The 144,179-nt window shown below is 37.6% G+C and overlaps 1 protein-coding gene across 1 annotated transcript; it reads right to left on the bottom strand.

Moving 5' to 3' along the window:
* Nucleotides 1–34,108: 34,108 nt before the first annotated feature.
* On the bottom strand, nucleotides 34,109–99,899 carry IFT57 (intraflagellar transport 57). The gene is made up of 11 exons (XM_054577240.1): nucleotides 99,615–99,899; nucleotides 97,029–97,191; nucleotides 96,117–96,235; nucleotides 87,378–87,468; nucleotides 82,761–82,829; nucleotides 61,828–61,950; nucleotides 39,719–39,790; nucleotides 38,798–38,929; nucleotides 37,179–37,241; nucleotides 35,423–35,489; nucleotides 34,109–34,451 (listed from the first exon to the last, which is right to left on the bottom strand). The coding sequence occupies exons 1-11, from the start codon at nucleotides 99,824–99,826 to the stop codon at nucleotides 34,273–34,275; spliced, it is 1,290 nt and encodes a 429-aa protein (XP_054433215.1). The 5' UTR covers nucleotides 99,827–99,899; the 3' UTR covers nucleotides 34,109–34,272.
* Nucleotides 99,900–144,179: the final 44,280 nt, after the last annotated feature.

The following is a 144,179-nucleotide window of genomic DNA, read 5'->3' as shown; positions in this document are numbered from 1 at the left end:
AAAGTACCTGCATAATGCAGTGTGGCGGCAACTCTGCTTTTTCCCAGAGCCTCCTTGCCATGCTGCTCTGTGTTGGGGGTACAGTTCACAGTGAGCCAAGTTAGGGTTTCCGCTGCAGGCAGGGTTGGGGTTGTGTGACATGTGGCAACTGCCTTGTGCTGAGATGCGAAGCCTCTGCCTATCCAAAGGAAACACTTGTCCAGGAAGTTTCACTGAAGAAGGAAAATAAGGGTTGGGAATTCTGGGCTGCTTACCAGCAGCCTCCACCGTTATTCTAAGGCTATCGGTTCACACTACCAGGGAGCAAACCCAGGAAGCCACAACGGTGGACACTGGCCTGCAGAGGTACCGACCAATGAAATCATTCTGAGGCCGAAGCCAGAGGGGCTGGGACCCCCGGTAGCAGGGCATGGGGCCATGAGAGTGGCTGGGCCCAGTGGTCCTGTGCCTCCTCTCATTTCAAACATATGCCCTAGGATCTGCACGTGTGGTGGGGGATGATGTGGGGATGTGGGGGAGGCAGGGCCAGCGGGTGTGACTGGAAAGGGAAGCCTGGGGAAAGGGAGGGAAAAGAGAGCAAAAAAAACCATGACAGGATAATAAGCATCTGAAATATTTCACTACTACAAAATGTGCTGAGGCTTTGTCTATAGCCATATTTCCCAAACTGCAGGCTGTGAAAATTGGTTGTGAAATCAGTTTAGTCATGCAGAAGTTCTCACCCTGGAGTCCATGAACATGGCTTCCCTCCCCCCTGAGGCCCAAGGATAGGACCATATTTCAATATAGCCCTCTGAATTTTGTTTTATGCATTAAAAAACATCACTCCAAGAAGGGATCCATAAGCTTCTCCACATTGAATAGAAATTGTGCATGCACACGCACGCGTGCACACACACACATACACACACACACACACAGGATAAAAATCCCTGGGTCATGACCAGCATTTAAGAAAAGTTATGATAGACTAGATTAAAAAGAAATATAAAGAGATGGAGCTCTACATGTAATAAGGGTAATTATTATTTTGTAAAACTGTTTCAAATATGTATATGTATGTATATTTATATATACACATATTTATTTCTAACAGTAGAGCATGGTCAAAAAATTTGATAGCCACTGATCTCTCTATAGGCTTCTAGACTTTAGGGTGAAAACTAAAAAAAAAAATCCATTACAAAATCATGGGAGTAGACTATGGTGAAATATTTATCTTTTAGACCAGACTGGAGGGTTCAGCTTTATGCAGACATTTGGCATCAGGGGCTCCGAAGAGCCACATTCCAGCCAGCCTTTCACTGGTGGATGGTGACCAGCTGGCCCCAACCACAGCCATAATGGATAGCTACATCCCTCTCCGCCTCGTTCATGCCCAAGAGACATGTGCTGACCCCTATGATCTCAAGGCCCCAGGAAGCAGTGAGCAGTGATCTTGTTTCCTGAGAGGTGTGGCTTCCTATTATCTCTGACAAGAAGTTTGTTGTTTCCTGCCAGAACAGCCAAGCCATCTGAAGACACAGAGAGAGCACCTGTCACTGAGGGTGAAAGCAAAAGGGGACATGGAAAAGTGAGGAAAAGAGGAACAGAGAGCAGAGAGGTCAAGATGCAACAAATGTTTAAGGAAAGGGGGTAAGTTCAGGCAGGAGGGAAAGGCAAAGAGAAAAATAGCAAGTGTAAGAGGCCAGTGGCTGGGCCAGCAGAGCTGTGGGTGAACGAAGAAGCTATCACTCTAGTTTGTTAGCCCCCTGCAGGATTCACAGCAACACAATGGGGAAACTAAAAGAAAGAGGAGCAGTTCAGCAGGAAAGATCAATACAGAACAACCCTGGACAGGACCGAACTGCTATTAGAGTGGAAGCGAGCCAGATGGCCTCCCCTGTGAGTGAACTGCTGCTAACGTAGTATTTTTCAAAATGAAACTCATATTTACTTGGTTTGTTTAGAAAATGTAAGCTTCGCTAGAGCAGGGACTGTGCTCATCTCATTTCTTAGATCAGCACCAGGGTCCTGGTGAGAGAGTGATAAAGATTTGTAAGAGAATGTTCATTGATCAGCCGGTGCTTGATATTTAATATTACTTGGAATAATAATAATAGTGATACTTAGGTTGTACGCAGTGCTTGATAGTTTAGAAATCAATTTCATACCTATTGTCTCAATTAATCCTCACACTGTCCCATCAAGTATCATCGTTAACATCCTCTTCAAATGTGAGGGCACTAGTTTAATGGTGCTTGATGATACATGGCTGGGATTTTAATCCATACTCTCTGATGCCAAAGCCAATATAGCACTTTCCCTTTTTTGAAATGTTGGACATTTAATGTAAGTGCTTTGTAAATTTAGGTAGCCATATCCGTGGTAGGTATGGGTAGCAGTTTGGGTCCGACAGGAAGCAGGCACTCTGATAGCGTTCGGAGCGTATGAGGAGAAGAGTCACCACCTGTGAAACATAAAGGGAGAGGGAGTGGGATGGTGCAGGGATGCTGATCTGGCATTTGTGAAAGAACAGGTGGAAGGAAGCAGGATCAAGCTGGGAGTGCCTCAGACCATGATGCAGGTCTGATGACATCTTAACCAATTCATCAGTGGGAGTCCCAGAGCAAAGACTGCCTGTGGTGAAGCCCCATACCGGATAGAAATGGCCAGGCTGTGACCCCCCACCATGCTCAGTCAAGGACCGGGTCTGCTTAGCAAGCGTGTGGCTTTGGCTTGAGAGTCAAGGTATGTTCTGCAGGCACAGCAGCTGGATGCTGTCAGCAAACTGCTCTTCTCGCCGCTGAATGGCGAGCTCTTTCTTGAAGGGCAAGACAAGTAGTGCGCCCTGTGGCCAGCACAGCGTATATTAAATTTTTCTTAAGACCTGCCATTTTTTCTACAATTCCAATCTAAGTGCCCTAGATGGGTATTGTTTTATTTAGCATATCCTGACTTTCTAGTTACTAAACTCTAGCCAACATAAGGAGTAAATGTCCCAATCTGAACATACAAAATTCCTACCTACAGGTTAAGAGAAGAGAGGGGATTACAGTAGGTTGAATATTTAAAACCTGATATACTGGAATAGGTCAACTGTTACAGAAACACTGGAGCTGCCACTCCTATTTTTCACATTCATGGCAGATGTGGCCCAATTGATCACAACACTCTTCCTCCTGAGCTGTGTTGTCTGCCTCAAAATTATTCTCAGCATAGTGATCCAGACAGCCACTACCAATCTATCAATGTTAGCGCCTGAGAGGAAACCAATTTATCATCCAAATACTAGGTAATAGGGGCAAATAGGGTCTTTGAGCAGGTGTGTGTGCACAAATGTGTGTATATGCGCTAACAAGAGCATGAAGTTGAGAGAGATAAAACAAAAATGAACATTTGAATTTGTTTATCAGTTAAGGAACTGTTGGGTGAGAGACCCAAAAGCCTAAATTGAGGATGGATTGCAAAGAACTAATATGCAGCCTTATTCAAATTTATAAGCTTTAGTAGGAAAAACATACACGCCAGCAAAGCAGCTGCTCCCCGTGGTGGCCAGTGGAAAAGAATCCACACTCCTTCCAGGACAGGGACCCTTTCTAGAGAAGGTTAGTAGTAAAACCACATGGCAGGTAGTCACCTAGACCACCAGAAAGAATAATGTATTCCTAAGCTAACAGATAACCTCGGGCAGCTATCACACTCTGCGGATTCATCAACTTCCTTTCTTGGGGCATGACGTTTAACTGTGGGCGGCATTCAGGCTCTCTGGTAGTCAGCCAAGGCTGAGGTTATGGAGAGTTAAAACAGTTACAGAAGGTTAAACAGGGAGTCCACCATTTCCCAGATGCCTTTGCTGCTGCAGCCACATTGCATCTCTGACTTTCTCTACAGGAGCTATGTTGTCAAAATTTTTAAAAATTTATGACTGTTTGAACCTGAAGCACCATGCCTGCCTCTGCCCCCGCCCTTGAAACAATGCTATAAATGAGGATTACACATAAACATAAACACTTAAATCCTTACTTTCCCATACGTATTAGTGAAAATTCTTTACTTATTTATTTATTTTTTAATTTTATTGACTCTGTTGGGGTGACGGTTAATATAGTTACATAGGTTTCAGTTGCCCAATTTTATAATATATCACCTGTACATTGTATTGTGTGTGCATCAATCCTATTAAAAATGCTTTTAGATCCTAACAAAAAAAATCAACACTTACTGACCTTGTCAAATAGGAGTTTATATTTTCTCCCATAATAAGAAGCCTGTAGACAGGCAACTGTCAGCAGAGGTTCAGGATTTTAACAACTCATCCATTCCCTGGCTCTGTTGCTACTTTCCTCATAGTTGCAGAATGGCTGTTGTGGTTGCAAGCACTGCCTTCAATGCCAGAAGAATTTGGAAGTTGGGGTGACTCTAGTCATAAAAGGAAAACAAGCTCTTTAGTAACTTCCTCCAGAAGAATTCTGTTTACTTCTCATGCTTTGACAGGATCACGTGATTGTCTCTAGTTTCAAGAAAAATGGGGAAAGTAGGTCTTTTGCTCTTTAGCCTCTATGGTGGGAGGCAGCAAGGGAGAAAGAATTGGGAGCCTCTCTTGAAGAGCTAACCAGTAGCAAATGGCACTTACATATAAAGGATAGTAGTGATGTGTTCTAGAGGTGAAAGTGACTCTCAGATGTTTTTGAGCACAGGTGGAAAATACTCTGTTTCCTCTTCTCCTCATTCCCACTTTGCAATAAAAAATATTACTTGATAAAAAGAATGAAATGTCTCTGTACAAGTACATTTGCTGGGTGAAGGGGGATTCCACATGTATGTGTTTAGCAAAATAAACATTTATTTTAAACTTCAAAAGACCTGTCTTAAAACCTAAGCATTGGATAATCTTGAGCCAAAATACTGTTGATACATTACTGTTCATTAGAGGATTAACCCAATAACTCACTACAAATAAAAATGAGAATTTTAAAATTAAATTAATGATGAATTATAATTAAAGGTAAGAATGACAGAAGTTGAAATCTCCAGCCCACTCATGATAACAATGATCAAAATGTACAGCATATTTACTAAAAATTACAGACAGTCCAAACTATCTTCATGTCTTTAAGCAGGTTACATGCAAAAGTTGACAATCCTTTGGTGTTATTCAATCTTCTTAGTAGAATATGGATAAATCTTTGGTAAACTCTAATAATGTGTTAATTTTAGATGATACCATGTTTTAGTAATCCTTTGTGACATATTTTGTAGGTTACTAGAAAACAGCTTCTATTATGTGTAAAAAAGAAATCTAAGGCATTACATATCATTTGCTTCCAAGAACTGAAGAAAGAAAATTTTGGGAATCAGTTTTGGGTCAATTTTTGGATGATATGTTAGATCACATTTTAAAAAATTATGATGTAGTAGAAGAGAGCCCTGCTTTGAAGTCAATAGCTGAATTTAAATTTAGTCTACCTCTGACTACTTGGGGCATACCACTTAACCTCTCCAAAGCTTACCTTCCTCATCAGTAGACTGAAAATAGTAACACAGAAACTCAACTTGCAATCAATTTGTGAGTTAATCTATTTGTTGGAAAGTTTAAAATGACTAAGCTTGCAGTCACAAATGCTTTTCCAAGAATAGGAGCACAAATCCGTTTTCCAACGCTTTACTAAGGTTAGTGTTCTTGCTCATACATGTCCTATGCCAGGTATACCTAGCTGAGAGAATAATGTTTGGCACGCAGGAGGCATTGAATATATATTTTCTGAAGGAGTGAATGACATCTTTTCCCCAAATCATCCTTGTTCGTGCCTACTGGAAGTCTGTAGAGGCAGATGACTGCCCGCTTTGGGGATGTCCTGGGCTGTCCCTTAGAAGACAGTCTCCATTCCCACCACCTCACCTTTTGTGTGGATGTAAGCCAGATTGGAAGAGGCTTGATCTTTTGCTAGAGACTAGATATTCAGAAGCAGGACCCTCTGCTAACTCTTAAACTTTTCCAAAGCCTAGAATTAACGTGAGCCTCCTACCCACCCACTATCTAGCTGCACATTTACAAATGGTGCTACTGTGTGTCTCTTTCATTCTCTTGTTGATATTGTCCATTGATGCAGGCACAACACCTTTGTATGTTACATGATTTGTTCTTTGTTTTCCAGAATTATTTCTACTCCTGAATAATTCATTCTATAGTCACATGAACATTCCTCCTTTTATCATCACTTTAAAAATTTAAAAATCTCTTCTGTTTCCATGGTAATTGTATATCTTGACAAGAACTTTTAAAACTCTCAGTGCTTTTAGACTTACTGGGCCTGATGTGGTTAATAATACTGGAAAAATGTGTTAAAATAAACACAAAACAAAATGCACTGATGGAAAGTGGTACAGTTTGAGAGAAAAAAGGCAGTAGCATACATTCCAACATCATCTACTGGAATCAAGTAGAGTGTTTTCACAGGGGAGCTTCATTTTCATTTGTGGACAATCATAGGTTGAAAGTTGGTAGGCAGGGGAGTGACTGTAACTAACCCATCTTCTTCACGGGTGTGATGTTGGGGTAAAGTGGAAGTGAAGCTGTAAAGTATAATTCAGATCTTTGTCATCATTTCCGTGAAATATACCCCATTTCCACACTTCCATCTTCAAATGCCAGGGACAGATCTTTGTCCCACAACAAAGGTGGGAAGTCTACGCTTAATTTCTCCTCATTCTAAACATATGAGCAAGTGTGAAAACACACAAATACACACATGCCCCCACACAGTCGGGATGAGGAGAAGCAGGAAACTTGGCTCACAGAGTTCACGACTCTCACAGCAGGGAGGGGGTTCATGGCAAAATTCCTGGTTACTTATTACTTGTGAACTATCTTCATTTTCACAAGAAAACACTTTCTATTAATTGCTTAATGGGAGGAAGCAAATCATTGACACATGTTTTGAATTGGATTGAAAAAGAACACAGGTTGACATTAGAGTTAGAGATATTTATTTCATCCCGAATGCCTGTATAAATTATGTTGCGCTGATGTTTAGTTGAGCTTTTCTACATAATAAACAGGAAACTCATTTACTGGCACTTCTGAAATGCTATAGGAATGAGGAAGTATAGGTGCTGGCACATGTTCATGTTATATAATGAAATAATAAATGACCGATTCTTACATTGAGTGTAGAAGCACATGGTCATAAATAATTCACATAAAAGGCGGGTCATAGAGATAACCTGAGTTAAAACAATACAGATTTTACCGGCCAAATTTGTGCTGGTGCGTAACTACCTTAGACATATTGTCAGATTTTATAAAGATAGTTTCCCTTTCATACTTCCTTTTCACTACCTAAAAGCCAAGTTGAGGCATTTTCTTTGATGAGTGGGGCTTGTAGGGACTAGCTCGAGAGTAAAGTAGGCTTTAGGCAAAACTGTAATGTAGGAGTAAATTATTGCTGTAACTGAATTTTGTTTCAATGACTTGAGTCTAAACCCTAATCTTGCCCTTGGGCACCCCGAATCTCTGCAGATACAAAATCACCCACAGAAGTGTCTCTCACTCTTTAAGCAGTGCCCAGGGCTTCATTTTCCTTTTACCGCCATCTAAAAAATTCTAATATTTATCTACTAATGGCCCCTGTTTTTGGACATTTATCTGTGTTTATACCACAGTCCTTATGATCTAAAAGTGTTATTTTTCAAAATAAGTGGTTTGCATTTTAACAGGGGTTAAAAAAAAAATGCCTTAGTTAAAAAGAATGGCACCAGGGGATTATAAAATCCCACTTCCTCCCGCCTCACTCTACCCCTGTAAATTAGAAGTTCCTAGTACAGCTCCTGATTAAAGGGCACTTTTCTTGTTGTGGCATGTGGCATCCATTATTGTGATCACCCCCATTGGAGGTGACCATTGACAGGATGTGACCATCGATTATCTGCTACCTGGACCTGGGCAGTCAGAGGCTCCTCACTCCCTCGTCTGCCCATTTTTCCTGCACCGGGAGCCACATGAAGGACACAGCCTTGACAGAGCCATGTGTTGTTGGGACCATCTGGATGGAATATGTGACCGTATCCCGTAAAAGGCCTCTGTACAAAATCTTAAGATTCTGGTGGGAGATTGTGGAGCTCTACTCATCTTGCAGCTGCCCAGGACAAGACTTGCTTATTAAAACTGTCACCTGCCAATCGGGAGTGATCTGCCTCTTTCTTTGGTTTCACCCAGGAAGCTTCTAGGATTACAAAACAATACCCCTTTACAGTCGGACTGCGAGCTCCTCATGTGTACAGCCTCATGTGTAGGCACACACATGTTAATTCCCCCACCTAGTTCTGTGGCTTGATACTCGGAGTACCTCAATAAATACTTGTGGATTGAAGAATAAATGAACAATGCTGCGAATTTCAGGAGCTATAGAAAAGTGATTGGGTGAGGGAGAAGAAAGCAGTATTTTGGAGGCCAGGTGGCTTTCATTAGTGCCCCCTATTTAGTTATTTTATAAGGCTAGAAGACCCTGCTGACAAACCTTTGAAAATGTCACTTGAAGATAACAGATACAGATTTGAACATCACTTTAAATACTTTAGAAACCTACTCAGAATTGGATATAAAGGGTTAAGGAGCATAGCCTTGACATACTACAACCACAAGAACCTTTAACACACAGAAATTATATAGACAGTGCCATGGTACCCATGTTCACTTAGTGAGGGAATCTGTTGTTCAAGTTGAAACCAATATGGAAATTACTCCTTCCACTCACAAGAGCAGAGAATGAAAAAAAAAAACTACAGTAAAAAAGTAAGATTACTTCCCATTTTTACAGTATGACATAGAATGTTCAGCTAAAATGAGAAAGGTGGCTTCAGGAAAACAAAAATAAAAAGAGAAGTATTTCAATGACATTCCAAGTAAATAGTAGCCAGCATTTTGACTAGTGTTTAAGACCCTCCTTAGCAACACAGTGATAGAGCTCTTTTCAGAATAAAGTGAACTTAGAGCAAGTGAATGAGATACCACTGAGAAGAGTTAGGACGCAGCCTCTCAGCACATGCAGGTGAGGCTCAGCTAAATTCATATAAAAGAAGGAAGGAAAGTTTACCCCAGAGCAGAGACTGCTCTATTAATCTTTCCTGTGGGTGTCTTCTTAAGTTCTTAGTGAGGCGGAATTGTAAGTTATATCAGAACTGCACTATTTATAACATGCAATTTATCAATGCAAATGTGGCTGAATCAACTGTATGTAGTTCTTAGTAATGTGGCATTCAGTCATTTTCAGTTATCTTTCCTTTTTCTTTCTCTTTTTCCTCTCTCTCTCCCATCTTTCTTTCTTTCTCTCTCATCTTCCTTTTTGCTGTTGCTACAGATAAATATATATGGACCACATAGACCAACAAAGAAGTTAGCACGTAAAGTGATGAAATACTGTAAAAATATCTAACTTTTACAAGTCTATTTCAATCTGAGTGTGTTACATGTTTTATTTTCATGCACACACATGCACACACACAATCTCATTTAATTCCCCTAACAGTCTTACTCTATAATATTTGTATGCACATTTTTTGGTTAAGTGAAAAAATTCAGGTAAGTTAAGAAAGCTTGGCCAATAACAAATAGAATGTGGATCGTGAATTTAAGGCTAAGTTGTCTGGCTCCAAAGCTTGTACTTTTTTCCTCATCTGTCTTGGGAGATAATTGGTACAAAGCAGGACAAAATCAATGTTGTATTTATTGTTTAGCTTAGGTAAAGATGTAATGTCCTCGTTCGTGTGGAGTAGATTTCCCTACTCTAGAAGAGTAGTTTCAAAGCTACGAGATACAACTAAAGACTCAGAGGCTATTCATGCATGAGTGTTAAAACCCAGCAGCTTCATGGTTTTTCTTCTTCCTTTGGCCCGGCTTGGTGATGGACACAATGACTATATACCTGGCGTGGGTAGCTCATCTATGGTGAGCGTGTCTGAATTTGCACCCGAGGCGCCAAGGCTTAGGGGGGTTCCTCCAGGATCCTGTACACCTTATACCCTTTCATTGGGTACCCACCCAGGTGAATGGTATGATCATGGCACCAGTTCAGAATCTATTGTTCCTACTTTTCCATACTTGCTTTATAATATAAACTGGTACAGGATGTTGATATATTTTAATTTGCTCATATGCCAAATTGCAGTGTTTATTTGTAATTCTAAGAATTGATAAAGAGAATAAACAGGGTTACAATTCACATATACAAACACCATGAAGTGCCCTGAGTTTCACTAAAAGGGGAGATACACAAGACATTACATTTAGAAATTGCTTAAGAGAAACAATTGGAGAGAAGCCACATTTTGCTTTAAATACACACACATACACATCACAACCCCTTCATTATGTGCAGCACATGATTGAACAGGTGTGTGATTTATTCATTTATTCAGACTCATGGACTAACCACTCCATCATAGCACTATTGTCTGTGAAGCAAAACACATTTACAACAAAATGTATCCGCTTCTTCAGAGAGGGAGAATGAGCTGATCTCCGGAAATCCTTCGCTGCCAGTTGAAGAAGGTTAATAATCACCAAAATGGTTAACATGAGTAATTAAACCTTACCTCAATAAAGTCCTTTCGATTCTTGGATTTCTGGGTCATCTAAAACCAGTTATTGATATGAAAAGGAAAAAAGTGTATTATTTCCACTGGAGAAATAATGAAATGCAATAGTTTTTCTAGGTGCATCTAGAATGGTCAGCACCCCCTTTAGGAAAAGCACCATTGTCCTGCCCTTTCTCGCTCACTCTTGAGAGGAAGATGGTTTTCAGGACCGGTGAGACTGGGGAAAGTGTGCCACTTACATGGCCACAGCGCCTCACTGGGCAAAGTCAGGTTTTGACAGGTCATTGCTTCTTTTCTCTGGGTCTTGTAGCCCCAAATGCTCCTAAAAGCTGCATATGCCCATCTCAAGTCTCCAGGTAGTTAAGTGTGTCACTGGTGGGCCCTGCTAAGTCTCTTGTTCTTGCTTCTTTACTTGATGCTGGGTAATATGTCAGGGTTCAGTGGGTGTCCAGACGCAGCCATGGAACACAGAAGTATCGGTAGGTCCGGCTGTGTTTCCCACACCATTAAACAAAGCGCCCTGTGCTCTCTGGCCCATAACATCAAGTTGATACTGTGCTTGGATCACACAGTGTTATTCAATCCAGCTGTACTGATGGTAAAGCCGATGCTGTGCTTTGATCCGCTCTCTGCTTGCTCTCTTTGCCAAGTTCCTAACTGTGTGGAATTGGAAGGTGATGACTGGATGAGTGATTTTCACCCTGCCCCCAAATGCCAATAGAAACCAAGGGCAGTAAGAGCAAGACCGGGGGTACAGGCAGGGGATGAGAGGTTGTTGGTGGATATGTGTGTGTATGAGTGTGTGGAAAGACAGGCACTTTTCACTTTCTGCCTGCCTCTAATACATTATGATGCCATAATTTAAAAAGCTACATTCAAAAATGGCTCCAGGGACTATGATGCTGTTGGCACTGTAGGCAATATGCAATCAATAAGTAAGCAGGCCGTGTCAGCCCGAAGACCTTTCAGAACAACATTGCTACTCTGGGGAACAAAAAATAAAGGTAGATTTAGTTTATTTAAACATTTCCCAAGATCTTTGTTAAATTTCAGGTAATAATGTTCCTTTCTTTGAACAAGCACTGTATGTTTGCCTTTGACTGAGAATAGTCTGGGCTAAATACCATTTAATATTCAACCTGTGACTATTTTAGTACTGAGGCTGGACCAAAAGAAATTCATGCTCAGTGAAATGATTTTTACTTACTGAGACAAATTCACTTTTTGCTTCTTTCAGCAATTCATCAATCTAATGGGAGAAATAGAAGCTATTGAAATAATGAGAATAGACTTCTAGGAGTATGAGCCAATATCAATACTTTAATAATGCAAATTCCATAGCTACATATTTGGCCTCAATCCAAATGTTCTTTTAATTAAGTTTTCCTGCCTTGGTATGCTCCCTTCTCCCCTTCTCTCTTTCTTTCTCTCTCGCCACCCCCCCCCCCCATAGATGTGGTACCTGTGCTTTTTTCATAGCATGGGCATCAAATTTGACCAGATCCTGTCCCTGAAAACATTGATGATGGCATTGATGACACCATTGTTACATCATCATTATCATATCAGTGAATATTTTAAATTGGCCATCAATTGTGTTCTGGATAAAGTATATACTTCCTGTCTGATATGTTACATCAGTAAACAATAGCACTAATTAAGGATGCCAGAGAAGATATAGAATTAAAAGTAACAGTGTATTAACATAATGTGTAAGTATCAACATTTTATACTGTATGATTAAACTTATATAACATAGGATACTCTTAAACTCTTTCACTAGAAGGACTACCAAATTCTGCTGTTTCCTTGTTTATATGTAGAACAATTTTAAATATTTCTAGGGTAGGTGACTCTGAACAGCCGGCATCATTCAAGAATATTTTGAAATTCCGTCGCTCCTTCCACCCCATTCCCCTGCCTTTATTAGGGTGCTCTGGGCACCCTGCAGGTAACAGGCATTTCCCAGCCCCTAGCTCATTGGCTTTTCACCTGCTTCTAGCCCATTTCCAGCTTGTTCCTGATTCAGTTTTATCGTCCCCAACTCTATCTCCCTTTATTCCTTGGACCAGGTCTTTGAACTTGGGTTCCCTTCAAGGACTCCAGGCTCCCGTTTTAGCTGCTTTAAAAGGGATAGCCCACCTTAGCAAGCTCCAGGTACAGAGGCTGACCTAGTTTTTCTGGTGGTTGGATTTGGACAGAACAGTTTCAGACCATAACTTGGTTGTTTCCTCATCCTTCTTAGTCCAGCCATTAAGTGTCAGATTTACTCAAGGCTTAATGACCTATTTACTAATGTTGTGTGCTCTTCAGAAGAAGGAAAGTCCACATCTATTGACTGGTTTATAATACAGTTGCTAGATTTTGAGAACCATGCTAAGACTTTTTAAATGCATCATGTCATTTCATATTCTCAGCAGCGTTATAAATTCTGGAATATTGTTGTCTCTGTCTTACAGATAGGAAAATTTTATTTAGATCATTTGAGTAATTTCCTCATTTGCACATCAAGAGAGTAACAGAGCTGGACTGAAAATCCAGGTAGCTCTACTCTAAGACCCTTGTCTTAGAACACTATTGTATATTGCCATTGGTACATGTGGGATCTCTAGGCAATCACATCCACACTTATGAGTTCAATTGCAATCAAAGTATTGATGATTTCCAAACTTCAGTTGCCTACCCAAGGTCTTCATCTGAATATCTCAAAAACACTTCAATCTAGATACATCCGAAAGTTAATTAAATTATCCCCCCCAAAACACAGTCCTCTAAAGTGCTCCCCCCATCTTTTCCCCCAGAGTCCTCTATTTAGCAAAACAACCCAAACACCTGGGCATCATCCTTGACTCATCCGTCTCCTCTCCTTCAATCCCGTGTCCATTCCGTTGTTAAGCACTGCCACCGATGCCACTGATATATGTTTCGAAGCAACCCCCTCATCTCCACCTCCACAGCTACCACCTTCACCCACACTCCTGCTGTCATTTATCGGATCTAGTACCATAGACCCCTGGCTGAACTCCTCACGTCTAGCCTTGGCCCTTTTCATCTTCTCTTGACATGGCTGTCTAAGTGGCCTTTGCAAAACGCAAATCTGACTATATCATCCCCTGCTTAAACTCTTTCATGTTCTCACTGTTGTCAGATAAAGAACTGTCTACTTAGCATGACCAGCAAGAGCCTGCAAAGGCTGGCCTCTTCCTGAAGCTCCAGCCTAATATGGATCCTGTCTCCATGTTCTCTGTATTCAGGACACTGGCCTTCTTTCATCTGGGCAACTTCAGCCCATGGCAGGGCTTTTGCACATGCTATGCCCTCTGTCTGAAATGCTCTCTCTTCCCTGAATCTCCACCAGCCCCACCAAGTCTGGATAACTTTTACTCATTCTTCAGTTCTTTGATCACATGTCAGTTCTTCGGAGGCACTTGCCTATTCCTCACCCCAAGACTGTGGCAGTTCTCCTGTAATATAACCTTGTAACATCATGAACCTCACTGTCATAACACTTAGCTCAGTTTGTAATTATGTTTTTGTTTACATAATTTTTTATTGAATAACTCTCTTCCCCAGTGGAATGAACTACACTCCATAAGGGCAGAGACCAAGTCAGTTTTTGCTGAACATTGTATCTCTGCAGGCATTGATAAATATTCATTGACTGATTAAGATGAATGAATCTAAAAATACAACAGAATTAATTTTATATGTAACAGATTAGGTGGTAGAAACTAAGTTTCTGTTGAGTGATAGGCCACATATTAAATTTTAAGATAGTTACATTTTTTGACTCAAGACTTCCCACTTCTATTGTAAGCTTCTCAACACACTGAATATTTCAATGTATAATCCTTTTACTTTTCTCATTACTGGTCTTGAAACCCATTCCTGGGTCTCGAAACTGGCCCCACTGTGGTTGCGGCAGCCAGAGCATGCTGCCTGGGGACATTGGCCTAGCTGTCCCCTTTCTACCACATTCACCATGGTCCTGTGCAGCTCTAACCTTGGACTTCCCAGCCACCTGGCCTTCAAGTCAGAGCCTATTGCTGGGCTTTGGTTGGGGTGACTCTCTAGACTTGCTTTTTTGTTTCACCTTTGGATTTTTTGTCCCCACAGCTTTGGCAAGAGTAGGAAATGGGGGTAGTAGTGGATGGAGATGGTGGGGTAGTAGTGGTGATACTGGTGGCTGGTCTGTTTACGGTCACTACCGGGAGGGGAATTTGTGATTATCTGATCTGGAATCTGCACCGCCTAGAAGAAGGAACAGGTAGGAGCTGCCTAATAAGATGGCAGCAGCATTTATTATTTTCAGTGTGTTTTGGGGAAATGATTAAGTGCCAGACCTACTAACTGAATTTCCAAAATTGGCCCAGAAATCTGCATTTCAATATGCAGGCCAAATTGTTTTGAAGGATGTAGTTCCTGTAATGCACTTTGAAAAAACACTGGCATAGCAGCACCTTTTATTCAGAGCAATGTTAACACTTATCCTGTAAACAAAAAACAAAAAACACATACACACATACCAAAACAAACCTGTATTCTCGGCTCTACTGACTTGCTTGGAACAGGATACACACATGCCACCAAGTAGGCTAACCCTCTGGCCCCTTCCATTAAAGTATATTAATGGATATCATTGTGTTTTTGTGCTAAGAAGCATGGAGGAGCAGTTACCTGTTTTTCTTTGTGAATCCCAGGAACATCTGTTGGCTAACACCTGGAGTTCTCTGTAACAGGTGGATGCTTGAGATTGCAATGGTAAAAAACCATATGACATTGGCCCCAGATCATAATTTGCAGCCTGTCACTCTTGCCAAATGGGCCAGTTGAGATGGAAACCACAATTTGAACAGATGTGTATTAATAATTTAGAGAAGTGTCACAATTTAAAGGAAAGAGTACAAGAATACGGAATATATCTTGTGGGGCTCAAGAGGCCGCTTTCAACTGCCCAGGAACCTCATGTTCTTTCTTTCCCTCTACAAGTTCTCATCCCTTCTTCACTCATCCCAGAAGCATTAGCTACTTCTAAAGACTTTATGAAGGAGATGTTCAAACAAAGGAAAGCAATGGTATAAATGGGGGAGACCTCAGTTGGAAGGCCCTGAGAACCTCTGATTCAAAAACCTCTATTATGTAAATGAGGAAATGGTGGCCCAGGGACATTATGTGAATCAGCCAGGAGATAGGCTACATTATCTTTTATTCTGCCTGGAACCCAAAGTATAGCTAGAGTCCAGGTGTCAGATGGAATTCAATATTCTTCCCACCCTACCATAACATGTTAACTCAGTGTTCTAGGCAAAGAGAATGGTCAATGATAGTCTCCCTACTGTAATGGAAATGGTGTGATGCAGGTACTTGCCTGTCTTGTTCTCCACTGTAACCTTAACATTTGAAACTGTGCTAGGCATATTGCGAGTACTTGGTAGTCTTAAGAAGGACTGGAAGCTTCTACTTTTGTGTTTCTGGGAACTTTGAGCTGCCTGTGAGGAGTCCAGTTACTTTGAGGGAGGGATCATGTGCCATCAGGAACCTGCAAATGAGACCTTATTTGGAAAGAGGGTCTTTGCAGATGTAATCAAGTTAAACTGAGGTCATCCTGGATTAGATGGAACCTAAATCCAATGACTGGTGTCCTTATAAAGAGAACATATAAAAATACAGATGCACACAGGGAGAAGGCCCTGTGATAGCAGAGGTAGAGATTTTAGTAATACAGTTGCAAGCCAAGGAATGTCAAGGATTCGCAGCAACCTCCAGAAGCCAGAAAGAAGTGGAGAAGTATTCTTCTTTAGAGACTTCAGAAGGACTGTGGTCCTGATGATACCTTGATTTGGACTTCTACTCTCTGGAGCTGTGAGAGAATATGCGTACATATCTTTTCTTTTCTTTTTTTAAAGACATAAGTTTATTTTATTATTTTTTGATTTAATCTTTATTGTATTTTTTCCATTACCGTTTAGTCCCTTTATACCCACTCCAACCCCAGCAATCACCAAACTGTTGTCCATGCCCATGAGTCCTTTTTCTTTTTTGCTCATTTCCTCCATCCCCTCATTTCTGGTGCTTTAAATCACCAGTTTGGGGTACTTTGTTATGGCAACTTTAAGAAACCCACTCAAGAGGAGAGGCCTTGAAACTGTGGAGAGAATGAAGACTAGTTAGTTATCCAATGTTCAAGGCTGATCATTCAGATGATTCGAGCCTCAGCTACTGTCTGCCCACAACCACCCAAGAGACCCCTCAGTGAGACCAGCAGACCTGTCAAGAGGCCCCAGGCATGTGAATGCCCACGCCCTGTCCAGTAAAGCCCCAGGTTACTGCAGCCCTGGTTGTCGTCACGTGGAACAGAAGAACCATCCACCCAGCTGAGCCCAGTCAATCCACTGAATTATGAGAGATAGTAAAGTGGTTGCTTTAACTACTATATTTGGGGGTGGTTTTCTGCACAGCAATAGATGTCTAGAATATTAAGGCTCCCCCATAAGCAGACTCTGAAATTAGAAAATGATTTATTAGGATGTATTCCAGGAAAAACAAGAACTGGCATGGGGAATTAGGACAGCAGAGGGAAGACAACCAAACAAAGTCCCAAGGAGGATAAGTGTGACCGAATCCTGTAAGGAGCTCTGGATATAGTATAAGTCGTAACTCAGTGTTGTCTCCATGAGGGTCAAAGACACGGCAGAGCATAAACTTCCTCATCCTTCAGTCATTGGTTAAGGGCGTCCCCAGGGATGCTCAAACGCCCTGTCACTTCTGGCTCTCTGGGAAAGCGGGTGTAGGGGCTGGTAGCAGCAGCCCCCGACAGGAGACATCAGTGCTAAAATTTGGGAGTGAGTATGCACAAAGAAGCTGTTTGGGTAAAATAGTATAGATAGGGTGGCCCTTTCATTCCAATTTGCCAGGGACTATTGGTATTTAAAATGGAAAGTCCCACATCCTGGGAAGCCCCTTAATTCTGGACAAAATGAACAACTGGTCACCCTAGAAAGGGATTCCAGGGGACACTGGCAGAGCATGACAGCATCTGCTACAGTGGATGCAGGACTACCCCCAAGCTGGAGTGAATAGGGTCCGCAGGACTGTCCAGAGGTACCTCGGTAAGAGTCCAGGGATGCAGGAGGTCAACCAGTAGCCAGCGATAGTTTTAATGTAACAGCCTGTGACCTATGGTAGGTATGAATGTTTTCAAAGTGTTTCAAACACTGGGGAGGCCTGAGAATGAGCAAAGGGGAGAAACATCTTTTATTTTGGAAGTTAGAGTCATGGGCAAGAGAAGAGAGTCCGAGGCACATCGGTGGGACTGGGAGCTGGGCTGGAACATGAAACTCAGCAATGGGCGCACGGCAGTCACCCGTGGATGAGGGTGTGAAGGAAATGGGAGGTAGGCGGGAAACTGGGAGTTAGAGGGAGGAGGGGGGCAGAAGGAGGTAAATTTACTGTGGTGAGAAATTATTTAAAAGAAAGTGTTCTGAAATGATCATTTTTGGATGTTTCCTGAGGGAAAGGAGTTCATGGATAAAAGTGAAGGTGAAAGCTAGTCGTGGGTGTGGAGAGTCTGGGAAAGAAAAGGAGTTCTAATTACCTTAATTAAAAGCCAAGAAGCTGGTTTATGTCACAAACAGAATGGAAATAAGAAGTTTATTAGCAGAAATGAGAACTCCAGTGAGAAAAAAAGCGAAGATAATGGGGAGATTTCATTAATGTTTATAGGTTAATGAATGGTTTGAGGACAATAAATATAAATATATTCATTTAATATCAGAATATTAGATGAAAGGGGAGTTTTGCAACCAAGAGCAAAATGCCTATAGGATAAACAAAAATAATGGTATTTTATTTAAATCCCACAAGTAAGTAAGTATATGAAAGAGGTTATGTTACAGAGTATAATACTTTGGCTACGTAGGTAAAGATGTCAAAGACGGATTTGGATAAATTAGTGAGCGAAAATCCATCAGATTAATAAGAAAAAGCATTTAAGATTTTTCTGGTTTTAAGAAATTCATATTTTATTTGATTTAACAATTTAGAATATATGGAAGGTCATCCAGTGAAAACTTGCATTCTTGCATCTGTCCCCCTCTGTCCAGTCCTCGCCTCTCCCAACAGGTAACTGCTGCTACAGCGATGTCTTCTCCCCAGTGTCTCAGGTAATGGTGACAGAACTCTTGATCAGACAGACCACTGATATTCCCAGCATGACATCGTTCATGTTCTTTTTAGTGGTCATTGGATTTACTAATGACAGGTGTCTTTGGCCTGCTTTTTAAAAAATGCAGAGATATTTGCAGAATGAGAAATGGTGAGAAGTGTCAGAAGCTATAAAATTGACACATGGATGCCCAAGCTCATCCGGAAAGATCACACCAGAATCGAATCTCAAATCCAAGCTCTCGTGTGGCCACGGCTTGGATCTCTGAGCTGGCTGTTTTCACTGTGAGATATAAGTTTTAATTGTCATTGTTTAAAAATTCACATCTGTGTTTTTCATATTTTTTTAAGGACATTTGAGTGCCCAGGCCAATACATAACGGCTTCCTTGACCATCTCACTCCATCACAGCCTCTCATTTTCATCATAGCTTTAGAGCTTTGATCTTATTATGATGGTCAGACTATGACACCAGGCACATCAGGCTGAATTGATAGCATTCCACTTGGTCTGTCTCAGTGTTGTTTCTTACAAGTGAGGGCAAAACCGAAGCAGACATGGGTGATGGTGATACAAGGAAACCGTCTCTGAATCCTTCACCCAGGTATGCATGGCTGGCCTTCTCTCCACGGCTATGTTTCCATCTGAAATGTGAAGATAATGATACGGGCCCGCATCCTTTGAGGGTGTGGTGGTGCATATTAATGAGGTAAGCTTCAAAACACAGTTTGAGTTCTTCAGGCTTGAGGTCCTTGATAAAAAAAAAAGTTATAGAATTAGTGAGATAAAGGAGCACATTCCAACCATGACCATTTTTCATTACAGAGTAACTTGACAGCTGCTCTAAGCCTCTTACTTCAATACAATGGCTAGAAACTTCCAGTACAGTGCATATGTCTTTTTAAAATTCTGCTTTATCTTTCTATGTACTAAATGCCTAGGACTGTGGATAGTTTATTCAATCACAGATATGCTTTAAATGTGCGCTGGATTCTGATGGAGGCATCAGTCTCAGAAAGAGCTCTGGCCGGGAGGCTGGCTTTTGCTTGATTCACCCACCCACCTGATGGCTGCCAGCAGCTGGCTTCACCTGCACCTCAGTTTCCTTTTCATTATGCAGGGAAACGATTTCTACGCTGTGCATCTCTGAGGATGAATGGGAAAGGGCAGTGAGGGAGAATGGATGTACACATTGTTCAGTAGAGTAAGGCTCATGAAAGAGTAATATGATCATTAATGTCTATATGGGGTACTGTCTCAAATTAGAAAGAAATTGGAGATACCGGGAAACAAGGTCCACACACTCTAGGCCAGGACTGCCCCTCCTTCAGCGGAACTATAGACCAATAGTGTATCTAAATTTTCTACTGTGATATATAAAAATCACATATGCCTATTTATGTGTAAAATATGCTTATGGGTATATGTAAAATATGCATATATGATATAAATGTAGAAGTATCAATATTTCTACAACAACAAAAATCTTTCTTTCAGTTGGCTCACGTTGAACTGTTCTAGGAGAGGAGTTGGAACACATCCCTTTGACACATCCTGGCCTAGTGACAAACTCAGATTCCTGCCAGCATGCGTTCCAGCCCTGGGAACTGTCCCATGGCCTTTGGATGACCTTAGGAGTCTAGAACAGATTCTGTCCCAAGAGTTCTAGGAATTCAGTGAAAGGGAAGAAAAACCCACCAAAAACCCTGTTGATTTTTCTCCCCTGGAAGTGGACAGCCTGATGAGGCCTGGAGATGCTGGTACCTGTGATGATTAGAGTCTAGCAGGCAGCAAAAATGTACCACTTTCCACTTAAATATCTACTGAGCCCAGCAGGTAGCACAAACAAATGAAATGGTCAAAATACACATTCTTAAAATCCAGTGTCATCATATTTAGCATTAGGGGCAGCACCTGATCACCTCATTCTAGGAATACAACCAGGAGTGGTGGGGGCTGAGGTGAATGAAGAGCATGACTGCGCTCGGCCTGATGGTCATGGGTGGAAGTGCAGGCTTTGTTTCGTGGCATTCTCTGAGTTTTAGTTGAGGTCTAAATTTGCATTTTATGTAAAAGTCCCCTCATTGTTTAATGTGGGTGAGTCTATACACATACTCACACATACATGCACGGGTCATTAGGTAAGACAAATTCTCCCGGGCCGGGGGGCGGTCCTTGAACCCTCAGGTGTCGGGGAGGAGAGGGTGACATAGGCAGGAAGAGATGATTATAACCCACACGGTGGCAACACTATCTTGTTGTCTCCTTCTGGAGCCCAGCCCGACCTTCAAAGTGGAGGTGGAGGGGCTTCTGGACCATGATGTAAACATCTATCAATTTCCTAGGGTTGAGCAGTTCAGGGAGACTACATTAGAACTGTTTGTTTTAGATTCCCCATTTTATTTGTCAAAGATTATGGGTCCCTCAGCCCATAAAGGAGTTAATGTGTAGACAATGGAACTAAGTTTTGAAAGCTGTGTGAGTTTCTAAGATAAACTGTATGAGCAAGTGGGAAATGTGTGTTCAGGAAGTGGAACTAATGGTGACCCATATAATCAGAAACACTCGCTACTTCTTTCTAATAAGGGGAAAGATAACAGGCTGCTGATCATCATCTTTGCACTTGTAAAATGGCAGTGCTGATATGTAATAGCTAAGCCATAGACCACCTATAAGGTGATTCTGGGGAACTGGTTTGCTTCAGAATTGGAAGGATAAGCACTGCCAAACGATTTATCGCCATGCTTCTTTTGAATTGTGAAATTTTCCAAATGTGAAGCAACCAACAAGAAAGCGTCTGCCAGGGCACAGACTGGAGCTATGAATTTGGAGAAGGCAGTCCTGTTCTGCTGATTGTTTCAATTTTCTCACTGATGAAAGGGAATGGCCAAAGAACAGCTTTCAAAACAGAATGGAAACCAAAATCTTGACTCTTTCCTTTTCTTTCACTGGAAAGCTTGGATGTAGAAATAGACCACGCCTAATTGAATCACAACAGTTTCAATTTTGATGGTGAGATCGAAGGACTTAGAGTCTAAGGCCTGTGACCCCAAGGAAGGGGGAAGGTGGGCAGCAGCCAGTGGCAGTGAGAATCTGCACGCGTGGAGCACCCAATAAATGCAGTCATGTACGTTATCCCAGTTAATACTCATCACATCCCCAGCGGGAGGAACCATTACTACCCCCTTGCAATGAAGCGAGTTTTCTTTTTGAAGGTTTGTTCCAATTACAAATCAAAGTAGAATATAAAAGTGTCAGACAGGAAATGAGGGAAGAATGAAAAGAAGGGAAAATTAGAAGCTGCATTACTGTCACTTGTCTTAAACTTATCTGGTTAATCCTTTTTAGTTTCCTTCCTCTAACTGGTCCTTAAAGATAAGCATTTCCAATCCTTTGTCCTTTTTCTGGTCTGTTTCTGAATGACCTTACCCACTGCAGGCTTGAGGTCCAGCCTACTGGCAGATGACTCCCATCGCTAGCCCATGCCTGTCCTACATTCCAGAACCATATCTGCCTGGTTGGCACCCAGCTTGCCACCTGTACACATAAATGAGCTGAGCTGAACCGCTCATGGTCAATGATATGTGTTGGGACAAAGTCACTTCAGTCCCTTTCAGAATTCCAATGAGTCCAGGACTAAATAACATCAGCCTAAACCAAGAAGAGATCAGAACTCTGACCAAAAGGGGCACTTTTGGATCAACAGCACCTCCTGAAAATAATGGGGGCTGCCGAATAGTTTCCAAGGACCATGCAGCTTTCTGGTGTCCTGGATTTCTGCATCCCTTCTAAGGTATGGCCACTGCAGGGGGAATCCCATTCAGTGGCCCTACCTCCATTCCATTTCTTTACTGGCGTTAGGCCCAGGGAATACCAGATGTTACTCTCATTCTGCAGGACCTGGCATCCTTACCTAGTTTAACACGTGGTATCATACAGACAATGCTCTGATCCCTGGCTAGCTGCCCATGGACTGAAACTCCAGGATTGCTACCTCCAGTTCCAAGTCAGGCTAAATCATGACATCCCTGGGCGGACTTGATCTTTGCCACATTGGCCCTGTCCAAGAAAATAGAAGCTCAGTCCGTTTTCTTATATACTATTTTAGTTTCTGGACAGCTTCCTCCACCATCTCCCATTACAAGATATTTTATACCAAATCTTGACCACCAGTATTTGCGGCTATTTGAGTATATCCACACGGACATTTTGAACATGTTTCAAATTCAACAACGTTTAAATCAAGTAGGATCTCTCTCTAGACCCTGGATCTCATGCTTTCTCTACATGCATTAAGGAAGAGGGTGAATGGCAGCCGGCTTAGAATAGCGTAGTTGTCATTCATAGCTGCCAAAACTTCCTTGTTTTTTCTCCACTGACACCTCTGTGGAAAGTCATGAGTGTCATCATCTCTCCCTCCCCTCCTCAGCCCCCTCTGTCCTTTATGTGTGGCAAGAATCTCTAGCTTTGCCACTAATGGGCGACTTTGGTCAAACTGTTGTGATGAGTTAGTACTTGAATTTCTTGCAAAATAGTTGTGGTTATTGAATACCTATATTAGTTTTCTTGCAAAATGGTAGCTGCTCAATAAAGGGTTATTACAATTTTTAAAAATGATTCCATGTGATGGAGGACCCCCCCCCAAAATCGGAAATATCTTCTAGCGGGCAGGCCCCTTGTAGTACAGGCTTCCCCCAGGAGGTGAGTGCTCCAGGAACCCATCTGTGTCCATGCACCAGCTGGCGTTGTGAGGGGCTGCATTCAGCTTCAGTGAATTTTTTTGAAGACTCTTTCAACACGTTTGCCCATTTCATGATGGGGGATTTACCAGCGCACCTGCTCGCATGGCGCTGAGTGTTCAGCAGTTTTTGACCAAGGTGGCATGCCCCTCTGCCCCGCCCTCCCTATTCACCTGATTTCACCCCAAGCAACTTCTTCTTGGTTTCCCCAGATGAAAAGAGTCCTCAAAAAAAAAAAAGTTTTGTCAGTGTAAAATAGGCAAAACAGAAAATGGTAGAGCACTAAAGGGCATCAAAATGGACAACTTCAGAAACTGTTTTGAGCAGCGGAAAAAGCCTTGATAGGTGTATTGCATCAAATGGAGAGTTGCTTTAATGGTGACTGAAGTTTAAACATGTAAGAATAAATACACAATTTTCATAAATAAATTCCATGTTTTTGGTCTCCCCTGGTGTGTATGTATATACACATATATGTATATGTATGTATACATATATATGACACTATAACTTGACTGTTGTGCTCCTCCTACATCATGTATCTTTATTTTTTTTCAGATTAAAGATTTTGTGGCACAGTGGGTTTAAATCCTGAGTCCACTATTATGTGGCCTTGGGCATGTTATTTAGCTCTTCTGGATCTCAGTTTCATATCTGTAAAATGAAAAAAATACCTCCTACACAAACAAAGTGTGATAATATAGAGAAAGCGTTCAGCACAGTGCCTGGCATGCACCGTTAATAATGATCAATACCGTTGTCTTTGTGACTTTGTTCTTGTTAGTCCTTCTTAGAATGCTGCTTCTTCTCTTTTCCATTTTGTGAAGTTCTAGAAGACCTCGTTGAAATATTTTTCCATTCACTGGAGTCACATTTCCTCACCTGTGCTCCTCTGCACCCAGGCCTATTATTATATTTTATTGTATTGCGTACATTTCATTTACTACTTTTTCTGCTTGACTCCTATCCTTGCATTCAAAACTCTTCATTTTGACCCAAGAAAGATGGCTCGTGCAGTATAGGGAATGACTCAGCACAGGGATCCGGTGGCTGACACTGCAGCTCCTTCCCCAGAGCCACCAACCCCAGACCGTCCCCACGCCACTCTAGTCTGGGCTCTGCCTTCCCTCCGCTGGAGCCCAGGGAAATGCTTCCAGACTGTGCACTCCTTCCTATCTAGGGGACAGATTTTCCCCTCGAGTAATATCCACATCTCCAACACCTATCTTTCCAATTCCAGATGGTGTTGGAGCAATTCCAGTGAAACGTTTTCCAAAGCACTTTGCAGACTTATACGCAAACAGTGGGTTTACTGAAGAATTAAGACACTGAAAGAGTTTTACCAGGTGATCATAGTAGGGTTAAGCTTGCACAACTTGCTGAAAAAGAATGCAAACTGACTGATTACATCAATGCCAGTTCTGTCAGTGGTTACAACAGGCCAAAGGCTTACATTGCTGACTAAGGCTCACTGAAAGCCACAGCCGACAATTGCTGGAGAATGATATGGGAGCATGTGGAAGTCATCACCATGATAAGAAACCTCATGGAGAAAGGAAGGAGAAAATGTGACTAGTACTGGCCTGCTAATGATAGTGAAGACTCTGGGAACTTTCTGGTCACTCACAAGAGTCTTCAATGTTTGCCATTATACCGTGAGGAATTTTACTCTAAGAAACATAAAGATAGCCCTGGCCAGGTGGCTCAATTGGTTGGAACACCATCTTATACACCAAAAGTTCGCAGGTTCGATACCCAATCAGGGCACCTACCTTGTTTTGGGTTTGATCCCTGGTTGGGGTGAGTATGGTAGACAACCAATCTATGTTTCTCTCTCACATTAAGGGTTCTCTCTCTCTTGCTCTCTCTTTCACTCTCTCTAAAATCAATAAAAATGTATCCTCAGTGAGGATTAAAAAAGGAAAGAAACATAAAGTTAAAAAAAAAAAAGAGCTCCCAGGAAGGAAGACCCAGTGGTCGTGGTCACTCAGTACCACCACACGCCGTGGCCTGACATGGGGGTGCCACACCGGTCACTGCCAGTGCTGACTTTCAGCAGAAAGGTGCCCATGCTAAGTGCCATGCAATGGAGCCTGTTGTTGTCCACGGCAGGGCTGGGGTTGGAAGAAGAGGCACATACGTTGTGCTAGACAGTACATACATTGTAAATTTAATACAAAGGCACAATCAACATATTTGGCTTCTTAAACCACATTCATTTGCAAAGAAACTATTTGGTGCACACTGAGAAATAGTATTATTATGCACTGGTTGAGGCCATACTTAGTAAAGAAACTGAGGTGCCAGACAGTCATATTCACGCCTGTGTCAACATGTTCTTCCTGGACCGGCAGGGAAAACAAAGCTAGAGAAACAATTCAAGCTCCCAAGTCAATCAAACATACAGCAGAGTGATTATTCCACAGCCCTAAAGCAATGCAACAGGGAAAAGAACAGAACTGCTTCCATCATCCCTACGGAAAGGTCAAGGGGTGGCATTTCGTTCTTGAGTGGAGAAGGCACCGAATACATCAATGCCTCCTGCATATGGATGATTATGTACTTGAAGTGAGACTTTATCAGTGTCCCAAATGGCCAAATCTGGATAGCACCATTAATAAAACCGTTGAACTTCTAAGTATTATCAAAGAAGAAGCTGCCAGCAGGGATGGGCCCATGAACTTTCTGTGCTCTGATAACTCTTATGCACCAACAAGAAAAAGAAAATTCCATGGATATTGACTAATTTGATGAGGCCAGGAGTCTTTGCTGACATCAAGCAGCATCAGCTTCTGTATAAAGCAGTCCCTGCCTTGTGAGCATGAGGCAGGAAGAGAATCCGTTGACCTCTCTGAATGGTAATGGAGCAGCATGGTCTGATGAAAATACAGCCAACAGTTTAGGGTTGTTAGTGTAACACAGAGAAGGGGGAGGAAAGTCCATACCTGAGCATTGTTTTTCTCTTTCTAAAATTAGACTGGAGAATCAGTTCAGCTTTTGGTATCTGCTTTTTCCCTCCATCACCTGACAGTAAGTAACTTTCATGACATAGGATTCTGCTGCCCAATTTCTATCATTAACAATGTGTGCCTTTGTGCAAAATTTCTTATAATTTACTTACTGTATTTCAACTGAAATGATTGAATTTTACAGTATTTTCAAGAATGGAATTATGAGTTTTTTAAAATGATTTTAACAGAAATTTTCAATTTATAGATAATAGAAACTCCCAGCTTCAGAAGACATGTTTGTTTCTAGTGTCAAAATTTTAGCTATATTTGTAACAGTGATCAGGTAAATAAAAAGCTGTTCCCTATGATAGTCAACATTTTATGACTGCAGTATTTACCTAAAGTGGGAAATAATCTGATATTATAAATACTGCTTTAGTGTCTCAATGGACCAAATTTATATTTATAATTATAGATTGTTATATTTTACTGCTGAATTAGTTTTATAGTTCTGTTTAATTTTTTAATGATATAGTTCATTACCTGGTCTTATTCCATAAGTCTCCTGATACTGTTTCATGTTATCTCAGTGATTAATTCTGTTCTAGCATGTAATTTTAACTTTTATGGAAAAGAGAAATATTTTTGTTTTCAAAGATGTTTTTGTGAAAATGACACCTTACCCAATATTGTTTAAATGGTTTACCTGAGGTGTTGCAAAAATCAATGTAAATATTGCCATAAAAAACAAAACCCCTCCATTTTTATGTCTTTCCCCCCATAGCATTCCCCTAATACTTTCTCTTGACCACCGGATCCCTTACTGTCCTTTCCCATGACTTGGTTTGTGTCCTTCCCCTCTGCCTGGAATGGTGTTTCCCATTTTTCTTTGCTACTGCAATCTTACTCATCCATTAGTGAATTCTTGTTTTCTCAAAGTTGGAGTTATTTTTTCACCAAGCTTCAATAACACTGCTTATCCTCTATCACAAAACTTAACCACTGTAACCTTTTATTTATACGCACATGCCTTTCCTATTAGACTGTGAGCTCTTGGAGGGGGATTATATCTTATTCATATTTGTTTCCCTAAGTACCTAGTACTGTGCTCAAAATACAGTAGCTAGCCATCAAATTTTCATTGTATGTGTACTACAAAAATATACACATTTATAGCATCTGCCTAACTCAAGAGATCAGAATATGACTGAAGGCACCACTTCTGGGTCAGCAGCACCTTCTGTAAACCTCATGGGTGGCTGAGTGGTTTCCAAAAACCAAATAGATAGATGGTTTAAAATGTATCACAATCTCTATGTGAAATAAAGTATCCAGGCATGAACATAAGCATAGGCTAACATTCAACGACTAACAAAGTCCAGGAAGCATAAGAGAAATTGGGTCATATGCAGGGGAAATAGGTCAGTGAAATTTTTTAAAAATCTAATAAGCTCTAGCTGTGATTTTTAGTCTCTGCATATTATGTATAATAGAATCCTTATTAAAATTTATGGTTATGGAAAACTGGCCAGTTTCAGTTTCAGCATGGTTGGCTCAGGGACATTTCCTGTCATCAATAGGGAGCTGCTATACAATTAAATGGATCAATGATGCAGTGAACTGAATTAGTTGTTTTTTTATAGTCAAGTAATTGAACTAGTTGTGCATTCTACATTTTTTCAGTCATACAAGCATGGTCTTTGAATCCATCGTTTAGGAAGATGCTTGGGCTGCTTTAGCCTATCGATTTGAGAAGCACTAAAAGGGACTGGGTTTAGTTAGGAAGGCAGTAAAGTAACATCAATAAAATGGTACAGGGGACATGCATTAGACACACTGAGTAGCTTTATGGAGACTTAATGATTTTTGAGAACAATTTGCAAATCTGATGTAATTCAATTAGTACTGTAATAATCTACCTTAAAATATGGTAGAACACTCTGTTACATATTTACTGCATTTGGTTCTGGCTTAGAAACATTATAATACTTATTGTCAGTGGTGTGCTGGTAAACCAGCTCTCTGTTTAACTTGGTTTTGCTTTATAAAACCCTAATTCTTAGTGTTTCCTATTTTCATGGTGTAAATATTCCAATTACAGGCTGGTTTTAAGCTACCAGCAGTTTAACAACTGCTCTCAAAGTTTCTAAATATCTGACGATCAGCAATTAGGCACTGGTACACCATTGCTAGTTATTACATACAGTGGAGGAGAGCCTGCTAAAGATTTAAAATCATGCACTTTTGGGGCTAAAAGTATTCAGAATATTTGAGTCCTTCTCCTAGCTTTGCAAAAGAAAAATCTCAACACTGAGGAAAAGAGAGGTCCTAAAAGTCATGCAGAAAAGTGACTAGCAGATTTGGAAGGAATCAAGGTGCCTGGAGTCCCCATGTGCTCTTCTATGCAAAAGCCTTTATACAGGGAGTAGAGAACAAAGAGATAGTGGACATGGACAGAAACATGACTGAACAACTTTGCTTTGGGAAGTGAATGGGACAGAATGGGTGACAGGTGTCGTGAACATGAAGTTCCCGGGGAACTGCTACAAATGGCATTGAGGACCATGCAGAAAACTGCAGTTTGTAAACTTGATTTATAAGAAAACAACCCACTTAACCTTTTGGGGCACTTTTTAATGATATCTTTGTGTGTGTCATTTTAATATTAGTATGTCTCAAACTCTAGCGTGTATTAACTAATCTAGGGTAATTATTAAAAATGACCCCAGGTGGGTCATTTAAATAGTGGGTAGGCCACACTTTAACTCTAGTTTTCACCCTCTTTAAACAACTTTTTATAACTAAGATGCTATGTTTATGCATTTATAGCCAGGGAAAATTTCTGGAGGGGTAAGTCCCCAAAGTAGTTCTTAGATTAGCTGGACCAATGACCAGAGAAGCTTTTCAAAGTTTTGGACATCACAGTTCCACCCAAAACCTATTTAGTAAGAATTGAGGTTGGAAGAGGGCTGGGAAATTAGGTAGTTTTTAAAAGTTTCCCATTTGATTTTGATGCCCAGCCAGAGTTAGAACTTCAGAAGTTGTTAGTCTAGAGAAGCTTTGCAGGATAAGAAAGTGGTAACTAGTTGTTAATAAGTGACCCACAGAGAAGGCACTTTTGTATGGAGCTTTAGGCCTCTCTGACAGCTTCCGAAGTAGGGGATGGGAAGGAGCAGGTCGGGGGCCGTAGGGTACTCTCTGATTGTCAACTGGAACTGTCCTTGTAGTACTTAGCAATGCAAGAATAAAGGATGAAGAGGCTCAAGGGGGGCCTGAAATAAGGTGTTGATGGTAAGTCCCTGATTCACAGATTTGAATTTTGCAAGTCTGGTATTAAAAATACACAATTATGAAAATCAAGCACTTGAGGTGTGTAATTTATGACACATTAAGATGAGCATGGTTCTTGCTCTCTCTCCTGTATTTTTCTTTTTCTTTCTTTTTTTTTTTTTTAAGAAAAGGCTTGTCAAAAAAAACAAACCCCAAATATATTGAATCAAATATTGTTTTTACCCTTTAAAATGCCGTCCTCCTTTTTAAGCAGAAAAATTTAGGATTTATGACTTGGTTGTTAGTCACATTAAGTTTTCAAGAACGTACAGCTATGGTAATGCTATCTGACCACAAAATAGGGCAGTATATTCCTACTACATTTAATTGCTTTGCTATAATAAAGCTCACTTTAAATACAAGTTTTGTGAGCTGGTATAGAAGAGTTTTAAGAAGAAAAGCATTTGGCTATGCAATCCTAGGTTCTCTACGAAGTTTCCCACATCTTCGAAGTCTACTGACATTCAAAGAGCATGCTTGTGAGCCATCCGGGCAGGAGAGTTATGAATCAACATCGCTCGTCTCTTACCTTCCTACACAGGTTGGCTGGTTCTAATAAAAGGTTGGAATATCATCTCAGATTTGTAGATTTTCATATGCTTATTTTCTTAAATCTGCTTTCTCAAAGTGTGTTCTATTGTGAAAGGGGTCTGTGGCTTTACGGGTGTGGCTGTTAGTTGGGCGTTGTTCTGCAGAGTGAAAGGTCGCTGGTTTGATTCCTGGTGTGGACATGTACCTGGGTTGCGGATTTGGTTTCCGGTTAGGTGTGTACAAAAGGCAACCAATCAATGCATCTCTCTCATATTGATGTTTGCCTCCCTCTCCCTCTCTCTCTTAACCATCTCCCTCTTCCCTCTTTCTCTAAAAACAAGGAAAAATGTCCTTGGGTGAGGATTGAAAAAAAGGTCTGTGATTACATATTTGTAAAAAAAATGGAACTACATTTGCTGCTTGTAGATTTACAATGTAGTTGGAAAGACATGAAGAAAATGAAACTTGTTTAACATTTCTCAGATTTGACAGTTATAGAAACTTCTGCTTTTGTGTAAAAGTCATGTGGAATGCTGAAATAAATTAGAGGGAAATGGAAAAAGCTTCCTTAGAGCTGTCAAAAAATTGTTCCTACTTGGTTTTACAATCAATAAATCAATAATAAAATTGTGAGTTTAAGATGTATTCAATAGGCTACATAATTTTATTTGGAAGGTCCTATTATTTCAAGTTGATTATTTGAGTCAGAGGGAGGCTAACTTCTATATTGAGTATGTAATTTCTAAGGACCATTATTTTTAAGCTTTACATTTTGAAATAATTTTAGATTTATAGAAAAATATTTTAAAATGTATAATGAATTTCTATATATTCTTTCTCCAGATTCCCCAAAATGTTAACAATTCACATTTTCTTTAGCATCCTCCTTCTTTATATGCATGTGTAAATACACACACACACACACACACACACACACACACAAATTTTTCCCTGAACAATTTGAGAATTGCTGACATTCTACTTTATATCAAAATACTTCTTTGTGTATTGCTAAAAGCAATGACATTTTCTTATATAACTACAGTATATTGAATAATTAACATTGATTTACTACTATTAAATTTATTAATCTACAGACCTTATTCAAATTTTATCTGTCATCCCAATAATGTCCATTATAACAAAAAAAAAAAAAACCTACCCTATTTTCCGGGCCCAGGACATCTAATAATGTCTCTTTAGTCCCTTCGTATTTTTTTATGACCTTATTATAATTTTTGAAGAATACAGGTCAGTTTCTACAGTGTTGAATCCACTGGATTCAGCTGATGCTTCCCCATGATGAGACTCAGGTTACACATTTTCAGCAGCGACCACACAAGAGTGTGTCTTTTTCACAAGACATATGATGTTTCTTTGTTCCACTACAAGTGACGCTAACTTTTGATCACTGTGTTAAAGCGCTGTCTGCCACGTTTTTCTACTTCGTTACAATTTACTTTGAGACAATGTAAATATTGTTTTGTACTGAATTTTTACCTACTTTTTTCAGCATCCATTGATGATGCTTGCCCCCAGAAATCACTACAATGGTAGTTGTCAGGTGGTGATTTCTAAACATAGTATTGCTTTTACATTAACCGTCATTCTATTGTAAAGAAGACTTTTCTCTTTTCATTTATTTCTGTCTTTATAGACTCATGGTTTCTTGTTTTGTTCTATGGGCTAGAATTTGTTACTATAATCGTTTACTTTCACGCTCAATTGTTCCAGGCTGGCTGGTGGGATACCCCTCAATCTGTGTGTCCTTTAGCCATTTTCCCATCATTCTTTGAGCACTTCCTTACTTTCTGACAGAACAAGGTATTTCAGGCTCATTTTTGTCCTTTCTCTGCTCCAGGCCAGGAATTAGTAATTTCCTAAGAAGTCTTATGTTTTTTACTAGGAAATTTAGAAACCAAGATCTGAATGGTAGGTATTCTCATTGTTACTGGGCTGTCACTACTTCGAGGCCCTCTCAGAGGACAAAACAAGTAAATATGCATGTATTTTTAGTCATTCCTACAAATGTATATGCATGAAAAACCATGCGTGCACATTGATGTTTCCAATTCCAGTGCAACACCACAGAGGAAAACCCATCATTTATTATTACTTTGTGGAAACTGTGTCAAACTCAGTCAATAAATTTGCCATGCTGTCAAAACTCTGGAATTGCATAAGGCCAGTCATTCACTCATTCACTTATTCACACTCTATGTGCTAGGTACTTGACTACAAATGTGGACATGAAAAAGACTTCCTTCCTATCCTCAAGCAGGTAACTCTAGAAAGGGTAGAAGAAAAAAAATAATTCTAATGCAGTATAGTAAGTTCTACATTAGAGGTATCACAGTGTCCTCTGGGAACAAGGAAGGGTGCCCAGACCAAACTGGATTATTTCAGAGGAAAATGGGCTGCTCACACTGATGGCAGGAAGAGTGCTTAGATTACCACACGTTTGCCTGAAATGAAGAGTGTACTTTTCTTCTGAGAGAAAATACATTTTATGGAGAGCTCTGATTTATCAAGAAGGGTGACATTGATTGAATTCATCCAAAAAAAAACTGCTCAGCCCTGACAATCCCTATGCGAATAAACTCCAGGGGAATCACTATCAGCTTGTGGGACTACTGTTAGGCTTCACTCTACTCGGCCCCGCCACTGACCATAGAGGAAAAGTCGGCGCTTTTTCAAACTGCCTAAAATCACACAGTGGATTCCCCCCTCTTCTTTATAAATTAAATAAACTACCTTATTTGTCTTTGTATTGATTGCCACCCTCTTGAGGAACAGTAGTTTATACACAGATTTTCTTTTATCTAAACTTAAGGAAGTCTGAAGAAAAAAAAAAGTGTGTGTGTGTATGTGTTAGAGTATATGTCTAGAAAGTAAAGGCTAAGAAAAAAATTTGATGTAGAAAACTATTGTTAAAAAATGAGAAAAGGATTTTATTATTTTTGTTATTCTATACATAGTATTCTTTTCAAAATTTACCACCAAACTTTAAAAAATATAAATGTGGACTGTCTTTTGCTTTGTGATCCTCTACCAGATTTCCCTCGTTGTAAACCTGCGCACTTTAATATTTATTTTACCATGTAGGTATCTGGGTCTACGAAGCTGCGTAGTAAGCTGTACAGGTAACCACCGCCAGTGCTGGGATGCTGATTTGCATGTGACTTGCTGTCTCTACTTCAGCTACAAAATGACTTCCTAATATTACTGATAGCAAAGAAAAAAGTAGAACTGAAACATGTATATACCTTTTTGTCACCACAGGAGCGGAGTCAACATGATCGAAATATTTATTTACTTATTAGCTGGCCTTAAATCATAGAAAATATAAAATAATTTTAGTCACGAAATACTCATGAGAAATAATAAACTTCAAATGTTAATAAGGACACTGAAGTTTTTTCTTATGCTGTCTTCTTTTAAAATGTAATTTTAGGTAACCATAAAGCTGATGCGATGGAAGTTTGGGTTCTTGGAAAGAATTTGCCGCCGCCACTGCTAGCTGTCTCTAGGTGCAGACGCCCTGGCGACCTCTGCGGGCTGGGGTGGGGCGGGGGCGGGGCGGGCACAACCAAACCAGAGGCGGCGGGCTTGCATCAAAGGTCTGCGTGGTGAGAGCGGCAGCCGCAGAGCCGCGGGAAAGCAGGAGTCATACACTCTGGCCTACATGAAGAACAAGAAGAAAAGGAACGACCAGGTGCGGGTTAACATTACATTTAATATGTGTAATGATTAGTGAAAGCTTCTTTGAAAATGAGAATTTTTAATTACTTTATTAAATATTATATTCATTTTAAGGCTTTAGCCAATTCATAATCACCATGATACAATATGTGTGTGTATATAAAAATACCCATTGAACATGCTTTTAGAGGTATAATTGTGCTTTGAAATATGCAACATGAAATATGATTTGATATTAAAAAATGAATTAATCAGAAGCACACAGACAAACCCAGTATGTTTTAATAAGAACCCATTGCAGATTCTGGAATGACTGTCGCATGCATGTCCCTAGTCATGTTGGACTTCTCCTTCAGCTTTGATTGGAGTAATGTGTGTTCCACAACACCGATTCTAATGTCCATCTGAACGGTTTCTTGCTTCAGCTTTGTTAAGCTCTGTTTAATCTTCACCAAAGGAGCTACCAAATGAAAATAACACGGAGTAAAAATGTTTATTTGGAGTGCATCATATTACAGAATTGTATAACAATTTCCTCACTTTGTCTTAAGCCAAAAATAGGGTTAAAAACACAGCCAACAAAAACCGTGACATTCACACAGTTTTTCCTGTGGCATTTAACCACCTGAGACTTTTAGGATGGGAAATGATAACAGCATTTGAAGTACTGAGGCTGAACTTCCTGCCTTTTCTAGGGAAAGAGTTGTTCAAGAGGTAGTTTCAGGGTGCCTTCAATTTATTTTTATGGCTTGGTATATTTGTCTGAAGGGAAAGGGGATACACCAGGAGAAAAAGAAAAGGAAAAATTATTTTTGCGATATAGATAATGGGCTCATTCAATCATACTGCAAAATCCCTACACATTCCTTTTGAAAGATGGCTCAGTATATAGCATGAGAGAATCTTTCTAGAGCATTGAAGGGCTTTAGGCAGTCACTACAGGGTCATGTCAAAATAACTAGCTCATGATGGAGGATGATTACTGAAAGATTATTAATTCTTCTCTATTTGACCTCTGACCAGTCAGGTCTACAGGGGAAGAGGAAAAAAAAAGAGGTCATCAGATACTGCCTTTGTGTCATTTGGGCATTACACTTAGTGCTCTTTTTGTACATAAAATGGGATAATGAAGCTCATTTGATGGAAATAGGACAAAATATTTTTTAAAATTGGCAGAACAAAGTACGTAAATATTTCTCACTCCATTTGAATATAAAAATCCTAAATTATAGTTAAAAATGGCTCTTCTGAGCTGATTTATGAGGAAAACTATATACTGGTTATCAGACACCATTCTGGCGCCATGTATCTCTCCTCAACAAATTCACATTAAAAAGTAGCCTCCCGATTTTAATACTGTTTTGTTAAGTAGATTTCTTGAGGAAATATTCTTGTCCTGCTCATTTGCTCCTTATATTAGTGTGTACTTACCACCATCAGTCATACTGCTACCTTTTTCTTCCATTTCTTGCTTTACCTTTTCTAGTTCTTCAGTAACCTTTCATTAAAAAAAATGTTTTCATGAGCACTGAATTTTAATAAACGTTCAAAATTTTTGAATGATGTATTAAGAAAATTAATTTAGAAATATGATACATACATAAAGAAATAGAAATATTAGGAGTATCCTGGACATAACTTGAATAATAAAATACGCAGCCATACAAAGCTTTTTCTCTTCTGAGAGTGCTCCTAAGGTTAAACTTCCCCAAGCTACTTCCTCATCAACTTTATCAGGTGGTAACAAGATAGACTAAAACTAAGCTGTTGTAGGTTTCAGGAACTCAAACCTTGCAGTTACCTCATAGCATCTACCATGCCAGTCTTTAATAATCAGTATAAAGTAGTACAAACATCCTAGAAAGATGTGGGATTTATAAAGGTTTACAAGGTATCTTTCTTCACATTATAGTTTTATCTCTATAGCATACTAATAATGTTTATACCATATAGCTATATATAAAAATATTCTAACGGTTCTATCCAAACCATTAACTCTAAGAGGCATGCTGTGCTGTTGGATTGGTTCTTATCTGCACTCTATATAATACTCAAAATTATAAAATTACATCCTCAAAATTATACAACTATTATTAACAAAATTTCAAGCTAGAAATAATATAGGTAGGGAAATACCATCTTTCAAAAAATTGAACATTTTTGTTATGATCTAGAACTAAGTGATAATTATTGCAACTTAGTTGGCTTTATTTTTTATCGAAGTGGTGAGTAAAAACTTCCTTGGGAATAAAGTGCTCATCCAAGTAAAGCAAATTAATTTTTTCCCATCACCTGAAATGTTACAACTGAGGATAACTACCTGCTCCAAAAGAACTAAATGGTTCCCTGGACTCCCTTCAAGTGTTAATTTTCTCAACCTAAGTGAGCACTTTATTTCTATATGATGTTTTATTTGCCTAGAAGAACCACAGGATTAAATGCTAAATATTTTTAAAGTTATATTTTTCATATTTTAAAATAACTATTTACTCCTCAAATAATTTCTATACAAGAATCTTAACTGTATTATAGAGAAAAATTTGTGACAATTATATGGGATTGTAATCAAAGATAATTTTGGGTTTTAGTCCCACATTGGCTACTGACCTTATTAAAGGAATTTTTTTCTCTCAGCTTTTCAGTAAAAAATGGGAATACATGTTAGGTCTTACTTCTCTTTCAAAATGATGAAAATAAATACAACAACATAAGCAAATATTCCAGAAGTTCTCAGAAGGAAAGGGTTCCAAGGCTCTCCCAATTTGTAGACAGAGAAATAGTATCACATACAAATTATCAATAATCGCTAAAACAAACCTTCTCTCTTGCAGACTAATATTAAAATTTTTACAGATAATTAGGCCAGTGCTTTATGTACTCTTCTATATATCAATTATAACAATTATGTTTAAGGAAATTAAGGAAGGCTATGAATTTGCTAATATTATCACCATGTTTTATGCTTAATTTAATAGAGCTTCGGGCATTTTATGGAAACAAGTAGAATATACACACATAACTGATTCATTGGTAAGAAAATTAGGGATTTTCTCCTAAAGAAAAGGATTCAAAGACACAGGAAACAATGACTGAAACAACCCACGGTGTAGCAGTATTAAACCATCAAAGCTCAGAACATCGGGCCCAGCTGACAGGTGAGAAGTCTGCAAGAGCACACAGCGTGTACCTCAGAGAGCAGTCTCGTCCTTTCAGTCACTCCACCATTTCCTTGCTGGTATCTCTCTCTTGCCTGAGGGAGAAAACATTTTGTTTAAAGACAAAATCACCGCAAAAGCAGATTACTTAAATATGACCTCTTTGTGTTTGCAATTTGTGCATATCATTTTATGACAACCTCCCCCCTCATTTGTGAACACAGTTGTGAAAGTGACATTAACTGTAGCTATTTTATTTCCCTAATAGGCACCATGTATTTAACTAAAACACTATAAAATGATGAACTACTTTAACCTTCATATACTGACTGTAACTTGCATGGGCATGGTTCACAATAAAAACTGTCCTCAGCCATTATTATACAGTTTCGCAGAGTGGCTCTTGGTCGATTTAATTTGTGTGCTATGCAGAGAAAACCAGTTTTAAAAAATCAATCATAATAGAGCATCAGGATCAGCAATTAATAAGTATTAACAAACAGTATGACAGTATGCTGTTAAATAATTGATCTAACAATCAATTATTTAATAGCAAAATTTGAGAGATACATAGTGGCTTTAATTAGGCTTTTAAAGCATTTTAAAAGTGAAAATATCCATGAATAGATGTGTATATGAGGAAATAAATAACAATAAAAAAGTGAAGATTACTTTCTGTTTGGTTTTTGAGAACTTCTGAAAATACAGAGGTTTCTTAAGTTTATTTCCATTTTTTTCTCCTTCTAACTTTGCTGAAACCCCGCCCCCCCCCGAATTATGTCTTTAACTGACATTTGTAAGTGTTCTTACTGGTCTTTTTCAATGTCAGGAAAGAGGGGGTATGAATCTCAAAGAAAAGCCTTTAGATCCCTACTGCTGGGACAGAAACTGCGGCTTTCAAAGGCTGACAGTTTTATTTTTTGGTTGAAATTCTAAAACTTTGAAAGGATTAAAATATTTGCTCATTTAATTAATTAAACTGCTTGTCTTTGAATGTGTCTTGCTGAAATTCCTCATTACATGATAGTAAGCCACTATGGCAGGGATGTCTTCTCCCTCTGACACATGTTAAACGCATACTATTCTTGTTCCTCCTACTCATACAGCAGATAGAAACAAAACAAGGTTTCCTGACACCCTTTTCTGTTCTAAGCCATGTTCTCTAACAATACGTGCTTTCATTTATTTAAATCGAATGAAGAAATGCACATAAAGACTTCTAGGAGATAATTTCTATCACATGTAAAATGGAAACAAGTTTTATTGCCTCATGTAACTTCCTAAAGTGGACAGAGAATCAATACACAGTAAGTTCTCACTTGATGTCATCCATCGACAGGCTCTTGGAAACCACAACTGTAAGCAATTTAACCATAGCTAACTGACAGAAGCAAGAGTTAAGTTGCTATGGCATAATTCTGTACATCAATTAGCCTATGATAAAAAACTGGTTTCATTTATACGTCATTTTCTTTAAAATTGCATTTTCCAAGAAGCTGTCAACAACGTTAACTGTGGACACATTGTATTGCTGTTTGCGAAATATGTTTCACAATTCTCCAATGAAATTCTCCAATGAAAAGTGCTATGTCGAGTTTTGGGATTAGGATCATTACTTGGAATAAATCCCTGGATATCATTCTTAAATTACCTCACTCAGCTGAGCTTGAGCTGCACGATATTCTTGAACCAAGGGCTCAAGCTGATTGTTGATGTACTTTTCTCGGCTGCCAATCTTTTCCAGAGTCCTACTAATTTCATTATGGAGTTTGTCCAAAAATCCCTAGAAATTCCATGAGACTTTAGTACATAAAAAAATTCACAAATATATTTTTTCAAAAATAGTTTAAAACAGGTTAAATTTCCCTCCATTCATCCCACAAATTCTCAACCGCTTGTGAAAAATAAGACAGTTTGAAATTTTTAATAGCAAAAGAAGTCTGCAATGAAAAATAGTTTAGTCACTTCACAGAATGTTAAAATAGCACCTGACAGTGTTAGTTAATTTACTAATTTTTACGCATATCTAGATCAGATGTGAGTGAAATTTGCTTTATGTGAAGTTCACAATTAAAGTAGGTAAGGGAATAACACGACTTTCTTCTAGCACAATTCAAGCATGGCTGGAACATTCTAGTTGAAAGTAGATCATTAAATATATAGGTCTAGCCTGAGACCCACAAATTCTCATCCCAGTTCTGCTTCTTTGTGGAATCCTCCACAAGTCCGTATTTTGGCAGGGCAGCAAGCCTGGGGAAGCTGAGGAATCTAGGTATGGCTGGCCTGGGGCTCTGTTATTCCTTGAAGGAAAGAATGATGAAATGTTCCTCTCAATATACATATACATACATACATACATACATACATATATATTAGATACATATCTAATATACGTAATGTAATATATATTATACTGCTTTTTTAGAAAGTTACCTTTCTTTAGTTGGTTTAAGTGTCAGGGCTGCTGAAATGTAATATGTTACATTCCAATTAGTAAGCTCCTTATGTTCTCCCTTAACATGTTCCACAGATGAGTAAATGTACATTGATTCACTTGAAGTAATTCACATACCTTGGTCTCCTTTAGAGCAGATTCAATTCCATTTTTGTGCTGGTGCATTTGGTCAACATGGATTCTCCAATCCTATAGGCATGAGAGTATATAAGAACAAGTAAAAAACCACATTCCCTTCTTTCCTCTATTTTTCTGAAGTTGTATACTTTAAGTACTTTGGTTGCTCCCCTGTTTAGGTGGGAGTCCTATATATAGCTGGCAATCAGGTTATAAAGAAATACGTGCAGAGCACTTTAGGATAAAAGGTTCTCAATAAATGTAAATTATTTTATGTGTTCACAAAGTGATGTCTGACAATTTGAATATAAATTATTCCTGCGCTGCTGGTGGTTAATATTTATGACTATCTATCAAAATGAAAAAAAAATCTAATTACTAGAAAAGAAATACTTGTTTAAGCAGTAACAGTTATGTTTGCCAGAAGCAACTCTGGAATCAGTCTCGTATATAAAGTATTAGTTTGTCCCTTGGAAATTAAAATGGGGCCCTCTTCTTCAGTAAGACTTTGGAATCTCTTTCTTAAGAAAGGATGTCTATAATAATTTTTAGGGATATATATTTTGAGATATACTGTACTACTATTAGATTGATCTGAATTAGTGTGCATATTTGAAACCTACTCCAACATCTTAATTTCCTATATCTTCAAAGTTTTTTTGGTTTACATTTCCAAAGATAATAATTTTAAGACTTGAGAAGTAACCACTATACGAGAATAAATATTATGGTAAGTTGAAGTAAGTGATGGAAACAAGATATTCTCTCATACATATCCATTTGCATACCCTGATGCTCCACTTTGCTATCCACAGTATTTTGAAGAGAGAAAAATATTTTGTGAATAGTCCCATTCTACTGATTTCTTAACTTTGAAACAGAGGATAGTGACTACAGGGTAAAATATCCTTGGGTACTTCACACATACCAATTATAAAATTATGGGAAATCTGCAAAGAGCCTCACAGAGCATCTAGTCTCACCTTCACTGTTTCTCAGATAAGCTAACAGAGGCCTGGTGACAGAAAGGGGCACACCCAAGGCCACACAGGTAGAGAGTGGTACACTTGGATCAGAAGCCAAATGTACTAAATCCCCTACACAATACATTTTGGCAGTTCAAAGTGAATAAAAGGACAAACTGGCTACTTGACACCAGCGAAGGTGTTAGAACAAGAACAAATCAGCCCTTTCCTTTGTTCTTAAGCATTTCTGTCCACGAATAAAAGATATCCCAGAATATGAGAGCTGGAAAGGACCTTAGAGATCATCTGCTCATCCATTTAACAGTTTTCTAGTGCAATGTTTTCATTTTACAGTTAAGGGGACTGTTCACCACCTGTGACTTTGACTAGACATATTTGGCAACAGGGCCCTCCAACTCTCCAGTCAACACTGGAACAGGGAGGAGAGGCCTGGCTGGTCTCCTGCAGCTGGACCAGATATGGTTTAAGCCTCAGAATGGACACCTGTTTAAGTCCAAACAAGCATCTTCAGGAAAGAAAATAAAGCTAACAAGTATCATGTTATAATTAATTTTATAAAAAGGTATTCACCCTGCCTAATTCCAAAAAGAATTTCAGAAGCTCCAGTATTCTTATCAGCCTCTGTGTCTGTTCATATATATATGTATCAACACTCACATATGTCTCTATATATACATTTTATATAGTTTTATTATAATTGATGTGTTTAAAATAGTTTGTGTTTCTTTTTCTACCCAGCAAATATCTTTTTTCACATTTTGACAAAGTACTTCGAGAGACGCAAACATGCCTGACTCATCTATATATAACTATGATAACTTACACTGATGTGAAACTACATGACTTAGCACTGCAGTGGAAACGTGGAGCATGAGCGGCATTTCATCAGGGAGGGTAGAAGAGGAAGAATATTGTAGGCTGAAGGAGTAACAAGTACAAGGAAAAATAGGAAAATATATAGGGAGCAAGTAGCCCAGGCTGGCTAGAATATAAAACACAAAGTTCTTGGGATTGGATGGGGTCGAGTGGAGTGGGGAGGATGAATTATAAGGAAACAAAGCTGGAGAGGGAGGTTAAATTAGATCAAGGGCTTTAACTACGGAGTGCGGATTTTTATCATGTGGATAATGGAGAGCTATCAAGGATTTTTCTTGTCAGTTTTAAAGACAAGTCTATGTTTTGAGAAAGTAACAGCATGAAGGATTGATTAGAGAGGCATGAGACAAAAGACAAGTAGGAGACCAGTTAAGAGGCTTCCTAATGATCCACAGGATACATGAGCAGGGTCTGGATTAGAGCAGTGTTTGTTAGAATGTAAGGGAAGGGATGGGTTCACGGGCCGTGTAGAGACAGAACAAGCAGGACTTGGAGACTGACTGAGGGGAAGTGTGGGGTGGCTGAAGTGAAGGTGGGAAAGTAGAGAGAAGATGTCTTTAAGGTTTCTAGCCTTAGGAACTAACGGGATGGTAATGTCACACTGTGACAGAACAGAATAGATTTCAGGGAATCAGGCATATTGAGGAATTTTATTTTGGACTTTTTAATTTGATAAGACACTGGGACATTGGCGTTTCTTATTGCCTTTTAAAATGGAAAGCTAGTAATGATTTATAATTATCTGCCAGACAAATCTCAATGCTCATTTTATTAAAATCTTCAAGATGGACACATTTTCTGAGGTAGAGCTATTAAAAAGAAAAAGCACTTAAAAGTGTTCTTACCCTTTAACCCTGCAATTTTATCTCTAGAAATTATTCCCAAGAAAATAATTGGGTATACACACAAAGATTAATGAACAACCTCTTGGTAAAGGTAAAACACTAGAAAAATATCTCTAAATATCGAACAGTAAAGGACACTTTTAACTAATTTTGCAATATTCATTTCACCACTATAAATAATGCAATATAATATCATTCTTATAAAGCTCTAAACCAAGCAAAACACAGCAATATACTATTTGGAGACTATATATATAAACGGACTTTAAAAAAAAGCTGTTGAGAAGACACAAAATCGAGGACAGTGGGTAGCCACAGGTGGGACGGGGCTGCAGCAGAGAAGCACACAGGTAACTTCTAGGGCGTTGTAATTGCCTAGTTCTCAAGCTGGGTATGGTAGTGAGTTTGTGAGTTCTTGCTTTATTATTGGGCTTACTCATTATAGATGAATTACATATAACATACATTAATATTGCATATTAAAATGTAAAATTTGTTTTCGAAAAATATTTAATAATTTGCAAAAAGGCATGCTAAACAGCATATAGTAGAGTGAAAAAACATTCCCAAAGAAGTATATTCATTAGGTGGACAATCTAGTAAAAATTAGTATTTGTGTATATTTGTATGTCTGTCTGTATGTGTATATTAAGACAGACATTTGAATGGTATCTCATTGTGGTTTTGATTTGTATTTCCCTAATAGCTACTGAAGTTGAGCATGTTTTCATGTATCTGTTGACCATTTGTATGTCTTCTTGGGAGAAGTGTCTGTTTAGATCCTCTGCCCATTTTAATTGGATTGCTTGTTTTTTTGTTGTTGTTGAGTTGTCTGAGTTCTGTATATATTTTGGACATTAACTCCTTATCAAAGGTGTTGTTTCGAAATATCTTCTCCCATTCCTTTGGTTGCCTTTTTGTTTTGATGATGGTTTCTTTTGCTGTGCAGAAGCTTTTTAGTGTGATATAGTCCTATTCATTTTTGCTTTTACTTCCTTTGCCTTTGAGGTCAAATACAGTAAATTCTCTCTAAGACTAAGGTCTAAATTTGGTATCTATGTTTTCTTCTATGTGTTTTATTGTTTCAGGTCTTATATTTAGGTCTTTGATCCATTTTGAATTAATTTTTGTATATGGGGACAAACAGTAGTCTAGTTTCATTCTTTTGCATCTGGCTTTCCAATTTTCTTAGTACCATTTGGTGAAGAGCCTTTCTTTTCTCCATTGTATGTTTTTGGCTCTTTTGTCAAAAATTATTTGCCATATATATGTGGGTTTCTTTCTGGGCTCTTAATGCTGTTCCATCGGTCTGCATGTCGGTCCCGTCAACACCATGCTTCTTTTTCACCCATACCCTTCTCTCTAAGAGGATTATGTGACTTGCTGGCTGGTTGTGTGAGGACTATACTGCCCTGCTCCAGTAATGCTGACCTTGGCCATGTGACTCTCTTTGGCGAGTGGAATGATGGTGCCATAGGCCATGACCTAGGTCAGGACTATGCAGAAGCTGTAGGAGGCATCCACCAGCTCTCCTGCCCTTTCTTTCAGCTATGATAATAGGCATGTCCCACATAAGAGTTGTCCTTTCAGTCTGGGTCTGGAAATAAGAAATACGAAACACAGCTGGAGTAGAGTGGCAGCTGAGTCACATATCAACAGACATGTACCTTAAGTGAAAATAATGTTGTTATTATTATAAACCACTGAGATTTGGGGGTTGTTTGTGATACAGAAAAACTGAATGAATATACAAATTTTATAGGAGGAAAACCAAGAATCAAATAGGTTAAATGGTCTTTCCGAAGTTTCATGTCTGGAAAATAGAAAGCACTCCCAAACTAGTGCATTTTCCACATAGTATATGCTTCCATTCTTTGTGATCCAATGAATTACCAAAGAGTACCTAAGACAAACCAGGAATTCTTTTTGTTATATATCAAGTGAGACCCCATTGGTCACTGGAGTTAACTGGTCACCTTTTCCAAAGTGCTCCAAGTGTGTTCATTAAGAATCATTTTTCCTCTCCAATGAAGTTGAGTTATTCACTTCTCTCTATGGAAATGAGAAGACTAATAACACTGAAAACCCTTTCTTCAGACTTTCTATTTTTCAAAATCCTTTCATAGAAAATCTCATGTGTAATTCTCTCTGTCAGTTGTCAGGTAGATAGCAAAGGTAACGTAACCATGACCCCCACCCCACTCCCAATTCTTAAGCACCAAATTATATTACCTCTTTTTTTCAGAAACTGAAGGATTGTGATGATATATCTGCAGATGGTGATTCACAGCGTACGATAAAATCAAAATGTATGAAATTTACTTGCAGCTGTTAAGGTGACTGGCAAAACTATATGGCTCTCTGGGTTTTATTTTAACAGAATAATGCCTGAATGATTTCCTTTGCATATGCAGAGACATTTTATTTCTTTGCCCAAGTCACCAACTCAAGAATCAAAGTTTTTCTCTGAAATCTGCAGGGAAAGAGAGACTAAAATATGAGCTAGGGATGGCAACGTGTGTGTGTGTGTGTGTGTGTGTCTGTGTGTGTGTGTGTATTCCATTTATTTATATATATATATATATTTTTGCACTAATTTACAACTTGTGAAGCGTCACACTGTCAGTGTTTTCCACTCAAGTTTGAGCCTCGTTTATGCGTGCAGAGGTGAAGCGCCGAAGGACATGGGTAGAAAGAGGCCCCTTTGTGTGTACTGGGATGTTTCTTCCTGGGCTCAGGAGAAACGCTGCAGCACAACTGACTACCAGTTTCAGGTCTCCTGGCCCCTTGTGCTCCAGCTCCCAAGGGCAGGCGCCCCACACTTCTGATGGGTCTTGAATTGCTCATATCACAAAATGTTACTTCTGCCATCTATTTTACCTTTTTCCTCTAGTCTTACCGCTCCTTCCTCAATTCTGTTATGAATAATTACTAATGAAATCTTAATTCTGCTTTTACAGTTTCATTTTAGTGAATATACAAATATTTACAAGGGCTTTTATGGGTTCCTTCTATGTAAGGTGCTTATTAACCCCATTTTTCTCATTAGGCCTTTGTTTCAACTCTGAATTTACTTTCTCTAGGTATTTTTAAGGTCACTCTGGGGAGATAATGCGTTTAGTAGATTGGGTAACAAACTGCGATTGTATGATTTTTACACTATCAGTCACAAAATAAATAGGCAACCAAATGTCCTTCCTTTCACTTACAGATTTTCCATTACATAACTGCTGCCTTCGCTTCCTAATTTTGTCACCCAACTTCAATGAGAAGCACAAGAAACTCTGACAACTCCCAATTCAAGTCTGCACATTAAATAAATGTCTCTTAGCCTGGTTGTTTTGCTAAAAGCATAGATGCTACAGAGATTTGCTGTTTCTAATCTTCTGTGAACGAACAATCTGGATAGTGAACCTTGTCAGAATAATCTTTAAAACAAGTACATATAAGCTCCAAAGAAGGATTTACAGGAGGACTTTCCTACATGGAAAATGCATAAGCTTTAGTACGTAGTTTTTTGCGATACCTATTTTAGCTAGCAGAAGCCTTTCTTAGCTCCTAGTTCGGGTTTATAGTGATCCCCTAATAGTCACATCCATTCTGAGACCTTTTTACGTTTAACCATAACAACTTCAGTGCTACTATTTAAGGCTAAGAAGCACTGTCCATACATCATCACATATAATTCTCTTTGAAACTTTACTAAGATGAGGAAATTGAGGCATAGCCCTGGCTCACATGGGCAAATGTGTGGTAGAGTTCAAGTCTGCTATATCATCATAACATAACACTTCCCTGACGAAATGTAGTAAAGTATAACTAAAAATTTGAAAGGGGTAATGATTAAAGGAGCTTTATTTTTATCTGTAATATTTGAATTTTTGCAATAATATATTTTATATCAATTATATAATTAAAAAATGAATTTAAAACTTTTTTAAGATAAACATGTAATTAAAAACTTTCTCACAGAGAAATATCTGGGCCTAAATGGCTTCGTGAGTGCAATTTCCCAAATATTTAAGAAAAAATAATAACCTCGAAAAACACTATCAGAAAACAGAAAAAAAGGGAAAGCAATTGCTAACCTGTTTTATGAGGCCTGCCACTAAAATCTGACAAAAACAAAACAAACAAAAAGAAAAATTCCAGATCAATATCTTTTGTAAAATAAATATAAAAATCCTCAACAAAATACCAGAAAACTGAATCTAGTAATATAGAGAAAGGATACTATGTCATGATTAAGTTGCATTTACTCCAAAGTGCAAGGTTAGTTACTAAAAAATCAATCGATATAATTCACCATAGCAAGAGAGAAAAAGAAGAGGTAAATCATATGATCACCTCAATGGTTAAGAAAAAATGTCACTCAAAAAACTTAACATCCACTCATAATAACTCTTAGCAAACTAGAAACAAAAGGGAAGTTCCTTAATTTATTAAAAGATATTTATTAAACTCATAAAGCTAACATCATTACAATGGCAAATTGAAATAACGAAAGTTTTCCTCCTGTTAATACCACTTATTTCCAATATAGAGCTCTTAAGTGGTCTATTAGATAAGATAAAAGAAATAAAAGGAATAAGATATATAAAGAAAGAAGACTGATATTTCTTATTTGCAGATGATATAACCATACATACAGAAAATGCAAAACGATCTATAAGCCTATTGTTAGAATAAGTGAATTTAGCAAGTGTGTTGGAGACGTGTGTATGTATACTACACATACACACATGCACAGAAAATTGTATTTTTATATATCAGCCACAAATAAACAGGAAATAAAAGAAAAAGATATTCAATAGCACCAATGTAATAAAATAGTGTCCAGATACGGACCCACACATATATGTTTACTTTTTATGACAAAGTTGTATGTACATTGGTGAATGGATAATCTTTTCTGTGAGCAGGGTCAACTACATGTACATATGAAACCAAATAAATCTTAAGTTCTACCTCACACTATACACAAGAATCAGTGTTAGATGGATTGCAGATCTCAATGCAAAAGGTAAAACAATAAAGATTCAAGAAGAAAACATAAGAGGATATCTTCATAACATTGGGGTAAACAAAGATTCTTAAATAAAACATAAATATTAGTTATAATCCTCTCCCCCCAAAAGACTATTTTGAGTATATTAAAGTTAAGCCGCTGCTTATCATAATACACCAAATAAGAGGGAAGAGGGAAGCTAGAGTAGGTTATTTGCAATAGATACATCAGTCAAAGAACTCATGCCCAGGATATATAAAGAACTTCTATAAATCAAAATAAAAAGCAGATAACCCAATATTAAAAGACCAAAGAGGATATCCAAATGCCAAATAAACATATGGAAAGGGGCTCAACCTCATTGGTCATCAGGAAATGCAAATTAAAGTGAAAATGAGACCTTACAACGTATTTACTGTGATGGCTAAAATAAAAAAGACTAAAACAATACTGAATGTTGATAAAGATGTGGAGCAAATGGAACTTTTTTATGCTGCTGGGAGGAGAATAAATTTATATAACCACTTTGAAAAACTATTTGGCAGGGTCTGCTAAAGCTGAACATGCACATTACACTATGACCTAGCAATTCAAAATGTACATGTTTACCAAGAGACATGTCCAAGAATTTTCAAAGCAGTATTATTTATGATAGTCCCAAACTTTATCTCATGTAAGTCCAGATGCAGGCTACTCTGGAAGGACACGACCTTGGGTTAGACAGTTCTCTCTCACTGTAGGAACAGACAGCTGGAGGTTGACTACTGACCATAATAATCTATGGCTGGACAAGCAAGTCCTTGCTTCTAAGAGTATCTGAACAGTTCATGTGTTTCAACCAGTGGTTAAAATGATAACTATAGCTGTAGTGATCGAGAGGTAGGACCAAGTGTGAGCTGCAGTCCAAAAATGATCATTTTCAAAATTTCAGTGTAGAATAGTTGTTCCTGTGACATGATTAATATCCTATCCATGGTCAATGAAAAAATTCTTTGATACTTCCAGTCAAGATGGAGGTATAGGTAGACATGCTTTGCCTCATCGCACAATCACAGAGAGAATTACAACTAGATCTCAAAACAAGTAACACCCGGAATGGTTAGAAAATCTAGCTGCATGGAAGTCTAACAACCAAGGATTTAGAGAAACCAAATTCATCCAGCTGGGTAAGAGGGGTGGAGTCACAGAGACGGTGGAGTGGCATGGAGAGGCGGTAGTGGCAGTGGGACAGACAGTCCCACGTTCACATATGGTGGAATGGTGGATAAAAATCAGGAAGGATAGATACCTTGGAAGAGAGCGATCCCACCCCCAGGCCAGACCAAACCTAATAGTCCAGGGTTCCAGTGCTGGGAAGATAAATCCCCATAACTTTTGGCTGTAAAAACCAGCGGGGATTGGAGCGGAGGAAGAAACTGACAGATTTTCAGGAGATTTCATTTAAAGGGCCCACATTGACTTAGACTGTATGCAAACCCACCCACTCTGGGATTCACCACCAGGGCAACAGCTGGAAGGGCACAATCGCATATAGGAAGTAGGTGAAGTGACTGGAAATGGGGTGAGAAATGGGGAAGCCTCCAGAAGCCAGGCAACAGCATTGTTCCCTCTCTGTTCCCTCCCCCTGCACAGAGCCAGAAAGTGGAGAAGCGGGTTGCCCTGCCATGCTGATTACTGAGGGCTCTACCTCACACAATTTACAGGTGGCTTTTTTACAACAGGCCATACTACTAAGACAGGGAGTCAAAGCAGCTCTACCTAATACACAGAAACAAACACAGGGAGGCTGCTAAATTGAGGAGACAAAGAAATATGGCTCAAATGATGGAAAAGAGCCAAACCCCAGAAAAAAAGAACTAAACAAAACAGAGATAACCAACCTCTCAGAGATATAGAGTTCAAAACATTGATGATCAGGATGCTCAAAGAACTCATTGAGTATGGCAACAACATAAAGGAAGAAATGAAGGTCACACTAAGTGAAATAAAGAAAAATCTACAGGGAACCATCAGAGGGGAGGAAGCCGGGATTCAAATCAATGTTTTAGAACCTAAGGAAGAAATAAGCATTCAACCAGAACATCAAAAAGAAAACAAAAGTAAAAAAAAACAAAAAACAAGGATAGTATAAGGACCCTCTGGGAGGTCTCCAAACATAATGATACCTGAATCATAAGGGTACCAGAAGGAGAAGAGGAAGCACAAGAAATTGAAAACTTATTTGAAAAAATAAAGAAAACTCCCTTAATTTGGCGAAGGAAATAGACATACTAATCCAGGAAGTATAGAGTCCCAATCATGTTGGACCCAAAGAGGAACACACTGAGACACATCATAATTAAAATGCCAAAGGTTAAAGATAAAGAGAGAATCTTAAAAGCAGCAAGAGAAAAGCAAAGAGTTACCTGCAAAGGAATTCCCATAAGACTATCAGCTGATTTCTCAAAAGAAACTTTGCAGGCAACAAGGGGCTGGCAAGAAGTATTCAAAGTGATGAAAATCAAGGACCTACACCTTGATTACTCTATCCAGCAAAGCTATCATTTAGAATGGAAGGGGCAGAAAATGTGCTTGCCAGACAAGGTAAAGCTAAAGGAGTTCATCATCACCAAACCATTATTACATGAAATGTTAAAGGGACTTACTTAAGAAAAAGAAGAAGATCTAAACTATGAACATTAAAAGGCAACAAACTCACAACTATCAATAACTGAATCTAAAAAAACAAATGAAGCAAACACGCAGAAAAGGAACAGAATCATAAATATGGAGATCATTTGGAGGGTTATCACCTGGGAGGGGGAAGGGGGAAGGATAGGGAAAAAGGTGCATGGATTATGAAGCATAATTAGTAGGTACAAAATAGACAGTAGGATGTTAAGAATAGTATAGGAAATGGAGAAGCCAAAGAACTCATATGCATGACCCATAGACATGAACTAAGCAGTGGATTCTGGAGGGATGGGGGTACCAGGCAGAGGAGGGCAAAGGGGAAAAATTGGGACAATAGTAGCATAATCAATAAAATATATTTTTAAAAAATGATAAAATTCTTTGGAAATCTGATAGCAGGAAACCAGGTTAAGTGAAAGAGGCAGAGAAGACAGCTTGACAGAAGAAGTAGTGTATGTCTAGGTTTACTGCAGCAACTGTTTCTGGGATAGGTTGATAACTTACCCTGCTTTCTGCAAGGATATGAATAGTGTAAACATTTCCCTTCTTCATGGAGAACACTCCCTTTCCTAGTAACAGAACACTATCTGTATTCTTTTTGCCACTTTGCAGTTTTGCAGTCTCCTCTTGTTCTATTCATTTTCAGCTTCATCACTGCTAATATTTGTGCATTTGTATATTTATGTGTGAGAGAAAGAGTGAGATTCCTCATTAAATTAAATAACCTTTTCATGAGATTGAATTACTTTCTTAATGAAAAATGACCATTAGGCTGTGGGATAATTACAGATTTGGCTTTCCTGAATTTTTAAATGAGACATTTTTCTTTCATTGCCAGCAGCTTAAAGACTTCTGCAATATACACCTGTGGTGTGAAAGCATGATTTTTCTTTTTAAATGTTCAAAGAACTAAACGTGATTTACAAAGAGAGTTGAGTATATATGTGTGGTGTATGTTGTACATGTGTATTTGTTGCAGGGGGTGTAGGAATCTGTGGGAAGATGTGTTTCCTCCAGAAGTTCCTGCTTTCTAGACGTTCTTCTCATTGTAGAGGAAAATAAGACTGTACATAGAGTTATGAGCAAAGGCTATCATAACAATCATTGGTACTCTCAAACCTGCCTATAATTGAACTGAAACTGGAAATCTATAATCTCTAAGTAAAATACTTTGTTCATTAAATACAGTTCTAATGTGTGCTCAGAGATCATTTTAATTGATTACCACCTGTTATGAAGTGTTTTCATATGTAGACTCAGAGTTATTATTCATATTTACTCCATCCATACCCCTTTTATATGACCACAAATCTGAGTGAGGATTTCCAGACTTTAGGAGGAGTCAGGTGCCCAGAGAAGAGATTTGGCGCGGCAGACAGAGAGTGGACGCGGCCCTTCCTGCTGAGAATGCAGCCCTTTCGCAGGACACTGAGAAACCGTGGTGGGAGCTGGAAGGGATGACCTTGACAGTTCCTTTCCACCTTAAGAATCTACTAATCGAAATTGTGATCTCATACTGATATTCAAAAAACAAACAAAAAATTGAAAATATAAGTCATCTGCATGCTTGAAAGAACCAAAAAACATGTATTTTTACCTTGGCATAAGTTAAATATAATGGAATAAAGACGATGGGAGTAAAATTTGTCCATATATTAAGAAATTTGGTTTTTTGTAAAGATTTTATTTATTTTTAGACAGAGAGGAAGAGAGGGAGAGAGGGACAGAAACATTAATGTGTGGTTGCCTCTTGCACATCCCTTACTGGGGACCTGGCTCCTGACCCACACATGTGCCCTGTCTGGGAATCAAACCGGCGACCCTTTGGTTCGCAGGCCAGCACTCAATCCACTGAGCTACACCAGCCAGGACTAAAGAAATTTGTAATAAAACACAGTGATAGTGACAATTACTGTAATATCATTGACTAGAAAAATGAGTCAAGCCAATTAATAAGTACATTTTATGGGGAAGTCCAGTGACAAATGGCTTCTGCTTCAATTCATATTTTCTATTAAGTAATTTAAAGGAAACATTAAATCATACTTTGCAATAATAAAATATTTAGGCAGTCTAGAAATTTTAATTATAATCAATATGTATTAATTCACTGCTCTCAATCACGAATGTCTATTTGAGGTATATCTGCTGTGAGGCATTAGTAACTTCCCTCTGCAGTATTTATATAGCATGCAGTCTTTATTGGTTATTTCCTCAAAATCTGCTACTATTGTTGATGTTCTTTAGTTAGAGCTGATAGTAATCTTTGAAGTACAAACACTTGTTCTATTTCCACTGTGATAAATGAAACCTTTCCCTGATCCAGTTGAAACATTTATCACACTCAGGGTAAATAAGAAGGAAGGCATCATCAACTATCTTTAAACACAGAATATCGTGAATGTTCAACGAGACTGTGACAGAAGCAGCTAAAAAGCCTCTCCAATTGCTTAATGATGGCTGGGTTTTTCTCCACCCCTTTGCAGTATTTTTAAATGTACAATTTTAAGCACAGTATTTTTTCCCACAGCCCTGATATTTGTCCTTGACCTACCTGCTACAAAGAAAAAAGAAAACCAATTGACCTTGTGAATACAACTTTAGGTCCACAAAATGACACCATGTTTTAAAAATAATTAAAAAAATCCAAAACAGTATTTTGTTTTGCGTAGTCTCCTTTAAAGAAAGCCTGTCTGTACAAGTCCATCAGTGAATATTTTCCCTCATCCTCTGAGACGATGTGGCAGTTGAGTAATCATGCAGGCTGCTCTAAAAATGTATGTGCCTAGTTAATTTAGGCAGTTTATTTTGATAGCATTCACCTCTTTTTGATTATAGCAGGTGTTTCAAGGATAAATTTGCTGAAAATTATATTTTGTTTAAACAACAGCAGCAGGTACATTTATGGCCTTACTATATTAAAAAGCATTTATTGCCTGGCAGCAATAGATACAATTACAGACATTTAAGACAGTAATTGGAGCTATTACTCCTGCATGAAGCCTCATGGAGTCCAACTTATTGCCCTCTGTATTTACATTTATCACTGGTAATTGTAAACGCTGATTTTTAAAAATTTGGTGCCTTATTTTTTAAAAATTGTGTTGTATTTCTCAATGAAAGGTCTGTCTACTAGAAAATCTATAAGAATTATAAATGTAGTCTCTCTGTTATTCATATAGCAGAATCTCATTTTAATGACTAATACATACATAAAATGCATTCCTGTACCCTAGCCCACAAAATATATTATACCTTTTTGCTCATGGATATAAGAATCCTATCAATACAGCCTAAATTTAGCAACCAGAGTCCAAATTTTAAGAAATGCTTTTTATTCCCAAACAACAACAATTTATAAATCACTACAGGTCAGGAATATTAAGAAAACAATTTTATTAATACTCTTCTTACAGTGCATCCAAACACAGCGATGGCAGAAGGTCAAAGCAAGTTGCTCTCCCCACTGCTCTGGAATGAGAAAAATACCCTCTATTGCTTCCAGATACAGAAGTGTCTGCAATAGTAAAAAGAGAAAGCCTACCCTTGTGTATTTCTGCAGGATTTCGCTTCCAATTTGAAGAGACTTAGATCTAATACAGCAATTTTGTCGTCCCTCCAGGTTCATTTAAATGGAATTCCATCTTCTGATTAATGAAGGCCTTGCTCCTCCCTCCTAGGTGTTAGCTCTCAGAGTGACTAGAGAGCCCAAAGGCTCAAGACTATTGCAATGATTCCTTCCTTAGCACAATGACTCTTCCCGAAAGGTTTCTTGCTGTGAATCACCCAAGGTACTACCTGTATGTTTTGTTTATGTTAAAACAAAATCCAATTGCTTAGAGTTGAAATTTAAAGTTTAAGGTTCTTTTTACAACTGTACCCTGAAAAAGTCAGACACTGATGAACAGGTAAGGATATATTAAAAAAAAGAAAAGAAAAAAAAGAAAACGAAAAGTAGTTCAGTGAACTAAAGGCTTGAAATAATTAGAAACACATGCTGTAGTACTTCCAAAGCCTTAAAAAAAAAAATCTCTATTTAAATTCCTTGTAATAAAGCTAAAGATTTATATAATGACTACAGACTTTTTGGTGAAATGGAGGAAGTACCTAGTCAACTATCTTCTAAAACAACAAAGCAGGAAACAATTATAATTTGAAAAAAATCTAAGTCATTAATCAAAATTTTAATTACAATATCCACAAGGCATTAAAGCATGATAGAACATTTGTTCATTGCATTAAATACCTAATATTAAATCATTATACAATGATTTTAGGACTAAATGCTGTATAATTGAAGAAAAAGGTAAGGTTTAGTTGAAAACTGATTTCACACTTTCTGCTCTTATGTCTAGGGAAGAGAAATAAATACTTATTAATGTTTACTTGGTTTCTATTAAGATAAAAACACTTCACTTGGAAAAAATCATTCCCCTGATAAAGACTAATAAGACTGATTATTTTAAGAAGCCACTTTTCCTTGGTTCAATCAATAAAGTTGAGGACTGAGTATGTTGAAATGTCATGCGCTGCTTAACGATCTGAATATGTTGAAATGTCTCATTAGGCTATTTGATCATTGTGTGAACATCACAGAGTGCACTTACACAAACCTAGATGATGTATCCTACTACACACCTAGGCTATGCGCTATAGCCTGTTGCTTCCTAGGCTACAACGCTGTACAGCATGATACTGTTCTGAATACTGGAAGCAGCTGTAATACAATGGTAAGTACTGTGTATCTAAACATAGAAAATATACAGTAAAAATACAGTATAAAAGATAAAAAATTATTCACCTGTACAGGGCACATCATAAATGGAGCTTGCAGACTGCAAGTTGCTCTAGATAAATCAGTGAGTGAGTGGTGAGTGACTGTGAAGGCTTAGGACATTATTGTACACTACTTGTACACTACTGTAGACTTTATGAGCACTGCACACTTAGGAAACACTAAATTTATAAAACAGCATGAGATTAAATCAAGAACAAGATGTATGAGGCTGCTGCTGATGTAATACAACATACTGTTTTACAGCAAACTTTATAAATGTCCGATTAGGCAACACTAAATTTATAAAAAAATATTTTCTTTACAGTAAACTAAACAGCTTACTATAACTTTTTACTTTATAAATATTTTCATTTTTTATCTTTTCAAGTCTTGGAATAACACAGCTTAAAACACAAACATAGTAGAGTTATACAAAAATATTTTAAAACAAAAATCTTTATTCTATAAGCATTTTTCTATTTTTTAATTATTTAGTTTCTTTAGCTTTTTCAACTTTTTTGTTAAAAAATTAAGACACACATTAGCCTAGGTCTACAAAGGGTCAGGATCATCAATGTCACTGTCTTCCACCTCCACATCTTGTCCCACGGGAAGGTCTTCAGGGACAGTAACACACATGGAGCTGTCATCTCCTATGATAACAATGCCTTTTCCTGGACGACCTCCTGAAGGACCAACCTGAGGCTCTTCTAAAGGACGTGTCATTCTTTTCAGAAATATGTCCATGGTGATTTGGTTTTTTTTTCCCCATCATATACTTGCTTGTAAGCAGATAACGCACCACAAATATACCTCTCTATTAATGATATTTGTGATGTCACTATGTCTTGGAAATATTTTAGCTCCATTGTAATCTTATGGGACCACCATCATATATGTACTTTGTGATCGACCAAAACATCGCACATGACTATACACAAATGGACATAAGACAACAGCCAGATCATTATACAAAATAGAATTCTGACCCACAATCCGCAGCAACTAGTTGAGGAAGCCAAGCTCTGTAGCAAGTGGCCCCAAATAGTCAAGACTTAGTAACTGTCAGCTAGAAAGCCCACTTTCGCCCAGCCCACTTCCAACGTAAAACCAATCAGACAAAGCCACATATACTCCCCTAACCAACCACATAGGAGGCCCTGCTTCTAGACAGCCTGCCTCCAAACTTGCAGTCATCTGAACATGTATGAAACCTCCCCTTTTTTCCCACTATAAATTCTCCTACCTTTGAGTATCTGCCAAATGCAAGCAATGGTGGCTGGCTCCCTTGCTATAGCAAGCTCTGAATAAATAGCCTTTGCTTGTTCTCCTTTAGGTGGTCCCTGTTTAGTTCCACAAAGTCAAATAAAGCCTTCCTCTTTTTATGGTAAAAAGAAAACTCAAAGAGATAGAATAATTTTCCTCAAGAAACAGCATTAAGTATTTAATAATTCAAAATTAACTAAAAACATGAAAAGTAAAATAAATAAATATATATATCCACACATTTTCTATTGCCCCAGAAATATGGAACGTGTAGAATTCTTTGGCAGCTCAGTTTTAACAACTATTATTAATCAATTTATTAATATTAACTGTCAGTTGATTCACTTAAAAGTTATAAAATATATTATTATACAGTTAAAAATATTTCAATTATGTAGGAAAATATTTTCAATAACTGTCATAAAATACCCTGGAGAATAGCCCCTAGCACAGTTGAAAAAAAGTAACAGCAGCAGCTATAACTTATGGGTGGGTCTGACTGCACATTCTTGCAGTAATGAGTAATTACACAAGATTTCCAATTCTAATTTTCTTTTAATCTTCATTTCTGCTCCTTCTCTCCATGTTTTGCCTTTTAACTGGACTACTAACAAACACTTGTTTCTCTAAAATGACTCAATGACAGATTCCATTTCTTGCCATCAGTTTGTGTTCTTAGATCTTATGGTTCTTATGTTTGCCCATCTTCTAACCATCAGCTCCTGCATGATGCTGTGCTCTCGTTCCTCCCCACAGACCGTGGACCTCTTGTTTTGACCCCAACCTGCGGAGCCTGGCCAAGACGTGTCTGCTACCTGGTACTCAGCTAGAGATTGATGGTAATCTTTCAGCATTACAGGAAACCATCTAAGTCATGGTTTATAACTTTTAAGGATGTGTGCAAATGCCTATGAGGTTATATTATGTTACAAAAAGAGGTATAATCTCAACTATATAAACAAAAGTACACAGAAATAGTGTTCAAAATATTTTAAGTCATTCTCCTGGTACCACTATATGTCCTTTAGATATGTTAATTCATTTTATACTTTTAGTAACTCTGAGGCAGGTTTTATAATGAACTCCACTTTACAGATGAGGAAACTGAGGCACAGAGTGTTTGTGTAACTTTCCCACAGTGTCCAATAGTTAGTAAGACGTAGAGCCAGGATTTGGACTCAAGCAAACTGGATTCAGAATTTGTGCTTTTAGCCAGTATGGTATATTATTGCTAATCATGTAAGTAAGAGCCTGGGGTAGGTTCCAGTATCTACCTGTCACTTACTAGGCAAAGGCAAGTTACTTCTCTGTGTTTCAGTTTCTTCATCTCTGTAGGACAAGGTACCTGCGTCTCATAGGGCAGTGGAAAGGATTAAATGAGTTAATAGATGTGAAATGCTAAGAAGAGCACTTGGCACACAGTGAACACTTAGTAAATACCAGTTACTATTATCATCATATTATATGTACCCCTTTACTGTGGAAAAAAACTAGAAAGATTTACCAAAATGATACTTATATGAATCTGATTATATCCACATGTAAGAATATAAGCCTGATGTTTATAAATATTCCCTTAAGAGATGAAAGCATACAAAAATTTTATAAATTCTTCCTAAATACTGATATAGACATGGAATATAAGAGGGCTATGATAGAAAATGATAATGTTATCATAGAAATGTTGTTATATAATAATTAACATTTATTAGTATTAACTATGTGTCAGACACTGCACTTGATGCTTTACGATAACTCTGTGAGGTAAGTAATACAATTAGTCCAATTTTACAAATGAGGCAAAGGAGGAATAGAGAGGCGTAGTACCTTGCCCTGCATCATACAGCTAATAAGTGGCATAAATATAAGTTCTGGGTGCCAACGGGAGGTGTGTGAGATAGGCTCCATTTTGGTGGGGGTCTTTATGGCTACCACAGTTCCACTAAGTTTCTGAAACTTTGGTTGAATAAATGAGAAATTGATAGACTAAATGTGTGATTGCTACCTTCTAAAAAAATTGTATTTATTTATTTTTAGAGAGAGAAGAAGGGAGGGAGAAAGAGAGTAAGAGAAACATTGATTGGCTACCTCTTGTGCCCTGATTGTGGACAAAACATGCCCTGATCAGGAATCAAACCAGCAACCTTTCCCTTTGCAGAGCGACACCCTACCAACTTGAGTCACACTGGTCAGGGTTGATTGCTAGGTTCTCATTCACAGCATACTGACTGCCCCCTCTCCCTTTGAAATATTGCTTTCACATCATTTTTATAATAAAAAACAAAATTGTATTTTAAAAAGACTCAGAGATTAGAATAATTTTTGACTAGTTATAGATTTAAATCTAGTCTGCTAATAATCACAGATGTTTGCTTTTAGTTTTATATTCCACCATAGTAGTAAGGTAACACTTGTGGGTACTATTGGGTTTAACAGGGAACAATACAAAAGATCAAACACAGCAGCAAAGAAAAGGGTAAGAGAAATAAACAAAAAAACATGAGGGAAAGAACAAAAGTAAAAGTTACAGAGTCACAGCATAGCAACAATACTTGTAGATGATTTTATAATGTTAGCTGATACTGACATCTACTCTAGTAGATGTCCTCAGACAGCCCTTCTATGGAATTAATTCCTGAGCCTTACTCACTTGATCATAAATGAGATATTACCAGAGCGGAATTACCTAGGATTTGGCTGAATTTATTGACTCACATGACAGAACTTCTTACTGTATCTGTAGCCATGTTATTCCTAGTTTGGGCAGATCTGAGTTGGGTCTCTGAGTGTATAACGACTCTAGAAGTGATCACCAGGGGCATTCTCTTTAAACAATTCTAAAAAAGGGAACTACTAATATAGTTCCATTACTAGAAGTCCATTCTACCAGTAATGGAAGGGAATAGTCCATTCGAGCTAGCATACGACAAAAATCTTTTATCTTCATTGTAGTACATACTACTTGTATTTTGGGCAACATATTTATTTTCCTAACTGTAATTTGTTTAAGCTAATATAAAAATCTGTTTACATTCTTGAGAACTAGCAACAGTAACAAGTGGTGCCAGAAACAGGGACAAGCCAGCCAGCAATAAAAACCTGACTGCAACCTTATGGAGAATATACAAAGTAAAATATTGGTATATGATAGGATGCTCTCAAAGCATATATAATATAATAAGCAAAAAGAACATAAAAGGAGATTTACTTTTTTTGTAATGCTCTGCTAGGGAGCATACATGGAATAAACTGAACTTTTGAGAAAAAATAATGCAAAACAAACACTTGATTCAGTGCCAAATAAATATGGGCTTATTTCTTTATTACCACTAACATAAGGTCATTTAAAAGAAATTTATAATGGCAGCCCTTTATTACTCATTTCCCATATGTCTATGCTCCTTAAAAATTAATCTAACAGTGATCAGTAAAACACATTGATTTGAAAATAATTCCTTTTTTCCCCCTCAAACACAAAGCTGAAATCTCTAAATGTCCAAAACCGCCTCTTTTGAGTGAAAGTTATTATTTTGGCCAAAATAAAGGTGTGATTTTGGTTTTGGTAGAGTCAAGGTTAAGGAAGAACAGGATCTACCCTTGGTGCTGAGGGGGTCAACCTCTGATGAAGGAGGATAATGAGTGTGAGACACGTCACATGTAACCAGATTCTGTTATTTCTGACACATAAAAAACATTTCTTGACTCACTAGTACCTTATTTTCTCAACTGAATGTATGATTTTATTTTTCTTAAAGAAGCTGAATAAAAAGTTGCCCCTAAAGCTGTATTTCCCATTTGCGACACCGAAATACTTAGAAAAAAGAAAAGTTTGTGAAATACTGGACATAAAGATCCAATGATATAGAGACAAATTATGCAAAAGCAATCACATGACTTCAGATCAGTATATTTTACCGTAAAAATCTAATTTGAAGTGATATTCACATATTGTAAAAAATGCTAAAAAAAATACCCAAAACTTTTTCTGACATTTTGAAATGTTGCCTATAAAGCCTGATTGCAATTAATTTGGCACTATATATTCTCATAAGATCAAGGCTAGTAATGTATGGCATTAGACTAAGAGTCCAACTTTCAGCGGGTTAATTCTCCCCCAAAGCAGAACACTGATTCTCTATGAACCCACGATTCTGATTACTATTAATACTGGTTTGTAATAGAATCTGACCTGCACTTAATTTTGTAAAAATGTGCATGTTGGTGGTTACATTTATACTTCTTCTTTATTCAGTTACTTCTTTTATGTGGAAATTAATGACAATGTTTACTAACAAAAAATACTCTTGTTATCCTATTAGGTTCTAAATGAAGTGTTTGATTTCAAGAGTTTACTTAGTTTTAGAGTAAAAAAAATAATCTTGCTTCCTTGTGGGATTAAGATGTATTTGAGAGTTCTCAACCACACGATTATTTTAACATGTCATTCTAACTTGACTCACATTAATAGTCGTTTTTAATTTTAGGAAGAGACTTTGTTCTAACAAAACTAAAGAATCAAAAATGGGATTTTTAGAAAAAAATATTTTCACAACTTTTGACTTTTAGCAGAGATCTCATCAGTGAAGAAATTCTTTTTAAGGAGTATTTATAGAAAAGAGGTATGTACAATGAATTCACCCCCAAAGTAGTTAATAGCTGTCCTCCGTAATGATCAACTATATGGTAAACAGGTTGTAGAATTTGCCCACTTACTTAGATAAAATTTGTTTCACAGTTATTCAGTCTAGTAATGCTTTTGCCCTCCTTATCTTGTTCTAGGGCTGCCCTAGGAGTCTAGTCTACCTTTTACTTGCTCTAGGAGACAGTTCTATATGCCCAAATCCAGACATTCTAAGAATAAATTAGCTTCCAAGGCACTCTGAAAACAGAAATCTTTGTAGGGTGTCTACTTTGGGGGCAGACATGGGACCTCATTTTCAGAGTGACACTGTTCCCTAGAATATTGTTCCATAATGCTGAAGCTTGTCTCCAGCCTCCAAGGATGAAATCCTTTAATTTCTTTAGCTAGAAGTCTCTCTAACCCCTTTTGTAACAATTACTATATTATAGTACTAATGAGAGTAACATTGTCTAGTCACCTATTAGCTCATTCTGAAGTTCTTTCTTATAAATTGTAGGTACAAAGAAAGTAGAAACTTGATTAAATGGGTCAGTTCACCTGGCTTAATCCCCAAATCTTTTTGCATATGACTTCTTGATTATTCTCTTAATATTTAACTTCTAATCATATGTAGTTAATAGATAATGTAAGGCAGCTCCCAGGATGTCATCTATTTTACCATTCAGCAGAGTTCTTAACCATCTTCTAACCCTACTCAGTTGGTATATAGTCATGAAATTTCAATTTTATTCACTGTTCACCTAAACAAAATATGATTGCAAAAAAAATATCAAAATATATTGAGAAAATACCTTTCAATTCCAGGGGTACATGAAGCGTTGCAACTCATTTTAAAGATCTATTCTTTGTTTTGTTTTGTTGACCATATTACATTATTTATTTGTTCAGTGACAGTTTATTAAATCTTCAATAACACAAAACACTGGAAACTGAAGCCTAACACCCTTCTTAAATCACTGGTATAATGGGAGTGCCCTTGACCCTGAATTTGTCCTATAAAAGTCTAGTTGAACAAAATTTATTCTCTCTTCTATACCTTATTGTCAGTCCTAATCGTGACTTTCAGCTGTGGTAGTACACGTTCCACTTCTAGGCCCCATTCTGCAGCATCTGTTGTGGATTCTAAAATATCTTCTTGTTTGGCAGACTCGTTCATATCCTAAGAAAGGAAAGATATCACAAGATTGAGAGTTTATAAAAAGAAGTGGTAAAATTTTGAGGCATTTTAGCAGGACTACACAATTTATATCATGCATGGTAGTGACAAAATTCTTTTCTGTCCTAATCCATGTTGAAGGAAAACAATGTACCAACTTGGTAGAATAGCAAAATAAGTATTTTTTTTAAAGCAAATACATGATTCAACTGTTTTTAAATAAATTTTATTGTATTTTTTCCTATTACCATTTAACTACTTGTAGAACAATGTTTTTGAGATATAGTGAATTCAATGGGAAATACTATCAAATGGAAGCCATTTAGGTGTGATAATTGGTAACCACTCGGTTTCTGTTGTTGAGTAAGAAAGTCAATTCATGCCTGTTTCTGAATATAAAAGGAAATCTTTCTCCCCCCACCCTCTATTTTCTTAGCCCTTCACATTTCAGCATTGAGTATGTATAAATCTGAAAATGTAAAAAATATATACAAATAAAGCCTAATTCATAAACTTCACTAGCAATTTTTCCATTTAAGCTACCTTGATAAGTTACAAGAAGATGTAAGGAAAAATATGAAATTTATTATTGTACAATAATACAGAAAAAAAGAAACCCAAGAGACATAAGCAGCCAAATACAATGTATGAACTTTATATAGATTCTAATTTGAACAAATGATCTATAAAAAGATGTTGTAGAGACCATCAAAGAAATTTGAATGTGGAAGAATATTAGATGATATTAAGGAACTATTGATTTTATAGATATGATAATGTAATGGTAGTTATATTTTTAAAAAGGTCTTATAAATTAGAGATAAATGCTGAAGTATTTCCAGATGAATTAACATGATGTCTGAAACTTAAAATTATAGGGCAAATAAAGGAGGGGGGGCTTTAGGGGAAACACAATTGTCAAAATGTTAGCCACTGAAACCAGGTACTGTTGCATAAGCGTTCATTATCATGTTCTCTCTAATTTGGAATATGTTTAAAACGTTCCATAATACAAAATTTAAAAATAAAAGACCATATACTGTATAAACAACCTCATGGTAAAATTACATTCTCAATGTTAATTTATGTCACTAAAAGACATTTCTTAAACCTCCCCAGTCTAGTCTAACACTAAGTACAAGAATCACCTTATATTGGCATTTGTATTTTAGAGGGAGCCTGAGGTCTTTGGGAGCTTTGAACTCACTCCCAATGGAGTCTCCAGGGCACTGCTGATATAAGAAATCCTTTCTCTCCTACCTCTCCTAACCTCACATGGACAAGTCCTGAATAGACTTAGAGCCTTAAAAGGAACATATATTGCTTCTGTTCAGAAATTCAGGGGTCTTTATAGCTCTAACCACACAATTAGAGGATGGATAACTAATACATGCTTTTATATTTTACAATATGTGGTCTGAATTTTTGTGACATTCTATTTACATAACCAGAAGTGTAAAAAATATAAGCATTGATTTAAGAAAAGTAAAATGTGGAAACGCTAAGTAAAAATGTTCAAGATGCTATTTTAAATCTTCCAGAGCTCCTTTGAATACAGAAACATTGTATTACTTTGAGTACTTATTAGAATGTTATGTGCATCTCTATAATTTGAATCCAGGGTAGCATAAGAGCACCACACCTGGGAAGCGACGGCAGCATTCACGAAGTAGACGTGCGTGAAGTCATATGAATACACGTGATGGCAAGAGAAGAGATACTTGGTCTTCCAGTTGAAACCTAGAGCCATGGCGAAAGTTCTTTATCATGTAACTCCACATTGACGCTCTTAACATGCATATACTTGGAGGAGCCAGGTAACGCAACTTACTGGCACATCCCATTACTTGTTCCGGCTCTAGGAGGCCCAGGTATGACTGGCTCATTTTCCGCAGCCAACAAGGTAGACTTATGAGGTTGAGAGTGGGACAATGTATGCACTGCTAGTGGTATGTGAGCCCTGACATTTGGGGCATGTGGGTGGCATATGGACAGGTTTGTTCCTACCAGGGATATGGGTCCCCCACAGCCCAATCCCACAGAGCCAGGCTGAGCCAGAGGGACATACCCTCTGAGCAGCAGTTTTGTATGAATCGTAACAGAATTTAGATATGCTGGTCACTGATTTAAAAATAAGTTTGATTTAAGGAACCACTGTTCGGGTGAATTGAAGCTGGATGCTACTGATTAATTCTCTGGGCCAATCCTCCCAACCCCATCCCTTCATTCTCCCTCCTCCTTCTGACGGTCCTTACAGGAGGGTGGAGTCACAGTCCCCAAACTAGGCCAGAGAGGGTACCTGCCCACATTCTCACTTTCTTCAGGTCTGAACAGAGAATTGTTCAAGTTGTACATAACATACCCAAAACTTTTACTCAAACAAGGGCACATTTCTCTAACTTTCTCAAATGCAGATGGTTTAGCAGTGGCCCTATTTGAATCAGACTCATAATCAAAGAGTAGGGTACGTGGAGATCAAACACTCCATTAAGATATCTCAGTGCATAAGCTATTTGTTTTTATACGGGGCCCTTTAATAAGTTGCATTTACCCTTCGTAGCTTATTATTTGATCCCCTTAAACAATCTTGTGCTAACTCCTATTCCTAATGTTCTAGAATGTTTTAATGCTCAAAAGTTTTCACTTACTCCTGGGCCATAGTCAATATACTGGAGGAAATGGCCCAGTTACTAAATGTAGAAAAGGCAGAAAGAGAACATTAGGCTTGATAGAGCTGCATTAGCTCATTCAAACTATATAGTCTCTTTCTACTTCCATGTTTACACATCTATTTCATAACCTCAATCCTCACTGAAAATTTCCTAATACCCAATAAGTGGATACATTAACTGAGCAAGCTCTACATACAAAGTATAAGTCATTTTAAAACTATATACCATGTCTTGGCTGTAGTACTTTGTGAAAACCTTTCCTTTCCAATTATTTCTCCATTTAACAAATGGTATTTTATGTGGAGCTATTAGTAAAAGAGAAATAAACTGCTGTTTCCATTTAATCAAAATTCTCTGTCATCATGACAAAGTCCCTCTCTGAGATAACACTAACTAAGATAAAGCATAGCTCTTGGGAAATTGTGTTTTTCCAGTTAATGCTGCTGAAAAAACAATTAGAAACTCAATAATACACAGGCTATCCAGAAGTCTCATTTATAATTAATTAATTCACCAATGAGCCATTTGTTAAGCTTCCATAACATGCAAGGTGAGAATCCAGGCATTGTGCTCAGCGTGGAAAGATAAAAGGATTTAATCCATGTCTGCAAAAAGTTTACAGCCCATTAGGAAGAGTCTGAGGCTAGTTAATGGGGGTAAAAATTGGTTCTAAGAAAAAGAGACTGATGAAAACTGACTCTAACACTGCCAAAGGAAGAATTAAAAATCACAGTCTAAACCACTCCATAACAACCCTGGACTTCCATGGAGGGACTACGAAAGCCACTTCAAGGATCAAACATGTAGTGTTCATAGCCTGCTCAGAATCCTTTCCAGTTCATAATCTCCCATTTTCCCAGGTAATATTAATGGGATGATTAAGCATCAGAAGAAATTCTATGCTCTGTGTGTGTGTGAATATGTAAATGAAAGTATTTCCAAAACTTGTCTAGTGATGAACACCCTACAATACTTCCCTTGATCACTGAGAACACCTTGTCTAGAAAAGGGAACATACGTGGCTGCATGGACAAATCCAAGAGTGAAACTCAAGGATCAGGCATCCATGAGAAGACATTTGCTTGGAAATGGAGACCCCAAATCAGAAGTTCAAAAGACATTACAAGCTCAGGTGGGAGCTGGCCTGTAGAACCTACATCACAATGTCCAGGGCAGAAGCTGAATTCACAGACTTCCAGGTGAAAATGGGATATGAGAAGTGGGCCAGAAGACCCCAACGCTAAACCAGCAGTGAAGCAAGAGCAAGTGGAGATGCTTGTCTTCCACTACCAAGCCAAATCCCTGCCTCTTAAGAGGATGAGGTACCACTGTCAGACTGGATACTGGATACTGGGAAAGGCTGACATTTACTGACCATAATATAACCTTTTTTTTTTTTTTTTGGGATGTCTCTTACTGTACTATTCTGTAATACAATGATGCCCTCAGGGCTGAGGAATCTGAATATGACTGATCTCACACTAAATGACACGAGATATCTATAATTTTTTCTACACTTGTCTTTTTTTTTATTTTTAAAGATTTTGTTTATTTACTTCTAGGGAGGGGAAGGAAGAAAGAGAGGGAGAGAAACATCAATGTGTGGTTGCCCCTCCCATGCCCCCTACTGGGGACCTGACCTGCAACCCAGGTATGTGACCTAGACTGGGAATTGATCTGGCAACTCTATGGTTCACAGGCCAGCACCATTCTTGTCTGTTTTTAAAGTGTTCCAGTAGATGGCCAAAAAGTAAGTAATAAATATAATATGGATGCTGCTACCTTAATTAACAGGTGTTTCTCCTAAGGGTATCTAGTGTTCCTCCTTCTTTACCATCTATCAATAGAAGAAGGGCTAGATAGAGGGCTAAATAATAAGTTGTTTTAATCAAGGAGAGTATTCCCTCAAAATTCAATGACTTTAACAAGTCATAGTTAAGGCAGTTAAATCCTTTCATGTCTCTATAAGACAATTCTACTTTATGATTAAAGGAGTGTAACTCGTGAGTGTGATTCATTATTATCTTTCTAAATTAGGTTTTACACAATTTAACACATTACTATGAAGAAAAATGTTTAAAATCATACAAAAAATATATTCACATTTGTTCTGAATAACTAAATTAAGCCCTGCCTATAATCTATCAAAAGAACTAGAACTCCCCCAAACCAGCACTTATTTCTAAAAAATTGTGTATTTATTCTTACATGTTTAAACTGCAGTCACCTTCAAAGTACTCTTCATTTGATGCAATACACCTATCAAGAAGTTTTTTCCACTGCTAAAAATAGTTTTTGAACTTGCCAATTGTGTTGCCTTTTAGTGCTTCTTCCACTTTTTTTTTCAACCTCTTCCACATCGGCAAAACGTTTCCCTTTGAGGACTTTTTTCATCCAGGTAAACAAATAAACCAACAGTCCTGGGGGTGAGATTGGTTGAACAAGGAGTGTGGGGCATGGGGGGTCATGATGTTTTTTGATCAAAAACTGCTGAACACTCAGTGCTGTGTGGGCAGGTGCGCTTGTAAATTGCCCATCATGAAATGGGTAAATGCATTGAATCTTTAAAAGAAATTTGGTGAAGCCCAGCACACACATTCTCACAATGCCAGCTGGTACATTGATACAGATGGTTCCTAGAACATTCACCTAGCAGGTACTACAAAGGACCCGCCCTCCAGAAGATAATTCTGTTTTTGGGGGGTCCTCCCTTGTATGAAGTTCATAAAAGTTTTTTTAAGTTCAATTTTAAGATTATCAAAACATTTTATCCTGACTTATAATGTGAACTAAGATTTGCATAAATTATGCTCCTATAAATAAAAAAAGTAAAAAGTTCCTCAAATTCACAAAAATTAATTTTCCATTAACTTTTTGCATGAGGATTTCAAACTATTTTTGAATGAAACTTCAACTTCCAGTATTATTTGTTTAATATGTCAAACTCCTGACTTTGCTTTTACTTTGGCTACTTTAATGTACACTCAGCGGTAAGGTAAAAATCATCTTTGAATTTTTACTTTTCTCAAAATAAAACCAAAAGAAAGTACTCTAAGGTACATGGAGAAACTACTATAGACATTATCTTGGGTGATGTAGATTATGTAAAATAAGTTTAACTCTTTATGGCCTAAATTTCTATAAACCTTCTTTTCTTTGAGATGGCAACTTCATGGATATATCAGTGCCCAAATATCTTTGAAGGGCTCATTTCACGTATGTACTGAATGGGATATGGAAGTCCAATTAACTGTCAAGATTGAATATGTAGACCCAAGACTCAAGGCAAAAATGAACTAAAGTGGATTGAAAATCACCACATTATGGTGTAAATGGTAAAAGGATGAATCCCATCTCTGCTCAAATCCCACCTGCATCACTTACTAGCCATTGGTCAAGTTACTTAACCTATTTAAATCTCAGGGTTTTTGTCCGTAAAATGGGGGTAATAATAGTATGCTCCTCACCGGAAGCATTGCTATGAGGATTAAGTTAGAAGATGTATTTAAAAGATTTGCATAGTGCCTAATACAAAGCAAGTCCCCAATATATTACAGCAGTTATTCTCATCATCATTGTATGTCAAGCATGGGTTAGATGCACAATAATAACATCATGAATCAAGAGCATCTTATTCCCATTTTTGCAAATGAGTAAAGTGAGCTAAAGGGCAGTTAGGAAATTTTCTCAATGCCACATCATTAGGAAGTGTCAGGGCCTAGGCAATGTTACTCTAGAGCACAAACTCTGAAACATCTTACTATATGTCTATCAATCCTTTGTGATACAGGTTACAACTATATCCCCCTCGTTTATCACTTGTCTTTTAACTTTATGGTGTTCTCCAACCCAACCCACCCCTACACATATAAGGTTTTTATTTTTATGTTATTCAGATGTATCAGAATTTTTCTTTTATGGTTTTTAGTTTTCTTGCTGTGCTTTATCATGCCTATTTCAACCCATGAATGTAACACTTGTTACTCATGTTTTTGTTTTTGTGTCTCATCGTTCTTGAATTTGTTGAGTCACAGCGGTTGATCTGTGGGTAAGATATGAGGGAGGAGTCCACCTTTTTTCTCCAAATGAACGGCTTGTTATCCTCTCACCATTTAATTGAATAGTTCAGGTTTCCCCGCTGATCTGCATTGTTTCATATATTAATATCACTACATATTTCTATTATTTTATGAACTCTGCACTACTTATTTTTGTGTATAATTTTTTCAGACTTAGACAAAATCCCATATACCCTTCATCAGATTCACCAAATACTAGCATCTTACATAATCTCAGAGCAATTATGCATAAAGGGTATAATGTTCATATCTTGATGCTGAGATTTGGAGAAATGTTCACATCTCCCTTTGTACTTTTTAAAATAAAAAGAGCTAATACTATAAGTTTGATTAACTTCCAAAAACTAGAGGGTACAGGTGGTAAATGCTACAGGTGTTTGAGTAAGAGACATAAGTGTGTTTTAATGGCAATGTGAGGTTTCAGTTCAACCTCACAAAAATTCATGGAATATAAAAAAGGGGGGGGGTTGGTGGAAGGGGAGGAGGAGGGGTGGGGGGGGTTTGTTTTGGGTTTTTGGGGTGGAACCTAAATTTGGGGGGGGGGAGGAGAGTGAAAAAAAAAAAAGGGGGGGGGGGGGTTTTGGACCGCCTTTTTCTGGATCCAAAGGGGTTGGCTCCAAGTTATCCAATTACAAAGGATCTTGAAAGCCAGGCCCAAAATTTATTGTTTTGTAATCTATATAAATGAACCTGCAGACATTGAAAAGCTATCAAAAGTTATTGAAGTCAGAATGACCTGATAAAAGTCATGTTTTGATAAGACAGAGGAGTACAGTAAAAATATTTTCAAAAAGGGCGGGGTGGGATTAAAGGATAAGGACCAAAGACCATTTAGGACATTACTGTTGCACAATCCAGACAGAGATGAAGAGGGCCTGAGTTTGAAAGACAGCTGAAGGGATGGATATGGGATATATTTTAAAGGCCGCATCCACAGGTCTTAGTGACTAATGAGATGTCCTGGATAAAAATGAATCACCCATCAGTCAAATATTCAAAGCACTAATGCTGGTAGGGGTGGGTGGCAATGGGTGTGCATGCGCTCCAACATTATAGGTTTATAAAGAACTGAAAAAAAGTACACATTCTGCGTACTCATCGAATATATTAAATTACATAATAAATGTTTGCTATTAGTGTTGATTCAGGAAATATAACCTATCTATTTATAAAGTGATAACGCTCAAATAATTGCCAGAAAAAAAATCATTGTATCACTTTTCTTCAAATTACCCTTAGTTGTTTCTGTAGGGGGGAACTTATATGACAGTAGATTTAGTCTAGTGGGCCTTCAATAACAATGTATGTTACAGATTATGAAATAAAACCATGACATTACCAGGGTTTACTAATTTACATCAAAATGCAAACTTCTTGATAACTTACATCCTATGCAAGCTTCTTATTCAAAAATATTCATGGCGACCTAGAAACTAGTATTGAGATTGGGGCTTTTTTATCTGTTCTGGTACACAGCACATAATAATGTCAGTAACTAATCCCAATCTCCAGGAATAGTGAAAAATTAAGAAATGCATCAAGAGCATAACCTATGCGAGCATCATGCTAGGTGCTGTGTAAAAGTTGTTACGGTAATCTCAAAACGACCCTGGGAAGAGCTGTGTCCCCATTTTACAGGTAAGAAAGTAGAGTCACAGAGAGGTTAATTTGCTATTGTCACGTGGCTAGAGTTGCACAGGCTGGATTTTATCTGCGGCCGCTATTTCAGCCACAGCATCTACTTTGAAGTTATGGACTCACATTTGGAAGGGACCTTGAAAAGTCCTTGCCCTACTTCTTGATAGGCTCATAATCATACCAGGATGAAAATAAGGATCTTTCTTATTTCAAGTGTAGGTTCAAAAACTACACAAAGATCAAGCAAAGCTCTCTTTAACACCCAGCAAGAACTGCCGTTTGAGCCTCCTCTGAGCAGTGAGGAGTGCAGCTCTTTTCTCTAACCTACATTTCCTATTCATCTCCAGATGTAAAACTGATGGGGTGGTGCAGGTTAATTACCAGAGAAATAAAAGCAATTGCTCAGTCATAGTGTGTTCCCTCACATGTAAACATGTGGTGTTTTCATTGTTTCTCCTGTGAAGGAATAGATTTTTCATAGTCATGATACAGATAGTAGGCCTAACATTCAAACGTTTTAGGAAAAGAGAAAAGAACACATTTTCCTCAAGCAGGAATCAGAACCAGTGGTATCTTGTGGGGCAAATTATATTGTAGAACAGCATTTCCCCCCCTATGAGATTCAGAAAGGACAGTTTGTCAAGAATTGTAAATCACATGTAAAATGAAGAAAATTTAAAGTATTTAAGATATTAACCAGAGCAGACCCATCTTCTTCCCTCTTTTGACTGCATTATTGCAGACTTGCCATGATGACACTTTTTATTCTAAGCCCAGATTTTTACTTCTTTACAGCTTTTGCTTTTTAAGCTAAAAATTCTCTCACTCTTGGTACAATAAGTTTTTGCTAAGTAATTAAAAACCAATTGTGTTTAAACCTTTTGAGGTGGTTGGTTTTATGGTGTCTAACTCAGGAGCTGGTTTCTAAAACCTCAAATTTAGCATCTCAAGGAAGAATGGTATCTATGGCATGTTTAAAAAAATGTTTTGAAATGAAGTGATGGGCATTTAAAAATAGAATTCAGAGAGCGCACAGCTTCCCTCCCATCTTTTTTCCACTGGGGGAGGAGAGTGACACATCTGTGCTATGCTGCCAGAACTCTGCTGCTGAGATTCTATTGAGCTTCAGAATGGAGGGGAGCTACAAGACCACCCATAATTACAGCATCGCTACCACAAACATGCAGGCAGTTTCCAGTAGACACACTCAAGTTAGAAACAGAAATGACCAGAACACCCCCTAACACCTTGATACCAGGGCCTCCCTTCCCTACCCCCACCCCTTACATCTCTGAATGTTTTTACAGCACCCTACCCGTCAGGGGCCCGGCTCAGTGGTCAGAGATTTAATACAGCACGAGGGTCCTCCCCCATGAGCCCTCTGAGGGAGGCTTTGGCTAAATTTCAGACTTCAAAAACATCCAGGAATCAGAGGAATAGAGAGAATGTAAAACTTTGTGGGCTAGCCTTAAAGCCTAATAGCCAACCACGATTTTTTTCCTTCTAAGAAAAGCTATATCGAAATTCAAATAACTAACCTGCAAATGAAATTTGGAAGATAAGGCAATTCCTTACTGGTTGTAGGAATTATATTCTTGAAAATTAGATTTGGTAAAACCATAATTGGGATAAGAGAATTCAAGGGGAAAAGCACACAGTAAGAATGGCTTTAAATATACTGGGTGGGGCAAAAGTAGGTTTGAACTTGTGAGTACACAAAACACAGGGTTTATTCTTGTATTATTATTTGCTAATTATTATTTTCCATACAAACAACTGTAAACTTACTTTTGCCCCACCTTGTATTTTTTAACTTTAAAGTAAATAAATGTTCTGAAAACTCCCTGCTTCCAAAACAAACCAATTTCATCACTGTAATTATACATTGATAGAAGGAACTACTTTTTTAGGACATTGTTTTCAATGCTCATAAAACACTACTGCTGTGTCAAGATCCAATTAGGCAGATATTACAAAGTTTAGTCAATGGCCACACACTGCCTCTTTACAAATTCCTCAAATTAGCAGTTACAGGCTTTGAACCCGTTGTAGTAGTTAGGAAGATGGACTGCCAGTTCACCTTTCAAGGAAGGACTTGCTGCTCAGCTGCAGGGAAAATGGCCAGCAAACAGCTTCCTGCTGTCAGCTCCCTCAGGCTCTGCCTCACCTGCGAGAGCCCCCTTGCCTGGGGCTGTGTCCTTGTGCTGAGCCAAGCAGGAACACTTGGTCCAGAGCGCCTCACTAGGCTGGCCTAGGTTTGGTCAGCCCTGAATTGCAGCTAGACTTCTCCCTTGGCCCAATCCTGCCTTTTCCCTGCTTCCTTCCTTTCACAGTAAATGTCTCACACCCTGAGCTCTGTCTCAGCGTCCACTTCCAGAGAACACAATCTGCAACACCTGTCTTTTTCATTTACATTCTCTCTTGCTCCATGTACCACAAATCTCAGAAAAATGCTTGTGTATACCCATTTTCTGGAATAATGATACTTAAAAGCATACTTTTCAGGGTCTAGACTTCACTTTAATGAAAGAAAGTAAGTAAGTAATTTTTCTTCCAATTATTGTTGAGAGGTTTCTTTTCTCCATGAGGATTAAACTATAGCTTGCCTGTGAAATTCTAAATATAAAATAGTATTCATGCATATATATTCTCATCCAATATTGAGCACTTTCTAAACACCAGGCACAGGTAAAAGAACAGTGCAAAAAGCTGCCACTCTTGAGGAGTTTGCATTCTAGTGGTTCAGACAGACAATAAACAAATAAGAAATTAATACAATACCAGGGTCTGTGAAAAAATATAAAGCAGGGCAAGGGAATAGAGAATGATTGGAGAAGCATCTATTGTTTCAAAACCACAGGTGGAGAGGGACTACTGTAATCCATACACTGTTGGGCTGGCACAGTTACATATATGAGTACATTTAGTACATCAATTTCCTAGATAGTACACATCATTCCTGTTCTAGTGAAGAATTCATCACATTCAACTTTACTAAAATAATATTTCTTCTGCATTGTGAGTCCACCTGCTGCATGTAACATAAAATCTTAGATCTATGTTACTAACCTAACAGCAATTCTGTCTTGGAGAAAGAGCAGCCGGAGCCACCATAAGCTATGGTCAGATACAGCTGTCTCAGGCAGATGGCTTTATGGGCAACATCCAAAGCTTGCCAGACTTTTTAAAATATGAAGGGGTCCTCTGCCTCATTAGTATTTCATGGCTGACCATTCACCAACACCTGATGTTCAAACTTCCTCTTGTGAAAATGCAACCATACATAGTCTTAGTTTGAAAGGGTATACATTATAGAGTCTTTATCCAAAAGATCAAATACTTACATAATTTCTTTATAAAGGTACTGGCAGGGGGAAAACCCTTCCTTATGTAGCTTAACTGAAGTGAGAAATTGAAATCAGGACCAACAGGGACTTAGAGTAGTGATAGAGGTAAATTAAATTACTTTGTTCCCAATACTCAAAACTATTTGGTCCAGAGGGAATCCCAGGTGGCCTTTACTTCACCAATATAAGAATGAATAATACAAATGACAGTTATTTTCTTTCTGAGAAATATTGTGTATGCATCTCTACTTCTGTTTTCTTCCTCATACTTTAGGAGAACTTTGTAATAATCATCTTCAATACATACAGGAACACCACGTGCCACTGTGTCCTTGCTTAAGGCAGGAATCAAACCATACCTACCCTGTTGAAATCTTGTTGGGAGGTAAAGGAAAAAAAATAATAGACTTGGGAGTTTGAAGAAACTGAGTTCAAATTTAGCTTCTGTAACTTATTAGCTTTTTAAAAGATTAACTGTTCTAAGGTTATATATTTTAGTTTTTGTATGTGTGAAATGGAGATATCATCTATCCAATTACCCCACAGGGTCAGTGAGGTATGTGATTTAAAGTACCTTGAATGATTTGGAAGATAGCAGCTAAGTAGGTGGAAGCTTAGCCCACTTGCTTCTGACTCCAGCATGAATTTTTGGTTGATCTTCCGAAAAGTGACCTGAACAATCAACAGAATCTCAACTGATATGAATTTTTGAAGCTAAGGAGTACAGAGAATGCTTTGTACTATCTCCACCTGTACAAGAGCATACAAGAGGTGGTGGGTGGTATCACTCTCAAACAGCCAGCCATAGGGAAGAACCCACCAAAGAACAACCGAAGCATCACTAAAACCCAATTACAACAACAGAGCCCACATAAATGGCATAAAGGGCATCCCAAGAGCATCCAACTCAGGAGATCAAGGAGGCTGCACCACTGAGTACCACAAATCTCCTACCACAGAAGGCCACCCCATGAAGACAGGGAGTAAAAGCAGATAAATAAAATATGCAGAAACAAAGAAAAAGAGTTACCTAAAATGGGTAGACAAACCACCCCCAATCAAAAGAAAAGGAGGAATCCCCCAAAAGGGTGTTAAATGAAATTGACACAAGCAATCTATCAGACACAGAGTTCAAAATAATGGTTATAAGGATGCTCCAGGAACTCAGTGAGAACTACAAGGAACTCTATGGAAGCTACAAGGAACTTAGTGGGAACTACACCAGCATGAAAAAGGACATAGAAACTATGAATAAGAGTCAATAGGAAATGAAGAGTATCTGAACTGAAGAATATACTAGAAGGAATTAAAAGCAGGCAAGATGAAGAAGAGGATCAAATCAGCAAGTTGGAGGACAAGGTAGAAAAAAACACCCAGGCAGAGCAACAAAATGAAAAAAGACCAAAAAAAGAAACACGATATTTTAAGGAAGCTGCAGGACAGAATGAAATGTAATCATATTCATATCATATGGTTAACAGAGGGAGAAGAAAAGAAGCAAGGGACAGAAAATCTCTTTGAAAAAGCAATGGCTATCACTTCTTGGTCTTTTGGATAAGATCAAGAGAAAAAGTAATGAGAGAAAGCTTCCCTAACTTCGTGAGGGGAAAAGGTCATTCAAATCCAGGAAGCACAGAGGGTTCCAATCAAGATGAACCCAATGAGGCGCACTCTAATACACATCATAATTAAAATGGCAAAATTTAAAGACAAAGAGAGAATCTTAAAGGCAGCAAGGAAGAAACTAGTAGCATACAAAGGAGCTCCGCTAAGGCTATGAGCTGATTTTTCAACAGAAACACTAGAAGCCAGAAGGCAATGGCAAGAAATATTCCAAGTAATGAAAGCCAAGGACTACAACCAAGACTGTCCTACCCAGCAAGGCTCTCCCTTAAAATGGAGGGGAGATAAGGAGTTTCCTAGGAAAAAAAAAAGGCTAATAGAGTATAACTCCACCAAACCGGCATTGCAAGAGATGCTAAAAGGACTGCCTTAAGAAGATGAAGAAAAAGAGAGGAATACAGGTACAAAAGGGAAAAATGGCAGTGAATAAGTACCTATCAATAACAACCTTAAATGTATATGGATTAAATGTTCAAAAGACATAGGGTAGCGGAATGGATAAGAAAACATGAACAACATATACACTCTCTATGAGATACCGACCTCAGAACAAAAGATTTACACAGGCTAAAAGTGAGGGGATGGAAAAATATATTCCAAACAAATGGAGATTTAAAAAAAAGCTGGGGTAGCAATACTTATATCAGACAAAATAGACTTCAAAACAAAGGCCATAACAGTAGACAAAGAAGGTCACTAGTAATACGTAAGGGAGTATTATCCTCCAACAAAGAGGATATAACCCTTGGTAACATATAGGCACACAACATAGGAGTACTTAAATACATAAGGAACATCTTGGAGGACTTCAAGAAAGATATAGATAGTAACACACTGATAGCAGGGGATTTTAACATCCTACTGTCAACAACGGATAGATCTTCCAAACAAAGAATCAACAAGAATACTGTAGCATGGAATGACACTGTTGATCCAATGAATTAACTGATATATACAGAAACTTTCGCCCCAAAGAAGCAAAATATACATTCTTTTCAAAAGCACATGGGACATTTTCAAAGAAGGACCACATGGTAGGACACAAAACAAACCTCAACAAATGAAAGAAAATTGTAATTATATCAAGCATCTTCTTGGATCACAATGACTTGAAACTAGAAACTAACCTCAAGAAAAAAACTCAAAAAAATTCAAATTCATGGAGACTGAATAACATGCTATTAAATAATAAATTGGTTAACAATGAGCTCAAGGAAGAAATCAAAAAGTATCTTTAAACAAATGAAAATGAACGCACAAAACCCCAAAACCCATCGGGCCCAGCAGAAGCAGTCCTGAGAAGGAAGTTCATAGCAATATGAGCCTCCCTAAAGAAGACAGAAATATCTCAAATAAACAACCTAACCCTACATCTACAAGAACTAGAGGAAAAACAACAAAGGCCAGAGCAAATAGAAGAAAGGAAATAATCAAGATCAGAGAATTAAATGACACAGAGACTAAAAGAACAATTCAAAGGATCAATGAATCTAGGAGCTGGTTCTTGGAAAAGGTAAACAAATTGACAAACCTTTAACCAGACTCATCAAGAAGAAAAGAGAAAGGACCCACATAGATAAAATCAGAAATGAAAGAGAAGAAGTTACAACCAATACCACAGAAATACAAATGACTGTAAAAATTACTATGAACTATTATATGCCAAGAAATTGGACAACCTGGACAAAATGAACAAATTTCTAGAAATGTACAATCTTATAAAACTGAATCAAGAAGAAGCAGAAAGCTTGGAGAGACCAATAACAATGAATGAAATTGAAGCAGTAATAAAAACTCCAGGCACACAAAAGCCCTGGACTGGACAGCTTCACAGGCAAATTTTACCAAATATTTAAAGGAGAACTAATTCCTATCCTTCTCAAACTATTCCAAAAAAATTCAAGAGAGGGAAGACTCCCAAACTCTTTTTACAAGGCCAGTATCATCCTAATTCTAAAACTAGGTAAAGACACAACAAAAAAAATTACAGGCCAGTATCTCTGATGAACACAGATGCTAAAATCCTCAACAAAATATTAGCAATCTGGATCCAGCAATACATTAAAAAGATCATACACCATGATCAAGTGGGATTTATTCCAGGGATGTGAGGATGGTGCAATATTCAATAAATGTATAACACACCACATAAACAAAATAAAGGACAAAAATCACATGATCATATCAATAGATGCTGAAAAAACATTTGATAGAATCCAGCACCCATTTATCATAAAAAAACACTCAACAAAGTGGGAATAGAGGGAGCATACCTCAACATAATAAAGGCCAAATATGAGAAATCTACAGCAAACATCATACTCAACAGGCAAAAACTAAAAGCTTTCCCCTTAAGATCAGGAACAATACAAGGGTGTCTGCTTTCACCACTATTATTCAACATAGTACTGGCAGTTCCAGCTACAGTAATCAGACAAGAAAAAAGAAATAAAAATCACCCAAATTGGAAAGGAGGGAGTGAAACTGTAATTCACAGATGATAAGATAGTGTACAGAGAAAACCCTACAGTCTCCACCAAAATACTATTTGACCAAATAAGTGAATTTGGCAAAATATCAAGACACAGAGTCAATATTCAAAATCAAGGGCATTTTTGTACACCAACAATGAAATAGCAGAAAGAGAAACTAGGGGAAAAATCCTATTGACTATGGCAACAAGAAAAATAAAGTACCAAAGAATAAATTTAACCAAGGATGTAAAAGACCTGTACTTGGAAAACTATAGAACACTGATGACAAAAATTGAGAAATATACAAATAAATGGAAGCATATACCATGTCCATGGATTAGAAGAAGTAACATCATTAAAATGTCCATACTACCCAAAGCAATCTATAGATTCAATGCAATTTCTATTAAAATACCAATGGCATAATTCACAGATCTAGAACAAATGTTTCAAAAATTTATATGGAACCAAAAAAGATCCCAAGTAGCCTCAGCAATGTTGGGGAAGAAAAACAAAGTAGGAGATATCACAATACCTGATATCAAACATGACCTAGGGCCTCTGTAATCAAAACAGTCTGGTACTGGCATATGAATAGACACATAGGTCAACAGAACAGAATAGAGAGCCCAGAAATAAACCCATGTCTTATGGTCAATTAATATTTGACAAAGGGGGCATGAGCATACTATGGAGTAAAAATAACCTCTTTAATAAATGGTGTTGGGAGAACTGGACTGGTACATGCAGAAAAAAATTAAATCAGACTACCAACTTACACCATACACCAGAATAAACTCAAAATGGATAAAAAACTTAAATTTAAGTCGCGATACTATAAAAGTCCTAGAGGAAAACATAGGCAGTAAAATTTCAGATATCCCATGTAGAAATTTTTTTGCCAATATACCTCGTTGGGCGAGGGAACTAAAGGAAAAAATAAGCAAATGAGACTACATCAAATTAAGAAGCTTCTGCATGCCTGCAGAAACATGTCATCAAAATGAAAAGGGAAACTAACATGTGGAAGAACATATTTACCTATGCTATATTGGACAAAGGTTTGATCTCCAACATACATAAAGAACTTATCTGACTCAACACCAGGAAGACAAACAATATAGTTAAAATGGGCAAAGGTCCTGAAGAGACACTTCTCCAAGGAGGACATACAGAGGGCCTTATAGACATATGAAAGAGTGCCACCAGAGAGATGCAAATTAAAACCACAATAAGATATCCCCTCACACCTGTTAGAATGGCCATCATAAACAAATCAATACACAAGTGCTGGCGAGGCTGTGGAGAAAAGGGAACCCTAGTGCACTGTTGGTGGGAATGCAGACTGGTGCAGCCACTGTGAAAACCACATGGCATTTCCTCAGAAAACTAAAAATGGAACTGCCTTTTGACCCGGCAATTCCACTGCTGGGATTATAATACCCTAAGAATCCTGAAACACCAATTCAGAAGCACTTATTTACCCCTATGTTCATAGTAGTGCTACTTACAATAGCCAAGTGATGGCAACAGCCTAAGTGACCCTCAGTAAATAAGTGGATCAAAAAACTGTGGTGCATTTACACAATGGAATAATATGCAGCAGAAAGAAAAAAGGAACTCCTATCTTTCAGGACAGCATGGATGGGACTGGTGAGCATTATGCTAAGTGAAAAAAGCCAGTCAGTGAAAGACAAATACCATATGATCTCACTTATAAGAGGACTCTACTGAACAAAATAAACTTATGAGCAAAATAGAACCAGAGGCATGGAAACATGGAACAGATGGACAGCTACAAGAGCAGAGGGGAGAGGGAGATAAAAGTGGAAAGCAAAGGAAGGGACTAGTCAAAGATCATATATGAATGACCCATGGACACGGACAACAGTGTGGGAACTGACTGTGGGAGCGGGGCTGGGCTGGGCTGGGCTGAGGAGGGCAAATGGGGAAAAGTTGAAACAACTGTCACAGAATAACAGTAAATAAATTTTAAAAAAATAAAGTACTTTGAAAATTATAAAGCAATCTGCAAATGTATTGTTACAATTGGAGTTTGTTTTGATTTAAATGTTAACATATTATTCTAATTTTAAATTGAGCAATAAAAATATATTCCTTCATTTAAGAATTATTTATTCAGTATCTTCTGTGTTACACTATGGAGACTATAAAAAATGATTGTTATCCCTGTTATCAGAGAGGGGGAACTGGGGGGAAGTTGTGGTTTTGGTTTTGTCAATACTTATTCAGCACTTTCTATGTGCCAGACATTTTTATGAATACTTTACACATAGTAACTCTTTTAATCTTTAAAAACCCTGTGAAAAAGGTATTATTTTAATCATTTTACAGATGAGAAAGATAGGCACAAGAAGTTTGGAAATCTGCACAAAGTCAGACACCTAGTAAGGATAAAAATTATTAGAGTCGATTCACAGATTCAGGCAAGTTAGTTACATCATTAAGTTATATCATACCTCAAGTCGGCAAAAAACACACATATATCATTCAAAATATCTAATGCTGACTAAAAATACTAAAGCAATATATGATAAATGAAAAGATTATCCTGGGGTAGGGTCACCAAGGAAGTCTTCATGATATGAGCCCAAAACTAGACTCAAACTTGTTTGTAAAGTTTAGACCCCAAAAAACTTACATAAAGAGAAAATAAAAATATTATTTTCTGCATGTACTTTTTAAGCATGCAATAGATATCACTTTATTGAAATATCACATACATATAAGAAAATACAAAAATCCTATATTAACTTGTGAAATATCTCATTCAGTGGGTTCTTTCTTATAGACTAGATTTACTGTCTTTTGCTGTGTATAATGTGCACTTTTTTGCCCAAATTTTTGAGGGAAAAATAAGGGTGCACAATATATATGTATAATACTAATTCTGTATCTATATTAAATGTTTTTAATTCTTTTATTTATGCTAATCTTTAAAGTGTAACTCCTTTAAAATTCTTTTATAATACAAAAAATTATAAAATTCCTTTATAATACAAAAAAAGAAGTATCTAAATATAAATAAATAAATAAATAAATAAATAAGTTAAAACAAAAGATTTTTTCCCTGAAAGTTTGGACCAAAAACATGGGTGCGTATTATACACAGGAGCACATTACACATGGCAAAATATGGTATTTTCTCATTGAAACAGAGCAAAAACTGACTTACAGCAATGTCTGACTGCCTCTCTATATACCAATCATAATATAATCCATTTATTTAAAAGAATTATCATTTAATTTAATTACTATTTAATTGCTATTATCCTATGATCAAGACCATTGAACGCTTCAACACTAGCCCATTATTAAGATAAATAACTTGAAATCAAATAATACGCAAAGGTCTGTCCAGAAAGTATTTAGCCACGTAATATGAAAGATAGAGGCATTTATTAAAGATGATACAAGAAACATTGCACATAGGACAATGATGCCTCAGTCCCTTTCAAAGTAAGCACTTTGGGACCTCATATGGTTCTCCTAGGGTCTCTTCCATTGTTAGGAAAACACTCTGTAAAATCCTCTGTCAGAATCACCATCAGCTGCCCTGCTGTATATTCCTGAATCTCACTGAAGATCTAAAATCTCTTCCCTTTCAAAGGTAATTTTAGTGTTGAGAAAAGCCAGAAATCGCAGGGCACCAAATCTAGGCTGTAAGGGGCTGAGTCACCTGGGTGATTTAACATTTTGCCAAAAAACTCTGCACAAGACGCATGAGTGGGTGCGTTGTCATGATGAAGCTACCAATCACCAGTTCCCCATAGCTGTGGCCGTTTTCATCATATTGCATCTTTCAACCACCGAAGAACACTGAGGTAGCACTCCTTATTAATTGTTTGGCCTGGAGGGGCATACTTGTGATGGACAACACTTTTCCAATCAAAAAACAGTTAACATGGTCTTGATCTTGCTGCAACTTTGCTGCACTTTGTTTGGGTGTGGAGGACCAGGTGACTTCCATTGGGATGCCTGGGCCTTTGTTCCCAGATCATAACCACGGATCCACAATTCATCTGGTTATGACCTTCTTGAGGAAACCTGGTTCATTGGTAGTGGTTTGAATCAAGTCATTAGAATGTTCCTTCTGCTCTGGTAGTAGAAGCCAAGGAACAAATTTTGCCAGAACATGTTTCAGGCCCAGGTCCTGTGTCAAAATCTCAGACACAGTAGTTTTTGGAATTCTCAGATCGGCTTCTAGCTATGGCATTGCCAGTCACCAATGTCTGTTGATTGCAGCCCATACGTGCTCAATATCCTCAGGTGTTCTGCTGCTTGCAGCCCTTCCAGAAAGAGGACCACTTTCAATACATTTTCAACCATCCTTTAAGGGTTTGTGCCACACTTTTATTTGTGCTATACTCATTACATAGTCCCCAAAAGCCTTCTGAATCGTCTGAATGGTTTCTGTGGAGGAATGTTCGAGCTTAATGCAAAATTTGATGCAGATTCATGCTCTACTCACTCAGTCATTTTGAATGCAAGGGCCACACAGTGCACATGCTCATTCACCAGCATCTACCACCTCCAATGACTAGTTCAGTAAAATAATCATTTGTTCACACATGCACATTCCAGTGCAATTTCCTTGGCTGCCAGATCACATCGATGTTGTGCAAACTGTTCTGTTATATTAACAATGGCTGGACTTTTTCCAGTCAGACCTTGTATATGTTTCCATAATAAAAAATGACATAAGGCAAATAAATTATTTTCAGTTTAGAGAGAAGCACTGTTAATTTTCCATGGTAGAGACAGGAGGCCGCCTGCCCTACTTGCACGTCTGGATTTTTATATTTGCTATTGTGTTTTATATCTAAAAAAACAATTTGAAGTCTACTTTTCAAATGACACACTAAACAATGGCCAAAAATGGTTTGTACTTGTTTCAATTTCCAGCAGGAAAAGTGTACTGATTGTTTTTTGGTGCTGTGTATATACCATGCAACTTACCAAGTGAAAGGTCTGGGCTTTTAAAACATTGAGATCAATAAAGTTTTCTTCATTGTCTGTCTCTTCTTCCTTAGGAAAATAAAGAGTTTTAAAAGTTAATAATTATAAAAAGTTACCATTAAAAAATGTATTTCCAACTTTCACATATACAAGTTCTACATAAAAACTAATGCAGAAAAGGGTAAAAACATAGTAATGTGTGTAAACTTATTAGCAGCTCATCTATTTTTTGAGGTTTTGATGGTGCCATTTAAAGTAGGCCTTTTTTTAACAGCCACTGAAAGAAGGGAGGGGGAGAAGGGAGGTGCAATTACTATAGATCTGGAGATAAATCAACATAAGAACAATAAACAGTCCCAAAGAGCATATCTGAAATAGTGGAAAAAGTTAACAGAAATTTTGAATAACATGACTAAAATAGACAAAAATGAGAGGTTGACAGACAGAATATTCCAGGGATCAATCACATTAATGAATATTTATGACAGCTCATATGCTCAAGTTTAATCAGTTAATAAGTGAAGTCAGTAGTATTGTCTGGTCCATGGTCCCTAAGTCTATTTAAAGGTATCAAATATCAAATCTATTTAAAGATATGAAATGTATATATTTAAGACATTAACTTTGTGTCTTAGATAACTATCTATAAAAATAGTTCAGGTAGATTCCAAGCTGGCCCTGATCCCTGGACCAATTGCTATGGAGGGCAGGGTCAGAAGTGATCCTTGGAAAGGTAATCCTTTCCCCAACATAAAGTAAATATGGAGTCTGAGCAGGTTCTATAAGCATGTAGGACAAAACATTAGCTCCCCTTTCTCTTCAAGTCTTTGTGGTGACAAGTGACATAGTGAGTGAAATAAATTTAACAAGAATATCCCAAGCTACGGGATGTGGCAATAAAGTCAACAAAGCTTCGCCCTCAATTCATGTAAATAAAGGAAATGTGGGTGTTGTTTGGTGGACACTTCTACATGTAGAGTTAAGCAAAAGCAGCAATAGATTTCAAAAATAATGCTTATTTTCAAGAATTTAAAAGTATGTAAGATAGTGGTTCTCAAAAGGTGGTTTTGAAAACAGGAGCATCAGCACGACACGGGAGCTTGTAAGAATGCAAATTCTATGGCTCCATCCTAGATCTACTTAGAATCTCTGGGGGTGGGGCCACTAAAGTAAGATGTGAGAACTATGCTAATCTTTGGGGAGCTGGAAGGATTTTAGTAAAGTGTAAAACAATATAAATGCAGTTTCCTTCTGTACACTCAAGTGATGTTTACTTTTTTTTAGCAAGGGGGCAGTGGGGCATAGAGATGTAGACAAAACTTAACTGTTTACATCTTAAATCCTAAACATATATGCATATGCACACCTTTGAAAAGTAGTTCAGTCTATTCTGTATTTGCACTAATGACAATCTACTTAACAAGGAGAGTAAATGATTGAAATGCCAATGACTAAATGCTCATGGGAGAAGAAACAAGTTTATAATGCTTTTGCAATAACCTAATCAGTACTGTTTACATAGGTGATCAATAAATACTTGTTGAACTGTACTGGATTGAACACTAATAGGTAAAAAGCTTTCATAGTAGGCACTAGGATAAGGATTTGTTACTAAACATTATTAAGAGAGCATTCCAAAGAAATTTGAATATAAACAGACTCAGAGAAAAAAGCTTTAAGATAAATTGAGGATTCTAATCTCAGTAATTTAGAAGGCACTCAACAATTTCCTATCCTTTCTTTGCCTAATATGCATCCTCATAATTCTGTTACTGCCAATTACTAAGGATATGATTATATACAGCAGGTGAGAATATTCTATCAAGACCAATACTTACTTTCATTTCTTTTTGACAGTTATCAATGTTTCCTATCATGATTTGGCCAGTCTAAAACTGAAGGCTTCTAGCTTCTAGATGATTATAGAAGAACATTACTCTGTCAGAAATTATCTTTATCATCCACCCTTGAGCCACCCCAAAAACTCTGGCAACAAAATGAAGTAATATCTAGTCATCCAAATGTTTTTAGCACTGATCCAGTTCTCCTTGGCCAGAGCAATGGGGGGTAAGAGGACCCCTTAGAATAAAATGACAGTAAGAAGAAGAAGGGAAGAAAAAAGACTTCAAGAGGCATGGTTAAGGGAACTAACAGCTTCAGAGGCAACCCTTTGAGCAAGGCCTTTGAGTTTGGTCTTAATGAAAATAGAGGGCGTTTATCTCACAGTTGGGAAGAAATGTGTGATGAGGATGCTTTCTAGTTTGTTTCTCTAATTTACATGCCTCATAATGCTGCTTTAAATTTTAAAGGTTCTCAGAAAAAAAAATAGCTATAATTTCTAAATGTTATACAGCAATGTGCTGACAGATGATTTTGTGGCCAAATATTTAATGAACACCTAGTATGCAACAGGCACTGAACAATAAATTGGAGATGGAAAAAAAAAAAAAGCACAAAATTGTTTTTGCCCTCATAGAGTTTTTTTTCTGATGAGTGTGTTTTTATACTTTTTTCCTGAGCTGGCAGTTTCAAGTTTTATGTCTTTAAAGCTAAATATTGAGGCACTGGGACCAGGTATCTGTCAATAAACTAGTAACTAATAAACACTTATTAAAAAGACAAGATGAAAAATATATCTGAGTAAATTAAATGAAGTGAACACCTGGGAAAATGTGAGATCTTAGAATTTTCTGAGCCTGAACAGAAAGACCTATTACACAAAGAATAAAGTCTAAACTCCTAAAATGCCCCAAATGGTAAGTACCTGGCGTATCTCCCCAGTTCATCTTAAGCCACCCTCCCCCTCACTCAGGAGATCCACCCACAATGGGTTTCTCTCAGTTCCTTGATCATACTAAGTTCCTTCTTGCTTCAGAGCTTTTGTACTTATGGTACCACAGGGATCTTGCCCAGGGTCTGCTATATTATAGGTACTAAAACACATGCAGAATCAATGAATATATTTTTACCTTAACATTTTTTTTTAATAAAGCCATCTTTGCATGTCATTTTTAAATTTTTTTATTTTTAAAATTTATTTATTTATTTTTTCAAATACATTTGTCTCTGCTTAACTTTTAGAATGTATCCTGTTACAAAAGAATCTTTTAAATTGATTAGTTTTACAATGGTGTTTTTCCTTCAGTAAAACATTTTAAATATTTTTAAAATACAAAGCATAGAAAAAGATAATTATTCATAATCCTGCTACCCATATATAACTAATGTTAACATATTGATATTATTTTTCTTTTCTTGCACATTTTACCTAGTTAAATTTATGCATATAGTATGTTATGCCCATGTTCCTAACATTTCTTTGTAAACAATTTTTTTAGTTAAATAGTATTTATTTATTAGAAAAATATATATTGTTTGTGGTATAGCCATACAGTAAAAAAGTATTTCATTTCACATGACGTTAAAATCTAGTAATTTGACTATGTATGTATACCTAGCAGTACAAACGTTTCCTATATATTGGGGGAAGGGAGCAGAGTAGGTTTTTTAAAATACATTTTTAATTATAGTTGACATACAGTATTATATTAGTTTCCGGTGAACGACATAGTGGTTGAACATTTATATACCTTAGGAAGTGATCACCATAATAAGTCTAGGAATCATTTGTTACCATATGTAGTTATGATATTTATTAACTATATTCCCTATGCTACATATTACATCCTTGTAACTTATTTTATAACTGTGTGTACTTCTTATTAAAAACAATTTTTAATGGATATATCATATCCTATTATTTGGATATAGCCTAAGTTCTTTAATGGTTATTTCCAGTGTTTGCCATAAAACAATACAGTGATTAATGTCTTTGTATCATAGAGTAGCTTAATAAGTTACTTTAAGCTGAAATATAGAACATATTTATTCTACATTAATTTTAAAAATCACTTGGAAAATTTAGCTGTTTTATGAGAGTAAAATACATTGCTATTTTAATTTCAAATCATATCTGTACTTCCTAAAGCATCAGGGTTTAATCCGTCTCTGGTTCTGAGAAAGAGCTCTTTGTTTCTACCATTTTACTAGTCTAATCCATTGTCAAGACTCGATCATTTAGCTTCACAGTATTGATAGGGTGTTAAGAATGGGAAAAAGCTCAGATGCTGCCGAACAATTTAAATAATGTTGATATTTACAAGTATTTTTAAAGTTCCTGCATTTAAAATTTTTAAGTTTTAAAATTAGCATTTATCCTCAATTTAGAAACATAATGTAGTTTCTGAGGAATTAATGGTATTTTTATGAAGCAGAATGTATTAATCCTAAATTCTATTATTATGTTCTAAATTATTTATTATTTATGACTATTTAAGGTCATGAATAGTTGTTAATAAAATGTTTGCTCATATGAGTAGTGCTCTACGACTTCCTGTCCACAATTTAAGAACCTCTGCTAAAATCCAAACCTCAATCATTACAGAACATGAGCATTAACTTAACCAAAGGTCTAAATAACTGACCATGATACTCCAAAAACTTTTCATCTCTAGAAAAATGAAATAAATTACACTTTAGAAAATGTAAGGCTGAGAGAATTAAAAGAAGGAAAAAGAATCCAAAGGTGAAAATGAGTAAGTTTAGTAACACTCATACCAGAAATTCTTCATCCACTTTATTTAATGTTAATTCTGCATCATCTTCTGGAACAGTTTCTTCTTCTAATTCTTCCACTGGATATGTTGGTCTAAAATAATAAAGTTTAATATGAGGTGAGAGTTGAAAACAAAACAAAACATTTTAGCAGGACAAAAAGATATATATACGACGTGAATATTAAGGATCTCCTCTACAACAGGTCTTGTCCTATTCCACCCTTCTTCCATAATCACTGTTAAATGTTTCACATATTCTTCCTGAAACTTTCTGAATAAAGAAACAAAAATATTTATCTCCAAATTTAAAGAATAAATTTACGCAAATAGGCTTATATTATGCATATCGTTATCTGATATACTTTCTTCACTTACTAATATACCACATTTAAGTACCTATACATACATCTCTCCCTCTCTCTATCACCTGCATGTATTACATTTAACAGCAGTACCATGATATTAATTTAACTTGTAACCTATGGCTCAACATTGAGGTTATTTCTACTTTTTTTTAAATGAGACAATATTGCAGAGGTCATCATTGTGCATTTATCATTATGTATGCCATTAAAGTAAATTTGTAAAAGTAGAATAGCTGGTTCAACAACTTTGTACATTTTATTGTTTTGCTAGATACTGCCAAAACCAACTTCTACAATATTTCTCTTCCAACAACATTGACTCCATTTCCATATATTCACCAATATGGTAAGCAAACTTTAATCTTTGCCAATCATTTAAGTGAAAATTTCTCACTCTTGTTTTAATTGTATTTCTTTCACATGTAAGTGGTTGAATACCTTTTCATGTTTTAATTGGTTATCTGTGTTTCTTTTTCAGGGAAATATCTATTTATGTTTCATTGGCCTTCAGTATATTAAGGAAATTAATTGGCCTAACCTGTGTTAAAAATAATTTCCTAGTTTATTATGTATAATCATGGCTATTCAGGACTGTTAAAATGTTAATTACATTGACTTTGCAACCTTTTCGTGCATCCATCCTAACTTTAACATCATACAACACATCCCACACTCCTTTGGTCTTTCAGAACTACTAGAGTTTTATTTTTCATATTTACCTCTTTGATTAGTCTGAAATTTATTTCTGTAGAAGTAATAAGAAGGGCTCCAGCTTTATTCTTATTACCAAAATCTAATCAGTGGTTATAACACTAAGTATTGAACAATCATTTCTTCATCAAGATTAACAACATGTATTTCCCATTTTAAAAATACCCAGAAACATTTAATTCATTTCTGGAAACTTATTTTAAAAACCCATACCTGAGACAAGTTAATAAAATATAAAAATCAACAAATAATATCAAGAAAGAAAACTACTGCAAACCAAATCAATCTCCTTAAAGCAGAGATTCCCGACATTGGACAAGATGGTGGAGGATGAAGTGGAAGTTGTACAGACCTCCCAGGACGAAAACAGATTACACCTAAACCGTAGAGAAATCATCCTGAATAACCAACTGAACACTAGCTGGAGAGAAGCCTTATAATCAAGGACAGACAGAAGAAACCACATCGCACCACAACGTGACTAGGGAGGAAGTATGGAAGAGACATGATAGGGTTGGATGGGCTCCCACCGGTGGCAGCTGAAGTTCCAGAGGGATAGTGCAGTGGCTGGGGGTTCCCCCTGAGGAGTGTGGGGTCCCCAGCCTACAGCACCAGAACTGGGAAAGGAATCCAAATAACATATGACTGTGAAAGGCAGCAGGGTTTCTATCTGCCAGGGTGAGATGACTAGAGCAGCAGAAAGCCTCTTAAAGGGCCAACACACAAAATTTCATTTGCTGCCACTTACCCTGGGCTCCAGCAGAGAGAGGGCAGAGTAGACTAGAGATGCATGAGAGTCTGGGGTTGACAGTTCTGAGGAGAGAACAGAAGGAACAGCTGCCAGGATCCCTGTGCTGAGTCATCCCCACACTGCATAGGCCATCTTTCTCAGGCAGAGCACTCCTCTCCAAGTAGTATCAGCCTGAAGGGAAGCAACAGTGCTTCCCAGGAGAGCTCAAGCCAAGCTGCTGAGTACAGCTAGAGGTTGTTATCTAGGTGGCTAACTATAACAACTAAGGTAGATCTCTGGAAGCTTTGAGACTTTAGCTGACTTTCTCCTGGGCCTGGTCCTGGTAAAAGCAGGCCTTCGTGCACAGCCTGGTTTTTTCAGCACACAAATAGCCCCAGCAGAGGGAGCCACAAGCTGTGTATTGCCGATAGCTCCCAAGAGGTTGCCCAAGGCCACTCACAGGCAGCTTCTAACATAGTCTATGCAGTACCAGAGTCTGTGCAGATCTACCCAATAGATAGAAATAAATACAAAGAAGCAGCAAAAATGGGAAGATAAAGAACCAGGTCTCAAATGAAAGAACAAGAAAATTCTCCAGGAGAGAGACTAAATGAAATAGAGACAAGCCATTTATCACACAGAGAGTTTAGAGTAATGGTTATAAGGATATTCAACAGCATGAAAAAAGACATAAAACCATAAAAAAAAGGGACCAGTCAGAAATAAAGAATGCAATATCTAAAATAAATAATACACAGGAAGGTATTAACAGTAAGTTAGACAAAGCAGAGGACTAAATCAGAGATTTTGAAGACAAGGTAGGAAAAAATACCCAGGCACAGCAGCAAAAAGAAAGGAGAATTTTAAAAAATGAGGAGAGCTTAATAAACCTTTGGGACAAAATGAAGCATAACAACATCCACATCATGGGAATACCCAAAGGACATTGAGTAAGGGATTGAAAACATATTTGAAGAAATAATGAACAAAAATTTTCCTAATGTGGTAAAGGAAAAAGAGACACAAATTCAGGAAGCACAGAGGGTCCCAACTATAATGGATCCAAAGAGGCCTCATACCAAGACACATCATAATTAGAATGGCAAAGCTCAAAGACAGGGAGAGAATCCTAAAAGCCACAAGAGAAAAGCAGGTAGTTACCTGCAAGAAAGCTCAAACTACACTGTCATCCAATTTCTTAACAGAAACATTTCAGGCCAGAAGGGACAGGCATGAAATATTCAAAGTGATGAAAAGTAAGCACCTACAAACAATGCTACTTTACCCAGCAAGGCTATCATTTAAAATTGAAGGAGAAATAAGGAGCTTCCCAGACAAGAACAAGCTAAAGGAGTTTGTTAACATCAAACCAGTATTGCAACAAATGTTAAAAAGCTTGCTTTAACATGAAGATGAAGAAAAAGGAAAAGAAAAAACAGGAAAATACTTTAAATACGTGTTTATCAACAATCACCTTAAATGTAAATGGCTTAAGTGCTCCAACCAAAAGACAGAGGGTAGCTGAATGGATAAGAAAACAAGACCCATATATATGCTGCCTCCAAGAGACCCATCTCAGACTGAATGATACACACAGACTAAAAGTAAAGGGATGGAAAAAGGTATTTCATGCAAATGGAAAGGAAAAAAAACTGGGGTAGCAGTGCTTAATATCTGACAAAATGGACTTTAAAACCAAGGCTATATGAAGAGACAAAGAAGGACACTACGTAATGATAAAGCGAACAATACAAGAGGATATAACCCTACTAAACATTTATGCACCAAAAATAGAGGTACCTAAATATGTGAAGTAAATCTTGAAGGACTTAAAAGGAGAGATGGACAGAAATACATAGTCAGGGATTTTAACACTCCATTGACTTCAATGCATAGATCTTCTAGACAGAAAATCAACAAGGAGACAGTGGCCTGAAACAACACACTAGATCAAAAGGACTTCATTGATATCTTCAGATCATTTCATCCCAAAGCAGTGGAATATATGTACTTTTTAATTGCACATGGAATGTTTTCTAGGAGAGACTGCATGTTGAAACACAAAACAAGTCTCAATAAATTTAAGAACACTGAAATCATATCAAGCATCTTCTTTGATCACAATGCTATGAAACTAGAAATCAGTTACAAGAACACTGAAAAACACGCAAAGGCATGGAAGCTAAATAACATGTTATTAAACAATGAATGGGTCAATGATGAGATGAAGGAAGAAATCAAAAGATACCTTGAAACAAATGAAAATGAGGACACAACAATCCAAAATCTGTGGGACACTGAGAAAGCAATCCTAAGAGGGAAATTCATGCCATTACAGACCTATCTCAAAAAACAAGAAAAAACTCAAATAAAAAATAACTTTACATGTAAAGGAACTAGAAAAAGGACAAAGCCCAAAGTGAATAGAAGTAAGGAAATAACAAAGCAGAGTAGAAATAAATGAAATAAAGACTGAAAAACAAACGAAACTATACAGAAGACCCAAGAATCCAAGAGCTGGTTCTTTGAAAAGATAATAAACAAGATTGATAATACTTTAACCAGACATATCAAGAAAAAGGAGAGAGGACCCAAATAAACAAAATCAGAAATGAAAGAGGAGAAATAACTCCTCTTTCACCAAATGACTGACACCAAAGAAATACAAGGGATTGTAAAAAAAATATTATGAATAATTATATGCCAACAAATTGGACAACCTGGATGAAGTGGATAAATTCCAAGAAACATATAATCTTACAAAACTACATCAGGAAGAATCAGAGAATCTGAATAGACAGGTTACACCTAGTAAAAATGGAGCAGTAATAAAAAAACTCCCAACAAACAAAAGCCCTGGACTATATGACTTCAAAGGGGAATTTTACCAAACCTTCCAAGAGAAGCTAACACATCTCCTCCTCAAACTGTTTAAAGAATTTAAGAAGAGGGAAGGCTCCCAAGTTCTTTTTACTAGGCCAGAATTATCCTAATTCTAAAACCAGATAAAGACATTACAAAAAAGAAAATTATAGGCCAAGATCCCTGATGAACACATATGTTAAAGTCCTCAACATGATTATAGCAAACAAAACACAGCAATACATCAAAAGGATCATACACCATGACCAGGTGGAATGTATTCTGGGAATGCAAGGTTGTTACATTTGCAAATCAATAAATGCGATTCACCACATAAAGAAAATAAAGGACAAAAACCACAGGATCATATCAATAGATACAGAAACAGTATTTGATAAAATCCAGTACCAATTTATGATAAAAACTCACAGCAAAGTGGGAATAGAGGGAACATACCTAAACATAATAGAGGCCATATGTGACAAACCCACTGCCAGTATACTCAATGGGCAAAAACTACAAGTACTTCCCTGCAGACTGGGAAGAAGATAGGGATGTCCACTTTCACCTCTCTTATTCAACATAGGACTGAAGTCATAGCTACAGCAATCAGACAAGAAGAAGAAAAAAAATACATCCAAATTAGAAGGGAAGAAGTAAACTGTATTTGTAGATTTCATGTAATTATACATAGAAGACCACAAGGATTCCACCAGGGAACTACTAGAATTCATAAATTAATTCAGCAAAGTAGCAGGATATAAAATTAATATCCAGAAATAAGTTGCATTTTTATATGTCAATAATGAACTAACAGAAAGAGAAATTAAGAAAACAATCCCATTCACAATTGCTTCAAAGAGACTAAAATACATAGGATAAACCTAACCAAGAATGTAAAAGACCTGTACTCAGAAAATTATAAGACACTGACGAAAGAAACTGAAGAAGATACAAATAAGTGGAAGCACACACTGTGTTCATGGATAGGAAGAATTAACATCATTAAAACATCTGTGCTACCCAAAACAATCTATAGATTCAACACAATTCCTATCAAGATTCCAATGACATATTTCACAGAACTAGAACAAATATCTCAAAAATTTATATGGAGCCACAACACATAGCAACAGTATCCTGAGAAGAACAAAGTTGGAGGAATCACATTATCTAATATCAAACTATACTATAAGGTCACAGTAATCAAATCAACATGGTATTGGCATAAAAACAGACACACAGACCAATGGAATAGAGCTCAGAAATAAAACCACACCTGTTATTACTATTTGACAGAGAAAGCAAGCACATATAATGGGCTAAAGATAGTTTATTCAATAAATGGTGTTGAGGAAATTTGACAGATAGGTGCAAAAAAAATTAATCTAGACCACCTTTTTACACCACACACAAAAATAGATTCAAAATGGAATTAAAGCTTAAATATTGGCCCTAAAACCATACAGGTCCTAGAAGAAAACATAGGCAGTAAGTTCTCAGATATTGCTCTTAGCAATATTTTTACTGATTATCTACTAAGGCAAGGGAAACAAAAGAAAAAAATAAACAAATGGGACTTTATCAAAATAAAAATTTTTTGCATAGCAAAGTAAACTATCAACAAACTAAAAAGACAACCTATGGAATGGGAGAATATATTCGCTGGTATATCTGGTAAGGGGTTAATATCCAAAATTTATAAAGAACTTACAAAACTCAACACCAAATAAAACAAACTTTCCAATGAAAAAATGGGCAAAGGATTTGAATAGACACTTCTCCAAAGAGGACACTCAGACAGCCAATGAAAAGATGCTCAATGTCACTAATCATGAGACAAATACAAAGTAAAACCACAGTGAGATATCATCTCAAACCTGTCAGAATGGTTATCATCAATAAATCAACAAACAAAATGTGCTGGTGAGGATGTGGAGAAAGGGGAACACTTTTGCACTGTTGGTGGGGATGTAGATTGGTGCAACCATTGGGAAAGCAGTATGAGATACCCTCAAAAATGAAAGCAGTATGCAGATACCACTGCCCTTTTACCTAGTGATCCCACTTCTGTGAATTTATGCAAAGAAACCCAAAACACTAATTCGAAAGAACATAAGCACTTCTATGTTCATTACAGCATTATTTACAATCATCAAGATTTGGAAGCTGCCCAAGTGTCCTATATCAATAGATGAGGGGATAAAACAACTACGGGACATTTACACAATGGAATACTACTTGGCCATAGAAACCTGGAGAACATTATGCTAAGTGAAATAAGCCAATCAGAGAAAGACAAGTATCACATGATTTCATTTATATGTGGCATCTATCAAACAAACTGAACTAACAAGTGAAATAGAGACAGACTCACAGAGAGCAGGATGACAGTTATGGTGAGGGAGATTAGGAGTTAGAAGGATCAAGCCAAAAAGAAAAGGACTCATGGACATGGACAACAGTGTGGTGTTTGTTGGGGGTAGGGAGGTATAAGGGGACTAAATGGTAATGGGGAAAAAATAAATTTCCCAATTTGTATTAATTAGAATTAGGTAATATCTCATAAGCAATGTTCTTCTAGGATTTATTTTGTTATATTTAGATATATAAAATAATCATCTATAAATATCTAACTTCTATGTAATTTACATATTACATAGCTGATATATTCTCTAGCGCCTACTTTCAATATTTTCCTACCTTTTCTTTCCCATATATATACTATACAGTCCTTATAAATTATCCAAATCACAAAACAGGACCAAGAATAAGATGTGCCCAGAAGCAAAGGAAGTACAAAATTGAACTGTGTTTGAGGAACCAATAGCTTCTGTTCACTTTAGAATGCACTGGGCAATAGATCTGATAATTTAAAAAAGTGCTAAATGGAGCAGAGCAATTGATAGCTTCTTGGACTCTAATAAAGATATAATGTGGATCATGTAGTCGTTCTTCATATGGTGCTAAGTGGTCATGTTTTGGCTGAAACATTAAAATTGCCATATTTTAGTTCAAAAATAAGTGAATGGCAGTAATTTCTTATGACTCAACCAGATAACCCAAGTCAAGTAAGTTTTTAAAAGTTCCTATTAATGGGCAGTAGACTATCTACCTGAGAGAATGTAGTTGAATACACATTAAACTATGAGCTAATGTTCTAATCGAAATCACTGCTTGCTCATGTTTTACCTGAATAATACCTTCTACAATCTCTAACCTATCGATAATCTCAATCTTCAAAGGACCAAATTTGTATTGTCTAATTATAACCTATATAACTGATATAAATTAATAGTTTCTGAAAATTTTATTCCTTCACCCATTTATTAAGCATCTATAATATACCAATATACTATGCTAACAGCCATAAGGTACACATTAAGATTTCATAATTTGTAATAAGAAAACCAGACCTGTAAACAAATGATTTTAATACCATTTGATAAATACAATAATAGAAATATAAACATAGCACTGTCGGGTCAGACAAGGAAGCAATGAACAATATCTAAGAGAATGTCAGTTGGCTTCTTCAGCATTATTTTTCCCCAGTTGCTTTAAGTAAAGGAAAAAATATCATTTAAAGTACTATTAATTTCCCTTTTTTCCTTAAATCTGCAGCTATCAGTTATCTGCATGTATATACCATGTTTGTATATACAAATATATATACACAAAGAAACTTTTTAAAAATTCCCTAATTGACAAGGATAAACAATTACAGTTTAACTTTTAATAATTATATATTTTAACTGGGAAAATATTATATATTTCAGTAATTATATATTTTATTGGGAAGGGATGCATTCATATCAAAAGTGGCTTTGAAGACACCAGATACTCTAATTTTGTCTCTACTGACTTTTCTAATCACCTGTGGTATTTTCAGTTTAGAACATTCAAGAGGAAATATTCTTATCTCTTCAATTAAATAGCTCTGTACCTAATAAATACATAAATAAATAAATAGCTCTCAACCCATGTAGGAAAAAGCTATAAAACTACTAAAACTACACATAAAACTAGTATAAAACTACACATAAAACTACTATTGTTGGGTAATGTTTACCTTTTCCAGGTGAAACCAATATATTTTAATGCTTCTTCAGCTAAACAGTCAAGGACATAGCATGCATGCTCTCCACAACCTGACTTTAATTTTGAAGGAGGAAAATCCACAGTTCTCCCCTGAAATACAAAAGATAAACAGGGTATTATTTGCTATTTACGTTCCATTGTCAAAATATTTTAAGCAAAGTATTGCTGAATAAATTCATCACTTCTCTATTTTTCAAATACGATTTAATATAACTGTAATTATATTGCTTCTTAAAAATCTCTAGTTTTTTTTAAATTCATTGATGCATAAAAAACTAAAGAAAATGGAAAATGAAGACATTTTATTGTCAAAAGTATCAAGTTAAAAAGAAATAACACCTCATGAAGGCAGAACAAATCACTGATATTGTTAGGGTAAAAACCAATAAAACTACCAGTTTGGTATCATATTATCAAACAGTCATATGATGGACAGAGTGATTCACTAGTCAAAAATATATAATATGTGTGCCAAGAAATTCTTACTGCCTATCTCCAGGAAAAGTCAGATATGAAAAGTGTTAAATGAAAGTTCTCTTTCAACATAGTTTCAGCTTCCTAGTTTTTTTTCTTTTTCATTTTTAAGAAGGAGAACTAAGTATCCACAAATTTACCTCTGAAACATATCAAGATTAAGAAAAATATCATTACTTTCGACTATAAAAAGTGTAGACTAAGCATTTTTAGAATTGGCATTATCATCATAATATCAACCATTCTGAGGTTTTACCTGAAAATAAATCCAGATATAATTATATTTATATATGTATGTGTGCATTCACAGTGGATTTGTCTAAAAGGCTAGCATGTATGTTGTTGAATTATCAATATTAAAATTCATAACTTGAGACCATGCAGAAAGAAGATAGTTGTTTACACTTACAAATGATCGAAGCTCAGATAATATGTTAGATATTGTTGCATTAGGGTCATCATATTCCTGAGGCTGCTCAAAGGGGTGTCCTGCTTTGTTAATCAACCAAGCAGCAAGAGTGCAAAACATGTAGAACTGTTCGCCAGGGTTGGTAGGCAGTGCAAAATAATGTCTGTTCAAAACAAGAGGAGAGGGTGGAATATGAAACATTGCAAAGTCTACAGTAATTAAGAGAGTTAAGTCCAAAATTGCTAAGACTTTTTTTCTCAAATGGCTTTAAAATCAAAAGACATTGAGAATTCACTCTTTGAAGTTTCTAGTAATCCACAGCATTTACATTCAAGTTTTTAATCAACAGGATTAGGGCAATGGCTACAGTACAAAAAATATTTGATCGAAGACCTTACACTTGGAAAATGTAGGATATATTAAAAAACTGAGCATATAAACTTTTGCCAAAATAATTTATGTGTCAGGAGTAATTGACAAGAGAGTGCGTTTCCTGAAAATGGTAACTTGGAATTCAGAGAATCTCAGAATTTAAACAAAAACCGTAATGATTATTCATGATGCATTTTTACATTTTTTATAATGTCATTGGTATCTTTATTTACTGTTTCTAGCCTATCAGCTACCTTAAACAGTTGTTCTCATCTTGGCTGCATATTTGACTCACCTGAGGAACTCATCAAACTATTGCTACCTGACCAAACATTTCTTCCCTCATGAATTAAATCAGAACTGGGAGTGAAGCCCCAGTGTGGGCATGTTCCTAAACCCTCCTAGATAGATCGATGGTACAGCTAGGATTAAGAACCACTGAATATCACATCCCCAATCTAACAAACATTTGCATTTGTTGACTTTTGCTAAATCACCTAGCCTACTAAAAACAGTCCTATCAGGATGAATGTGATTTCTATCTAAACATGTTAGGAATAAAATTTGCTAGCAATAACATTCAATTCAGCTTGATTAAAGACTTTATTTTGCTTTTTTATGTTTAGCTATTGTTATGTTTATAATTATATTTATAGCTCTATTTTTATAAGAATCAGCAGTATACTTCATGTTTCCCATTTTTTTCCCCCTGCAGGATGAGTATAAATGTCCTGAAAGATAACACAACTCTGGGAAGAAATAAAGGCCATGAAATCCTTGCAGGTATATGTTTACAACCCTTTAAGCACCTACTGGTAACAACTAATCTTTTCCTTAATGACTGAGAATTGCAGGACAGAAAAATGGATATTGACACATTCTGTAGATCAATGACAGTGGTTCTCAAACTTCAGCATGCATCAGAATCATTAAGAAGTCTTGTTAAAGCATAGACTTCTGGACCCCACGCACAGAATTTCTGATACAGTAGACCTGGGAAGGGGCCTGTGGATTGCAGTTCTAATAAGTTCCCAGGTGATACTGATGACCACACTTTGAAAATCATTAAACTAAGAGATCTCCTTCCAAACCCATGATCCAAGGTATCCTACTACACTCCTGAGGAAACAGTACAGAGGCTATCTTAGTAGAACATTTATGTCACTTTTAGTTTGCAAAATATACTTGGGAAAAAATGCATTTTTTTTAACATAGAAAATGTTTGTTTATGTTATTCTGATCAATTCACTTAAGTAATAATTTCCAATCCTGCAATTTCTATCACGGATCAAGCAACACTATTTTTTCCTCTAACTTTTCCCCTATTACAGACCGCCTTAACAGTGTGAACAAGTTACATAAAGCCTACATATCTCATAATTCAAGTTACTGAAAGAGAGAAGGGAATGAGATTAAAACTGTGGAGGGAAACTATTTGAACCTAGTTATTAAGAGAAAGTACTACAGATTCTTAACCTAGATTGTTTCTTACACGATAAAGTAAACAACCACAGAGGCACTGGCTTTGGGATACGATGAACTTTTCCACACCAGAAGAGCAGAACTTTAGGTTCTATGATAAAGAAACAGTTCCAGGAGTTGTCATTTCTTTTGTCTTTTCCACTTCTCAGTTTCTGAGAGTACTGTTATTGCAAAGGCAAAAGTTGTTTAAACCAAAGCAATTAGTCAACAAGTTTACTAATTGCATATAAGAAGTGCAGAGCAAGGTTTGAGATACCCAGGGTTACCAGATGCAGGAGCGGGCTCTTGCAGAGGAAAACAAAAACTAGAGATAAATCTAAAACGATAACGGCATTCATCTTTGGGAATGGGGTTATGGGTGATTTTAATATTTTTCTACACATTTTCTTGTGTTTTTCTGAGTTCTCTACAATAGGTATTTTATTTTATAATCAGAAGAAAGAAAAAGTTTGTGACATGTGGAAGTGCGTTTGTGCTTTAAAGACCAGGCAAGCTGTCCTCCAGTCCTTTCTGCTATTTCAAAACTTCATTCTCTCTACTAAAATACCAAGTCAAACTCTGTGAGCTCCTTGGCGGCCCTCCGTCGCCAAGTTTGGGGTGAAGTGGCCTTTCCTGGATAGGTAGATGGAGGCAAGTGCTTGCTAACCCGCGCTCAGCGGTCGCCAAGAGGCAGGACGAAGGCATCTTCCCAGGGCCCAGCCCGCACCCGGGCTCGGGGACTAGGGCACCCACCTGGACGGGGGCTTCAGGTTGTTCTTCCGGAGGAGTTCCTCCTCATAGCGGAGCAACTTCAGCTTTTCCACCAGGTCCTCCATCACAACGAACATGTGGTAGGCCGCACCAGGGCCCCGCTCCACGACCACCTCCCCAGCCCCTTCGCCACGAGACCGAGGCACCCCATCCTCCAAACCCGACGGTGTGACCACTGCCGCGGCGGCCGCCATCGCAGAACAAACAGAAAGAGCCCAACGTGGGGTCCAGCCCACAGATACCCGCGGCCTGGTTGCAGCAGCCAGGACTGCCGCGGCCGGTTACCAGGCGACCGCCAGGCAACCAGTCACCAGGGAAACTAGACTCCGCCTCCTTCCCTCCCTAATCTCTTCTAAATTTCCTCCTACCAGGTCGGGCTTTCTGGATTACGTCATAGTGCCCGCCCCTTTCACTGCCGCTGGGAAGGAAGCGGCTGGGGGGCAGCCCCGCCCCTATGGGGGTGTGGCGTTGGGCCCTCGGTGTAGGGACATCCCTCTTACGGCCGCTGTTTAAAGGCGGAGGAGGGTGAGCTGCCAGTGTTTGGCTGGCTTGAGGTGGATTGCACCCCTCGGTTATTAAGGTCACCTGAGCGGGGCATCGAGTCAGTTGGTAGCAGCTTACAAGGTTAGAGAAAAAGGAAGATGAGCAGTATTGAAGACTACGCTAGCCTACTGATTTCTTTTTATCTTTTTTTCTCAAATTTGGAACTTTTCACAATTGTAAAGATAGTTAATATTCTGAGGTCTCCCTTTACCTCAGCAACTTTCCAAAGAGAGGGTCTTTCTTCTTTTGCCCTTAAATTTAGTCTTTCGTTAGGGAGTACTGTGTTTGATTTAACGGTATTATTGTAGGACTAGAAGTGTTATTCCCGGCTCTAACGCCAGGGCTGCGAAAGGGGTTATTTGTTGGGAAGGTGTAGGGGGAAAGAATGGCAGAAGATGAGCAAAAACGAGGCATTGGAAAGGATCTGTTCTGCCTCATACATAAGAATTCTAGACTCATATCCTTCTGCTCCTAATCTGTTTCAAGCCCATTAAATGCAGTATAACGTTTGGGGGTTCCTTGTTAAAATCAAAATAGAGGAGATAACCTTCAAAGGAATTTATTTCCCTGCGCTAAGTGTGACTAAAGACAGTATTATACTGTACTCTGCAGCTATTGACCTGGAAAATACAAGGAAGGGAACAAAACTAAACACAGATTTACAATTCTAAAAGAAGTCTTGTGTATCAAGAGGTTTACCTAACAGCTACCTAAAAAATGAGGTCAGCGGTAGATGCGTGGAAGTTTCCTGGGAGAAGAAAACTTATGGTAAGAGGTCGAGCATGTGTTTGTGTTTATAATGTAGTTTTTGAGGGATCTTTGATCTCTTATTTCTGCTACTAGGGAATATAGAAGAGTCACATTTTTTGACATAACCGAAGTTTGAAATTTATCTGTAATATCTTTTGGTTTTTGTTTGAAAAATGGGCAGACAAGCACCGTTCATTTTAGTATCAGTCTAGACCTAACTTGTTTTTAATACTAATAAAGGTGCCAAAGTGAAAAACCAGAATGCCAAATACTTTTCTATTTATCAAAGAAAGGAAATACATAAAATAACTTATTTGTATGGAAAACAATCCAAAGGGGAAGGCGGTTAAGAATTACTTTTTAAATAAATAACATTGCCTACTACAAGTCATAAGGCAGCTGCTTTTAATAAAGGTGAGTAGGAATATTGGATTTGACTACCTCATCGCCCAACTGGCCTTTTTTTTGCCGCCCAGAACAGTGTTTCTTCTCCATACATCCCTAACCCAGCCCCCTATATGTGTGGGTGGTATGCCTGCATAACTTTCAGAGTACAAGATAGATGTATAACTTTTTCATAGAGAAAAAAATTAAAGTTCAAAATCATACTTTGGAGTGCTTGGTTAATCAACAAGCAATCCATGGCTTTTAAAATGGCTCTCACCCTGGCTGGTGTGGCTCAGTTGGTTGGATGGAGCGTCATCTCATAACTGAAAGGTTGAGGGTTCGATTTTCATCAGGTCACATACCTAGGTTGCAGGTTCCATCCCAGTCTGGGTGCATTTGGGAGGCAACCAATCGATGCTTCCCTCTCCCATCAATGTTTCTCTCCCTCCCTTCTCTTCTCCCTTCCCCTCTCTCTAAGAGCAATGAAAAAATGTCCTCAGGTGATGGTAAAAAATAATAATAAAAAATAAAGTAAAATGACTCTCAAAAAGGTGCTAGAGTTTACAGGTTAATTGGTTACACACAGGGAGATATTCATGCAAGGCATGCTGCCTACATAAGACATTCTGACATTTTCAGAAAGTTATATATAGCACTCAGGATGAAATAGTCAAACATTGTTTTTTGGCTGAGAGAAACCCTCCAACAACATATGTACTTTGTCTGAGGGGGTGAAAACAACTCTCCCAGAACCTAGCCATTTGTTTCCCAGGTAAAATAGTGAGGCAGACTGTCTCGAAAGCAGTATAGAATTGTTTTCCCCCTTAATTGCTGTGAAGAAGAAAGAGACTAAAATAAAAGATATCCCCCCAGCCCTGGCTGTTGTGGCTTAGTGGATTGAGTACCAGCCTGTGAACCAAAGGGTTCCTGGTTCGATTCCCAGTCAGAGCACATGCCTGGGCTGCAGGCCAGGACCCTAGTAGGGGATGTGCGAGAGGCAACCACATATTGATGTTCCTCTCTCTCTCTTCCTTCCTCCCTTCCTCTCTCTCTAAAAAATAAATAAAATCTTAAAAAAAGTCCCCCAGTAACTGTGGCACAAAAATACTGAAGAGACAAAGGAAAACCCAGCTGTTCAACACTGCTTTTACCCAGAAAAGGATGGGAAAGAACACTGAAATGTCATTTCATTTTTATAAGGCCCCAGGGATTATTTTTGCTGGATTTTATTTTGCCCTATTTTTGGAAGCATTTATTTATTACACATTTTCATTATTTATATACCTATAGAAGAAACTAGAAGATAATATATAATATATATTAATATACCTCCTATATATAATGTTACATATAAACCTATATACATAGATACCAAAACATATATTTAGTTTATGTGTAGTGCTGTTTTTTCATTGATTTTGCATTCATCTTTCCTTAATCATATTTATTCTATTACAGTTGTCTCAATTTTTCCTCCTTTGCCCTCTTCCACCCACCCAACCTCCCGTTCCCACAGTCAATTCCCATCCTGTTGTCCATGTCCAGGGGTCATTCATACATGTTCTTTGTCTAGTCCCTTCCCCTTCTTTCCACCACTGTCCTCCTTCCCCATCCTCTCTGGTCACTTTCAGTCTGCTCCATGTTTCCATGCCTGTGGTTTATTTTGTTCATTAGTTTATTTTGTTGAATAAATTCCGCTTATAGGTGAGATCATATGGTATTTGTGTTTTACTGACTGGCTTATTTCACTTAGCATAATATTCTCCAGTTCCAGCCATGTTGTTGCAAAAGGTAGGAGTTCCTTCTTTCTTTTTTCTTTTAAATGCAGATTGATTTTATTTATTTTTTTACATGTCAAAATCCCTTATAAAATATTAAAAAGTTTAAATCCATTATAAAATCTCAGTAATTAAAATAACACGCCACCAACACAGAAATAATCAAGTAGATCAATGAAATAAAATGAGCATTCTAGAAACAAATGTATATATCTGTCTAACAGTGTAATAGGTGATAAATTGATATTTCAAATCAATGGGGAAAATAAGACTTATTCAACAAATGAGGTACATGGACTACTATTACTTGAAATAAAACAAATATAGAGCCCTATTTCACACATTATACGACAAATATTCAGGTGAGTTAAAAATCAATATGTAAAATCTAAGGAGTTTTAGAAGAAAATGCAAAACAAGATTTTTCTTACCCTGAAGTAACATATTCAAACCCAGAAGCTATAAAGTAAAATATGACAATATGACTATATTAAACATTTAAGACTATACAGTAATAGACATATAAAAAAAGTTAAAGGACAAGTAATAGTGTAGGAAAGTATTTACAACACATCAAAAAAAAGGGTTAATTTTTTCTTTTAGGGAAAAATTCTACAAATATTTAGTCAAAAAAATTGATAAAGAATACAAAAAAGCCATCGAAAGTTTTTTAAAAATAATAGAAATAGGCAAGAAATATACAGAAACAGGTTTAGTTTCAACAAATAATAAAGTAGCACTTAAATGACACATCATTGTCACAATCAAATTAATAAGTATTAAAAATATTGGTAATATTAAGTATTGGTGACTGTGAAAGGAACTGGGTATTCATAGACTCTTTTTCTTCGTCTTCTTAAAGCAGTCCCTTCTGCATATCTTGCAATGCTGGTTTGGTAGAGGTGTATTCTTTTAGCTTTGTTTGTCTAGGACACTCCTTATTTCACCTTTCATTTTAATTGCAAGCTTTGCTGGGTAGAGCAGTCTTGGTTGCAGGCCTTTGCTTTTCATGACTTGGAACATTTCTTGCCACTCCCTTCTTGCTTGTAGTTTTTCTGTTGAGAAGTCAGCTGCTAGCTGTATCGGGGCTCCCTTGTATGTTACTACCTATTTCTCCCTCGCTGCCTTTAGGATTCTCTGTTTGTCTTTGATATTTGCCACTTTAATGATGATGTGTCTTGGAGTGGGTCTCACTGGGTTCCTCTTGAATGGGACCCTCTGTGCTTCCTGGACTTGTGTGACTTTTTCTCTCCTCCAGTTAGGGAAGTTTTCTATTATTACTTTTTCAAAGAGGTTCTCTATCCCTTGCTCCTCTTCTCTTTCTGGTAACCCTATTATACAGATGTTATTACATTTCAGGTTGTTCTGCATTTCCCTCAATGCCTCTTCATTCTTTTTGAGTCTCTTTTCATTTTCTTGCTCTTTCTGGGAGCTTTTTTCTACCTTGTCCTCCAGCTCGCTGATTCGATCCTCTGTTTCATCGAGCCTGCTTTTGATTCCTTCAACTGTGCTCTTCAATTCAGAAATTGTATTCTTCATTTCCTCTTGTCTCTTATTGATAGTTTCTGTGTCCTTTTTCATGCTGGTATAGTTTGCAGTAATTTCCTTGTAGTTTCCCTGTAGTTTTTTGTAATTCTCTCTGAGCTCACTGAGCTTCCTTAGAACCGTTGTTTGGAACCAAATATCTGATAGTTTACTTGCCTCTATTTCATTTAGTTCCCTTTGTGGGGATTCCTCCTTTCCCTTCAACTAGGGGGTTTTTCTTTGTCTTCCCATTATTTGTGAGACTCGTTTTTTTGGCTTGTGCTTCTTAAGTTGATCTGTCTTGACTTCCTGACTTTGTGGTGTGAACTTCTATGATAGGAGACAGCTGTTTTTTCTTTCCAGACTTGCCTCTGATGATGTCAGTTGTTGACCCTGTCTGATCTTAGGCAGTCTGTTCAAGACTTCCAGGAATCTCCTGTCTCTGGCTCCTTTAGTAGTTAATCTAGTTACTCTTCACTCAGCAGTCAGGCTTAGGCACCATATGGCAGGACAGAGTCCCTCCTGAGGGCTGGGTTATTGGGTCCTCTCAGGCTGCTGCTGCTCAGGGGAGTGGTCTGCCTGAGCCAGATGGCTGCTGCCATATGGAGGAGGAGGCAGCACTGGGATCCTGCCAGCTACTCTCTCCATTCTCTCCTCAAAGCCTCTGTCTCCAGTCTCTCCTCAAGTGACTCTAGACCACTCAGTGCCCCCTTTAGCCAGGGATCTACTATCTGTGGTTGCCACTGTGTACTCAGTAGTCAGGCTTTAGCACCACCGGGCCAGGGTACAGTCCCTCCTGGGGGTTGGGCTATCCTCTCACACTGTTGCTGCTCAGGGGAGTGGTCTGCATGAGCAAGATGGCTGCAAATAAAAATTTATGCTTTGGCCCTTTAAACAGCTCTTTGCATCTCCAGCCACCTGTCTCTGGCAGAGAGCAATCCTGTGGCTTTTTGCTTTTCACAGCTGGCTATTATCTGTGTACCTCCTGGGCTCTGGTGCTGTAGGCTGGAGATCTCCTCTTATGATTTAGACCCCGCTCTTCTCAAGGGGATCCAGCTGGCCATTTCAATATCCTTCTTGTGTTGCCACCTGTGGGCACCCCACCTGCCTTCCTGAGTCTCTATTGCACTCCTTACCAGTTAGGTAGTGCTAATGCTGATTCTTCTATCTGTCTGCAGTTATAAGGCTCCTCTCTTGCTATTGTTCAGTTGTTTGTTCCAGGTGATTTCCCCACAATTTAGTTGTAATTCCAGATTGGTCCTGGAAGGAGGTTATGTGACTTCTTTTCACTCCTCCGTCATCTTGATTTCTCCTGAATCTTTGTTTATAAGCCTACAGTAGTTAACAGTTCAAGAGGTCTTTTCCCTGATGGAAGTATTTTTCTTCACATGGGTGAGCATGTACATGCAGATTCTCTTCCTTGCATCTCAGCCACTTGGAAGCTTTGGGCTACATTATGTTATTATTTTTGCAGGACTAGTTTGTTCATTAACTAAGGAACTAGATAAAAGCTAGAAGAAAATGGAATATTGAGCTATGTTCATATTTCTTTTCAAGAGTCTTAAGAGAGATTTATCTGTTGATCCATGTGTTGACCACAGTCATAGCCTGGCTTCTGACTTTGACTTTTATCTCTTGCAAACTATCTGTGAACTAACTGGAGGTAATTTTTAAGGCCTCGAAGATTTTCCTATGATTGGGTTAATCTCTGGAGACTGAACAGCATTCTAATCAAAGGTGATTTAAACTAAATGGATTTCCCTGAAAGATGGTCAGCAAGGCTAGGGGTGAAAAGGAGGCAGGTTCAAAGATTTAGGAAGGCTTTCCAATGGCATTTCCAAATATAAGAACAAGTCCTCCAAGAAGACTGAACAGGCTTAAAGAACAAAGCTGCTTTTTTGTTATAAATGGCTTAGTACCATTCACTCAGTATTTTAAAAACTTAGAAAACCACTAGTTGAATGAAACTTCCTTAACCTAATAAAAAGTATCTGCCAAAAATATAGAAAGAAAAAAGTCATATTTAAGTGTGAAGCATAGAGGCAATGCCTTATTAGCCATGAACAAAGTGAAGAGATGCATTCTTTGAAATTGAACTAGAGATCAGAGCCTGTATACTGAGACAAAAATTAGGAGTAAGTATTGCAGAAGAAACTATTGTAGGTGATAAGATTTAGTAAAAATCCAAGACAATCTACGAACAAGCTGTTAAGATACCTCAGCAAGTATGCTGTATATGAGATCCAAATTAAAGTTACTTCCAGTGACTTTTGCAAAACAAAAACCTCAAAAAAAAAAACAAACACCCCAAAACACCACATATATAACATCCAGGAAAAAGTCTATCATCATTATGGAGAAAGTGTTAAACTTCCCTGAAAATCATGGAAAAATCCAAATAGTGATACAATGTTCATGAATGAGAAAAGTCAGTTATCTTTAGCCGATCTATAAACTCAGTGCAATTTCAACTAAAATTCCAAGAGGGCTGATACTGAAATTCGTATGTAATAGTAAATTTAAAGAAGCATGAGGAAGGAATCATATGGTATAGTAGGTTTCCTAATAAGAAGTATAACTTTGAATGACACCACAGGAATGAAAAGAAAATAGCCTACAAACAGATGAAAATTTTTATGAAAAATCAGTAGACGACAAAGTTGGCGTTACCAATTAGTAGAGAAAGATATTCAGTAAATGCTACTAAAGCTATGTATTATTCATATGGAAACCAAATTTCATCTCTGAGTTCCAGCACATAAATTCCAGGTGGATTGAAGGTGTAAATGTTAAATACTGGAAGGATGTTTAGAGGGGAAACAACACAGATTATCTTAAAGGGAAGGATTTCTTGAAGGATATAAAGCACAAATTTTAAAGAAAAGAAACTCACCAAATTTAAGAACTCAAGTGCAAAAGTGTGCTCTATAAACAATAAAAAAAAGAAATTATTTGTGACCCATAAAATGTCAATGGATCACTCTCCAGGAACACAAAGGTGGTAGGTCATTGCAAGGCCTCTGTGCCATATTGAAGGATTTTAAATGTTTTTCTTTATGAGTGTTGCTCAGAATTAGCACTATTGACATTTTAGGCTGGATAATTTTTGTTGGTAGGGCCTGTTCTGTGCATTGTAGGATGTTTAACAGCATTCTTGGCCTTTACCCACTTGATGCCCATAGCACCCATCCATAGTGGCAACCAAAAATATCTCCAGGCATTGCCAGCTGGCCCCTGGGGACATTATTACCACTGGTTGAGGATCACTGCTCTAGATGCATGAGTTGCAAATGCCTTTATAGGGACTAGGAATGTAAAAGTAAATAAGTGACTGCCCTCATGTGGGTGGGTGTGGGGGTGTGTGGGGAGTGACTATGGTGAACTATAAAATTTATGTGCCATTCAAGGAGGGGATATTTTTGCCTTGCAAGAATTCAGCCCAATGGTGTCACGTGTTATGATTTTGCAAGGATCTAAACCTAGATTTGTATGTCAATGTAATATTCCAATATTGTTGAGGGTGACCTTTCTACAGAGAAAACATTATTTCAGGTGCTTCTTTAGTTGTTAAAGATACTGACTTATTAAAATACTGCAGTTCAAACTTGAGGAGCCTTTTTCTTTTTTTATATTAAAATCTTATTAAATTTGTAACTATTGTAAGGTTGTTACAGTCAAGTCTGGGTGGGAGGGATTTACAAGTTAAATTCCTATAGAGATTTTAGACTATTCCTAAGCTTATTATAGTTATTTGAATATTGTCGACAAACCATTCCAGATACTGTTAAATCTCCTGAATATAAGACTTAAAAAAAAAATGGGAGGAGAGAGGAATAAGTTCTGTTAAGTATTCAAATATTGTTTGTAAATGTATATCTCAATATAAAGCGAAATCAGTCTAAATCAATTACTCAATTACCTATTATAAATTGGAATTACAAGTCAGCCTGCTCTTCTAATAGGCTAAATTTTCAAACATTACATACTTAAGTATCAAATATGCACAAATTGTTCAACATGATTATTACTACTGTGGGTTTGACTTTATCATTAGTGTACTCAGTGTTGCAATTTTCCAGGGTTAAAATGTAGTCATCCACCTGGACACCAATCATCATCTGAACCTGATCCTTTGAAATTTTCCATCCAATGTACCAAGAGATTCCTGGGCCAGAGGTTCTTACCCAAAAACACTAATAAGACACACTAAGTCTTAGCTTGCTATAACAAACCCTCTAACTTAGAAAGGGAAGTGGTTTTGAAACCCATTCTTCTGGGTTTACTTTGTTTTCTAGTTCTTCTTTACTAATGGAAGACTTCTACCTCCACAAAGATTACAGTTAACTGCTTCAGCTAACTGGTTCACATGGCAGATAAATACCACCTAATTTATATTGTGCATGTTTCATGGCTTTGCTTCGCTTCATGGCCTCATTTTTTGAAAGAGGAGAGACGCAAAGTGCATGTGTGAACTGAGTTCAGTTTACTGACTCTGCTAAGTGATCCGAGCTAGTTATTGAAGGATTTCAAGTAGGGGCGTGTGTGTTGGGGAGCAGGGTAGAAGATTATTAAATTTGCATCTTAGTGTGTTCTGACAGTATTGTAGAGAAAGGACTATAATAAGGTAAAAATTGATTCAGAAAGCAATTTGAATAGTCAGGTGAGATATGGTCCCTAACTAGGATAGTGGCAATAGGAATGGTGAAAAAATGACAGACACTAGGAAGGAGATTCAACAGAACCTCATAATGGACATCATGAAATGTTCCCTGGAGCACTAATAGCACCACAAAGAAAGCTAGCCCTTATTCCCCATCCCACTTGGTCATTGGCTGTGGGATGTCTCAGGTATCTCTGGGTGAGGTGGCTTCTGTTGGCCAACGGTAGTTTTTTTGGAGATGAATACAGCTGTGCACACTGAGCAGCCAGTACTCATAGCAGGTGGGGAACTGGTGCATCAGCCTGGTAAAAAGGGATCTGGGTAGGCACCAGCAGCTTCTACTACAATAGTTGACATTAAACTGCAACACTTCTGAATTTCTTTATGTGGGATGTGTACTGAAGTAATGAAGGTGATCTTAAAGTGAGCTTTTCAGAAAAAAAAGTAAGGTTGGTAAAAAATAAACCATTCATTAGTTACAGTATGAAGTGTTGGATGGGGGAATAGTAGATAAGTAACTGCAAGTATTGAAACATTTAGTCCAGTTGCTTGATAAGAGGTCTATTACATCCTATATGTTAGTAAAACTTGGATTTGATACGTATCAGGTACTAACAAGAACTGATCTTATTTGTCAGAGTTTTGAAGATTAAATAGAAATAGGTTTATTCTTTAAGGCCTAGATTATCAAAAAATTCAATTTCTTTTATGGTCTGGGATGGCATTTTTCCCCCAAGAGAAAATTAAATTTAAGATGGAAAGTAAACAATAAATGTTACAATACAAAGATTTCTTAATGGATTCCCTTCCTAAAAGCCTAATAAAAGCAAAATCTGCTAGATGCTATACTTCCATGATACAACTACACATCCAGAGCGCAGTATGCTAGGCTTTCTGACAGCCTGTTACCCAAATGGTTATTGGCACCTTATCTTGAGGCTTTTGAACCTGTTGCCCAAACCATTACATGGTAATAAAAACATTCAATTCAAATGTCTTATTTTTATTCCTAGCTATTTAGTGGAGATGATTTCATACGCCATATCTACATATTTTGCTTCATGAGTAGAACAAAGAAACCATGCTGCCTTTGCATCTAGTGAGATTTTGACAATGAGAGAACTTTTTTTCGTTCTGAAAGTATAAACGTGAAAGCCCATACTAATGGATTCAGAGATCAGTGTTTTGCTTTTGACAACTACAGAGAGTATTTTCTAGCTTATTTATTTATTTATTTATTTATTTATTTTCGCACAACTAATATTTTGAGCCCATTAATGTGTTCAGCACTATGCTTAAGCCTGGTGATACAAAAACTTGTGAGCCTAGTGTCTGTGCTCAAATATGTTCTAATGCAGGATATACATGTAAACTGGCAAGTCCAACCTAGGATACAGAGAAGTAGAGTGTGCTTTGGAAGAAGGCTCTCGACTTCTTTTACCTTACCCTTACATAAGACAGAGTTGGTTGTGCCTCCTCTCTCTATACCCCCATAGCCTTGATACATTCTCTTTTCTTGGGTCCCATTTTTCTTCTAGGGTCTGAGGGGTGGGAAGAATTAGGAGAAATTAGTAGAGGAACCAGTATTATTTTATTAAGGTTGATCTCTTGCCTGGAGAGCCAAGCTTCAGAGCAAAGATGATAGCTCCTCTTCTTTATATCTAGTGTGGAGGCTGATGCCCTTTAGCTTTTTGCATAAGCATGCAGGAGCATAAGCTAAATAAACCTCTTTGCCTAGGAACTTTAGCAAGGGGTCTGTATACCAGGTCTGTCCAGAAAGTATCCAGCCATGTACTGTGAAAAATAGAGACATTTACTGAAGAAGATACAAGGTACAGGAAACATTGTACACAGGACTATGACACCTCAGTCGCCTTCAAAGTAGGCACTTTGGGATCTCACACCGTTCTCACAATCGCCTTCAGCTGCCCCATCATATATTCCCTGAATCACATACATGGTCTGAAATCTCTTCTCTTTCAAAGGTGATTATAGTTTTGGGAAAAGCTACAATTTCCATGGTGCCAAATCTTGACTATAGGGGCTGAGTCACCTGGGTGATTGGATGTTTCCCCAAAAAACTCTGCACAAGATGTGAGGCATGAGCGGGCATGTTATTGTGATGCTGCCAATCACCAGTTGCCCATGGCTGTGGCCTTCTGAATCATCTGAATAGTTTCTGTGGAGGAATGTTTAAGCTTAATGCAAAATTTGATGCAGATTCATCATTCAATTATTTTGGATGGGATGGCCACACAGTACACATGCTCACTTAAGAGCACCTACTACCCCTACTGACTAGTACAGTGAAGTTGTCATTGTTCACACATCCAAATTCTAGTCCACTCTCCTTGGCCGCCAGGTTACATTGATGTCATGCAAACTGTTCTCATTATATTAACAATGCTTGGAATTTTCCAGACAGGCAAATTATATAGTCAGATATAGTCAGATATTTCCGGAGTCTGAAGAAGAATATGCACTGGTGGCCCATCTGCTTAGAATTCAAATTAGAATGTATTTAAGTTTATTACAAAGAAGTCATCCTAATATAGCCCTAAATCAAGAGCATAAAAACTCATTTTATTACTTCCTAACAACTTACCATTTTCAGTAAATCTTTGTGCCTGATCTACATGCCCTGTATACATTTTTTAAAATTGTAGCCTCAGAGTTCGGAGGAATATTCATAAACTCTGTGTAAAATTTTTATTCATTCTCCCCAGTATCCCAAGGCAGAGTGTGGATTTGACATAGTAACTTTTTGAGGAATTGTAGACAATTGTTGGTACATAGACTGCGTGGTTGTCTAAGTCCCCAGGAAGAAGGGAAGATCGTCCCCACTGTCTGCCCCCCACCCCTGAGACTAGGAATTCATGGTTTTCCTTTCCATAGTGCTGCGAAAAAGTGACTAAGCATCTACCAGTCTATTCTTTCCCTATTAATGTGAAATGTTTTACTTATCTGGTCCATTTCCAGATTTCAGACTTTGAACAGACTTTTGTTTGCTCATTCTCTTGCCTGTTAAACTATGTTTGTTTGTATGGCTTTAAAATAAGATTTATTCTCTTGTAGAACAACTCACCTCTCTAATTCTCTCAGTTGTCATGATTATCATTTATTTGTTTCTCCAGATGAACTCTGAATTTATTTAATGTTAAAATATGTACTCTTAGAATATGTTTTGGAATACTGAGTTTACCTTCCAGGGATATGGCTTATACTCTATTTGAATCTCTTAGTGGTTTAAAAAGGACTTTGAAAAATTGTTCAATTTTCATTTTTTAATTTGACAGTCAGTTTTAAAACAGAAACTCTTCCTATTCTTTTTAGCTAGTAAGTTAGCACTGTTGAGTGTGAAAACTCCATATTTTACTTTCTGAAGATAAGGACAGACTGTTACACTGCAAAAGATTTGAATCTCCTTGGCTGCTTGGAGGAAGAAAAATACTTCCGAAATGGGAGGCAGGAACTTTTGTAAGTAAAATTAGAACTGCCCCAGAGGATCTTGCTCTTTCAAAGAAAACACCAAGTCCTTTTGTGAGATAGAAAGAAAATGGCCTTTATTCTTGCTTGGAATACAGTGACAGCTTCCGTACAGTTTTCCCTGCAGATCTGGTCCTCTTTTGTACTTTTGTCTACATTGTTCCCAGAGTAATCTTTCTAAAATGCAAATATGGACACATGATTAGCCTACTTGACATTCATACATGGACACTGCCCTGCCCACACATACACCATTTGAGAGAATATTCAGTTTTTTTATTCTGCTATACAAGCCTCCAGGGATAGATCCAGGTGTTGGGGGACCTGACACTTATGCAATAAGGGGTGGAAATCCTTTTCAATAAGAAGAAATATAAAATTTTTAATTCAAAATAAGTTACAGGGCCTTTGAAAGGACAATGCAAGTGAGGCTCCTTGGAGCATAAATTTCACTAATTTCCTGGTATATCTGCCTCTACTAAGGGAATTATTTTACTGCAAATGAGATGAGGTTCCTGGGTTGGTAAACAATGACCAAGAAAAAGTGTCCAACCCACTGAAATTGAATAAAAAACTTTCCTCTATATAGTTTCTGGCTGGAGCCCTGCAAATTAAACTGGCAAAAGACAGATTAACAAGAGGAAAAACAGTTTATTAACAACTGCAGTGAGATTATATGTGAGGGATACTCAGTGATGCGTAGTAACTCAAAATGGTAGTTAGGACTTGGGCTTATACAGCATAGCATCTTAATCAAGAACAATACATTTGTAGAGAAGTGATAAGACAAAGGAAAAGGCTTTAGGCTTCCAAGGTAAATATATAGGGGAAACTAATGGAAGATAAGAATTGTCTTGGGAAGGCGTATTATATAGGTTCCTCTCAGTGCTGTCTCTGGGCAGGTAGGAGTCTGGTGATTAAGAGTGTAAGTTTGGTTTTAATCAAATGTAGGAGAGGGCACAGATGTTTGTTGTTTTTTTCTTTTTCTTTTTTACAGTACAGAGGTCTTTTTCTTATACTTATCATGCCTTCAATTCATAGGGAATGGGCTCCAGCAGCTCAGGCACCTTTCCATTGTTTCTTACACAGTGCACTTCTTTGGATGGAGCAGGTACCTTTCTCTTTGGCTTCCTTCCTTTTCTGATCATTTTCCTTCACACATTTCAGGAAGCTATGTACGTTAATTTTCTTGGCAAAAATCTTGCCCTTGTTTGTTTACACAATGCCCACCACATGCTGGGTGACACTGTAGACCCTTCCAGTTTTGCCATAGGAACATTTGAGGGGCATTCCTTTTCGAACAGTGCCCATTCCCCTGCTGTCTACGATATCACCTTTCTTGTAGATTTGCATGTATGTGGCCAAAGGAACAACTCCCTGTTTTCTACAAGGCCTAGAGAACATACAGCAAGGGCCTCTCCTCTTTCCCTTTCTGTTTGTCATTTTGGTGAATTACTGAAAGATGGCAGTTCTGGCTGAAAAGAGGGCATAGGCTTTGGATTTTTTGTTTTTTTTTTAAATCTGCTATTTCTCAGTTGTCTTTAGCTCAAATTAATTATTATGTCAAAATGGCGTATTTTGGTGTGTCATATCCTGATCCCTTTTAGCACAGAGATGTCTGATTAGAACAGAAAACCAAGCGGCTACCTATGACCAGGATGATTCTTCCCAACATGAGAATAGACATGTTGATCCCTTTTTTATAGTCACTACAATAAGGAGAATATTAAGTCTATAGTTTTCAGATTAGGTTGGTTTTAAATAGATTCAAATTTGACTCTTAAATTACTAAGTTAAATAAAGTTAATTAAATTACTTAACTTATTTGAGATTGCAACTCTACCCTCTAATTCCTTCACATCCTTCACAACTTGGTTGAAGTACAAATTTAACAGGCCTCCTGTCTGGCTGAGCCACAGTTCTTCATGATATTTTAATAATGGCTGATTGAATTCTGTATTTCTCATACCTTTGTCTGGCTTTGTAGTCAACACCTCTCAAGTCATGCTATTAACACCTAGGAGTAACTCTTCCTTACACTAGATAGTGGTCTGGTTTCTACTCATTTGAAACTGGAGAGGGAAAAATTAAGAGAACTGGTACATATACTCTTTCATTTTTTTTCTTCCCTATATAACCATCCTCTTTCTAGTCACTCTACAAATTCAGTTCCTCCCTTTAGTTTCTTCTAGAGCCTCTTTTCAAATATGGCAATATTTTCTTTAGGTGACTTTTCTCCAAAGCACTTGGTTTAGTTCAAGTCTTCCAAGAATCAGAGGCCAAAATGGGATTAATTGTGCAAATAATTTATTAGGTTATATGCCTTTGATGGAAAATAAGAAGGAGCTTGCCAAAGCTGGCATGCAAGACTGACCCCAAGTGAAGAATAAGGGGATGGAAGAGCTCAGTCTACACTGCCATGCAGTCTAAGTGCCCCACTCACAGCCTTTTATAACACCTTGTATATGAGCGGATAAATATGCCTGGGTTTGGAATATATTGCCTCCCAAAGCCAGAGGCCTTTGAAATGCTTTACTTCCTTCTTTGTGTAGGGAATGCAAGGTACAGTAATTTGTCTTTTGTTTTGGAGCATGTCCTAGCCATGCCCCTGATCACTGAGTTCTCAAAACTTCACTAAAGGGACTGACTGGCTTCTAAATCTTGGCTCTCTCAGAATGCATACAACTTACCAAGGCCTCCAGCATACTAACCCACTCTTGCTCCTGATCAGTTACCATTATATCATGGATGTGATGGATAGGTGTGATGTTCTGTGGGATGCCCTGAAGGTGTAGATCTCTTTGGGCTATAACAGAGGGCAAAAGAGTTAACATAGCCCTGAGGAAAAATTTTAAATGGATAGTGTTGTCCATCCATATAGATGGAAACTGTTTCTGATCCTCTTTCCAGATTGGGATTGAATAGAATACATTCACTAGATTCATGCTATATATTGTGTACCTGATGCTATATTAATTTGCTCTATCAACAGTACTATGCCTGGTATAGTAGCTACAATTAGGATACATCTTGGTTGACATTGTGATAGTCTACAGTAATCCTCCAGGAGCTTCCTGGATTTTAAAGAGGCCAGAGTATTAAGTTAAATGAAGATATGATAAGGGCCACCATTGCTACATCCTTCCAATGTTTAATGCTGGTACTTGTCTTTGCCACACCCCTCCATGGGATATGGTAATGTTTTTAATTTACTATCTTGGTGGAGGCAGTTTCAGAGGTTTTCATTTGACCGTTCCCATTATGATAGCTCTTACTTCAGAGGCCAGGGGTATGATGTGGGATTGCTCCAGCTGCCAACTCTATCAGTTTGAATCATGCATACAGACACAGTATTGTCATGGTACCCACTTGCCATAGTGTAGCAGAGTCTTTCCTCCTAGGGCCCCAACCTTTTCTTTAGTTAATGGGTTACAGATGTAAAAATCTGTTCTGGTTTGGGAACTGAGCAAGTGATTGGACGACCGTTCTCAGCATCCTGCTCCTTCATTCTTATCTTTCTTTGGTTGTGATGTTAAGCAACACCACCCTTGTTAGCTGCCCATCTGTTTTGCCCCTAGAGATACCATGTTGTATTAACCATCTATACAGCTCCCTGTGGGTCAAGCAACGTTGGCTGCCCTCTGGCCTTCCCAGTCATTATGGTAATTATACCCTCCTGGCTCCTGATGGACAAGCGCTGCCATCTGGCCTCTGTTACTCCAATGCCCCATCATCTCCAAGGATATTAACCAGTCCAACCATGTGACTGTTTCTAGTATCAACATCCTTGGCCTGTGAAATAAAACAATCACATAACTCCTTAGTGGTGTTGGTACCCCTCTCACCAAGGTATCCCAATGGCCTTGGTGACTGGTGTTCCTCCTATGGGACATAATCTTCTGGTGGGACTCCTAACCTTATATTATATATCCATACGTGTGATATGCTACTTAATTCTTAGCTACTTAATTCTTTCATGTGCCTTCTGCTAGGGCAACTTGGACACATCTACCTTATTGAGAGTTAGTCAGGCTTCTAAGAGATACCCTAGCCGTGAGTTTACCTATTTTCTAGGGTCCTTGCTAGGGTGTTAAATCCTGGGACTTGATAAAGTGTCCCCAAGTCAATGTATTCTGGATTATTCAGTTGTACATTCTGTCCCTATTGATCAAGCACTTTCAAAATTCACTTCGGAAGTAATTTCCTGATTCCTGCTGATGTGTGACAGCTCTTTTGTATAATTCCTTAGGTGTGTAGTTTTTTCCTTCCCTATAAGACTCAAAATGTCTCCAGCTGGGTTACTCTGGGATTTAACAGTACTTTTTGGCCTGACAGCCAGGAGAGGTAATAGGGGTAGCCTCCTTGGGTATGATGTGTTGCCTTGTCAGGGTAAAACTTCTGCCATGCTGGGAGATGCTGCAGAAATGCTAGTTCTTACTAGGGAGGGGTGCACTACTTTTGCAATCCTAGAGGGTCTGGAAGTTTACACAGTCAATATCTTTAGGATGTCCAGTCAGATGTCCCTATCCTGTTTCAGGGTTCCAGGTTTTCCCCACCAGGGCCCTGACCTCACACAACTGACTTTTCTTGGCTAAGAATTAAAATGTCCCAGGAGCTCTGGGACTTGAACAATCAAGTCTTCAGTTTTCTGTTCTACTACATCTGGCCTCTTTGTAAGCTACTACCTAGGTTCTCTGGCTCTCATGTTTAGCTTCTAACTGCTTATTTACAGCCCTCATCTGCTATTATCCCTCTGCAGGGTGTCAATACAACTTAGTATTAACCAGCCAAGTGCCCTATCTTTGTAAGCATCGTTTCCGACATATTTTTCAAATGCCAGTATCATCTCTACATGTCACAATATTCATTTCCACTGGACTGTTTTCCAGAGAGTACACCATTCACCAAGGCCATTAGGAACACACAGGTGAGGGGTCACTGAAATCTAGCAACTTTGTCGCTACTTTTTGCCAGAACTGTGTGTGTTCTACCTACCAAGCAGGACAAAGTCCTCAGTTTGCCCAGAATTGGGTGAGCCACTGCCCTGATATAACTGGTATTTGTTTGAGTCCTCTGAGAATAAGAAACCAAGACTGTTAAACATAAAAGGATTTTATTAGAGAAAATGCCTGTATGAGAAAAAATGATGAGGGTGTTGGAAAAGGCTAGAATAGCTGACACACGGGCAAATCTGACCTGAGTGAGGAAGAGATAGAAGGCAGTTTGAGTGGAAGCTTGTGGTTACAATTTAAGGAATGCTCAACAGGGCCATCAAAGAAGTGCTCAAACCCAGGCTAACTATCCAAGGAGTCCCATGTCTCCTATAGTACTCAGGCATTGCCTGGAAGCAGCCCTTCAGAAGCATTGCATCTGCACAAACAAGGCAGTGGGTTTTCAGATCTCAGCAGTTGGAGCCTTTGGTCATTTTCATGGCCACCACAGCTTAATCAGTGTTCCAGTTACTATTTATGCATAACAACATATACCAAAACTTAGCAGTTTGACACCATTCTGTTCTGTGTGTACTGTTAAAGAAAAAACAAATTGGAGACCACAATTTGAATATCCTTCTGGACCAAACACTCAGTCTCATAACCAAAATTTAAACTGTCCTGATAGTGCTACAATGCTGACTCTGACATTAAACTAAAGTTAAGTTTTCTGTATATCAGTGTGGTCTTACAGCTTCCTAGCCAATCAGCTATGAATAAGTAAGCTTATACAGTGTTACTACCCTAAAAGGAATAGTAACCAATCACGGTAGGTTATTCACTCATAACAGGCACCTGGACTGGGATACTGTGAGGATTCGCTGGCTAAAGTGCCTAAACATGGCTCTCCATGTGGTCTGGTCTCTCCGCAACATGACTATCTCAGGGTAGCCCGACTTCTCACATGGTGGCTTTGGGCTCCAAGCATAAGTGTTCTAGTGAACAAGGACAGCCTTTCCGTTTATGCTCCAACCTCTACTGTACTGTATTGCTCAAAGCAGTCACAAGCCCAGCTGGTCTCATGGGGAGAGGACAACCCCCCACCCCCACCTTTTGATGGGAAGAATAACATAAATTTTTAGCCATTTTTTAAAACTGCAACTGGTCCATCGGTTTCTGTAAAGAAGATGGTAGAAAACGTGCAGCTTAATTTGTTGCTGCTGCTAGCTTCCTGGATTTGTACTCATCATAACACTCTTCAACTTGTATTGCAATTGCCTATTTACTTCTGTTTCAGTCTTCTTGCTCCCATGCACCTGGCACACAGGTGCTTGCTAGGCATTCAATTAATTGTCCCTTCCTGAAACCTACTTTGGAAACAAAATGAAGAATATATAAAATAGTTAAAATGTAGGGCAATAAAATTGCAAGTTCATGTGGTTCAAGTTGTAATATAAGAGCTAAGTTTTCTTTTATCCCTCATCTGAATCAAATTCAGGTTGATGAATTTATTTGAATAACAACATTTAAATAACAAACTATTGAGAAGTATTTCAGGATTCTTTCAACTAATATCTGATGTGTAATTCCAAAATAATAAAATCCTAACTTGCTTCCTGAAATAGCCTTTCTAAGCTGGGAATTAGGAAACTGACTTGTTAACAAAAGGCAATTAAGTGGCCTTAAATAAGTAATTAATGACTTCTTAAGGATGTCTTCAGTCTATTCCAGTGAATGTGTTTTTTTCTGTAAAAAAAGCTATAAGAAAATTAGAAAGAATGACAGCTCTTTGTCCTGAAGGACATTCAGAACAATACTTTAACCTTTCCCTACTTTAAAAATATTACCAAAAAGTAAATGAAAATATTAGATAATAAAATAGATTAAAGTATTCCAACTCTATCTGCACAGTGGTTAAATGCAAATAACAGAAGAAGCAAGAGGGAAATGAATGAGACCAAACCAAAATACACCTATGGCTGTGTATCAAATTATTCTTGAGTTTGTTTAATCTCTATGTGATTTATACATGAAGAGTGAGCTAATTTGTGATATTGTTTGGAGAACTCAGAGGTGTCAGAATAAAGGCAGTTTTTCCAAACTAAAATGGGTTGGGAAGATAAGAAAATTCACCATTTAAAATAAATTGGCTCAGGGACTAGCTAAAACTCAGTACAAACCTATATTATGAATGAAATCCTTATTGGAAACTTGGCTTTGACCTATCAGTAAATATGAAATCCTTACTTCATTCTTGTGCAGCAATAGATACCATTTATTTATAACTTTTATTTTGCCCATTACAGTCTTCGTAGCTTGGTAACTTAAGAAATTTATAGAATCTTAAAGAGAAGAAAAGATCCCTTGAAATTAGATAGCCAGCTTTCCTCACAATCCATGCATTTCATCATTGATTTGATAAAGCAATAGGTTTACTTTGAATTGTATGGAATCTAATTATTAAAGTTGGGCCTGTCTTTCTTGACAATTGGTAGGATTATACCTTTATCTTTTTAGTATTCCCTTTGGTTTTTGTAGAGCAAAGTGGACTGCTTTCTCCCTGGTCTGCTTGTCTTGCTTCTGGTAGGCCTGACCAAAGGGAGAATATGCATGTGGAGATAGGAGATAGCTCTTTAATTTTGTTTTTAGCATAAACTCTACTGAGTTAAAAGCTGAAAATAATAGTGAAGAGTACCACGAATCCAGAAAGATTTGATGGGGTATCTATATCCTGATTAGAGACCAATTCTAAGAGTTATGCAGAAAGGAGAAGTGACCTCAATTAATGCTGCAAAATTAAAGAGTGTTTTAGTTTGAGAAATTAATTGAACTTACAGTAGAGTCTTAAGAGAACATAATTATTCAATATTCATCAATAATATATGTATTCTCTGATACCTATATGTCATTGGTAATTTCTGGCTATAAAGTCAAGGTAAATAATTGAGGATTAATCCTTTTATTTATTTTATTATCATTTTTAATTCTCACCTGAGAATGTTTATTTATTTTATTTTAATTTAATTTAATTTAGTTATTTTTTTTTTTAATCCTCACCTGAGGATTTTAGAGAGAAAGGGGGAGTGAGAGAGAGAAACATCGATCGGTTGCCTCCCGAATATGCTCCGACCAGGGATCAAACCTGCAACCTTGCTAGATATCCTGACTAGGGATCAAACCTGCAACCTTTTGGTATACAGGATGATGCACCAACCAGTTGAGCAACCTGGCCAGGGTGAGAACTAATCCTTTTAGGTAGCAAAACTAATATTTGATGAGAGATCTTCTTAAATGTGTGATCCTCCTATATTAAAAACTAGTTACTGAACAGCAGTTAAGCTGCTGCTGTGAAGATGCCCATCCTCCCCCCTAAGGACATTCTGACTTACTGCGATTTATCTTCAATCAGGTTTCTATGGATAAAATCCAGTAATACCTTCTTTATTTTTCACAAAATATTGCCTGTCAAATTAACTACACCACGCTGTGTCATTTTGCAATGTGAATTTTCCTCCCGTGGTTATTACTTCATTCCCTCCATCTTGGGCTTCAACTTCCTATTAATATTGTTCTACTTTACAGTAAAGGTTTTTCTTTTAAGAATATGAAATAAAACCAAAATTATACAGTTCTGCCTGATCAGAGTTTTTTTAAAATTATTCTTCAAGCAGTGGAGTCTATCCTGTCTTTATTACTTTCTTCTTTTGCAAATTTAATTTCCACTTCCTGATGCAATCCTTTACTAGTTTTGGTTATAAGCCTGTCCCCTGAAACTAGAATCTGAGTTGTTGAATTTATGTACATTTCCCTTTTTCTTTCCTCTGTTACTTCCCAAATAATTCAGAGATTAGTTTGAGCCTCACATCAGGCCTGAACTGTCTTTCACAGTAATAGATTGCCTGGTATTTGAATGCTCTGAATGCTTTAAAATAAACCTTCCTAATATTTGGCATACTTTTCACAATGTACTTGATGCCTTTTTTTTTTTTTTTGGTTGAAATCAATTCTGAGGTATTTTCCCTTTTCCCCAAAATTTCTATTACTTTTACTTCAAAAAGCATCATTTATAGCAGAGTGAAATTAATTCAAGGGAAGCAAATACTTTCTTTCAGAAAAATAGCTTCTTAAAAATCCTGCTTCATCTTTTCAGAAGTATTTGTCAGACAAGTAAAGAATTTTTTTCTCAATATCCCCTCTGTAGGAAGCATTCCTATACCAATAGTCAACTCAAAGTTTTATGTTATTTCTACTAGTTTCTAGAAAGAGAAAAAATGGAATCAACTAACATGTCCGTTATTAATATAGTTAATATTCCATTGTATATTGGGCTCTAATTTAGGCAACAGAAAAATATTTTAAGATGTTTAATAGCATGGGAAAATACTCATGTAATCAAAAATGAGATCTGAAACCTTGCATACTAAGCATAATATCAGTATTCTAAAAATATATGCAAACAAATAAGATTAATCATCATATTAACAAAAGTTATTTTGTAATTATTGCGTTATGTTTCTCTTTTAATTTTCCAAAGGCTCCATAATCATATGCTACTTTAAAAATAAGGAAAGGATGTTATTAGGCCATTTTTTAATCATACATGTACTTCTATTAATGGATGACTGTTTTGTTGGGGTTCTCTATCACTTACACATGTTGTTTTAGAATCTGTTTAATGATCACTTATCAAGTACAATACAGGGGCAGAGGAAATATTTTCTTGCTAAATAAAGTTCTTATTCTTTCTCCTTTGCAATAGCTAGCATTTGAGTACTTACTCTGTGCTATGCACAGTGCCAAGGGTATGAAGTACACAGTGTTTTTTATGCATCTAATTTAGACACTACCTCCTTCGGCATCAAAAGAAGTCTGGTATTTTATATATGAGAACATGGAAGTTCAGACTGTCCAAGGTCACACAACTGATATGTGGGTGAGCTATATTTGACCAAAGCTCATAATCTTTCCATTACGCAGTGAACATTACCATGCTTTTTCCATAGCACTTGAATAATATAGCAGTCCTAACAGGGTTATTTGTATATACAATAAAACTTATTCATTACTCAGCCTTTCAATTAGATTTGTTAATTAAACTTCTTATTTTGAAGTAATTGTGGATTCACATGCAGTTGTAAGAAATGATGCAGAGATCCTGTGTACCCTTTACCTAGTATACTCCAATGGTAACATTTTGCAAAAATATGGTACAATATCATTATCAGGATATTGACATTGATACAGTCGAGATAGATTAGCACAGGGATCCCTCATGTTGACCTTTTGTAGCCATGTTGACCTTTTGTAGCCACGTCCACCTCCCTCTCTACCCATGTAGCCCCTGACAACTACTAAGCTGTTCTCTGTTTATACAAGTTGTCATTTTAAGAATGTTATATAAATAGGATTGGCTTTTTAAACTCAGCATAATTCTCTGGAGAATCATTCAGGTTGTTGAATGTGTAAGTGGTTAGTTCCTTTTTGCTGCTGAGTAGTATTCTATGGTATAGATATAGCAGTTTGTTTATTTAACTATTTACCCTCTGAAGAATATCTGTTGTTTCCTATTTTTGACTATTACAAACAAAGCAGCTATGAACATTACTCTACAGGTTTTTGTGTAAACATAAGTTTTGTTCTTTTATTGGAGAATTGTATTTGAAATCAGGGGCCTGGGTACTAGGTGTACTTGTTATTGAGGTGTCATTGATTTTAGGTCTTCTCAGCCTACAGAGCAAGGAAAAATGTTACCCTAAAATTTTCATGTACATATCTATAAATACTCGTATATCTAACCATCTGTATCTGTACTAAGTTAAACCTGAGTTTATAGTGACATCTCCAACTTTAATCCATTAACATATGAGTTATTCTAGCTCCCTCCCTTTGCGTATCTGTAAATTTCCAACAACGGGAAATCTGGCATCCATCATTGGTCATCTGTTTACTAATGTGTTCAGTTCCAGTACACATGCATGGTGGTATCAGAGTTGTTAATCTTTATTCCAGAGGGAAACAACTGTATCAATTAGAGCACAATTCTTATGTACAGTTTCTTTTGCTTTACTGTCAGAGACTCTCTCTACTCATTTCCAGAGTTACTGAAATCATCACTTTTTCCTCTACACCCTTCAGTAAAGTTATTTTATATATTTGTAGTACAATTAGATTGTTTTGTAATAGTTTGCATTCCATCCTGGAATCCCCAGAACTTCTGAGTGATTTTTTTTTTAATTTGTACAGATGATGGGCTACTTTTTGTCCTGTAGAGTTCTGTGGGCTTTACCAAATGCATAATTTCATGTATCCACAATTACATTATAGTACAGAATGCATATACTTCACCTATTTAACCTTCCTTCTTCCTCCTCCTCCTCCCCGTCAACCACTGATCTTTTTATGAACTGTATAGTTGTGTCTTTTCTAGCATGTTATATAATTGGAATCATACAGCATGTATCCTTTTTAGACTGGTTTCTTTCACTTTGTAATATGCATTTAAGATTAATTAATGTCTTTTCTTATTTTGATAGCTCATTTCCTTTTTAGAGCTGACTAATATTCCATTGTATGAATGTACAGAATTTGTTTATCCATTCACTTATTTAGGGACACCTTTGTTGTTTTCCATTTTTTTGTGATTATGAATAAAGGTACAGTATGCATTCATCAGTACATTTTTGTATGGACGTACATTTTCATATCAGTTGAGAAATATTTAGGTGTTTGCTGAATTATATGATAAGAAACTTCCATACTGTCTTTTAAAGGACTGCATCTTGTTGCATTCCCATCAGCAGTGGTTGAGACTTATTGTTGCTCTGTATCCTCACCAGCAATTAGTATTATCAGTTTTGCCAGCTTTTAAAATTTTAGCCATTTTAACAGATGTGTAGCAATCCAATATTTTTATTTTTAAAAATATACTAGAAGGTAGGTTATTTTGCAATGCAGGAGAATTAATTAAAAGCAACGATACTGTTCAAAGACACTACCAATCATTGATATTGTCTCCTCCTTGCAGAATGAAGAGTGGCCTCAATGCTAAGGAATTTGCTTCAAGGCCCAGGACAACCCAGTTTTGTAAACATTCCCTTAAATTCATGGTTCATAGCCCTATCAGATCCTATCTGTCCTGACAATGAGTGTTTGCAATACCTTCCTTTCTATGCTAAAATGAAATTAATCAGTATCATAATTAACTAGTTTTTAAAAATCAATATAATGCTGTTACATAAAGAAGAATTTTCAAAAAATTTTCCTTATGTATTCCATCATGTAAATGTTCAGTTAACTACATTAAAAGATAATGAAATAGTTAAGTATTAGAACCTTCTTCAATAAGTAAGTGAGAAGATCAGAGTCATTCCATACAAGACTTACAGTGAAATTGGAGCAGTGATAAGAGTGGACACTAGAATAAAATCTAGTATTATGCTTGTGTGTAAGAGAAAGAAAGCTTAGCTCTGGCTGATGTGGCTCAAATGGTTGGAGTGTTGGCCCATAACCAAAAGATTGTGGGTTTCAAGTTTTAGTCTGGGCAACATACTGGAGGAAAACAATTGATGCTTCTTTTACTTCTCCTCTTTCTTTTTAAAATTTTTTAAACTATATTTTATTGATTATGCTATTACAGTTATCCCAGTTTTTCCCCTTTTGCCCCTCTACTTCCAGAACCACCCCCCCCCCCGCCCCGGCTCCTTCAGGCAACGCCCACACCATTGTTCATGTCTATGGGTAATGCGTATAAGTTCTTTGGCTACTCCATTTTTTGTACTGTACTTTACATCCCTGTGGTTGTTCTCTAATTACCTATTCCTACTTCTTAATCCCCTCACCTGTTCACCCATTCCCCCACACCCTCTCCCATCTGGCAGTCATCAGAACACTCCATGATTCTGTCTCTGTTCTTTTTGTTTTCTTAGTTTGTTTTTCAGATTCAATTTTTGATAGATATGTACTTACTGACATTTTATTGTTCATAGTTTTGATCTTCTTCTTTTCTTAAATAAGTCCTGTTAACATTTTATATAATAATGGTTTGGTGATGATAAACTCCTTTAGGTTTATTTCATCTGGGAAGCTCTTTATCTGCCTTTTGATTCTAAATGATAGCTTTACTGGGTAGAGAACTCTTGGCTGTAGGTCCCTGCTTCTCATGAATTTAAATATTTCTTGCCAGTCCCTTCTAGTCTGCAGAGTTTCATTTGGGAAATTAACTGACAATCTTATGGGAACTCCCTGTATGCAATAGCTTTTTTCTTGCTGCTTTTAAGATTCTCTCTTTAACTTTTGGCATTTTAATTATGATGTGTCCTGGAGTGGGCCTCTTTGCATCCATCTTGTTTGCAGCTCTCTGTGCTTCCTGGACTTGCATGTCTATTTCCTTCATCAAATTAGGGAAGTTTTCCTTCATTATTTTTTCAAATAGATTTCCAATTTCTTGCTCTTTCTCTTCTCCTTCTGGTATCCCTATGACATGAACATTGGAATGCTTGAAGCTATACCAGATGCTGATTACACTATCCTCATTTTTTTTGTATTCTTTTTTCTTCTTGTGATTTTTATTAGTTTTTCTTTTTTATGTTCCAAATCATTGACTAGATTCTTGGCTTCATCCACTCTGCTGGTGTTTCCCTGTAAATTTTTCTTTATTTTAATTCGTACATCTTTTGTTTCTGATTGAATCTTTTTTATGCTGTCAAGGTCCTCACTAAGTTCCTTGAGCATCCTTATAATTAGTGTTTTGAACTCTGCATCTGATAGATTGCTTGTCTCCATTTTGTTTAGCTCTTTTTCTGGAGTTTTGGTCTGTTCTTTCACTGAGGCCATGTTTCTTTGTCTCCTCATTTTGGCAGCCTCCTTGTGTCTGTTTCTATGTCTTTGGTAGAGCTGCTATGACTCCCTGTCTTGATATCATGGCCTAATGTAGTAGGTGTCCTATAGGGTCCAGTGGCATAGCCTCCCCTCTCACCCTAGCTGAGTACTCGAGGTGTGCCCTTCATATGGGTTGAGTACACCCTCCTCTTGTAGTTGAGCCTTAATTGCTATTGGTAAGTTAATGGGAGGGATTTACCCAGGCCAGTAAGCTTCACAGATGGGCTATGACCACAGACCACCAACCTCTGCTCTCCATGGGGGATAAGCTGTGCAGGGGTAGAGTGGTGGTGCTCTGATGTGGTATGTAGCTGTCCACTGCATGTGCAGGCCAAGGTCAGCCCCTACTTGTGTTTTGCTGAGGCCATCTTCCTGAGTTATAAAGCAGTCTTAGATGGTTGCTACTTTTACTGGGCTTGGAGGTTCCCAGACAAAGGCAGACTGTGAACCTAGGCTGGCTATGGCTAGTTCCAGGCCTGGGGCCACTTAGCAAGAAGTATGGGGCCTGAGGGTTCACTGAGGCTGGCTGTTACTTGTTTGAGAGGATTTAGAAAGTTGTGAAGCATGTGTCAAGACCAGCCATTCCTATGGAAAAGTCACTGTTAACTGTTTGTGTGGACCCATAAGTTGGGAGAGACAGAGTCTCAGGGGATCTCCAGGGCAGGGCAAACAGTGTTAATCAGGTTGATGGAGTGTCAGATATGGCACCCCTCTGCCAGCTCTGTGGCTCTGTGTGGGAGTGTTCATAAAAGGGACAGTGGCTTTCATCTTCCTTTCTCTCTGGGTGAAAGTTGTCCCCCCCAGTGACATGATTTCAGACATGAGTTCCTCCTTGTATGCCATGGTGCTTGGAGCTCAGAGGTAGTGAGTCTGAGTTAAGTCCATGTATGGGTTCTTTAAGAGGAACTGCTTGGGACTCTAGAAATTTCTTCCACTGACTCAATCCCCATTGGATATTGCAGCTGGAAGTTATGGGGGCTTATATTCCTGGCACTGAAACCCTGGACTGAGGAGCCTTGTGTGGAGCTGGGACTCCTCACTCCTGATATATCCCTCCTGAATTTTTATCCACCACACATGGATGTATGAGTAGCCTGTTCCACATCTGTGCTCTTCCCACCAGTCTGTATGGATGTGGTTCCTTTAATTCCATAGTTGTCAGACTTCCATTCAACTCAATTTCTGACAGTTCTGAGTGATGGTTGTTCTACAGTTCAGTTGTAATTTTGATGTGGGTGTGTGAGGAGGCGAGCTGTGTGTACCCATGTCACCACCTTGGGCAGAAGCCTCAAACAGTCTCTTCCTTCCTCTCTTTCTAAAAAGAGAGAGGGACTGCTTATTTGTATATAATGAGAGGGAACAACCCCAGTTGAAGTAAGAATAACATGCCAAAATAAATTACAGACTATTGAAATGAAAACAATGGGGAATATGTGATTCTTGCAAAGTAGGTCAACATGACAAGTATGGTGTTAAAATTTCCCATATTATGACATAGGATGTGATAGTGACAAAGTATCAGTCTCCTCCTATTTTGAAATTCCATTACATGTTGGAGCATATGTTCAGTCTCAGCTAAAAAGCCCTGGGAGGCTATATTCCTCAATAAGCAATAGGGACTATGGGAAGGATTGGGAAAGAAACTATAAAACAAGAGGCTGTAGAGAAATTGTGATGAACCATTAGGGACAACATAATAAGAGCTGAGAACAGGCAACCCCCCCAAAAAATTACTATGCTGTTTTCACAACATAAGTTTTTATCTTTGTACTATAAAAATAATATAAGATGGTACAAGTGTGAAATTTAAAATACATTTTTTATAATGAAATGTAGTGAGGTCCCCATGTGTTCTGCTAATTTAGTAATATTTGACATCAAGTATCTTAAAAGGAGTCCCAAAGCTATTATATGGTAGCAATCTGCCTTGTCAGTTTTGTAGCACTGTAATTAATTATACCTCTGCACTGAAACCCCTTTTGACTAATATGCCCTTGAAAATGCCATACAGCATTGAGTGGATAGGAAGTCAAGAAAAGTCAATTATTCAATAGTTTTTAAATAATCTGTATCCCATTAAAGCTTCTCTCTCTTAAATTATGTTGACTTTTTATATAAGCATATGTAAAATCTTTTCAGTATCTCATCGACTAAAGTATTAATTTATACTTGGAGTGAGTCTGGCACTCTGGGATATTAAGAAGTTGTTCAGGAATAACTGAACAGTGAGATTGTCCTGTGTGTTTTAGAATCTTTAACATCTCTTGGGCCCTAACCACCAGAAGCCTAAGATTCCATTTCTCTGTCTCCAGTCATCAGACAAGCAAAGATGTTCCCATGTTTCCAAAATGTACCCTTGGCTGTAGTACCTGCCTTGTTGAGGACCTCAACTAAATTGATGGTTTCAGCCCTCTTTTGAGGAGTATTGTAAGTTTTGGCTATTTGAACCTATAGAATGAAGTCTGAACAAATAGCTTCTGTAATGATTTCCTGGTGACTGGAGAGGCCATCATGTGTTTCATGAAATGGGAGTTTTCAAGCTGAGTTGAAATGATGAATTTCAGATATTGAAAGGTGGGTGCAAAAAATGCCCTTCAGGACTAGACTGACTGTAAGCAAAGAAGAAAGCTTGGTCAGAAACTAATTTTGCTCCTGGTTTGTTGTCTATTAGTTCACAAAATTGGGTTAGGACATAGGAACCAAAAAGAAAAGGAAACTAAATATGCAAGCATGTGCCATGTGCCAAGAGCACTATTGATACTTCCAAGTCTAATCTTCATAAAAACTAAGGAGGTTGCATTCCTCTCATTCAGTGCTCAGATAGTAGGAGAAACTGGGATCCTGAGAAATTATGTTGAAAACCTCTGTTGAAAAAATAGTATCTGCTAAGAAGAGAAACAAGGAGAAAATTGGATGTTGGAAATAGAATAGATTGGTTTACTTGTGCTGTTGAATAGTTGAACAGGTTCATTAGGTGAAAGATATCAAATGTTTTGGGGAAAATAGAAAACCTTTGTGAAATGGTAGGTGCAGGAACTCTGTATCTCCTATCCTGATCTAAAGTCTTTTGTCCAAGTGGGAAGAACATCCCCTAGGTAGGAACAGAATACACTACCAAAGGTTTAGCCTTTTTATTCAGGTATAGCTGTAGCTAGACCCCCATTAATTAATTGAGTCTTTTTTTATGTAATAATTAAAGATTTCAAATTGAAAGATGGTACAAATTCCTCTTACTTCAGATTAAAGGTTCAATAAAATTAGTTACTTTTAAAGAGATTGTGGACAGAAAACCTTCAAGTGTTTATGTACTGTCCTTGGCAAGATCTATGTTTAAATCAGTGTGTCTCATGCTTTAATTCTGGAGTCTCAAAGGCAGTATATCAGCTCATTAGGGCCAATTGTTAAATTTACAGGAGTTTTGCCATCTGTTTGTTAAATGGTTGATAGTTTGAAATCAGCTGTGATGGGAACATTTACATCACAGAATGCAGCAAACCCTACAAGATGAGCCCCTAACTCCCCCATCCTAAAACGAACTCATAAACATTTATTAGCATACAGCTGTTTAAAGGTTATTAAATGGTTCCATTATGGTCATTGACAATTACCAGTGCTCAAAGGATCATGAATGTCTCAGGGTATCTTCCTCAGGCTTAAAATCATTGGCCATTTGTCAATTACTGAAAAAATTATTTGATCCTTTGCCATAACCCATTTTCAGTTGGGATGAAGAAAGTACAAAGTTACTTATTTGGGGAAAGATTTCTAGTGCAGATGCTGATATAAATCAGTTTGTGGATCACTATCATTAAGGCTTTTACTATTTCCATTTATCTTGATCCTTTACTCCCATTGCCCACTGCTGACATTTACAAACATTCTAATTGAAAAAATGTTTATACTTATGTCTGTGTTCTTCTAAAATGTGTACTATACTGCATATACATATTAACTTACAGAAATGGTTTGTCTCATTTCTGGGTATTTTATTCTACAGGGTCCAGCAGAAGAAAGACCTACCTGCTTGAGTGTGGTTGGTAGGGTAATAATATGGGTGTAATAATTTATAGTTTTAATTTGAACATTTCACCTAAAATGTTATATGGTGTGCTTGAGTGTGATGTTGTTATGTTACAGAATTACATGCTTATGACTTTGTAATAAAAGAATTTGTAATAAAAAGAGGGTGTTATTTGTGCCGGACCTTCTATTTTATATCTTTTACACTGAGAACTAGTTTAATGGATTCTTAAGTTGACTGTGTTATAACAAGTTATCCTCTAGAAGGATAACTTCCAGTCACTTTTCCATCAACAATTCTTAAGGATTCCCATATTTCTACATTCTTGACAATACTTGAAAATTATCTAGCCTTCTATTTCCAGGCTAATAGGTATAAAGTCATATCTTTTCTTAATTTAGATTTCTTTGATTACTAATATTCATTGGAGCATTTTGTTATATACCAGCTAGCCTGTGGTTTTCTTTTCCATAAATAACATGTGTATATATACTTCGCACAGATTTTTTTTTCCCTATGTAGTTCCTGTCTCCATATTGTACACTCTAGATATGCATTTTTACTCAATTTCATATCCTGAAAATTTCTTTGGAGGAACCTATTTAAGTATCTTTAATATCCAGGCCCTAAAATTAGAAGCCCATGGTTTCCTATCTTTTGGTGATATTGAACAGTATGCCAAGGTGAAAACTGTGCCCATTACCTTGACCTTCACCCTCCCTATTCGTTCTTTTATCAGTCAAGATAGATTAGATTATGTTGCAATACTAAACATCCCCCATATCTTTACAGCTTAAAAAAAGGCCACATGCCTGAGTGAGAAATGAACATGTCACCTGTGGATCAGCAGAGCAGCTCTGCTTGTCACAGTTGCTCAGGGACTGATGGATTAGCCACCACATGAAGCACTGCTGGTTGCTAAGACAAAAGGAAAGAATTTTGGAGGGTCTAGCACTAGCAATTAAATACTTGGCATGGGAGTGACCCCTGTTGTCCACAACTCATTGGTCAGGAGTGGTCGTGAGGCCTTACCCATTTCCAAGGAGACTACGATGTACAATCCTGTCATTGTACAAGAAAGAGAGATACAAATAGTCAGCAAAAATTACTAATGTCTGCCCTTCTGGCCACCAAAATTGAGGGTCATCCCTTTTTTTCCCTATAGCTCAAACACTTTTACCTTTCTTGAGAGATACAACTTAAAATTCACTACCAGTCAGTACAAGAAATTCAAGCTCCAGCATCTCTGTGTGATGAGTAGAATTCTTTATATCAGGTCCAGGTGTGATTCTTCATTACCTGGAAACCTGTGAATTAAGATGACAAGTTGCTAGTTTCTCACACACCCAATATACTTCAGTGGAATAAGGAAAGGATAGCTAAGACAAACAATGTCATTCTGATTGGGAAAGAATGAGACACTTGGAGTCAGTAGCAAGTTTACAGTCACCCTGGGAATGTGTGGTGATGGTCCTTTGTTCTGTGGGAAGAGGATGTTTCTAAGTTGGACTCAATTCTACTTTTTGGGAAGGACTTGGACTTACAGGTCTATCATTTTCCAAGGTCCTTTACATCAGCCTTGGGGTGTGTTTTCTTTCTCCATTATCTCCCCAGATGGGGAGAGTTTTGGAGAATACATCCTCCTTAGAGTTAGAGAACATTTCTCAGCCTGTTCTTAAGGGTCTACCAGTCATCTTGTTTCAAAGTCACTAAATTTTGGCCTAGTCTTATGCTTCTTTGGACTACACCTGCACTTTGGGTTCTCATCTGTTTGACTAAACTTAGCTGAGCTATGGTTAATTAAGTGCCCAGCTTGCACCTAGAAGGATTTGGTGGGAGAATCAAAGCTTTTATCTCTTTTTACTGAGCCATTTTGTCCTCTTTAAATGATGTAGCAGGAATGTCCAATCTTTTGGAGTCTCTGAGCCACACTAGAAGAAGGGTTGTCTCCGGGCACACATTAAATACATTGCCACATGTAATCACACAAAAAAAATCTCATAATGCATTAATATGATTTTGTGTTGGGCCACATTCATAGTTATCCTGGGCCGCATGTTGACCACAGACCACAGGTTGGACACCCCTAATCAGGGGTACTATAACCTTAACTACAATAGATCTATTCTGTGAGATAACTAAAACTATTCAGAATCTTTAAGTTACTGCCATGCCTTTGATTTGGTTCTTTTTGTAAGGCTGAATTCTAATATGCCTTTTTTTTTTTTTGGCTAAAGAGTCTATCCATTTTTATCTTTTACCAATTGGTGGTAAGAAGCAGTGCCTCTCTTAACTTTGAGAGTCTTAGTCTTAGACTTTCTGAATTCTTTCTGTTCCCTTTAATTCTTGCTTGCACACCATCCAACTCTTTGCTGAGATGATCTATTTCTTTTTTGGCAACAAATATAGCCAATGATAGTTGAAATTCTCTTTTCAACCTCTTTGCTCAGAAATGCAAGTTTATAAGCACACGCATGTTATACCTTCCAAAGCATCACAGGTTACAATTTTACCAAATGTGTCACTGCTGTTTAACATGCATTGTTATTCTTCCAGGCTGTAAAATTTATTTTCTTGCTACCTAACCCCTAAACCAAATAACCTGAGAATTTTGTTATGGTGACACCTCTTTTTCTAAGCACTTACCTGTGTAATGATCCAGGCATTCTTCTTTCTAAGATGAGTAATTAATGTGACTGGTAACTGAGAGCTCCTGCTGCTTACTGGACTGTATTCCCCTTTGATACTCAGTTAGAAGGAGAAGACAATTAATTGGTTCATTTTCTCTTAAGGTCTAATGTTTCTAAGTCAGTTACCAAATACAGCATGTTGAAGTACCATTAAATGAATACAAAAATCTAAAACATCAGCATCTAAAACAAATATATTGAATATCTCTCTTCCCCCTTGCTATAATTGCAGCCATCCTGAGGATATGCTTTATATGGTTCGCCTTCTTGCCTGACCCATTCACACTGGTATAAAGAATAAGTTGGTAATACCCTGTCTTTTATCAACATATGCTTGCAAGATAAGAAATTTTTAGGGAATTGCATTGTGATTGCTCAGGCAGCAGCTTTGAGGGTTTGTTCTTTCAAGGGATCCTTGAGAATTTGAGGTGTTACATGTGTTGGAGTACATATTTTTGGGGAGTAGAGAAATGAACAATGCTCCTATCCCCCAGGGGTTGGGATGGGCAACAGACTTCCATAAGGTTTGAGGCAGCTGATGTCAATTTCATATTTTGAGCTTCTTAAACAATAGGATTCAGACCCATCCAGCAATGTGAGGCATAACAGGTGGATGAAGATAGTAAAGATACCTGGATAGGTTAGGGAGGATGAAGGTGACCCCAAATTAACCACACCACTGATTTTGGCATCAAGAAGACTCAAGCTCCTTGTAAACACACCTGTTCATTGGGTACCAGAGTACTAAATTCATAGGATTGGCAGATGGAGGGAGGTGACAGCATCAAAGAGAAATGTAGGCCAACTCATGAGATCTGTATGTAAAGCAGGGTTGAGAAGATTTTTCTTTACTGAGCCAGATAGTAAGTATTTAGGTTTTGCAGGCCATATGTGATTTCTATCATGGTTTTTAAACATCTTGTTCCTCGTACAGCTCCTCCTCTTCTTTCCCCATGTCCTCTTCCTTTAACTTTTTCTTCTACTCCTCTTCCTCTTCTTCCTTTAACACCCCTTTAAACATGTAAAAACTATTTTTAGTTCCTGGATCATACAAAGCCAGGCTACAGGACTACACAGGGTGGGAAAAAAGTTGGTTTACAGCTGTTTGTATGGAAAACGATACAATAATTAATAAATAATAAAGGAATAAACTGTGTTTTGTGTACTTACAACTGTAAACCTACTTGTGCCCAATCCCATATTCACCTGTGTGGCAGCATTTGGAGATGCTCAACCAGTTCTGTCATTCATGGTTTCACTTTAGTCAAAGAAATCTGTTTAATGTGGTGATCTCCTACTACTACCTCTTTTATTATATTAGACTTCTATCTTGATGACAATAACTTTTTTGGTATACGTCTTTGTGTTTCTATAGCATCTTGAAGTCACAAACTACTGAGCTACTAGTGAGCTACTCCAAAAACATATCAGTGATCAACGTGTATGTGTGTATTTATCATTATGTTCATTGGCAATTTAACATGTCCTTTGTGGGACCAAAAGTTCAACCACTGAAGCTGGTTTGGCTTCTGGTGAGAGAATGGGTTCTATTAGAGAATCTAGAGTAACTGTTTCATGTCCATTTTGGTATTATTTTCACTTTTAAAATAAACCCACCAATAACAAAAAAGTCAGGATCTGGTATGGACATGTGCAAAATATCTGTGCTAGTGTGGACACTTCTCAAAGTATAGAAATATAGGCAAAGAGTGATGAGATTCTTTTTCATTAGATAAGGGTAATCATGGTGGTGATATAGGAATGTTAAGTCAGTTGGTAAGGATATGAAGACAAGAAAATGACAATATTTCATAATTAGTTCAGGTTCAACAGAAAATAGCTAAGTATTTTTAGTTAGCAATAGAAACTGTACTGGATGTGGTACCATCAGATTTAAAGATGATTGCATTGCAAGATGGCAGCATAGGTAAACATGGCTTGCCTCTTCGCACAACCACATCAAAGTTGCAACAAAATTAAAGAACAACTGTCATTTAGAGCTCGCAGAAATACAGTTGAATGGAAGTCTGACAACTATGAAATTTAAGAAACCACATCTATTTAGACTGGTAGGAGGGGTGGAGACATGAAATGGGCTGGTCCCACATCCATGTATGGTAGTTAAAAATTTGGGAAAGATATCTCAGGAATGAGGAGCCCTAACCCCATACCTGGCCCCCCAGGCCAGGCTTTCAGAGCCAGGAAGATAAGTCCTCATAACTTCTGGCTGCAAAAACCAGCAGGGATTGAGTTCATGGAAGAAACTTCTGGAGTACCAAGGAGTTCCTTTTAAAGAACCCACTTACAGACTTACTCAGACTCACTCCCTCTGAGCTCCAGCTCCAGGGTAGCGGCTTGAAAGGCACCAGTTGCATACAGGGAGGAACTGAAGTGTCTGGAATCAAGATGAGAGCTGGGGGACAGCTTTCTCCCAGACAGAAAGGTGGGCAGAACCACAGAGCTGGCAGGCTGGTGCCTTATGTGAGACTCTATCAGCCTGGCTAACACTGTTTGCCCCACCCTAGAGGTCCCATGAGGTTCCATCTCACCCAACTTGGAGCTGTTAAAGGTAGCTTTTCAATATGAATGTCTGGTCTTGGCTCATGATTCACAACTTTCTAAAGCCTTTCAAACAAGCAACAACTGACCTCAGTGAGCCTCCAGTCCCCATATGTCTTGCTGAGTGGCCCCAGGCACAGCACTCGCAGCAGCCAGCCTAGGTTCACAGCTTGGCTTCGCCTGGGTTTCTCCAAGCCTAGCATAAGTAGCAGCCATCTCAGATTACTTTATAGCTTACGCAGGGTGGCCGCGGGCAAAACACAGGTGAGGCCTGCAACACCCAAAAATCCCAGGGACTATGCATCCAGTTGATAGCTACAGACAGTGTCGGTGTACTACCACCCTGCCCCTGCACAGATGATCCTCCATAGATGGCAGAGGTTGGTGGTCAGTGGTCACAGCCAATCCTTGCAACTAACTGGCCTGGGTAAGTCTCTCCCACTGACTTGCCAACAGCAATAAAAGTTCAACTGCAATAGCAGGGTGTACTCAACCCACTTGAAGGGCACAGCTCGTGTACTCAGCTTGAGAGAGAGGGGAGGCTGTACCACTGGACCCTACAGGACACCTACTACATTAGGCTATGATACCAAGACAGAGAGTCATAGCAGCTTTACCAAAGACATAGAAACAGACACAAAGAGGCTGCCAAAATGAGGAGACAAAGAAACATGGTCCAAATCAGAGAACAGATCAAAACTCCAGAAAAAGAACTAAACATAATGGCCCTAACTGGTGTGGCTCAGTGAACTGAGTGCTGGCCTCCAAACCAAAGGATTGCTGGTTCGATTCTCAGTGTAAGACACATGCCTGGGTTGCAAGCCAGGTCCCCAGCAGGGGAGATGCAACCACACGTTGATGTTTCCCTCTCTTCCTCCCTCCCTTCCCCTCTCTAAAAATAAATAAATAAATCTTTAAAAAAAACCAACAAAAAAATGGAGATAAGCAATTCATTGGGTGCGGAATTCAAAACACTGGTTATAAAGATGCTCGAGGAACTTAGTGAGGACCTCAAGAGCATAAAAAAGATCCAATCAGAAACAAAGGATACACTAATTGAAATAAAGAATAATTTACAGGGAAACAACAGCAAAGTGGATGAAGCCAAGAATCAAATCAATGATTTGAAACATAAAGAAGCAAAAAGCAACCAATCAGAACAAGAAGAAAAAAGAAGACAAAAAACATGGATATTGTAAGGAGCCCCTGGGACAACTTCAAGCATTCTAACATTCACACAATCGGGGTGCCAGAAGGAGAAGAGAAAGAACAAGGAATTGGAAATCTATTTGAAAAAATAATGAAGGAAAACTTCCCTAATTTGGTGAAGGAAATAGGTATGCAAGTACAGGAAGCAAAGAGAGTCCCAAACGAGGTTGATGCAAAGAGGCCCACTCCAAGACACATAATTAAAATGCCAAATGTCTTAAAAGAAGCATGAGAAAAGAAGTCAGCTACATTAAGGGGAGTTCCCATAAGACTGTCAGCTGATTTCTCAAAAGAAACTTTGCAGGCTAGAAGGGACTGGCAAGAAATATTCAAAGTCATGAGAAGCAGGGACCTACAGCCAAGGTTGCTCTGTCCAGAAAAGGTGTCATTTAGAATCAAAGGGCAGATAAAGAGCTTCCTGGAAGAAATAAAACTAAAGAAGTTCATCATCACCCAACCATTACTGTATGAAATGTTAAAGGGACTTATTTAAGAAAAGGAAGTTCAAAGCTATGAACAGTAAAATGGCAATAAATATATACCTATCAACAATTGAATCTAAGAAACAAACTAAGCAAACAAGAAGAACAGAGACAGAATCATGAATACAGAGAGCATTTTGATGATTGCCAGATGGGAGGTGTGTGCAGAAGAATAGGTGAAGAGGTGAGGGGGTTAAGAAGTAGGAATAGGTAGTTACAGAATAGCCATGGGGATGTAAAGTACAGTATAGAAAGTAGAATAGTCAAAGAACGTATATGCATGACCCATGGCCATTAACAATGGTTGGGGGATTGCCTGAGGGAGTGGGGGGTGCTGGGTGGAGGGGGGCAAAGGGGGAAAAATTGGGACAACTGTAACATAATCAATAAAATATAATTAAAAAATAAAGATGATTGTATTAGTTCAGGATCTCCAGAAAAACATGTCAAGAAGTTAGATGTTCAAAAGCTTTATAGGAAGCAATAAGCCTGTGAACTATAAAAGTAATAGAGAGAAAGAGAGGACTGGTCAGGTCGTTAGACTGTTATGCAGGTCTGCTACTTGTAAAAGAAGAGAAAGAAGAACTGAGAAAGAAACACCTCAGAGAAAGTCATTTGGTCAACTCATTAGGGAGCAAAGATCATCTTTTAAGCAAGTCCCATGTTGGGACAAATGGCCAGGTCTTTGTACCAAAGTGACTGACTGAGAACAGTCTGCCTGGGGAGATTGTGTTCTTGAATACTTGCACATCTCGAAAGCACAAGCCTTTGGAGGTTGTCAGCTAGCTACATTCCTTGTAGCAGACTTTCTTTGTACAGGAAGTCCTAATGGAACATTTCATTGCTGTCCCAGTCCACACTTGCACTATTCATTCATTCACGCAAATTCAGAAGGCAACTCCTTCAGACTTCCCATGGGTCTCCTTTCTTGAGTGGGGACTTAGAGGCGGGTGTTGGTGGTAATAACCTTAGCTTTGCCATTGCAGTTGGTCCTAAGGTTGTAACTGATATGATGAGTACTAGCTGGCCGTTCATATCTCTTTGGACTATATCATGACAGAGAACTAGAGAATTAACTGCCCTCAAGGCATGATTGTAATGGATTTTTGTCTGTTCCATGTGAATGCAGCATTCTGATTCTCATTCCTGACTGGGACAGAAAACATTTGTTAAATCCATGGATGCATACCATGTACTTGAGGCCTTATTTGTCTGCCCTAGCAATACTACCACATTCAGTCAGCGCAATGGCTGTGACAGAGACCTCTAGTTGGTTGAGCTTGCAGTGGTCTGTATTCATTCTCCAGAGTCCAATCAATTTCTCAAGGACCTGAGTAGCAATTTAAATGGAGATTTTATAAGGTACCATCATCCTTGTATCTTATTTTGAATGTGATATTGTTTTATATATACTTTCATATCTGGAGTGAGAGTACTTCAGAAACTTCCACTTGGTCTTCCCCACTATGATTTCCCCTACTAATAAGAGAAGGACCCAAAATGAGGGTTGTGCTAACTGGCTAGTATGTCAGTCCTAATTATACATTTGAGGACTAGGACAATGATGACTGTGTCATTCTGTAGACCAAGTGGATGTACTGAAAATCAGTGGAATCCATTTATTACCTGGTCTTTGCATGCTCAACTCTAACAATGGAGCCTTGATTCTATTCTGTGGGCATCCATGTTGATAAAGAACCTATGTGCAAAAGTCCTTGAAATATCTGCCTCCTATATAAATGGGCATTGGTCTTTTTGGGAAAGGACTAATGGAATCATGACAGTAGACACCTGCCATGGCTTTGTGAAGTTCTTCCTCTGAGGACCCAGCCACCTCTTTTTAGTCAATGAATTTCAGATCTTAGAACTGTTCAAGTCCAAGAACTAAGCAAAATATGTGACTTTTAAGTGGGATAACCACCTTCATCCTCCTGCTCTTCCATTCTTGTTTTTTGTTTGTATGTATTAAGCAGTGCCCTTATTAACTGGTGGTCTATTTTGTCTCTAGATACACTGCAATTCCCTGAAGTCTAAGCCTGGCTGCTCCTCCAGCCTTGCTGGTTGTGAAGGTAATTTTAGCTCTCCGGTTTGTGGCACTTAAGCATTACCACCTGTCCTTTCTTATCCTCCATTAATCCCATTGCTGTCAGGAGACAAGGAATACAAGGAGACACAGCCTTTTATACTCTTACTAGGCGTGGCCTGGTGAGGAGAGCAATCACTGAACTTCTTAGAGGTGCTGGAAGCCCTGTCTGCAGCATGTTCCTAATGACTCTGCGGAGTAGAGTATTTTCTGGGCCCTTCTGTGGAACACAATGCTGTGACAGCTATCCTGGCCTCATATAATATAACCATTCCAGCAAGCCCATATCTCTTTTAATCTCTTTTTCTCTTTTAATCCCTTTATCCAGTGTCTCTGCAACTCAGGAGTTTACTTTTATTTTGCACAGTGTGGACCAGCACTCCCCTAGTTTTCTAAAAACCATCCTAACTGTGTGTTTACTCCAATCAGAGGTCCTTGCCGTATCCCGTTAAGTGCCTCAGCTCAATTAACCTTCATTTATCCAGTCTGGCTCTTGCTTAAACATCTTCATAACCTATTATGATCTATACTCCCCTTGTTCTTGCCAGTATAAGCTAGCTAATTCTTGCAGTTCCTTTGGGTTCTAAACTCTATCTTCTCTTAACAAGCCTGGCATAAACCCTGCTGACTTATGCTGGGATTTAACTCTGTCAGTCTGAAAACCAGGAGACAAAAAGGTGGCATTTCCTGATGTGGACACCTGATGTCCTGTGAGGAAGAGCCCTTCAAAGTGTCTTCCTATGTAAGGTCACTGTTACTCTTAATAGGAAGGCTGCCACCCTTCTAGGCTCTGGTTCGGGGTGTCCACAGAGCCACAGTCCTCAGGAACAAGCATCCAGACACACTTCTCCCATGCTTTCCCAAACATGGCCATGTCCTCAGCGTAGCAGACCCTGGCACGGAGGAGCTTTCAATAGTCTTTGAATCTTTCAAACCATAGCTGTCAGATTTGGAGTTTGTTCCTCAATTGTATTTGCTGTCCGATTTGTAAGCTCCTAGATGGGCCTTCTGGTTCTCACACTTGGTTTTGAACTTTCTAACCAACCTTCAGTGTCTCATTTACCCTCTCTAGTTCCTAATAAAACTTAGCAATAACCAGTCAAATCCACTTTTCTTGTATATATTCTTACCCTTATTATCTTATAAATGCCTGAATTGTTCCAGTGGTAAGAGTATCCCTCCATTGGAATGTTTTTCTTGTCCTAACGAGTGAAATTTTTAGCCTTTGGGCCTCCACCTTGTGCCAGGGAGGAGCTTTGCCTCATACACCAGTTATCGTGGAGTGCTTCTTACCACCCATCTGGTGCCTGAATCAGCCTCCAAACCCCATTTTACAATCTGCTTTCTTGGACCACTGAAGGTATCAGTTGTGCTAAGTGTGTCTTCCAGGGAGCAGTCACCAAGACATGAGTTTTATTGCTGGTCATGCCCGTGAAACGTAAAGGGGAAAGTAAGCAGAAATAATGAAAGCCCTTTAGAATATGATGCATAGCTGACACTTATGAAATAAGGCAGGTGAAGAAGGGGAATTGGATAGGAACAGCATGAGACTGAGGCACAGCCTTGAGACACGGGGTGAGCCTGGCAGAGCTTCAGAGCAGAGATTGCCTATCACAGGAAGCTTACATTGGCCTGAAATAACCACACTCTAGTAGCCCTACTTTTTAAAGTCAATGGCTGGGAGCTATCTGGAGAGGGTTGTCTTTGGTTCAAGAACAGTGACATCCTGAAGATGTTACAGCTAGAGGCTGTCACTAGGCTATACTCTTCATTACAGGTTCTCCCTTAAAAGGAGATCTGAGCTCTGTACTTTTGTGCTATTATCCTGCCAAGTTAGGTATGGGCTAGAGGCTAGGCATTACTTTTTACATTTCAGACCCTTTATCTAGGATCATTTCCCTTCTGTTTGAGTAACATTCATGAGAATTTACCAAAAATGTAATACCCCCTTTTTTGAGAATGGCTTTAGGTATAGAATGTTATCTCTTCTCCCCACTTTAAATAAATCATTTCACTGTCTTCTACCTTCTATACTTTTAAGAGTTCATCTGTCATTGTAATTGCCTTAGGTTTCATTTTTCTCTGACTACTTTTACAATCTATCTTTCTTTATCATTTATGATGCATCATGTGGTTTTATTTTTACTTTTACTACATTGGACTTCTTGGGAGTCTTGACATTTTAATAATTATAAAAAATTATCAGCCATTATCTATCTGTTCCTTAGGCTCTCAAATCCTTCTGGAACTCCAATTAAGCATATGTTAGATTTTTTTATTCTATTTTCCACATCTCTTGCTTTCTCTTTTATATTTATATATCATCCTTCTAGGGTGCATTTTTGGAAATTTTCTTCAAATTATACTTCCAGCATAGATAAAGCAAAATAAAATTGATCAGCTTTTAAATTTATACTATAAATTTTACATTTTATGTCCTGTATTTTTCTTCCCACATATTCTATTTGGTTATGTTTTAAATCTGTTGGTGCTTGTTTTAAAAAATCTCTTGTTCCCAGGTCATTCTCAAGGATCTCATTCTTTTAAACATATTTTTTTTTATTCTGATTGATAATTTGAGGCTGGAAATGTTTATAGGTCTACTCAGATTATGTTTTCTTTATTAGCTTGTGACTTGTATTTTGTTATACATATGTATGGAGTTACTCAATTTCCTTGGAGTTTTATCTGTGGGAATTCTTAGAGTTCTGGGTTGTTGTTAAGTTTCCCAGAGAGGATTAGTATGTTCTTTTCTCTGTGTCCTGGAGGTATGTCTAATCCAGGACAACTGCAAATTAAATTCTGTGTTCGGGGAGTCTTAGGACCACATGAATAATTTGAGTGTAGACAGTAAACTTGAAGAGTAGTTTATGTTTATGTTTTTAGGGAAGAATTTGTTTTCTTTTCCTTTCACTGAGAATCCTTGCAATCATCTTTTTCAGCAATGATCTTTCCTTTCCTTTTTTTTTTTTTTAAACTCGTATTCTGAAGGAGTCAAAATTTTATGCAGGGATATCCTATTGGGCCATAAGATTTAGTTCTTTTTCTCATATTAGCTCACAGAGAGGAAGCGCAAGAATCTCCAGGGTTCAGTAGAATCTCCAGGGCAAGAGACTGATTTGGGACATGACTTACCCATTCCTGGCTTTAAATAATTTGGGGAATCTTTCACATTTCTTATTTTTTTACTAGCCTATTGACTTTATAAAACATGTTTTTTATATTTCTATTTGTTCTCTAAGATTCAGTTGGGAAGCATTGTTTTATATATTTAATCTACCATACTTCTAAAAATATAAATATTCATAGCTCTTTATCATTCATGTTTTTCATGGCATCCTCAAGTTCTTTTTCCTGAAAAAATAAAATTGCATATTTTGGTAACTGGATATTTTAAATAAAACTAGTTTTCAATAAAAATCTAACTTACCCAAAAATAAGCTTTCTATGGAGGGAAGGAAAAATTTAACTTGATCTAAGAAGAAGAAACCGAACTGTTTGTCACCAAAGGATTGTTGTTTTTATAGTTAGCTTGTTGCTTGTCTTTGTTTTCTAATACAATCTCGATGTTACCAAAATCTGCACCCCTCTGGTTTACTCATACTTTGTTCTACTCCTGGAGTGTCCTGTCCATCTTCTCCCATCTGTTCCTTTCTATTCCCCTAGAGTCAAAATTCCATTTCGTTTTCGATGCTCTTGTGTTTGGGCAGCATTCAATCTGTTGGGAAGTAAAAACATGCTTTTCTAAGGATCCTGTTCACATTATTCCTGCTGAGGAACTAAAAATTTTCTACTGACCCTCTGTCTGCAAGACCTTAGCCCCAAATGTTCAACTCTCTCACTGAACCCAAAGGTCCCATCAATGGCTGCTAAATCATGGCCCTAATCTTGTCTCTGCACCTTGTCCTGTGTTTTATCCTCCTTTTCCCCATACTGTTTATGAGTTTAGACAATGAAATTTGATCTCAATATAGCCTTAATATAGCCTATAAATTCTTTAAGTGTCTTGTTCATGCTAGACATTCAAATTGATCACTTGTTGCGTCACAACCTTTTCAATAAATGCTTGAGCTAACTCCTTTTGGGGTTTTTTTTTTTCTGATTTTCATATCATTTTCATTCAAAAACTGCTTACTAGTTATCAGCCAGTGAGTAGCCTGGGTGCTAGGGTGACAAAAGTGAATAAATATGAACCCTGTCTTCAAGGAGGTTTTTAGAGAAGTAAATGGTTCTTCTGTGATTTGAGACATTCTTCACATCCCTTGGTAACTGAAGAAATATAATCTAAGTTCGGGTAAACTTGGCCTCTAGAGATGAATAGGAGGAAAGAATACGAGGGTATATCTGACGCATATAGAGATGGAAAGCATATGTTTCTGGGTATGGGAGTTCCTTCTACAATAAGCACAGACAAAGTACATTCCCACAGAGGAAGACATCTGGTCTTCACATAAATAGGCTGTTCTTAAGGAATCTTACCCTTTGACTCCCTTCCAAAGTAGAGAAGAATATCCTGACAAATTTACAGTTACAAAAAATAAAGAAAAATGATTATGTTAAAGTTAGA

This window comes from Pteronotus mesoamericanus, unplaced genomic scaffold, assembly GCF_021234165.1.
Source record: "Pteronotus mesoamericanus isolate MK-2021 breed Mesoamerican mustached bat unplaced genomic scaffold, CSHL_Meso_final contig_42, whole genome shotgun sequence".
Taxonomy (NCBI): domain Eukaryota; kingdom Metazoa; phylum Chordata; class Mammalia; order Chiroptera; family Mormoopidae; genus Pteronotus; species Pteronotus mesoamericanus.
The sequence above is the reverse complement of the archived record's forward strand: the minus strand, read 5'-3'. Positions and strand labels throughout refer to the sequence as shown.

Coding starts and splice junctions, on each gene's coding strand:
- IFT57 (XM_054577240.1), bottom strand. CDS start 99,826: ATGGCGGCCGCCGCGGCAGTGGTCACACCGTCGGGTTTGGAGGATGGG. Junction 97,192..99,614: donor AACCTGAAGCCCCCGTCCAG/GTGGGTGCCCTA, acceptor TGTTTTGAACAG/ACATTATTTTGCACTGCCTA. Junction 82,830..87,377: donor AAGTGGATGAAGAATTTCTG/GTATGAGTGTTA, acceptor TATTTTCCTAAG/GAAGAAGAGACAGACAATGA.